Source organism: Crotalus tigris, unplaced genomic scaffold (genome assembly GCF_016545835.1).
Source record: "Crotalus tigris isolate CLP2741 ecotype Arizona unplaced genomic scaffold, ASM1654583v1 scf7180000018371.15429387391:27106975, whole genome shotgun sequence".
In the NCBI taxonomy this organism is placed as follows: domain Eukaryota; kingdom Metazoa; phylum Chordata; class Lepidosauria; order Squamata; family Viperidae; genus Crotalus; species Crotalus tigris.
Genome location: NW_024096970.1, coordinates 20,937,342 through 21,054,776, shown reverse-complemented (window position 1 = coordinate 21,054,776; position 117,435 = coordinate 20,937,342). Strand labels below are relative to the sequence as shown.

Below are 117,435 nucleotides of genomic sequence, written 5' to 3'. Positions count from 1 at the left end.
GTGTTCCAATATCTCAGGGGCTGCCACAAAGAAGAGGGAATGAAGCTATTTTCCAAAGCGCCTGAAGGCAGGACAAGAAGCAACGGATGGAAACTAATCAAGGAGAGAAGCAACCTAGAACTAAGAAGAAACTTCCTGACAATTAGAACAATTAACCAGTGGAACAACCTGCCCCCCCCAAAAGCAGTAAATGCTCCAACACTGGAGGTTTTTAAGAAGAGACTGGACAGCCATTTGTCTGAAATGGTATAGGGTTTCCTGCCTGAGCAGGGGGTTGGACTAGATGACCTCCAAGGTCCCTTCCAACTTATTATTATTATTATTAATGCGATCCCTAACCTGCTCCTCTTATCCAATTTCAACACAGGTACTCATATCCCATTGGGTGTAGGCAGGAAGTGTTTCTTTCTAGGTAAAAAAGATCACTGCATTACCCTGTCATCCCAAAAGGACATAACATTTGACAATTTGATGGGGGCCTGTTCTATAGTTATATTTGACTTAGGGGGGGAAAGAACTCAAAACTAAGAAAACTGTTTAAAAGAAAACTCAAAAAGAAGGTGAAAAGGGCAAAGAAGAAAAGCCTGCAAATAACCACTCTAATTCATCTCTGGGGAAAGAAAGGAGACAAGTGCTCCACACATTGCTCCTCATGAGGAGTGCAGGTGGTCTCAGGGCCGGGCCACCAGTGTTGGATGTCCAGCTGGTTGGTGGGCCTTCCAGCCCCAGCCTCTACGGTGGCCAGCAGGGGGGCGGGGTGTTGGGGCTTGCTTCGGGCAGTCGCCAGCCTTCCGCAGCTCACCTGGCTGGCGAGGTGCCCGGCGCCGGCTTCCAGGGTTTCAACGGTGGCTGGCTGGAAGGTAGGGCATTGGGGCTTGCTTCGGGCGGCCGCCAGCTGATCCCTGCTGCTCAGCTGGCTGGCGGAGCACCCATCGCTGGATGGCAAGCCCGTAGGGCTTGACATGTGGCCCCCTCTACCACGTCTTCACCTGAAAGGTAAAAATGGTACTGTGAGTGCATCTGTCCACACTTCGTACCTCCTGGCCTTTCTGGATACTGCCGATGGAATGCCTGTACGAGCCGAAGAGCATGGACATCTGCCACCCCCACCCAGGAAGCCTCTGAAAGGGGATATCCTTTCCACTGTATGAGGTATTGCAGTCAACCATGTCGTACCCGTGAATCGACCACCCCTTGTACCTCATACTCTGACCCAGTAACTGGCCCTGGGCCCTTACTACCTGCCGTGGTTCCATGCACCAGTTTTAGCAGACTCCGTGGAACACGGGATGTACCTTTCCCAATAATGGAGGCAACCATAACCGTACTGTTACCGGATTGATTACCTGCACTATTGGGAATGGGCCTATATACTTTGGGCCTAAACCGAGATGCCCGGCTTGCTTGGAGTCATGGCACCTCTGGAGGATATTTTGTCGTGGTTCCTCGGGGACATACAGTTTGTCACCTTTCCAAGCCAGCCCATCCCTCTGTGTTAGCAAGCCCGGATGTTCTTGCAACCACTTATCACCTGTTACAGCGTCTCTTAACTCTGGTAGCGTAACGTCAGCCGACCGCTCTGCTGTCATGTGTGCCACCCTATGAGTGCAGGGAGGTATAATTGCCTGTACCACCTCCTCCGTGTCGCTGGGGTATTGAGGTAGGCGAGACAACGCATCCGCAAGGAAATTCTTACCTCCCGGCATGTACTTTAGGGTGAAACGGAAACGAGCAAAATACTGGGCCCAACGAACATGTTTCAGCGACAGACGCCAAGGTCTCTGTAACGCCTCCAGGTTCTGATGGTCAGTCCATACTTCGAATGGGTGTGTAGAGCCCTCCAACAAATGTCGCCTGTACCAGCGCCCATTTCACGGCAAAGGCTTCTTTTTCCCAGATAGCCCACCCTCTTTCTGTCGTGGTGAACTTCCAGGACATTTATGCACAGGGTTGCAATACCCCCTGTTGGTTCTGCTGCAGCAATACAGCTCCCACAGCCACATCACTTGCATCAGCTTGGACTACAAAAGGGGCGTCAGGGTTCGGATGGATCAATACAGGTTCTTTGGCAAAAAGGGCCTTAAGTTCTTCAAAAGCTTTTTGGCAGGCCATGGTCCACCCCACTGGTTGGCCAGGCCGTGGTTTACTTTTGAGATGTTTTGTCCGCAACAATTCTGTTAGAGGGTGGGCCACAGCAGCAAACGAGGGAATGAATTGCCGATAAAAGTTGGCGAACCCGAGAAAGCTTTGTAATTGTCATCAGGTGCTAGGTGCCTGCCAGTCCAGAACTCCCTGTACTTTAAGAGGGTCCATCTCCACCCCTGCTGCTGATATACGATATCCAATGTAATCCAACCGGTCACGGTGGAATTCGCACTTGGACAGCTTTACAAACAGTTTTGCTGCAAGTAGCAAGTACCTGCCGTACCAGGCTAATATGTTCCTCTAAGGTGGTGGTATAAATGAGAATATCATCGAGATACACTAGGACCCCCCGATACAGGTGTTCATGCAGTACCTGGTTGATCAATTGCATGAACACTGCGGGGGCCCCCTTTAACCCGAACGGCATGACTCGGTATTGAAAGCTACCTAATGGGCAGTTGAACACTGTCTTCCACTCATCTCCACGTCGTATGCGTACACGATAATATGCCTCCCGAAGGTCCAGTTTGTGAATATTCGCCCTTTTCCCAATTGGGCTAGTAGGTCCTTCATGAGCGGGAGGGGGTACTGATGTTCAATACACATAGCATTCAGACCCCGGAAGTCGACGCAGAGACGAAGTGACCCGTCCTTCTCCCGGAATAGGATGGGTGCAGCCACTCGGGAACGGGCCGGCTGGATGAATCCTCTCGCCAGGTTTCAGTCAATGAACCGCCGTAACTCTTCCAACTCCCTGGGTGCCATGACGTACATCCAGGGCTTTGGCAGTTTAGCCCCGTGTTCGATTTCGATAGCGCAGTCCATCGCCGATGAGGCGGTAGCTGGTTGCACTCTTCTTCACTGAACACCTCAGCCAAATCCTTGTATTCTGCAGGGAAAGGGTCCTTCCCCCCTCCTACAATCCCACACACTGGGGTTTGATTTGGAGGACCCGGTGCTGGTGTCTGCTCTGTTGGCCGCTGTTCAGGGGGCCGGGGTCCCACACCTAGACGTACCTTGCGGTACCCACCCTCCCACCAAATGGTGGGCTCCCACCTATCCAACCACGCCAGGCTGAGGATCACTGCCTCCGTCATGGCTGGGACCACTATAAAGCGGAGGACTTCCCAATGACTCCCAAGCTCCAGACGGACCGGCTCCATGATATGGGTAGCCGGAGTTCCATCCAACAGGGAAGCATCTACCTGCTCGAACCGCACAGGCTTGGCCAGTTTATGTAACTTGATGCCACTTTCCAAAGCCATCTCCCAACTTATCAAACACCTGGTGCATCCGTGTCTATAAGTGCACGACACTCCCTTCGTGCCCCAGTCCGTGGGCTCGTTAGTATGGGCAAGACAAAGGGTGCTATGGGCTCACTTACCATTGGATCGTCAACTGGGTCGTCATCACTCTCATCGTCAGCAGGGTAGTATTGCGCCACAGCTGTGGCGTCTTGGTCCATTGGCGATACCCATGGAGTTGCTGGGGTTTTCGGTTGCTTTGCTGCCTTTGATGCTTCGGCATCTTTCTTTGGCATTGGAGCAGGTGCTCCCGGTGTCCCAGAACCCCGTGGAGTAGGAGCCGGGCATTCAGCCGCCCGATGCCCTGGTTGATTACACTGGAAACAACGAAAGGAGGAACCACTGGAGGGACCAGTAGCTCTGGGGTAACCAGCTGAACTGACCGGCTGGCCTTATCCACCCTCCCGTGACTTCCCCACAAGTGGTCATGCCCGACCAGCGTCCCGGCTTTTCTGGAACTCTCTAAGGTTAGTATCGAGGTCTGCCGCTACCCGGAACCATTCTCGCAGGCAGTTGGGAACGCCCCTATAGATGCAGGCTTGGCGTAACTCCTGGTCAAGCCCGGCTCAGAAGTAATGAATCAACAGCCGTTCCGGCCATGATGAACTGAGTCAGCCTGCCAACCTGCAGAAGTCGCAGATATAATCTGCTACTGTCCGCCCTTGTTGTTTCAAAGCAAGGAGTTCTGCTTTGGCCCGCTGGAGATGGGAGGCATCCTCAAATCGTCCATGTAGTGCTTCTAGGAACAACCCTACGTTGCCGAGCTCCCTGGCATGGTCGCTATAGAGATCAGCGGCTCATGCTGCCGCCTCCCCCTGCAACGCCGTCATGACTGCCACCACCATAGCCCACTGGGATGGGTACAGGTGGGCATACCGATCGAGGTGGCTGACCACATGGCTCAGGAACATAGCTAACTTGTCAGGATCCCCATTGAAAGAGATGGGAATAGATGGTGGGCCTCACGTGTGCCCCGGGTCCCATTGCGCAGGTGGTACCACACCACCATTCCCAGCAGGCGTGGTTGTGCCAGGCGCTGCAGCCCGGCTTTGTGTCATCCTGCCTGGGGGTTGGGCCCACGCATTGGCCCCTGCACCACTGAGCCACGCTGCCTGGCCCGCTGTCCCTGCAGAACCCTGCCCAGCGGTCAAAGCTCCTGTTGCCGCTGCACCCACCAGCTGGGGAAATCGGAGCCTGGGACTGATCAAGCGAAACTGCGAGGTGTCTGAGCGTCTAGAAGGACTGTCCGTCCGTTGCCTCGTTGAGAAGCCCTGATAGCTGCCTTCGCCAAAGCGCTCATGGAGGACATCCATTGTATACTCCCCCAGAGCAGTGGAGTAACTCCACTCATCCTCTTCATCGCCAATCGCCTTTCCCTCCACCCCAGAAGCAATGACCTGCCTGGGGGGTTGCGAGGCCGACCAGCATCCAGAGATGTCAAGGCTGGACTCTGCCACCATTCCTCCCTTGGCTTGGCAGCCACAGCCTCCTGGGACTCAACCAGGGTCCAAGTGCCTGGGTGGTCTTTGGTCTTACCACTGGCTGCTCCTCCCTTGTTAAGGCAGCCTCGAGGGAGTCCGCAGGCGCAGTCACCATAGAACCAGCCACTGCAAGGTCCTCCACTTGAGGAGCATCTTGCGTACCCTCCGCCATTCCCTACAGTTGGGGTAAAGGCAGAGAACAGCAAATGGAGAGGGAGTGCTGACTTACTGTCAACCTAGGTCCGTTGTCGTCCCGACTGAAGAAACCAGGAATGCAGGAACGTAGTGCAAGTTAGGTTTATTAATGCCTAACAAACAAAGTCAGCACTGGGAGTGGATTGCTCCCAGTGCTTCTTATGATACCACGCCCCAAACCCCACCCTCCACCCAGAAACCACCACCCGCCCAGCTGCTTGTATAAAGTTACATGTTTGACCCAGACCCCTCTTCCAGAAAACTCCGCCCCCTTGTTCCACCGTCTGTCCGGCCAAGGCATGGCTGTTTGCTTCTGCCTTGCGTTTCGGCTCCTCTGGTAAGTACTTTTGTGCCTTGCAGCTCTCTACAGAGAGCAGTCCCTGTTGTGACCCACTCCCTCTGCTGGCCTGTTGGCCTCCGCCATCCAGCTGGCTTTGCTTGAGAGCATCGGGAGGAGTGCAGGTAGTCTCAGCTGGTTGGTGGGCCTTTCAGCCCCAGCCTCTACGGTGGCCGGCAGGGGGGCGGGGCATCAGGGCTTGCTTCAGGCAGCCGTCAGCCTTCCACAGCTCAGCTGGATGGCGAGGCGCCCGACACCGGCTTCCGGGGTTTCAATGGTGGCCAGCTGGAAGGTAGGGTGTTGGGGCTTGCTTCAGGTGGCCGCCAGCTGATCCCTGCTGCTCAGCTGGCTGGCAGAGCGCCCACCGCAGGATGGCAAGTCCCGTAGGGCTTGACACCTAACCTGCTCCTCTTATCCAATTTCAACACAGGTATTCATATCCCATTGGGTGTAGGCAGGAAGTGTTTCTTTCTAGGTAAAAAAAATCACTGCATTACCCAAAAGGACATAACATTTGACAATTTGATGGGGGCCTGTTCTATAGTTATATTTGACTTAGGGGGGGAAAGAACTCAAAACTAAGAAAACTGTTTAAAAGAAAACTCAAAAAGAAGGTGAAAAGGGCAAGAAAGAAAAGCCTGCAAATAACCACTCTTTGTAATTCATCTCTGGGCAAGGAAAGGAGACAAGTGCTCCACACATTGCTCTTCATGAGGAGACTGCAAGACAGCAGCAGTCTCTGGCAGGCTTACAGCTCTAGGGAAATGAGGGAATATCCACCTTTTTGCTCAAGCCATGGTGAGGGCTTTTATTTTTTTAATATGTTTTATTGATTTTTAACATAATCGCCTTAATATTTGGTAAGCAGCGTATTGTCTGGATTAGTATTTTAAAAACAATAACAATTAATTTCTATAATTCTATAGTCCATATAATGACTTTACTTGATTTTCTTTTCTTCTAATAATATTCTCTTTTGCCAAGCTTAAATTAATACAGTTCTTATTGTTTGAATAAATGACAATTAAATATAGACATTTTTCTCATGTTTCTGCAAATAATAACCACATCAATATAAAGCTTCTTTTCTAATTGATCACTTTGATTAGCTTGTCATAGATCCTGTTTACAGAATTCTTATTTAAATTCATTTTCCCCACAATATTCAAAGCATTCTTACTGGTTAACATTTTCTTGAAATTAGTTACACTTAAGTATTTTCTCTCATACAAGCCATCCCAACATTTTTACATTTCTGCTATCTTAAAAAAAAAAGGGGGGGGGGACAGAGAAAACATTTCTTTTATATAAACCATCCCAACATTTTTATATTTCTTATGTCAAAAAACAAAACACAAAGGAAAAAAGAAAGAAAAAATATTATGTTACTTGAGGGGTTCATCCCTCTTAAATTAATCTTCATTTATATCCAAAATCTTTATATTTCTTTAACCATATCCAAGCAGATGTTTAATTTTTAAATATTCCCTCTGGTAAATCCCATCATCTAATTTCTTAATTATCACTTTAGCCTTTTTTTTGCCAAACATCTTTCCTGATCAAAGAATCTTTGCTTCGCTGAATCAAAGAATCTTTCCATAATCTTAAAAATGTTGTTGTAGGTACAAAAGGCAAAACAGGTAAGATGTTTTTATAGGAAGGTTTTGCCCCTCATATTCATTGAGAATCTTTTCCTTTCTTTCTTGATTTTATTTATCATTTTTTGTCTCTCAAGTTCTCATAGTTCTCCTGGCACAATCCATTTTGTCAACTCCTTTTTCTTGTCCTCAAACTTATTTCATAATCTTAGAGTATAGATTACTTTTTCCATGTCCAATATTTTCTGTAAGTTTTTTTTCATCTGGGTTAAATCATACTTTCTTCTATTGTTAAGTTCCATCTTGAAATCTCTCTCCTCTATATTGTATTCAGTTGTCTGTTTTTATTTTCTGAGAATGTTTGTGTTGTAAAGTTAAATTGGAGATGTGTTCATTTATATTTTCAGTTGTCTGTTTTTATTTTCTGAGAATGTTTGTGTTGTAAAGTTAAATTGGAGATGTGTTCATTTATATTTTTAAAGTTATTTTTAATTTCCTCATGGTTTGAGATCATTGTTGTTTGGATTAATTGCAACATAGCATAGATCTCCTTCTGGAAAGTATTTGTTTTTTCTTGGTATATTCTTTCTGTAGATCTCTGGTTTTTCCAAGAGAGCTAAAAATCAGGGTTTTCCTTTCTCTGCAGACAGCTTTAGATCACAGTTAAGTTGGTATTTGTAATCCAGAAAGGTCAATTCTTTTTTTTTTAGAGTTTATAATTCTCACTTTGTAGATAGCCCAAAATATTTTCCTTCTTTTTTGTCACAGCTCTTCTCTGTTATTAAGACATTGAAGATCACCAAAAACAAGTTATCTTTTTCTGGGCTTTGCCAGTCCCTATAATAAAGCATCCACCACTAGATGTCAGCACCAGTCAGTAATAGACAATTGTTTACTTCTATTTTCATGATTTAAAAGATTAACAGATCTTAACAGATTCCACTGATTTCAAATCTATCTAAATTAAGTCTTATATTCACTTTATTTCAGTATATTTCTGTTCCCTCTGAAAAGTTTAACTTGCCACTTCCATCTGTAGGAGAGTGGGGCAAAGTTCCCTCCCTTCTCAGTTTCAAAGGCTTTTTGCTTCTTGGGGTTTTTCTTTTTTCTTCTTCCAGGAAATCAATTTTCAAATAGAAGAGAGAAAATCACTGTTCTTACCCAGTTCCAAACATATTGTTTACAGTCAGCTTAAAATATTGCTTTTGGGTTTCGGCTGCTTGTAGCTTGGGGTAGACTCTGATGTTAAGCTAGCCTTTCTCCTACTGGTTTCTGGGGGGCTTTTCCAAAACCGATCAGATTGATTGCCGTCTCTCCGCAATCAGCAGGACTTTCTTCTTTGTTGCCTCTACAGGGCAACTTTAGGCCTATTTAGAATCCCCTAGCAGGCAGAAATCGGCCATAGGGTGCGGAGCCCCGTGATCCCTCAGCTGCTGTGCTGCTGGGCAAAACCAGAAGCCTCCATGGTGATGGCTTTTAAAAGGACACTGAACTTGCATGCTTTCTTTTCTAATCACTTTTGGAAATTCATGTTGTAGATTTGAAGGGACTAAAGATCAAGATTATTAAAAGTAAAATTATTATAAAAAAAGAAGATCCACAAAAATATAGACCTGTTAGCTTAACATCCATTTAGGTAGTGGAAAATGCTTTAAAGATAAAATTGGCAAATAATTGGAGACACTGGCTTTGCTCAAGAATACTCAATATGACTACATTAAAAGAAGATCTTGTCAAACTAATCTACTAGAGTCTCTTTTTGTTAATAAATGTGGTAAGAGTATGCGATTAAACCTACTTTGTTTAGATTTTTCAACTAATAACCTTAACAGCTATGGAATAAAAAGGCAGATCCTCTTCTGGATGAGCAAGTGGCTAAAGCATGGAAAATTAGGAATAAATGGACAGTTTTCAGAATGGAAGGATATAACTAGCAGGGTCACCCAGAGTTCTGTCCTAGGACTGGTCCTTTTAAATGTATTTGTAAATGAACTGGAATCAGGTATGAGTGGTGCTACAGCCAAGCTGCGGATAACATCAAATTCTTCAGAGGTAAAAGCAATCACAGACAATATTATTAAGCTCCCAAGAAATTGCAATGCATTTAGGGCAATGGACATCAACATGGCAAATGCCATTCAACATGAGCAAGTGTAAAGTGATGCACATTGGAGCCAAAAATCCTAACTACTAATGCAGTCAGAGCTAACAGTGACTGATGAAGAAAGAAACTGTGGAGTGACAGGAAAACAGTTCAATGAAAGTGTCAATATAATGTAAAAAAGACAACAGCACGTTAGGGATATTAAGAAATGGTATTGGAAATAGAGATGCAAGTATTTTTTTCCCCATTCAATCATGTTCAATTCTTGGAGACTGCCTGAAAAACCTGCAATTTTCTTGACAAGATTTTTCAGAAGTGCCTTGCCATTACCTCCTTCCTTCAGCTGAGAGAAAGTGAGTGGGTGGCCCTTACATAAATCAATGGGGTAACCATATAAGGAATATTGTGAGCAACTAAGAACAGCTTCCCTATGAAGAAAGGTTGCAACATTTGCAACTTTTTAGTCTAGAAAGGAGGTGAATGAGCAGAGTCACGGTTGAGGTGTACAAAATTATTCATGACTTGGATAAAGTGGACAAGGAAAAACCCTAATCCTAAACCTTTCCAAAATACTAGAATCTGAGTTCACACCACAAACTGAATCCTGGAAATATCAAAATGTACAAAAGAAAATATTTTTTTACACAAAGTGTAATTTAACTTTGAAATTCGCTACCACCAGATCACATCAACATCAGGTGGTGTTGGCTGCCAGCTCGGCATACATTTGCTTGCTTATTTATTGTTGTATTGTTTTATTTATTTTATATTATTTTTATTTTTTATATTGATTTCTATATAAATGACTCTGGCTGGCTCATAACTCAGAAATACTGTATATATTGCAATAAAATCTTAAAAACATTTTAAAACAATAAAAACAGTAAAAACCATTAAAACACTAAAAAAATATTAAAACATCTAATTCAAGTACATTTGATTAACTGTAGCTGCCCAGCTCCAATTGACTCTTGAAAAATAGAAGTTGACCAATTCATGAAAGCCATGGGGAACAATAGCTAAGTCTTGATGGCAGTGTGAGTGCCTCTGAAGGCCATCTACCTGGAGACTTGTAAGCTTCCTTGTGTATTTGTTGGACCACTGTGAGTTTGCTGGACTAGATGAGTCAAGGATCTGATCCAGCAATGCACTATTTACTTCCTTGTGTTCTTTCCATCCCAGGCACAGAGACCCTGTTCACAGGCAAGATTTTCTTATGATCATTGCTAACCTCCTCTGTACCCCAAGAATGAAAGCTTTGAAAGACTCAGAAGAGCAAATCTTCAAAAGAACAAGTTATCCAACCAGGTTTTGGCAAAACAAACAAGGTTCATTCATTTATCCACTATTAGATCATAGATGAACATGGTTTTAAAAATGGAGTTGGCAGTTACCATTACTAGTTTAAAATCAGAATCTAGTGATCCAGCATTGTGTTTGCTTTCATATTTTGAATTTAATGTTCACCACCAAATCTGTCAGGAGTGGGACAGGATGTAAGAAAACTGAAGTATGAGTTTGAATATTTTGACATAAGACAACGGGAAAAAAACCTATTATTTTAAGTTACTTTACAACTTCCCAATTGAAGAAAAATTTTGCTAGTTGACTACAGATATATGATCTTTTTACTTTTACATGAGCAATTGAAGGTAGGAATTTATCTCACTGTGCCTTGCTTCTTGACACTGCATATAGATCTCCATTGCTAAATGTATCAAATATAAAGATATTTTGCATTATTAGTCCATGCTTATGATGACTCCTGGTAGAAATATAGATGTCAACTAGATCTTTGTTTGTGATACATTCCTTGTTCATTTATAATGAACCTGTGTAATAAGATAAAATTGTTAAATGTACCGTAAATGCCGGCGTACAAGGCGACCCGGCGTATAAAACGACCCCCGTCTTTATAGCCGGGCCGCATTCCTAGAACGTCGTCTTATACGCCGGAAACTACCAGTATTTCCGGCGTATAAGACGACTCGGCGTATAAGACGACCCCCATCTTTGGCGCTGATTTCAGCGCTCGCGGAAGTCGCCTTATACGCCAGCATTTACGGGTACTTAAAAAATTGACTATTATAGAAATGTTTAAATGCAGAGAAATAAAGTGTTATTATTTAGTAGTACACCTCTAAGGCTTTGCAAAGAATCTTAAGATGTATTTCTTCACTTTTCCCTAATGCCTTGGAAAGTTATATCAAAGTGGAGCTGAAATCCTGCATGCGTTTCCTGTTATTCATTCTCTAATGGCAGAGTGTAAAAACACATTCAGCATACTCCTAAGTAGAAATTTATACGTTATTCTTAAATAATGTCTTAGATTCGTAGAGTGCCTCTGTTGACTATTATACATCTTCAAGTAATCTGTAAGACATCTGTGTTCCTTCTCTCCTGCCTTCCAGCCAACAAATGCAAAATATAATCATTTACGGTACTCATATTCTGCATCTTACGATACAACAGCTCTTGAATGAAAAAAATAAACTTTCACTCCATATGGAAGTGGAAAATAATGACTTTCTTCGCATCCATATTTTTAGTATATACTGTATGCATTTGGTAAGTTTACAAAAAAAATGTAATGTTTTGGTATGAGGATTTATACTCACCCTTGAGGGATTAATCTATTAAGTTCATTTTTATATTTGTTTATTATATTTCATAATTTATATTTATATTTTTATATTATTGTCATGCTTATATTTATATTTTTATATTAGTGCCATGCTTATATTTATTAATTTTTATCTGCTTTATTCATTCATTCTAGCTCTGTATGGTTGCATGTGAGAAAGAGAATGAAGTTCTCCAATGAATGTTATTATTTTGTACTGGGAGTAAAACTGAATCAGGTGGATCATCTACTGATTCTCACAAACTTTCTCTCTAGAGAACAATAAATTTTCAAGGATGTTCACAAGACTTTTAATTCCACTGCAGCCATTTAGAAATCCCCTATCACAGTACTGTTCTAAAGGTAAGAAGTATTCTTCTCTCCTAAGATTTGGTCACTCTATTCCATTTTATGCATGTTAATTTTTTTCTATCATGGAACTTGGTTCTACTACAAAAGAACAGACATTTTTAAATTAATGCAAATCTAACAAACCTTTTTTTTTTTGTATTATTGAAATGAAAAATGTTTAAGTGGGCCGTATTAATTTTGCTTTATTTCCTTGAGTTAACCATATCCCAATGTTATTTTTTTTAAAAAAAATAGTTTATAAATTACTAATTTATTGGGCGATGCATTTTTTTTCTTCCTGAAAGCAACTGATTATATTTAGAGTATTTAAAAATTAATATCTGGTTCACTCAACGTCTTTAAAAATAAAAATGAATGTTGCAAAACTTTCATCAAAGGGAAGTTAGGTTTTTTCCTACAATTCCATTTGTTTGTATTACAAATTCAGAAAGCTTTGATTGTTGCATAAAACTTGGCAAAGCAACAGGGAAAAAGGGGAGAACATTATATAGAGAATACTTTGTAACATCTGATATGGGGTAACTGCAAGTGGAATGAGACAACTTGGCACAGCAGTTCACCACCACCAACTCTACCAGCTCACTACCCTGAAGTCAACGCAGGACAACTCCGCATGGCCAACTCACCATAGGGGACTGGAGGGAGAGCAGGTGGGTGAGGAAGCTGGTGAGCAGAGTGCAGAGCAATGGTGGCAGCTGGGGGCTTCCCATTTTCACACACACACATACACACACACACACACACACACACACACATTGCTGCTGCTGAACTCCAGGCTGAAGAGGCCAGGGATGGCAGCAGTGGTGGGTGGAGCAAACAGGCAGTGGCAGCCAGGGGCATCCCATTTTCACAACCTCTGCCACCGCCGCGCCAAGCTCTGGGCCAAAGAGGCTGGGGGATGGCAGCAGCTGTGGCATGTGTGAAAATGGGATGCCCCACCCACTTCTTCCCACCACTTCCTGTTTGGCCCAGAGCTTGGAGGCAGCAGTGATGGGGATTGTGAAAATGAGAAAACCCCAGGCACCCCTCTGCACTCTGCCCATCCACTTGCCCTCCCACCCTCCCAGCTCTCCCTCCTACTGTCCATAGCAAGTTATCCCCATGGCAAGTTGGCAGTGTGGAGTTGTCTTGTGGCAACTTGGAAGCAGTGAGTTGGCGGTGAGCTGCACGTGCGAAGCTGGCATTGGCAAGTTGTCCTAGATCCACCTGCAAGATGGTTGTTAAAATCTGTAGTTCTGCAGTACTTACCTGGAGGAAGGAAACTGATAGTTTTTTTTAATGAAGTAATTTGTGTTACATTTAAAAGCTTCTTACTGAATCGTACATTAACATTGTATTTCTCTGGAACTCAGTGAAGAATTCCTGACTATACCTGCAGTCATCTGTGAACTGGAGATTAGGATCACAAGAATGCAAGTAGACCCCCACTACAATGTTCTTCATGTGCTTTTTTAAACCTAGTAAAATTTTGTAAGAATATATGTTAGGTAAGCATTCATTATATAAAAAGAATAAAAAGATTTGAAATATATTTGTTGTTCTGTATAAACCAGGCAAGGTTAGTGGTTATGGGATTTATTTTCTGAAATTAATGACAATCAACTATTCCGTAACAATGCAGAGTCTTCTAATATTGACAGCATGCAAAGAGAAGACAATTTCCATTTGGTACATATTAAGACAATGTAAATTAAATTTGGTTCAAAAAGTCAGATCTGCTTTTGGGTATCCAGTTTGTCAAATCATACCAGTTTATTCCAATTTCCAAACTGAATCAGAACAAACATGCCCAAAGGGACCCAGCAACATCCTCACTGAGTTGAGATGCTGCTGCTCCTCTTTGAACTAGCAGGAAAACTTGGCTGCTGGCAAGAAATTTGTTGTCTGCATTGCCAATCTCTCTGTTGCCTGTCGCCAGACTAAGCAAGAAGGTGTGACGCAAAGCCTATTTCGCATTCTGTAAAGCTACCTTTGGAATAGCATCAGAATAAACCCTACTAGATAAATAAATAAATATTTTTTTTATTGAAAATTTTTAGATATTTTTACAAAAAGCAAAAAAAACAACAAAAAAACAACCCTAACCCACCCACCCCAACCCTCCCTCTCCATCCCCCCCGACCTTCCCAGAGCTGAATATAGGCTTAATTAAAATTTTTAAGAATCTTAAAAAAATTAAAAAAGTATAAATCATAAATATATCTAAATACCTTACATAAACAATTTATAAAGTAATTAACAATAAAATATATGTAAAAAAAGCATACGTATTAAAAAGAAAAAGTACTTGAAAGAAAAAGAGATAATAAAAAAAGAAAAGAGAAAGAAGAAAAGAGATATAAAAAGTACAATCTATAAAATATTAAAATTTATATACAAGTTATTAGAAAGCTAAATGATATTTTTTTATATCCAATTTATATTGTATAAAATTTATCCATTTTTCCCATACCGCAAAGAATTTCTCTTGCGATTGCTCCTTTAAGAAAGCCGAAATCTTTGCCATTTCCGCCAAATAAGAAACTTTTAAAAACCACTCTTGCAAGGTAGGCAAAGATTCCTTCTTCCAATATTGCCCTACTAACAGCCTAGCGGCCGTAATCAAATTTAACATCAATATAACTTCCTTAGCATCACAATCAGTAACAATACCTAACAAAAACAATTGTGGGGTAAATTTTACCCTCTTTCTAAAAATTCTTTGAATATTCCACCATATCTTAATCCAAAAGACTTTTATATTTTTACACGACCACCAAATATGATAATAAGTAGCATCCAAACAACCACATCTCCAACATTTAGGCTGTAAGTCAGGATACATACGAGACATTTTTTGTGGATCAAGGTGCCATCTGTAAAACATTTTGTAAAAATTCTCCCTTAAGTTCTGGGCTTGTGTAAATTTAACATTCCTCACCCAGATGGTTTCCCAGGTATCTAGTAGAACTGGTTCACCAAAATTTTGTGCCCATTTAATCATACATTCTTTAATTAGTTCTGATTCTGAGTCCAGTTCTACTAGCACCCCATAAATTCTCTTAATGTGAGTTTGCCTTTGATCTTTTACTTGTTTAAAGAGATTTTCATCTTCTCTGAGCAGGCCCACATTACGATCTATCTTCCATCTATCAGCTATTTGTCTATGAAACCATAAATATATAATATTTTCATGTGCTAAATCTTCCAAAGATTTTAACTGCCAATTTTTACCATCCCACCTGAGTAATTGCGCATAAGAAACACTATCCATCTTAACTCCTCTTCTTATCCCCTCTATCGCATGCCAAGGTATAGCCCATAATGGTATTTTAAACTCACTTTTATAATATTTCCTCCAAACCCGAAGTAAAGAAATCCTTATAATATGAGATTTAAAAACCCGATCCACTTTTTTATTAAAAATTAGATAGGCATGCCATCCAAAAAGTAAATCCCAACCCTCCAAATGGAGTATTTCTACATTTGTTAAATCAACCCAATCACTAATTAGTGTTAAAGCCACAGCATCATAATATAATTTCAGATTCGGTACCTTGAGTCCACCTCTCTCACGGAAGTCTTGCATAATTTTAAGCTTTACCCTTGGTTTTTTTCCCTGCCCAAATAAATTCGTTGATACCTTTCTGCCATTCATTTAAATTAACCTCATTCTTTACAATAGGTAACATTTGAAATAAAAAGAGAAATTTTGGCAGGACATTCATTTTAATCACTGCAATTCTTCCCATAAGAGATAACTGTAACTTCTCCCAATTTTTCAAATCTTTTTGTACCCTGACCCACAGCCTTTCATAATTGTTTTTATACAATTTTACATTAGAAACAGATAGGGTACCCCCCAGATATTTTATCTTATCAACAACTTCAAAGTCTGTCAGATTAACCAAAATCTGCTTATCCAAATTAGTCATGTTTTTAGATAATATTTTAGTCTTATTGTTATTAATTTTAAAACCCGAAACCCGTCCATATTGGTAAATCAGTTGTAATAAATTTACTACAGAATAGGTAGGTTGAGACAAAGTAACCACCAAGTCATCTGCAAAAGCTCTTAATTTATATTATTTTTTGTTAACTTCTATTCCTTTTATTTCCTGCGACTCTCGAATTTTGATCAGCAAAATTTCCAGAGTTAAAACAAACAGTAACGGTGACAATGGACATCCCTGTCTTGTACCTTTTTCTATTGTAAAAACTTCTGACAAACCCCCATTAACAATAAGTTGTGCCGTTTGTTTTTGATATATAGCACCAAAAGCTTGTGATATTTTTTCTCCAAAATTCATTTCCTCAATTAATCTTAACATAAACTGCCAATTCAATTGATCAAAAGCTTTTTCAGCATCTAAAAATATCAGCCCTGCGGAGGTTTGGTTATTCTTATCTAAATATTCTAATAAATTAATAATTTGTCTAACATTATTCTTCATATACCTACCAGTTATAAAACCCGATTGGTCCTTATGTATAAGCTGATGCAAAACCCTCATAAGCCTATTAGCTAAAATTTTTGCAAAAATCTTATAATCTACATTTAAAAGAGATATGGGCCTATAATTCTTCGGTAAAGTGAGATCTTGATCCTCTTTTGGAATCAAAGATATAAAAGCTCTATGCCATGACGGAGGAATCTCTGAGCCCTGTAGTATATTATTAAAAAGCTCACATAAAGGTTGAATCATCTCTTCTACCAAGGTTTTATAATAAATGGATGTCAAACCATCCGTACCCGGTGCTTTACCTAATTTTAATTGCTTAATAACTGTCACAATTTCCTCATTGGTGATTAAACCATTAATTTCTTGTTTCTGATCTTCTGTTAATTTAGGGAAGTTGGCCTCACTTAAATAATTATTTATATCTAAAGTTTGTACATTAGTACTCTTATATAATTTTTGATAGTAATCTAAAAAAGATTTCTTGATCAACTCCTTCTGATAGACTAATTTACCATTATAATTTATTTTGTCTATAATTCTCTGTCTCTGTTTCTTTCTTAATTGGTAAGCCAACCATCTCCCTGGTTTATTAGCATTGCAAAATGTATTTTGTTTCATAAACAATAAATTAGTTGCGGTTTGATCCGCCATCAACATATTAAATTGTGTTTTTAACAACTTTATAGATTCTTTAACCTTAATAAATAAAAAAATAAATAATAATAATAATAATAAATAAATAAATATTTTAACACTGATATAATTAAGAGAGATTTAATTCTATCTCATTCGCACCATAGGTTATCACTTATCACTTAGAATCAGGGGTAAGCAACCTTGGCTCTTTTATGACTCGTGGACTTTGAAGATGAACGTCAGCCATTAAAGGATGTAATGAACGTTATATTACGGGGGGAGTGGGGAAAAATACCCCCAACGTGGCAGAAGCTAATATGTTACTTCCGAAGGAGGGTCGGGATGCCACGATGGTGAAGAACTACAGACCAATCTGATTATTAAATAAGGATTATAGACTATTTGCTGCAGTTTTGGCAGACTAAAGAAAGTTTTACAGGTATATATATTCACGATGACCAAGCCGGCTTTCTGCCAAAAAGACAGTTAAGGAATAACGTGTTTTAAATATTATTGAATACTTACAGTACCATAACAAACAACAGGCAGCTTTAATATTCCTAGCTGCTAAGAAGGCCTTTGACATCTTAAATTGGGTCTTTATGTTTAAAGTTCTGCAAGAAATGGACTTTGGGGGAAATTTTATTAAAGGGGTCAAAGCTATTTATACATTACAGCAAGCAAAAAGTGTGATTAATGGTGATCTAACGAACTCATGTGAAATTTGGAAGGGTACAAGACAAGAATGTCCACTGTCTCCATTGTTGTTTATCCCGGTGCTGGACGTCTTGAATAAAGATATCAGACAAGACGAGAAAATAAAAGGTATAAATGTTAAGTTTATAAATTGAGGACCTTTGCTGATGATTTGGTGGTATTTCTGCAAGACCCAAAAAATTATATAGAACACTTGATGAGGAAACTGAGTTTGGGTCCTCGGCCAGTTTTAAAATTAATAAGCAGAAAACATCAGTGTTGATTAAGAATATAACCACAGAGGATGGTGATATATTGACTAAAAAGTTTAGTTTTAGAATTGAGAAAAAAGTGAATTATTAAGATGGGACAAATTGCATTTATCATTACTGTGTAGAATTTCTGTGATTAAGATGAATGTTTTACCAAAGATGCTCTTCCTGTTTCAAACATTACCAATACTTGCAATTGAAACTCCGTTTAAACAAAGGCAGAGGGATATCTCTAAGTTTATATGGTTCTCTAAGTTTATATGGTTTCTAAGGTTCTCTACGAAGGTGCCACTTTGAGTTTCCCCCAAGAGCCCTTTTTTAGAAAAGAGATGGTGATGAGGCCAAATTGGTGGGCCTATGGTAAAATAATATCTTTTAATCTGGGTGAACCTACCCTCAAATCTGAGTATAAAGTGGTACCTGGAAAAATACTGATGGTCTGACATAGGATGTGTATAAAAGGCAGATGGCCCAACAAAAATGTGGGTAAAAGGGAGGTTTGTTTTGCTTACAAGACAACTCTTAAATTTAGGATGGCCAGACATCCTGTTCCCAGCTCTGCACATGATATATTACTAACTGCTTGTCACATGGTGTATCTAAATTGCTTAACACTTGATATATTGCTGATTGCTAAAAACATTCCAATGTAAACGAGGAGCTATCGATTATAGATCTGTCTAGTAGTTTTCCCATGTTAGAATAAGGACCTATAGAATGTAACCATGTGAGGCATGTGACCTGCTCAGGAAATAACTCTGCTTGAAGGGTTATAAAAATGGTCATCAATGTACAATCTGGGTTCAGATTCTTTAGCCATGATGGCTCTCTGAACCTGCGCAATAAACTTCCCTTTCCTGGAAAGAGCTGACTCAAGTTTGTTTTTCAATTCTACAACAAGTAGGAGCTAGAATCAGGTCATGTTTGCCATTGGTTTACATATATGCAATTGAAAGATTTAAGTTAGATAAGAATCATGGGTTTAATTTTGTTAAAAATGTATTGGAAAGCCTCCTGTGCGATAGTGATGAACATAGTATTGCTAAAGTTTATAAAATGTTATTGAATTTAAATCCGGAAAATGAACAAGTAAAACATTGTATGATTCAGTGGGCAAAGAATTTTGGGTATAATATAATGCTTGAACAATGGGAAAATATGTGGAATAAAGGGTTAAAATTTACATTAAATTATAATCTAAAAGAACATTTTTACAAGATGATGTACCATTGGTACTTAACACCAGACAAGTTTTGTGTGCTGTTGCTGATCTTGGAAACAACTCTCTGATCTCTTGTTCGGTGTTGTGATTTCTGCTTGAAAACCCTGAAACTCTGACCATTGGACTGGCTGACAAACTTGATGGTCTCGGAGTTGCGGAAGCAAAGAATTTAGTCCAGTTCAGCAGACGGGTAAGCGCCGAGCTGCAAGCGACCGATAGAGAAGATGCCTTTTCCATTCCCTCAGTGGCTGCATAACGGCGGTTCGGAGAGCCCGTCAGCGGTCTTCCTCCCTCTCCCCCTCCTCCCGCATCCAACTCGCTCTTCAGAAGGACAAGCAGAGCCAATCGCAGAGCTGGAGAAGGCTTCCCGGTACATGCAAATAAGCATTCCCACAGAGCATTGTGGGAACAGCGCAAACGGGAGCTCGCCTCCGCTGACGATACGGCGGAGCCTCCGAGAACCTGATCCGCGCAGGAGTGAATGCTTACAGGCGTGGGGAAAAGAGTCCGGCTGAACAGTGTGGGCCACTGTGATATGAAATGAGTGGAGCAGAGGCGGGCGCGCGTCCCGGCGCCAAGCAAAGCATACTTACCTGGCAGGGGAGACACCTTGATCACGAAGGAGGTTTTCCCAGGGTGAGGCTCATCCATTGCACTCCGGGTGTGCTGACCCCTGCGATTTCCCCAAATGCGGGAAACTCGACTGCATAATTTGTGGTAGTGGGGGACTGCGTTCGCGCTTTCCCCTGGTTTTTCTGTTGAAGAATAGATTTACGGTTTTGTCTGAGTGAGTTATTCATTTGTAAGTTACACTACATATCATAACGATTTCCAAACTTTCATTAAACATTTTAAAATCCGCTGTATCAGTCGAGACGTAACGAAACAAACAGTAGTAAAAAAAGAGTCCAGTTTTTTTGTATATGAAAAAATACAGGTACAAAAATTTCAAACGCTAAAACGCTCCAATTGTTTCCCTGTTTAAATTCCGCAGACGCAATTTTTAGAAGATTTACAAATCTAAAACACCGAAATAACATTCATTTTTCTATCTTTAAACCAATCAATCAGGGGAAAGCGCGAACGCAGTCCCCCACTACCACAAATTATGCAGTCGAGTTTCCCGCATTTGGGGAAATCGCAGGGGTCAGCACACCCGGAGTGCAACGGATGAGCCTCACCCTGGGAAAACCTCCTTCGTGATCAAGGTGTCTCCCCTGCCAGGTAAGTATGCTTTGCTTGGTGCCGGGACGCGCTCCCACGATCGCCTCACTCACTCCAGGTCATAGTAGCCCATAGTACGTCGCCCGTGTCCTCCCGACCACGCTTTTTACACGCGGTAACTTCCTGAGAATACCGCGAGAGGAGGTCGTGGGGGGCACACACAACACTCGCCACCCTCCGTGCGACGCGCTTACCGCTTCCCCATAATGCCCGGCGCCGGCGCCTTATCTGCATACGGCCCGCGGAGCTCCTCCTCTTTCTCGGCCCTTTGCCGCGTGGAGGGTGTGGGCTGGGCGGTGCCTCGCTCGCCCGGCTTTCTGCGGAGGCGTTGCCGGAGATGTTGCTAGTGCGCAACCGCAGCCTCGGAGTCTTGGCTTCCCTTCGGTCGCCTCCTTTGAGTTTTTAACGTCTCGCGGGTTCCTTGCTGATTTTCGCCTAGGCTTCGCTCGTTTTAACGGTGCCGCCCTTCCTGCCTTAGTTAACCGGGTACTGCCCTGTACGGCTGAAGGGTTGCTCAGTTAAGGCGAGGAAAAAAGTTCCTTGGAGCCGGCGTGATGGGTGGAAGTGCCTGGTCTCGGAGGAAAGCAGTTGGAAAAGTTATTCCATCTCTCCCTGGGAAGGGGTGGAATTGAAGGCTACGGAGGACCCTGCTCTAGTCCTGAAATGTCGACTGGGGGTGCAGCTATTTAATATAAAGCATTTTCACTTTTGAACAGATGTACCGTGTTCCAGTGTTCCCCAAAATATGGCTTATGCCTGTGCATTTCGAATTCTGGCCTATGGAATATGCAAGGATGGGTATTAACTCCCTTGTTTTGTGAGATTGCTTTATTACTTAACACCTTGTAGGTTACCTGCAACTCCTCACAGAAGAGTTTGGGGGAGCAGGCCTTGTGCCTTTGAATCCTTGGGGATTTCAACCGCTTTTCTTATGTCAAGCATGGGCAGCAGGAGATGGAGTGAAACTGGCTAGTCACCTCTTTGCTAACCTGGGAGGAATTCCAGTCAGCTGGGGTATTTATTTATTTATGTATTTAGACATCTGCTCCCTAGGCAAAGTCACCCATCAGGGGATGTATTGGCTGCTGTTGAAAGCAGTCAGTAGGAGCTGAAGTGTTCCCAGGCCTTGTACATCGTGTATTGAATTTCTAAGGCTGCCCACGTCAAATATTCTGGGTGACTTTTAAAGGGTTGAACCTATCACCAAACCAACTTTTAAAACAGTAACTCTGCTGGAAAAAATAAATCAGATGTGTTGCACTGTTACTGGTGCTTATCAGGACCACACATAAAAGTAACTAGGAACCTGCTTGAGAAGTAATTCTTCATTTTCTTCTTGAAAGCCAGAAGGGTTGGGCCACATTCTTTGTGATGGTGGATGCATATTCCATCAACATCCAAGATACCAGCAAAGTGTTATAAATCACTCAAGTGCTACAAATGTATTGAGACAAAACATGTTACTTATTTAAGTAACTTATATATGTATCAAGCCAGATTAGGTATATTACGGTAGGTAAATTTATCATGAAGTAGGTGGCCTCAGTTATGGCTCGGTGTGAGACAAAGGAAACATATTAAGAAAATGTTCTTAAACTGTTGATATCTTCAAACAGTGGAAATGCAGGGAAGTGGCTACAAGAAACTAAATAAATTTTATCCTAGGCTAATTTCTTGAATAGTGAAAATATTTTGTTATCTCAATAATGATTATTAGGTATCAATCTGTTGATGAATGAAATTGGAGCTTGAAGTTTGTAGAAAACATTTGAAAGCACAGGGCTGATATTCTATTTCAGGGATCCCCAACCCCCAGCCAGTGTGGAGAGGAAAATGCCCCTCCCTTGGGGATTCTTCCATTTGGGACGCAAGGATCAGTGCTTTGAAGAAATAATTGAATTAAAGACTTCTTTGCTGGAAAGAAGTCTTTAATAGCAAGAAACCAAAATGTTAATGTTTAATGGCAAGAAACCAAGTTTTCTGGCTAGCTAGAAAGAGTGGTCTCCAAATGTGTATGTGTTTTTTATACCTTTCCTTGGTTTTCAAAACTCATTTCTGATTTGTGGAGTTTCTGGGTTTTCAAACGGTCATTTCTGATTCGTGGAGCAGTGTCTATTGATGGGCTTATTTCTTTATCCAATCTTGCTCAGGAGAAGGTTAATCTCTGTCTCAGGAAAGAATCTGATGTGTTTCATTATTATTGTTATGTCTTTTCTGTGTCCCTGTTCTAATCTTGTTAATTTAAATTGCTGATAGCTGGCCTCACATTCCTGCGGTTAAACCTATCTTAAATGTTTGTTTAGGCTGATACTTTGTAGCTGGCACTTTAGGTGTTTGGTCTGCCTATGGCCGTTTTACCTAGATCAGATTGCTTTTCTTTGCATTGGGATTTTTCTGTATTGGCCAATGTATTTCTTGTTTGATTAAATTATATCTTTTATTGGGGTGAAGGGGGTGTCTCTCATCAGCCAGAAACTGATCCACGCAAACAAGCAAAGCCCCATCCGTGGGATGCAGGCAGCACATGAAACCAGCCCCCCTCCAGTCCGCAGAAAAACCTCTCTCCACGGAACCGGTCCCTAGTGCTCAAAAGGTTGGGGACCTCTGTTCTATTTGTCCCAGAAAGGATAATAAATGTAAGGAATGGTGGAAAATTCTTTTTTCTGGCGGCAGAAGAATGGAAATTCCTCTTAATATAGCTAATATATTAGGGAATAGGGCAGTGATAGCAACCTTTTAGAGACCAAGTGCCCAAACCGCAACCGAAAACCCAATTATTTATCGTAAAGTGCCAGGGCTGCATCAGCATTGTGGTGCCCTCGGGGGGCAGGGGGTGTGGCCCACTGGGTGGGAGTGGCTGCGGTGGTGACGGCAGACTGAGTGGCCATGGCAGAGTGGACGTGGCCACCTTGATATTGCTTGTGGGGGGACGCCTGTGAGGGCTTGGCAGGATTGGGGGAGATCCAGAGGGTCTCTGGTGGGTGGGGCAGTGAGCAGGAGGTTCGTCCTGCGGGGTAAGGCAGGGGGTAGGGCAGGGGTGCCATTGCTGCGGGGCAAGGCGAAGCAGGGGCAGTGGCTGCCTGACACCATCAGCCCCTGCACACAGAGGCCAGCGAGCACATGGTGTGCTCTACCACCTCTACTTGAGCTTGCTAGCCAGCTGCTTCGCCTCCTTTGTGCTGGGTGGGGCTGCCGCTCCGGGCACAAGCAGTGGCCTATTGGACCTGCGCGAGCTGGCAGCGGCGCCAAGTGTGCCCACAGAGAGGACTCTGAGTGCTGCCTCTGGCATGCGTGCCATAGGTTCGCCATCACTGGAATAGCGTATAGCACCATATAGTAAAATTTGACAAGTTGTCAAAATTTAATATGATTCAGAGGCAGAAGCATGTCTCCTAGATCAGGGCTTTTCAACCAATGGTACGGGTACCACCTGTGGTACATTGGCACCTGGCAGGTGGTACATGACCATCCTAGAAAAGGTAGTGGTAGTGGGGGAGGGGAATGAGCTGAACCGGTGGCAGTACTGCACAAGCCTGAGCGAGAGATGGCTGGAGCTGCAGGGCTGTCAGGGCTCAGTGGAAGCACCAGGATCAGTGCCAGGCTCCAGCTGGAGCTCGGTGCTGATCCTGGTGCTTCTGCTGAGCCTTGAAGAAGCACCAATCAGCTGGAATGTTGCAGCTTCTCCAGGGTCTTGTGATTTACATTCAGATGCTTGGCAACTGATTCATATTTATGATGGTCACAGTGTCCCAGGGTCACTTGAAGTGACCAAAACCTGCTGCAACCACCCAGCAGATGGGGGGAATAAAAACCAAATACCCCCCACCCCACCCCCGCTGCCAATCCTCAACAGAAATGCTCACAACAATGAAAACCTTGGACAGGAGGAAAAGCGCCACCGGATGGGCAGGCAGGTGTCTTGCTTGGCTGTGGCTTGGGGGGCACTTTTTTCAGTGCCATTGTAACTTGGAACTGTTGTAAGTCGAGGACTACCTGTACTTTATCACTTTTTTCCTTTTTGGGGGGGGGTCATCAAGTTTTTGACACCTTGCTAGGCGACTGGTGGTACTCGGATATTGCCATATCCTAAAAGTGGTACAATGGGTGAAAAGGTTGAAAAGCCCTGTCCTAGATTATTATTTTTTTTGCAATAGTTTAATCCATTGAAGTATGAACAAAGCAAACAGCAGTGTCCGAAACTATTAGGAAAGAATACAAGAATAACAAAATTGAAATACAGTTCTGCACTTTATTCTTAAGCTGTGTAGGCAATGGAGTATCAGGCCCAATTTTTTATACTGGTTTAATGTCCCACGTTCCATGAAATCATAATTTGAAAAGGAACAAATACTGTATTACAACTGGCTTGATTTCTGTGGGTATATTTTCTTTGCTTACTCCTCCATAGGTATGCAGGTCCTTTAGAAGCCAGAGCAATTAACTTTTCATTGTCACATTTTCACAAAGCTCAATTTGATGTTTGTATTGATTTTTCATACATATTTTTAAAAACTTAATGCACATTTGAATATTGTTGCCCACATTGGTGCTTGTTGTAGACAGGAATTCTGTAATTGGACAAGAAGATGTAAAGTGCTTTTTATGTTTTTCTAGGGACAAGCTGAAATGTCATTGGTGAAAAATCTAAAATCCTCCCAGCTGGACATAGGCCAACTTGATTGGTGGCAACCTATATAGATAGTCCCCGACTTACAACAGTTCATTTTAGTGACCATTCAAAATTATAACAGCACTGAAAAAAGTGACTTACGGCTTATGACTGTTTTTCATACAACCGTTGCAGCATCACCATGGTCATGTGACCAAAATTTGAATGCTTGGCAACTGACTCATTTATGACTGCTGCAGTGTCCCAGGGTCATGCAATCAATGGGGAAGCCAGATTCGCTTAACAACCATGTTACTAACTTAATAATCGCAGTGATTCACTTAACCTGTGGCAAGAAAAGTTGAAAAATGGGGCAAAATTCACTTAGCAAATGCTTCACTTAGCAACAAATTTGGGGCTCAGTTGTGGCCGTAAGTCAAGGATACCTGTAATTATGTCTTTTATATTACAGGATCTGTCAGTTATGCCAAAGCATTTAAACAAAGCTGATATCTATTTTATACCCACTATAGGCTGTATAGCGCTGTTTTTGCTGTGTAGTATCAGTTACTCGATTTGCTCTGGCTTATTTATGCACTGGTGCTTGAATAAGATCTAGTGTTCTGCAACTATTGCCTGCCTAAATTAGGATTTCTCCCAATCCTCTCCTGCTTACTCTATTTAAATTATGAATTAATTTGCAGTTTGCTGGGCTACTAGTTTGCTTCAAAATTGTGTTCTCTTTAATGCCTGGACCGTCTTGTCATGAAGCTATCTTACTTTCTATGTGAAAGAATTCAGGTCTTTCCCCATTTGCATCTAACAATGGCACAAATTAGCAGTTCCTGGCAGATGCCTGCTCCATTTATGGGTTTGCTCTGCCATTCTTTATGCAGTCAGGTCTCCAGTAGTTGTCACAAATGTTGGGTAACGAAATGGTTCAGATTTCATAGAGGAGACAGAAATAACAAGACCAGGCTGCTCAAAAATTTGATTCAGAGTTTTGATTAGAAGTTGCTTCTTTCTGAAGCAAAGAATCAGTCTGAATAACATGCCACCAATTAATCTAGGGCAGGGGTAGACAACCTTGGCTCTTTTATGACTCGTGGACTTTGAAGTCCACGAGTCATAAAAAAAAAGTTCCCCAAATGCGGGAAACTCGACTGCATAATTTGTGGTAGTGGGGGACTGCGTTCGCGCTTTCCCCTGGTTTTTCTGTTGAAGAATAGATTTACGGTTTTGTCTGAGTGAGTTATTCATTTGTAAGTTACACTACATATCATAACGATTTCCAAACTTTCATTAAACATTTTAAAATCCGCTGTATCAGTCGAAAAATTGCTAACAACTGTCAAGACGTAACGAAACAAACAGTAGTAAAAAAAGAGTCCAGTTTTTTTGTATATGAAAAAATACAGGTACAAAAATTTCAAACGCTAAAACGCTCCAATTGTTTCCCTGTTTAAATTCCGCAGACGCAATTTTTAGAAGATTTACAAATCTAAAACACCGAAATAACATTCATTTTTCTATCTTTAAACCAATCAATCAGGGGAAAGCGCGAACGCAGTCCCCCACTACCACAAATTATGCAGTCGAGTTTCCCGCATTTGGGGAAATCGCAGGGGTCAGCACACCCGGAGTGCAATGGATGAGCCTCACCCTGGGAAAACCTCCTTCGTGATCAAGGTGTCTCCCCTGCCAGGTAAGTATGCTTTGCTTGGTGCCGGGACGCGCTCCCACGATCGCCTCACTCACTCCAGGTCATAGTAGCCCATAGTACGTCGCCCGTGTCCTCCCGACCACGCTTTTTACACGCGGTAACTTCCTGAGAATACCGCGAGAGGAGGTCGTGGGGGGCACACACAACACTCGCCACCCTCCGTGCGACGCGCTTACCGCTTCCCCATAATGCCCGGCGCCGGCGCCTTATCTGCATACGGCCCGCGGAGCTCCTCCTCTTTCTCGGCCCTTTGCCGCGTGGATGGTGTGGGCTGGGCGGTGCCTCGCTCGCCCGGCTTTCTGCGGAGGCGTTGCCGGAGATGTTGCTAGTGCGCAACCGCAGCCTCGGAGTCTTGGCTTCCCTTCGGTCGCCTCCTTTGAGTTTTTAACGTCTCGCGGGTTCCTTGCTGATTTTCGCCTAGGCTTCGCTCGTTTTAACGGTGCCGCCCTTCCTGCCTTAGTTAACCGGGTACTGCCCTGTACGGCTGAAGGGTTGCTCAGTTAAGGCGAGGAAAAAAGTTCCTTGGAGCCGGCGTGATGGGTGGAAGTGCCTGGTCTCGGAGGAAAGCAGTTGGAAAAGTTATTCCATCTCTCCCTGGGAAGGGGTGGAATTGAAGGCTACGGAGGACCCTGCTCTAGTCCTGAAATGTCGACTGGGGGTGCAGCTATTTAATATAAAGCATTTTCACTTTTGAACAGATGTACCGTGTTCCAGTGTTCCCCAAAATATGGCTTATGCCTGTGCATTTCGAATTCTGGCCTATGGAATATGCAAGGATGGGTATTAACTCCCTTGTTTTGTGAGATTGCTTTATTACTTAAAAACCCAGAAGGAAATATTAAAAAGGGCAGAAAAATATATTTTTCCTCAAAAGGACTTTTTAAAACCAAACTTGGCCCCAAATCTATCTCTCTGCCCCAAGCAAGACTTTAGCCCTATACAAATGCAAATGTAAAACCATCAGAAAGTTGGAGCTAGAGCAATCAAGAAGACAAAAGAGAAGATCTGCATACCCCACCCAAACTCTAGGAGTCAGCCCCATCACCTGGGAAGCAGGATATGATAACAGAATTAAACCACAGATATCAAGGCCTAGACAAACACTCAGAAACAGCCTCAAAGTTCATGCCACAGGAACAGGAAACTATTCCAAACAAGGCTAGAGGGGGTATAAAAGCCTACTGCCCCATGTGCTCACCCCTTTTCGCTCTCTGTGCTCTCTGTTCTTCTCTCTCCTCTGCACTTTCCTGAAGAACCATCTTTCTGCAATAAACTGTAACCTTCTTCCCAAAGCAGTCACCATGTTTGCTTATTTATTCCCGGCTTGGATGAACCAGGATGAAGACTTTACTTCTAACAATTTGGCACCCCGAGATGGGACTCCAAGCTAACCTCTCCAATGGACTGAGACTGGTAAGCCCCATCTTGCCAGCAGCAGACCCCCTTGTATCTGTGGATGGGTTTCCCAGGCCTTGCCCATGTGGAGCTAGGGTAGTAAAGGGAGTTTTGAGAGTTTGAGCTCAAGGGCTGCTTTGGAAAGAAGGTGAAGGTGAGTACCTCTAAATTTTAAGTTTAAAGCCCAGGGGAACAAAGAAAATGTGTGTATTTCTGTTTGGGTGAGTGAGAAGACTTTTTTTTTCCCAATCACAGTTGGATTTTGCTGCTTCTGGTCTTTCCTAGCCGCAGAAAGGATCTGTTTAATTGGCAGAACCTGGAAAGCATGGGGGTTGGCCAGAGCACAGAACCTTTTGTTAGGGAAAAGGGAGAGACTGTGTGAAAATGAAATGGAATGAGTGAATGAAAGAATTGGATTTGGGCAACTAGCTGGTAAGGCCCTGTAAGCAAAGCAAAGTTTGGAAAGAAGTCTCATAAGAAGACTTCGACTGTTAGGAAAGAAGTCTCATAAGAAGACTTCAACTGTATTAGGAAAGAAGTCTCACAAGGAGACTTTGACTGTATTAGGAAAGAGGTCTCACAAGGAAACTTCGACTGTGTTAGGAAAGAAGTCTCACAAGGAGACTTCGACTGTGTTTGGAAAGAAGTCTCACAAGGAGACTTCGACTGTGTTAGGAAAGAAGTCTCACAAGGAGACTTCGACTGTGTTAGGAAAGAAGTCTCACAAGGAGACTTTGACTGTGTAGTGTATAGAAAAAATAGACTTTGCTTAGGGCCTTGCTGGGAAACCAATTTGGCTAAATAAAGGTACTTAAAAGGGAAAATAAGAAATAGTGATCTCTCTCTCTCTCTCTCTCTATGCAACCACGTGGTATGTTTAAAATATGTGCCTTCCCTAACTTGAGTTATCTGAAATTTATGGTGGGAATGACTAGGATGTGTAAAACTAAGACTTCTGTTCTCTTGTCTTTGTGTATATATGTTTGTCAAAGTCTGTGTGAGAGGTAAATGTGACTATTAACTGTTTCAAATCCAAAGGAAAAAGAATTTTAAATTCTGCTAGAAATTATGCTTAAAAATAAGCCACAAAAAGGAAATACCTCACTCTGTTTGTCTGGCCAACAAACAGAGTGAAGAAAAAAAAATGTGTTTGTTTGTTTTTGTTTGTTTGTTTGTTTTTCTCTGTCTCTGTGTACGCTCAAGAACAGCCTTAAGTTACTTGGAGGGATTGTTTTAAGTTTATCTGTTGGAAAAGTTTCACTTGCATTTACTGTATGTGTTTTATCTATCCTTTTCCTGAAAAATGTGTGTCTATCTACAAGAGCCTTTTGAAGCTCAAGTCTGCTTGTGTGGGGAAATAATTTTCTTAAGTTACTTTTCTTATCCTATCACTTACTGGTGAAACTACTATGAAGCTTTCTGAAACATAAGCATTTCTCAATCTCTAAAATGATGTGGTCTATTTTAGAATAAATGTTCTCCTACCTCTGGAAAGTTGCACACCTTAAAATATTAGGCTTTTAAAATTATTTGGAGTTTTCAGCATTCTCAAGCTGCCTAGCATTTTTTTTCTCCTCTTCCTTTCAAGTTGCAAGTTCTTGTCCATAATATGTTGCAAATGGTCAAGTTCAAAGGTGAAACATTTCATTTTGTTGTTCCCCATTTGTCTATGTTTAATAACTGCAGTATTAATGCCCTTTTCAAACTGCCTGCAAGCTACCCCCCTTCCAATTCTTTTCCTGTCCTTTGTTCTCCATACCTTTTGTCTGCCTCTCCTGGTAGAGTCCACCCAGAAAGCGGGGGGAGACCTTGTTCTTGTATCTTTCAGCCCTGAAACCCTCTCCCAAGCCTTTGGAAGCAGAACACACAGACCCAGATGCTGCCTCCATCCATTTGAGCCATGGAATTGAGTTTTGAATCCAGCCATCCACTAAAAAGCCACCATGCAATCTGAGTGGGGAACATCTTCCCAAGTCCTACGATTTACCCAGATGCCTGTGAGAGCTGCAGAAGGAAGGTGGTGCCATGTGAAGCCTCAGAAGAGAAAATTAAGACTGTGGGGGGAGGGTGGAAACTCATTGTAAACTTTTCTTTCTTGCCCCATTTGTATTGTAACAAGCCAGTTGAATGTATTAATGGAGAGATGGCATTTAGAATAAGTCATAGAACAAGTACTGAACACCTTGGACTTCTATCTGGTGGGAGGGAAAACTTTTCCAGAATGTTTGTATTGCCTGTTTTGTAGAAATAGCTGCATATGCACACATACACCATTCACACCATTCAGAGTCTATCCCCTCCACCTACCTTTAGTAAAGTTCCTCAGGCTGATTTTTGCTCTATTGCACCAAAGCTTTGTGGGACCAACTTCCAACAGATTCCAGGGGGGAGGGAACTAGGCCCCCTCAGGTGATTTGCAATTCATATGCCCTGACTAAGGAAGCAATAGGAAAAATCCCAAACTTCAGCCCTGAATATCTTGCACTGGTGAGCCCAGATTGGGATTCCTAGAGCTCAGTATGTGCAATTTAAAGAAAAATTTAATAGCCTGGCATATTGGACATTACAAACCTGGATGCACTGAATTAAGAGCTAAGGCAGGAAACAACCCTTGAAACTGGGCAGCCAGTGGTCATGTACTAAGGAGAACCATGGCTGTGAAGAATTTTGGGGGGTATGCAAACCTGACTGGAAGCTAAAGGTGACATCCAACATTTAAGAGAACTAGCACAAAACATTGGGCACAACCAGTCATCCTGGAACCTTTCCTGGCTCTTTTCATGGTTACCAGACTCCCATTGGTTGAAAATTCTCATTGTTAGTATAATCACAGTCGCAATAGGTGGAACCCTCCTTTGTTGCCTATGCCAATTAGCACCTTTAGGGTTAAAATGCCTAAAGGTCTGCACAACTCCCATCAGAAGCAAGGGACAGAGCAAGAAAACATCTCTCATGATGTGCCAAATTGATCACCACTACCGTATATATGAACCAGTTGGGCTAATCACTGATACATCAGTAATAGCCCAAAATGGGGGAATTGATGAGAGTTGGACACCCCCTCCCCAGCCCAACTAAGAAATAATCTAGGAACACCCCAACTAAACTGGGTCAACAGCAGCCTGAGGCTAAAACAGCAAACACTTGACACACACAATGAGGAACCAGCTAGCAGCAATCAGGACACAACAATAAAAGTAATTAACACCTTTTAGGCAAGAAAAAGGAACTAACAATAGTCACAAACCAGCAAATCAAGAAAGACAAATTTTAACTCACCAATTAGAAATGGTAAGTTTGTTACCAATCAGAAATGACAAGTTTGGAAACCACAAAAGGGTATAAAAACCCCTGTTTAAAGATCACTCTGTCTAGCTAGCCGGGGACTCGAGCTGAATTGTCACTCAACGCTGATCCTCGAAATAAAACCTCTTTCTGGTAGCTGGCTTCACGATCTATTTCTTCTGCACTGTGCCGTCAAGGAGAATCCCGGCTGGAAGAACCGAACGGGGGAGTTCCTCCCAACACCTGCAACTCCTCACAGAAGAGTTTGGGGGAGCAGGCCTTGTGCCTTTGAATCCTTGGGGATTTCAACCGCAGCCTCGGGAGTCTTGGTGTCCTTTGAGTTTTCAATGCCTCACGGGCTCCCTGTTAAATTATGATTTTTACTCATTATGCTACGAAGTAAAACAATATAGTTGGTTGCTGATTTCCAATGGCAGCCCGTGAGATTTACCGTATTAACTCTTTCTAATCTTGCTTCTTATCCAATCCTCAGTTTGGATTGACTGAGGTGACTTGATCTGTTGACCAAATTGCAGTCTACTCTACATAAATCTTATGCCCAGTTATTTACAGTTAGAAATAACTGTAAATCCAGTATTTCTAGGGCCGTTATAATCTTTCCTTGTTTCACAATGGAACCCATGTTAAATTTACAATATAGAAATGCTGGTCTGTTAATTTTTTTTTGATTCGGCTAACTCATAAGAAAATGCAACTAGGCAAAGGTCCAGCAAGATTATTGATTTATTACATTTTAATTCATTTTCCCAAGGAACTCAAAATATAGTTCTTTATTCTTATAACAACCCTATGAAGTAAGTTAATTAAGAAAACATGAGTGACATTACCGTCAGCCAGTTGTTTCTGTCAGGATGAGAATTTGAGAAGCAAAATGCACAAACTTCAAATGCACAGTTTAAATGAAATACTATGTGATAGTTTTAATGTAGGGAACAACTGACGCTGCAGAAAACTGTTGTTCAATTAAATAATACAGCACCGGATAGGCAGATAGTGTGACCTGATACAAAACAGCTTCCTATGTTCTTATCCTTTTGGGAAATGGGCAATTGCCATAGGGCCTGGTTATTTGAGGGAACACCTGTCCGTCTGCTATATCTGCCTGGCGGATGTGATCCTTGATATCTTTGGGTCCGTTCAATTAAATAATGTCATTTTTCAGGATCCTGGAAGTATGCCTCCTCTGAAGTAGCACCTGCCTTATGGAACAAGGTTCTCCCCAAGATCCAGGTGCTCCCTCCTCCTGTTCTTTAGAAAAGCCATGAAGACCTGACTTTTCACCCTTTCATCCTGACTTTTCTTTTGGCAAGGGAAGGTGGAACCCTTCAATTCATCATGCTTGTCTTTTTTCTTTTTGTTTTTTATTGTAATTTGTAACAATTTTTGTCCGATTGTTACGAGCTACCAGGGTTATTGAGAGATGGGCAGTATATAAGTTTAAAAAACTATTCATTATATGATTAAATTAAATCATATGCATCAAGTCTTAAGTTCTTTTGTTTTTTCTCAAAAAAACAAAACAAAAAACAACCCAGATATAATTTCCAACCTTATCTATGCTTGCTCACACAAATCTAGCAAAAGGGAACCTTTCAGCATCACACCTGCACTGTGACTCACCTTCAGCAAGATCATATTTAGCAATACTGTAGCTTGATGAGACTTATGAAAAGCCTAATCTGTCTCCATTCTGATTCTTTTCACTGCTCAGTTTCCAGTGCGGAGAAAAGGGAGGGGGGAGGTTTAGAAAGGCCTTCTCCTGTATCATCAGCTCAGTTTAGATTGCTGTCCTGCTTTCACGCTCCTAAAAATACATTGGAAATACATTGATACTAATACTGCATTAACTCTATACTATAGATCGCTTTAATTTATACAAACTTAAGGATGCTACTGTCCATGGAGTTTTCTTGGCAAGGGCACTGGAGTGGGTTGCCATTTCCTTCTTCAGATTCCTAAAGAAAATCAACCCTGACTGTTCTTTGGAAGGACAGATACTGAAGCTAAAGCTCAAATACTTTGGCCACCTAATAAGAGGAGAGGACTCATAGGAAAACACCCTGGTGTTGGAAAAATTGAGGGCAAAAAGAGAGAGGGATGGCAGAGGATGAGATGCTTGGATAGTGTCATCAACGCAATAACATGAATTTGAGCAAATTCCGGGAGGCAGTAGAGGACAGAGGGGGCTGACATGCTATGCCGTGGAATCGCAAAGAATCAGACACAGCAACTGAACAACAAGGATGAAGATTCATTTGTTGCTTTAAGACAAAGCTGATGAAACAGGAAACATTTGTGCAGATGTGAGAGTTGTTTATAATATTGTAATGGCTGATCATTCCTCGATATGTTTCCCTCTTGTTATGAAAACTGTTTGCTTATTTTGATATTCTTTCTCAGTGGAGAACTTAAGTACATATTGTCTTCACTTAACAGCCATTCGTTTAGTGACTGAAGTTAAGACACTGCTGAAAAAGGTAACTCAGTCCTCGCACTTACAACTGTCACAGTGTCCTATGACTGCCACTTGCACCTTCCCAGTTGCTTTCCCACAAGTCAATGGGGACGCAAGTAGAAAGTCTGAAATCACGGTCATGATGTCTTACTTAATGACTGCAGATGATTAATTTAATGACCACAACTAGGACTACCAGAACTGCCATCACTCAGCAGGATGATCACGTGATCCCAATTAAAGTAATTAGGCAAGGACTACTAATCTCTAGGAGATGACATACTCTTACCAGCTCTTCCAGTTAAGAAGACATGAGCCAGAAATGAGATGCAGACAAAGGAAACTGTAAAAGCAAAAGGTATTTTTCCACAGTTGAGGTAAAGTTCTAGTCACCCATTTTGAGTCAGTAAGTATTTTTTTTATATCAGCATGAAATCCGCTGTCCCCATTACATATCCATTTCATGCCTCTAGTGTTGCCTTTTCCAATCCTGCCGGTCATCTGATTTCCCTCCTTAGGGAAATAGATGTTACATAACTTCAGGCTTGAGCTTTGCCAGAATTAGGAGGGAAATAGTATTTTAACCCTGGTACAATCAAGGAGGACTTAAGGTTGTCTCACTCATGGCCTGAGAATGAAATGAAGACACGAATATGACAGACATCAACATAATAAGAATACATTTTTTCTTGAAAGAGTGCCAGAAGGTATTAATGTAGATGCTATTTAATAATACATATCATGACCCTCTTTTTAAAACATTAGTTTTCTAAAGGTAGCTAATTCGTTGTGCCAAGGGTTCTGTAAATTCCGTTAGGACCAGGGCTTTTTTTTCTCATAGAACACCCAGAACAGAGTTCCGGCACCTTTTTTGGATGGAACCTTGTAAGGTAAGCAAGGCAGGTTGTATGACGTGTGTGAGTTCTGGCACCTTTTTTTTTCTATATATATATATAGAAAAAATGCACTGGTTAGGACCATCAAAGAAAATTAGAGCATGCCTAAATTCCAATCAGATTGAGACAACAGAGTATTTTATGGGTATATATTCTGAGAAAAAAAAATAAAACTTATATGGATGTATTAGATAACTGTACAGAAGTATTACCTTGTAAATATTTAATTCAATAGATTTCAAGAAAATGCATCGCATTTATCATTTATTGGCCCATACTATTGACTGATCATGCTATAGCTTGGCTCAGCATTCTCTTTCAAAGGAGATTTAGTAGGATTGTAGAAAATAATCCTTGATGAAACAATATTGCCTACTAGGGCTTCAGTGCAGCTTGCCTTCTCTGCATGGCACCTGACTTACGAAACAGCCTCTACCCAGAGATACCAATGGCCCCAGCCCAATTGGCCTTCAGAAAAATAATGAAGACTTGGATTTTCTCCAAGGCACTGGATCTAGGATGGCTCCAATGGTGGAGTAAATGGAGATGGTTAAATGATTGCAAGTTTTATTGGGGCCCCATGATCTTTTTTTAGTGTACAGTACTATATTCTGTTGCTGCACAGTGTTCCTTTTTGGTAGATGGGCAGCTATATCAGTTTGCTTAATAAATATGTTTGTTTAATAAATAAGTAATAAAACACAAAACTGAGGGATACAGCAGAAAAGGTTTCTGCAGTCAATCACATGATGTCCCTTTCATATATTTATAAAATATTACTGATCGTGCCTTCTCTGTTGATTCAGATTTCAACTGCTGTGTTAGTATGCAGTCAAAACTTACACAGCAGTGAATGTAGAATCAGCCACATGCCATGCCCACTGTACATTAATCTTGGGTGAATTCCTTAGGGCAGTTAGAGGATTTAAATACATCTGGAATCTCACTATCAAGCTTGGAAATTATTTTGTAAATTGGTTTTTTCCAGGAAGGATCCAAATCCCGCCCTGCTCTGACAGCAGTAAAGAATTCCTGAAGGGTCAGATTGGCAACATCCAAGAAACCATCAGGAACCTGTAAAGATAGAATGAAAAGTTTAGGAAAAGTTTATTAATTTGACACCTGTATGGTCAATGATCAGCCTCATTTTAGCAAAGCTATTGCACTGCAGTGTTTGACAGAAACTGCCTATGTTCCCCAAGATATCATTAATTTTATACCATAACTGATAGGTTGTCAATTCTTGGTCCTAATTCCTTCTACCCCTAACCATTTATGGTTTGATATCAGAACAGGATCATGCCAAGCAGGGACTCATCCATGCAGACATTCTTATTTAATTATTCCATTATGTACTGTTCTGTACCTCTTCTCTAAATAACTTGGTATGGTTCACAATCTAAAAACATAATATAAAAATCCATCCTCAGAATAACAAAAATACACTTAGTCTTAAGCTCCTCCTTAACAAAATATGACAAAGAATCCAGTATGAATTTGGGGCTGTGCATTCGACAGTAGCAGAACAATCACAGAGAAGACTGTAAAGCGTGAACAACTGCTCTAGTACTTACACACCACATGATGTGGCTATAATTTAAGTAGCTACTGCTACATCATTAAATCTATTTGGAATAAGAAACATCTGTTACTCTTATTAGATAATTCAGTTAGTATTTCAACCCTTTAAGTCTCTATATAGTAGGATCAGAATGTAATCAGTATCAGTTTTTCAAGATGCAGGGCTGTGATACAACTTCCTCAATTACAGATGCTCAATGAATAATAATTGTAAGCTACAGTGATCTCTGTGGTATTCTGATTTGAAGAGATTGTGGATGGTGCTTTTTTCTATACTGTTCAAATATAGTCTCACCTTAAAATCATTCCCTTTGTTGTAATGGACATTAAGGATCCGGAAGAGCTCAGAGTCCCTGGTAACAATAAGATCACTGAGTTCTGTAATACCTTCCAAGAGAGCTTGCCTTGCAAATTTTTCCATCTGGATATAATAAAATTCACGGAAATTGCTGAACCACTTGATGAGCTGGGAGGTGATACAGCGAGTAAACTGTTAAAAAGAGCAGTTAACATGGCATTATATGCTAACTTCTGTTTTCTCTGGACACTATGTTGTATTATATCTATGTATGTGCTTCCTCTGAAAACATTCCCTCTAGGTCAGGGGTTCTCAATCTTGGCAACTTTAAGACTTGCGGACTTCAACTCCCAGAATGCTCTAGGTAGTCCTTGCATAATGAAGTAATTGGGCCTGGAATCTCCATCACTAAGAAACACAGTAGAAAAGGATAATGTCACGTGATCATGTATTTAGTGACAGAAATTCCAGCACTTCAACTTGCCGTTATTAAGCAAATCACTCTGGATTGTTAAGTAAGGGCATCACGGGCCACCACTTGAAATTTTCTGCTGGCTTCCCCATTGACTTTGCTTGTAGAAAGCTGAGAGAGATGGATGCAGAGGGTGATCACATGACCACAGACTGCTGCAATGTCATAATCATGAGCCAATTGCAATCACATGAGCTCAGGGATACTGCAACAGCCAGAACTTCAAGGAGGTCATTAGTACCACTTGTTCAGTGCGGATATAGGTTCAAATAGTTTCTGAACAAGTGGTCATTAAGCAAAGGCCACATATACAGTGTAAATCTGCAATTATTTTGTACACACTTGGACATAATATGATTGGTACTTAAGTTTTGCATCATCTTTGCTTACCTTTCCACTTTTCACAAGCATCCGTGCTAAGCTGAGAGGGATGTTGGAGAATCTGTTATATGTTAGCAATAAAGTTAAGCTTACCTGTATATCTAGAAAATAAGACTTCAGCAGGGAAGATGTGGGATAGCGTGAGAAGAAGAACATCAGTTTAGCCTTTTTCAGATGGCCTGGGGTCAAAGCTTCCTGGATTTAAACTGGAGTCAAGGAAAACATTATTTGCCCAACGTGGGGCTGTACAGCTATCTGGATTCATAGAAGAGGATATGTAGCACCTATTGGGGATGCCTTATATTAAAAACAACTTTTTCTGCCATTACAAATCTGCTGCAGATGGCTCCCAGGCAAGCCCAACAAAACATTTTTTTGCTTTAAAGTGTTTTCAGGAGCAGATGCTGTTTGGAAGCACAGGTGTGCTCCAGATTCTACTGTGCTCCTCAAATCAGATACTCTGCACAGTCCCATTAATGCTACATGCTGTCCTCATGAGATTCCTTTCTATTGGTGTATTCTATATCAATACAATAGCAATGTTATCAGGCGGGACTTTGAAGGAAAAAATCTAGGATCTGTCTTGGAGGACATGTGGAGAAATACAGACTAGCATCTAAAGGGTGGTATCTCTGCCAGAATATAAAGATGCCCAATAGTGCCACTATAATGGAAATATTGTGTCTTAATCCCATGCAATGGAGACTAGCAAGAGACCTATTTTTGATTTTATGCTTCATCCGATTGATGAAAGTAGAAGTCAGTTAACTCATTGCCATAAAAGTAGCCTTGAGTATAATCCAGTATCGTATAACATTTCTATCTGCAGTGGCAGCTTTCGTTTTAAGTAGGCATTTAAATTCATTTTACAGAGTAAATGGAAATAGCACAGTGCAGGCTTTACATCAACGTAATAGCATTCAAACATCTTTCTTATAAGTAATGCACTATTAATTTGTTTGGCAAATGGCAACTAAAGGCATGTGGCTACAGGCAGAAATAAACTTTTCAAAATGTTTTTGGAGGTTCCAAAGGGAACAATGTCTTAAGTATTGCCTTTAGTCCCTTACCCCTTGGCAAAAATAGGCCCAATCTTTTATATGCAGTGTCACTTTTTTAAGGAGGATAAAATGCAACAAATAAAGCCCTCATTTCATTTGAAGTGTCAGGAAAGATGGACTCTGACCACTTCAGAAATGTTTGGAGAATATTACATAGGTGTTAATGAGCTGCATACAAGTTGTATCCCATATCCTAAATGGTGATAGTGCTTTACCCCACCCTATGTAAAGAGGTTTTAAAGACCCCTAAAGGATATATTTCTTGCTGAGAAATACACTCCATCCACCATGGCATGCATTTCAGCAAACATTGAGTTTGTAGAAGGAAGAGAAGCCAAATTTCCCAGGGAAGGTGGATATTGTTGTTTCATGCCTGATGACTTCAGTTTGATTGGTTGCCATGGCACTTCTAAAGACTCAGGAGATACCATTCTTGGAGGAGGACTGTCCCAATGGCTTTTTTGACCACAGAATAGCATTTGACTAAGAATGCCATTTTTTTGAACTTCAGAGGTCAAGATCAAGGGGTAATTCTCTGGTGCCTGGCAAGGTTTTCTCTCCATTTTTGTTTGGGTGGAATGAATAGGAAAGCCTGGAGACTTTTCTGTGATTAATGATATAGGACCTTTAGGAGAAGAAATCTTAGGAAGCCATTTACTGGGTATATTTCTTCCAACAGCTGTCCCTATGGAATTATTGGGCAACTGAGATTGAAGGCTCGATGATTTAGGCAAGATCTTTTTCAAAACTGAATCTACAGCATGTGTCATTACCTGTGTTAATTCTTGTCTTAATATTTCTGAAAGCGTTTTCTCCTCCAAATTTTGAATGCCTATATCTTCTTTCTCTGACAGCACAAGCTCTCTTATTCTGGGTGTGCTGTTCCATAAATAATCTTTATGTTGATCACAACAGAACACTTGACTGTTGGTGTCTATCTTTCCACCATACATCTTCAACAAGCCCATAGTTCTCTCTATACTTTCTTGGATTAGATTAGAATCATTTTCCACATCATGTTGAAGAAGCCTCTCTCCAAGTTGCTTCAACTGATGTTGCAAAGCATGGAGCTGTTTTTTCAGCTGAAGGAATTCTTCTGCTGAGATGCTGCTTCTAGGAGGTCGTGTTAGGGAAATTCCTGGCAAACTTTGCTGTTGAGGAAGTTTCTGTTTTCTCTTGTTTTGCCTATAGCTTTCCTTTCCTTTCTCAAAATTTTGGTGATGCTGTTCTTCCAGCGTACCAGACACTATTGGGTTTGACATGATATTCATTCCCTGGATAATATTTTCCACTCTAGCCTTCTTAGCTTGTAGTTGTTCATTATGGGACTGATTTGTGTTACCAAAGCCATAGGCAGGCAATGGACTCATGGCATTAGCTTTCCTAGAAGATGGGTGTTCAGTTTTCTGTGAGGAGGGGAGAAGAAAGCTTATATCTAGCTCACTATTTACTTCTGGCCGATTAAGAAGATGTGATATTATGGATCCATAATGAGGGCGAAAAGAATAATTTCCTTCAATGCAAAACTCTCCTTTTTGTTCATCTACACATACAGAACTAGGAATATAATTATATTGATTAGCAATACTATTCACATTCATCTCCCTTTCTTCTTTCAGGACAAAGAATTGATAGCCGGCAAAATAGTGACAATTAGAGCGGAAAATACAACTTTTGATTTTGAGAGCACAGGTGCCTTGTGAATAAAAAACTTTGTTTTTATACTTTAATTAGCCAAGAATCTGAAGCAGAAAGAAAGATTAAAATATATTATCTAGTATGTAAACACACATATGAAATTAACTGTCAGTGTACAAACTATCAGGTCTGAGGATTCTACAGTTAAAATACTGCAAGAAAAACAGAGCAGGCTAATCTACGTGTTTGTAGATTAAATGTTACACCTTGCCCAAGTTAGTATGTTTAAAGCATTCCTAAAGAGAGGCTTGCAGATGAATATGAAGAAAACAATCTTTGCTAACAGGTTCACAGTGTAATGGGATTAATTGAATTATCACTATATCAATTTATTTTCTTGGATATATCCCTAGTATTTTGAATTTATCAAGATTTCTGGACATCTTGGACATGGGATCTGGTAAAAAAGTATAATTCAGGTAGTCCTCAACTTAATAGCCACAACACAGCCTAAATTTTCTCTTGTTAAGCCAGGCAGTTGTCAAGTGAGTTTTGCCCCATTTTACAATCTTTTTTGCCACAGTTGTTAAGTGAATCACCATAGTTATTACATTAGTAACGTGCTTGTTCAGTGAATCTGGCTTCCCCATTGACTTTGCTTGTCAGAAGCCAGCTGAGAAGGTTGCAGACTGTGATTACATGAGTCCATCTGTCACAAATACATGCCAGTTGCCAAGTGCCTAAATTTTGATCACGTGACAGGGGGATGCTGCAACAATCATAAGTTGAAAAACAGCCAGAAGTTACTTTTTTTTAATGAAGTTTGTAACTTCTTTGAGGACTACCTGTACAACATTGGAAACAGATATACAAAAATGGATTGTTGATATTTACTATTTGCATTAGTTTTTATTATTATTTCTCTGTGTGTTTTGATTAGTTTTCGACAAATAGGACAGGAAGAAAACATGATCATTTGGGGGGGAAACTGTTAGTAATTTTGCAAGTTTTTCCCTCCTTTTTGTGGGGTAAAGTTGATATTATCTTGCATTATTCACATGTATATTTCTTTTCTGTTAATGAATTTGAAACACTAATAAAGTAAACATAAACTATTCATGAATTTGCTTAGAATAGATTACTGGTGTGGTCAGTACTCAGATGGAAGATTACTAGAGAATACCAAGAGTGTAAGCTAGATTGAGAACTGAAAAACATCCAGAAGAAAGCATAGCTATTCATGGCTATATTGATATTACCAGAAATCAAGCTTGACTACCTTTATCTCTCCCTGCCCAATATGCTGAAGCTGAATTAATACCATACTGATCACTCATGTAGATTATTAGCACAAATGCAATATGTGCACAGTAAGGAATGTCAGCCAGTAATTCAGTAATGTTTTCTTTGCACTAAGCGAAAGTCTCCATAGCAGCAACAAATACTATAATAAAGGCATCCCTCTTGAGAGTATAACATAGGAATTACTGTAGCCCAGTGCCATGTCTAGAAATGGGCAGATCTTGTATACCAACATAGATTAACAATAGATGGTCATAAATACTGGGGTCAGCAAGGTATCCAGCTAACAACGATAGTTTGGGAGCACCCCCAACCTGCAGGGGATCCATATCAAATAATTTCTCTAATTTCAAGTCCAAGGAATATTAGATCCAAATGCATCTATTTTATCAGGTTTAAAAGTTCATTTTATTGGACCTTATCTACATCTAGGTTGTATATTGATTTTTCTGTTCCAAAAGTCACAAAAAAAGTATTACTGGCTCCCATCAGTATTATGATGACATTTTGTGACACTAAAATGAAAAAGTACTTTTTTTCGGTAATCTGTATGTATCTGCTACTCCCTTTAAGTACTTTTTCTGTAAAACACTATAGTCTCGTTGCTGAATTGGATTCCAAGAATGTGATTACTTTGGAATATGACATACATTAATTCAGTCTCTTAATTTGTGCTCATTGGCTATATTAATTTTATGAATTATTACTTGCACTTTCATACCTTGCTTTACTCCTCTGAATGAAGACAAATATGTAGGTACCTAACAGTGAACCCTTTTCCAGTTTAATATTCTCTCCAAATATCTGGTGATAAGGGTTTGAGTCACATCGAATAAGATGCGACCAATGATCAAAGGTAACTTTGATCAAAGCTAACCTCAGAACTATAGTTATAAAAATAATACAAAGAAAATAAATTTACAAGAAAAAAACTGTAAAAAGGCACATTTGCAAATATATAAAGTCAAACTTTTAAGAAGGGGAAAAAAAATACAGCACCCCTCCACCAATAGACTACCTGACATTGATGCCTTTTCTTCCGTTCCCAGACATAAAACACTCACCTTGGCTGCCTTGTCCTTTCAAAGCATCTGAAGCCTGCTGTTAAATGAGAAAGGGGCAGAGCTGTCAATATTACTGTATCAGAGTCATAGATAGGGAATGAGGGAAATCAAGAACAGCCAACCAGTTTGATGAGCCTATGAATATGCAAAAGGAACCAAAATCCATGTCTTCTATTGCATTTTCCCAGTACACAGGAAGGCTTGAGATGCTATACTTCTGAAGAGAGTGCTGGAAGCAATAATGATAGCATAGCATAGCATAGCATAGCATAGCATAGCATAGCATAGCATAGCATAGCATAGCATAGCATAGCATAGCATAGCATAGCATAGCATAGCATTAGTGTTGGGCCACTGGATAAATAATATTATGGGTTAAGAATCATTGTTCCTAGGATGCTTGTGGATATTTTGTGACAAACAGATGCATAGAAAAATGAAGGTTTCTGTGGGAAAGTGTTATTATTTCCCATGCCCTAATAATAAACTATACTTTGAATGACAGTACTGTTACTGATAATAAACAATTGCACTGACTTTGGCTGCTATTCCACACAACTACTTCTCTGTTGCTGATTATGTCAACAATGAATCCATTGCAGATTTTCACCTGCTTCTTCGTAGCTCTGTTTACATGACTTTGGTGTGGTGGGATGTCATTTTGGCTATTTCCAATACTAGCTATAGTCACTTGCTACCAGCACCATCAGAGGCCTCCGTGGGGGGAGGGGGTTGAAAAGTCAAAATGTCAGCCACAACCATGCAGTCAATGCTCTAATCCATTTTGGTGGAACACATGCTAAAAAGAAGTGGGTTTACAACTGCATGGATGTCCTTTAACTGTCTTGTATGCATTTTCCTCTGCAGGTGTCAGCCAGGCTATTTCTGGACACACTATAGTGCTCTTTCAGAATTCAGGCGAAACAAGCGATAACACCGCCTATTCGGAGAGCCACCTAAGCACACCGATCCTCCTCCCATCCCACTTTAAGAAGAGTCAGCTCTTTTTCCTCTGTTGGCGGGTGATGCTCGGTGGGAAAGGAAATGATAATCAAAATGCTAATGACCGCCCGTCTCAGCCTCATGCCTAGGGCACAACAGTGATCGGTACCGAGAGCAGCGCATTGTATGCTATCCGCTCTGCTGCTGGCTCGTGGGCTGGAGGTTTCGGTCCTATTTCCTCCCCATAGACGCCTATGTAGACCCACACGCCATAAGATCTGAGGTTTGGCTTAAATGTGTTGCTCCTTTTCCGTTATGGTCCGTATAAGAAGCGGCTTGTTTCACGATGTCATCTGGTTTAAAACAGAGGCTTCTTTCGTTGTTTCTCGCAGGTGACTTTCCCTCCGCTTTCAGAGAAAAATGACTTTCCATATAGATTAGTTACACACCGCTTAAGGACCAACTCTACACTTCAGGCGCCTATCTCCAAAGCCACTCCTCTATCTCTCAGCTAGTTCTAGGACGATCCAGCCTATCCACGCTCCCTCTCTGGTTCGGTTTGCCTCAATTGGTACGTCCCGCTTAATTCGCCCTCTACCGTTGGCCACTGTTGGTCGGTCCCAACTCGCATCCGGCCTCCGCCGGGCCTGGTTCCGGCGTGCGCCCTGGAATTCATCCTTTTGCCGTTGTTGCCGCCGCGATGTTGTTAGTTTCTCTAGTCCGGGCTCGTTGCTTCACCCGGGTGTTCGGCCGTTCGCTCTGTGCCGTTCAGCAGGTAGCTCGCGAGCAAGAATGGCAGGCTGGCAGAGGGGTCGGTGCTTGGGAGCCAAGGGGCTGAGATGGGGGAGCGGCCCCAAGGGCACTGGGGAGGGGCGGGGGGCAGCAGAGAGGGAGAGGTCTTTATTGCTCCCTTATTAGCCGGTGCTTGGTTATAAGTGCGAGGAATAGCGGCTTATTTTCTAAGGAGCCTCCCAGAAGATCCACGCCCAGCTGGGGCAAGGACACGGCGTCTTGCCAGTTCGAGGCAAATCACTTTGAACGGGCGAAGTCCTGTTCGAAAGGGGCGAACTGGGGTTGGAAATCTTGGGACTTCGCAAGGCCGAGACTTGCAAGGAAACTTGCCGGGCACGAAGGTGGCTCTGAAGGTTGAAATACGGCGAGATTCCTCTTGGCCCAGAATGTGCGAGAGAAACGGGGTTTTAATAAAGAATTCTAGTCATTTGACCCCCAGTTGCCCTTATAGCACGGATCTCTGCAGCTTTAGTTGGCGAACATATCCATATCCAAAACGCCCTTCCTTCCCCTATGTTCCTCCACAGCAACCCTGTGAGGTGGGTTGAGCTGAGAGAGTGGGTGTGACTGGCCTAAGGTCACCCAGCTGTCTTTCATCTTTATTTTAATTTAATCTCCCTGTATAAAGCAAATTTAAATATTTTCAAATATGCATAATGAGGTTCTCTTTAGTGATGGTTATCAATATTTCACTCCTCCAGATTCTGTCACACCAAGACTGTACTGTGTACACACTCTGTACTCTTTGAAGGAGGTTTAGAAATACAAAATATAAATAACAATGCCTTTCAGATATATTTCCAAATGGATTCACAAAGCTCTTTAAGGCTAGCATGCTGCTCATTAGCAGCCACCCCATAAAGTACAATTGTTGTCTAGTCTCTAGTATATTTTCTTCATTATTCTACAATACAACAGTGTATTTTGAGAAGTGATAAGAAATATATTTATTGGGATGTAGCCCGTTTCTTCACTAGAAGAAACTTAGTATATTTTCATACAGCCCATATTGAGGTAATATAAAGCCTTTTCTCGATATCATTACAGTATGTAAGAACAATGATGATTAAATTATAACAGACCCTCTAAGTCACTACTGTACATGAAGAATGATTTGTGTGTCTAGAAAGAACTAAAAAGTTGTTTTAAATAGTAAATGGGAGTACTTGTGAGGATTGGTCAGAACTGGTCAGATTCTCCTAGGGCTTTGTGACAGAATGAAAGGGAGCCTATTGGATAAACTTTTTAATTATATGTTGTAAGTTTCCCAGGGACATTGGCAGTTGAGCAGCCTAGATCAGGGCTTTTCAACCTGGGCCGTGGCTATTTGTAATTGGACTGTGTGAGTGAGCTGGCTGTATGAACCGTTTATGAACTGAGTTACTAGAATGCCATTTTCCCAACTTGTTGGTTGGAGCAGGGCAGATGGACACATTTCCAAACAAAGTACATTTTTATTTTCAGAGAAAGCTAGTGATTCCCATATGGAGTCCTGAACCATTTTTTAGAGAGAACGATATTGTTGGTAGGTGAGACTTTTCACTTTAGCATACAAACTTCTTATACTTCTTTTTTAAAACTTAAATATCCAAATAAAGAAGATTATATTTGAGGGCACACTGGAGCCTGGAGCAGTATCCTGGCTGTGTATCTGGCAATTCAGATTTAACATATGGGAACGCAGATGGTTGAAGTCTGTTCAGTAACCTATGGCCGAGTAAAACATGGTATAACAAGTAATGTGAACATAATCAAAGAATCATAATCTTACATCTTAAAATAATTGGTGTCAATGATTGTTTAAATCCAAGAATTTCATTTCTGCCATATAGAGTAGCCTTATATAAAAGCTTAAAAGTCATGTCATATGACAGTGTAGTACAGACATGTCAAACTCACGACGTCACATGACGTCGCACAATGTATCAGAGCTTTTTCGCCATTGCCGGCAATGGATGGGTGCGGCTCCGGAATGATGAAACCGGCCCGTGAGCCGGCATTTGACACCCCTGGTATAGTATCTTATTTCCCATTCTAAACCATAAAATGTTTTGACCATGGTTTGTTGACTAACAACAGGAGTGACACAGCACTAAGTCATAAACTGTAGTTTGCAAAATACAATTTCTGTTAAATTATAGATAAAAAGATACGTTTCTTTTGCATGTTGTGTGAACTAGGTCAATATTGCAGTTATTCATTCTATGTTGCATGGAATAAATCTTACTGAATTCTGTGAGATTTTAGGCATGTCAAATTATTCCTAACTTCTCTTTGCATTGGTGATTTCTATTATTTTTTTTCTTTGGCAGGGAAACTGTCCACAGGCAAAGCGTTGGCTCTCTGGTGAGTTTTATGTAGGATTGGGCATATCATAATGCTGTAACAAGAAAAATCTAATCAAAACTTTGCTATAGACTACAATAAGAAATAAAATATGTTTTAATAAGATGGCTATTAAAATAATATGAAAAAAACCTCTCCATGTGTTGATAGAGCAGCCAGAGAATAGTTATGTAGAATAAATAGCTAGTTCAATCAATGAGCAAATCCTTGTACAGAATTAGAGTAATATAAACAAAGAATAACATAAAAGTAGCTGGGTTTTTTTGTTTTTTTTTGCAAGTCCTGATAAGTTCAGTATGAAATAAAGGATCTGCTTAAGATCTATGAATTGACAGGTGGCAAATATTAATTCTGTTCATCGTAAATTTATATATATATATATATATATATATATATATATATATATATATATATATATATATATATAGGAAAACAGCTGTCACGTATTTCTGACTCATTTGGTTGAGATTGTGTTCAAGATGCTTCATCTAAAAAGCACCTTTTCCAATCATGTATTAATCATTTTTACTATATTTAATTTTTAACTAGGTCAAATCAAATTTAGTGTTTATCCTTGTTCTATTCACATTTTTTTGGAAAGCATTGCTAAATCCTGCAAAAGCACATGTGGGCTAATAAATTTTGGCATAACTTGCTGAGTGTAAATATTCATAGGTTCACTACTACTTGAGCAACAAATTAGTTTGAATCAGTGCTTGGTTTGTAGGTATTTGGAGCCTCCTTTTATTTTTTGGGGTAATTTAATAAATTAATCATAACCAATACCTTCCAATAAAAAAATTTCTGGACCATTTTATTGTAAACCTGATTAATATTGAAAACTCATATGATAGTCTGTTTAAGCAATAGCAAAGTCTTGTGGGCACTTAAGAATTTAGTGAATTTATTTTGATAAAAACTACTAAGGACAAGAGTCCATTTTATCAGAGACATGAGATGATATCCTGGGATGGATGGATGGAGGATGGAGTCATTGTTTGGTAGAGAGATTATATACAGTAGGTTAGTAGGGAAGTACAAACACTGATGATACTAACAGTGATCATTTACAAGCCAGTTGTTGAATAGCAAATTATTGCATTAATGAGCTGATTTGTGCAGTGTGATTGTTAAAAATAGAAACCTAGAAACATCATTGTGCCTTTAAAGCTACCTGTATACCAGATAGTCAAGGCTATTAATTGAATAGAGTGATTCTGTAGCATTTTATTATTTTCATTACATAGTCTGGATAGCATCAGCATATTCTTTATTTCTTAAACATTAACTTTATCTCTTTGGTCAACTTTTAATATCGGACTGGCTTTACAGAAATACATTAATTGAGTATGAACAACTATAGTGTTTTTCTAGAGACAATCAACTGTTGTCCTTTCTGATTTCTATGTCATTTAAATCTCCTTGTCTTTGCTATACAGGACTGTACTAAGTGACTTGGTAACCTGATACTTAGTTAAAGTGCTTTCTGCTTTACAGGGATTTCTCGATGCCAGGCTCTGGTGTATGCTAACAGCAGGAAGCATTTGTAAGTATCTAACTTATGAAGTCAGCAAATGAATTGGCACAACCTAATTGCTACTGAACTAATTGTTAATTAGATTATACTTGCAGAGAGGTTTTGGTATACCTTGGTTGAAAATACCTTATGCCAGAGCAAATCAGACGTTGAGCCAAGAATAGCAGAATTTTTAAGCTATTTGGATATTTGAATCAGGTTATTATCTTTGTATACAATTTATTTGAGTAGTTCACATAGCATAACATGATAGCTAGACTATTGAACCCTATCTACCCTCCTGTTTCCAAAACTTTAAAAAAAAAATACTTTTGAAATTTCTGATTGTGGAATTCTACACTTGGTCTGCAGTGTAAATACAGAATCTCTAAATGCTTTTATTTATGGTCTAATGTGCAGTCTGTTAAATCATAGCTGCATTTCGTCTGCCCCTGTGGGAAAAGGCTGGATCTCTGGAGTTGCAGTGAGCAGCTCCATCTTGCCAGGATTCGATTTAATACTATTTTTCCTCATCCAGCCAATTATCAAATGTGAGCTGATATTCAAGGGAGCCACATCTTTATTGGAAGATGTTGTAGAGAAAAAGATTTGGATGTCAACAATATGTTGATAGTACCCAATTTCAGCTATAGGGATTAAGGCTTTCTATGATCCTATGCTAAATAATTTGTGTGTGTGTGTGTGTGTGTGTGTGTGTGTGTGTGTGTACACGTGCACGCATGTATACATAGACACAGAGGTGAATTTTAGTCACAGGCCATCCCTTCCTGAAATGCTTCAGGATCTATGCTTGCAGGTACATGAATCAGTGAGCAAGTTAAAAATAGTGGTGGGGCTACTGATGGACAGTCAAGCCAATCAAGACAGCAGATACAAATATGTACTATTTGTACACTGATATTGCTTTTCTTGCTCTGCAGGCTAAATGGTTCTCGTGTCTTCACTATCCGTTATTTCAGAACTTCAAAAGTATGCAGTAAGTAAGCCAGAGGCCTGCAGGCAGCGGAACATTTGATCTACATGCCAATTTTCTTCCTGCTAAAATCATGTAACCTTGTTCCCTAATTTAGTTTACATCTTTCGTACATTTAAGTAAGGCTTAATGTATGTTTTATGCCATGGATCATTGGACTTTGGCATAATGGAACATTTCTGCATTTTTCTTGTTCAAGCAGTATTTTTAATAAAATCATCAATGCGTGACTGTTATCCAGAACAATATAAACTAAGTAGTAAAATACTAAATAGTAAAATACTAAATAGTAAAATACTAAAAGGACAAACCATACATTTCCTGATTTGAGAAATGTATGGTTTGTCCTTTTAGTATTTTATTTTGATCAGTCTGAATAAATGCTGACTAATTTTATTGGATGGCCAACCAATTACAGTTTTATGGGTGAGAAAAAATAATTATCCAAAAACAAATGGGTGGAACTGATATTCAAGAGAGAAGTGGCCTCAATAGAAGTTATATGATAGCCTTCCCCAACCTAGACCCCCTCTATATATGAAAAACTTATTTCCCAGAATTATTAATAGCCATGCTGATTGTGGAATGCTAGAAGGTGGTCTACACATCTGATGAGAACTGATAATATGGAATTATTTAAATTATGGCACTTTTTCTTTATGATTAGCATTTTCTCTAAATTGTATTTATCCATCGCTCCCGAGGAATGAAATGCCAAAATGTGAAGCATTTTACTACATGCATCTTTCACAGGGGAGGAAGTTGTCACAGTGAACACACCAGCATTTGCAGAATCTGTCACAGAGGGAGATGTCAGGTGGGAAAAAGGTAAGAGGATTTTTTTTTCTTTCATTGCTCTAATCTTCTCCCCATCCCATCATACGTTTTTCATAGCCTGTTAGGAAAATATGTTAAATATTCATGTAATTAAAAATGTTCTGAATACTTTTATTATGTAGGTGAAGATTGATCAGACCTGTTATTGGTTACTAGTTCAGTTGCTTACAAAATGAAGTATGCCTTTTTAACCTGTGTTGATGTTTTAAGTCTACCTTAAGGAGATGTGTATAAAAATTAGGGAAGGAAATGCCACAACACAACTCCTTGTTTATGTCCTGTTCTTTTCATTTTTTAGCTGTTGGGGATACTGTAGTAGAAGATGAAGTGGTATGTGAGATTGAAACCGACAAGGTAATTTTTTAATTTTAGTAATCAAATTTATATAGCCACCATCTCACTAAAAGCAACTCTAAATGTTTTGTCATCTTATTCATGATAATGATTATCACCAGAGGCAAAGTGAACATTTGAGCCCAGGGAAGAAATGTTTTGAATTTATGAAATCTATTGGCCTTATCAAGGTCGTAAGAACCCCTAACTGCAAATCTGTACTATTTACTCAGATTGATTAAATTTTGATGCCAGATGGCTCCAGCTGATTCTAGACAGCTCACAACAATGAGAATAACATAAAAATAACAGAATGCAAAAAATTAACAGAAATAAGTACAAATATAGCTACAAAATAATTACAAGATGGCAAACCAGTTAATAAAGCAAAACAAAGAATATTATGTACAGACGAATCTCATCCACCCTACCCCAAGGCTTGAGTAAATAGCCAATTTTTCAAGTCTTCCAGAACATTATCAAGATGGGAGCCATATGGATGTCAAGGGAGGAAGCTCATTCCAGATAGCAGGCATTGCTACAGAGAAATCATGTTTTCTGAATCCCAAAGTATGACATTGTTTAATTCAGGAACCCTAGGGTATGCCCACTCTGTCAGACATACCAGACAAGCAGAAACCACAGGTGCTTCATCAGTTAACAGGCTTTGTGCATAGAAAACAGCATCAATTGCATCATGCTTCTTGTGTTAATCACATTTAATACTCTCCTTCCCATCAAAGATTAAAAACAGTTCTTCCCCCATTTTTAAAAGTTAGAGTTGAATCAAGATTTGTTTAATAGCCTCTGCTGTTCTAGTTTGGTGCTTTATCCATTGGAGCGTTCCAATCTTGCAAAATATTCCTTCCTCACAATTTTATTTTTCAAGCTTTCTTTATTTCAACAATTAACCTTTTTTAGTATCTGGAAGCTATATTGGTGCTGCTATTTCTAAACCAGAGGCCCCCAACTTATGGGCCGCAGCCCATTACCGGCCCCGGCCTCTTGGCCACTGGGCTGCGTAGGGCTGACCAGTCCACGCACGCATCTGCACATGCCGCCCCTTGCAACCATGCTAGCCGAGCTGCAAGTCTCTCACCAGCACTAACTGAGCCATGAGCTTCGAGCCTCTTGCCGGGATAGCCAAGCCGCGAGCTTCTCATTGCCGCTAGCCGAGCCCTGAGCCTCTTGCCACAGGGCCGAGACATGCACCGACACTAGCAGCCTCATTTGCAGAGCACACATGCTCTGGCGCACACTCACATAGTCACATTTGCTGTGTGAATATGCATGCATAAAGGTGCCTGCCCCTCCCTTTCCCACCGGGCTGCCCACCCAGAAAAGGTTCGGGACCCCTGTTCTAAACAACTAGAATTCAAACCTTTTTCCTGATAAATTGCAAAGTTTTATCAGTACATCATGAACTGCTTTCTGCAAACCCCTATATTATACTATTCCGAGTAGAAGGCAGTAAACTAAATTTAATAATGTAACTTTTGAATATAAAGAGCATTCTTAGCTTTCAGTTAGGAATGTTATGGCCTTTACTTTTCTTGGATTTTCTGCACCACAATGAAAGTTGATTCTTAAACATTAAATTACTGATTTCTTTCAGGAATTTAATGAATATGCAAAGAAATATTTTAAATGACAGTAAAACTCGGCAAGTTGATTTCTAGAATGTTGATCAGGTTGTGATATTTGCGTGGAACTGAGTTTGTTTTCATTATTTTTGTTGAGGTATTCTATGAATGTAGCATTCAGCTCTCTTCAAGACCAGACTTTTGTTTGTTTATCTCCCTCTTACATTCAGCAGCTATTTATTTTTTCTACGTAGACATCTGTGCAGGTTCCTGCTCCAGCCGCTGGTGTAATTGAAGTTCTACTTGTCCCTGATGGAGGGAAAGTAGAAGGAGGAACACCTTTATTTAAACTCAGGAAAACTGGAGGTAAATGTGGATTGTATGATTGAAAGTTGTTTACATGGGTGACTTAAATTAGTTACTATTCATTTTACATCATTATATAATTGCAATATAAATTAAAAGATATATATATGTGAAGGATCTACCTAGAGAGAAGCTTCCTGAGGATGGGGGCTCCGGCATGAGTCCGAAAGCTTGGAAGACAGAAACTCTGGTCTCAGTGACTGACTCAGATTGGATCCTGGAACATTATCCTGGGACACGTATATTCGCCTTCATTCATATGTACATGAAGTTCAAATTGGATTAAATCACATAAATTAGGTTGTTTTTCATCCTTATGGCATCGGTTTTTCATATTAATGCATTGTAAACCTTTATGGCATGTATAGGGAATTGATTGTAAAATTTGTTCAAAGGACAAAAAAATATGCACTTTTTTTATTGGGTAAAATGTGGAATGCTCAACTCACCAGCAAGGAAAGGGCAGCTTTTTTCCCCCTAATAAAAACTGCCATAGACGAGAAGTCTGAATTTCAGGTGAAGGACTGATCATAACTACTTTCTGAAATGACCGAAAATGAAGGTTGCATGTTCTCTGCCATAAATTGAAACATGGAAATAAAGCAAAGAAAATAGACGTGAAATTATTACTATCTTCTTGCATTGATGAACAATTTGGAATATGGTTTATAGTAGGGTTCCCCTACCTTTCTGGGTTGGTGGCCCGGTGGGAAAGGAAGGGGCAGGTATCTTTATGTGCGCATGCGCACACACACAAATGTGGCTGCAGGCACATGCACGCGAACGGGCAAGTGCAGGCACACTCTGCAAATGGGGCTGCTAATGCTGGCAATAGGCTTGTTGTGGCTCAACGAGTGCCGGCACAAGGGGGTAAGTGCGCACACATGTACGTGCGCATTGTCTGGCCACTCACATGGCCCAGTGGCCAAGAGGCCATGGCCTGGTAGTGGGCCACGGCGGATTCTCGCGGAATCAAGAAAGAGATCCTATTTTGAATAGCTATTTTATTACGTTGCTTACTCTATTAAGTATATAAGCTAGATATAACAAAGCCTATAATTAGATCTGATCCTGTATAGACCATAGGTTGGGCTTTGTTATATCTAGCTTATATACTCAATAGAGTAAGCAATGTAATAAAATAGCTATTCAAAATAGGATCTCTTTCTTGATTCCGCCAGATAGCTAATGCTAGGGACATGACTTCAGATGTTAATTTCATGGATCAAGATTTGCATCATTAGGAATAGATGATTTTAGGGCTTTAGAGTCCTGAAAACTATTTAATAGAAATGCTGTAGTTCTCTCACAGATTTTTGTTGCTTAAGCATATACCTTCCACACCGCCGTGCCATGTCAATAGTTTATGAGTGCCATAGAGAACCTTCAGAGTGTATTTATGTAAAAACATTTTTTGCTGGAACTGTTTGCTTGGAAAAAATATGCTTTTTTGTTGCACTTGCATTTTGGTCTGTGACTGCAAAATAAATTATATATATATGCTTCTATTATCCATATATGTAATACTTTTTCTTTTACTAAGCTGCACCTGCCAAAGCCAAGCCAGCAACAGCCCCTGCAGCAGAGCCCGTGGCTCCTGCAGCACCACCATCTCCAGCTCCTGTAGCACCTCCCTCTGAAGCACCAATTCCCACTACAATGCCTCCAGTGCCCCCAGTGTCAGCACTCCCTGTTGATGCTAAACCAGGTGAGATTACAACATTCTTGTTCTTGCTTTCCCATCTATGTAATAGAGGGACCTCAGAACTTAAGATTGTGAAATGATACATAGTTAGAGGCTTTATCTCCAAACTGAGGCTTTCGTTTACATTCAGAGCATTGGTGTCAACTCATTTTATTCAAGGAAATGATCCCTGCTTGCTTAATCCCCTGACATTCTACTTTTCCATTGACTTTCAGTGTCTGCAATAAAGCCAACTGCAGTGCCAACAGCTTCTCCTGCTGTGGAACCTGGGACTGGCAAAGGTGCCAGATTGGAACAAAGGGTACTTGGAGGTTTCTCAGTCTGGTGGGATATGATGTGAATACTCATTTCTGTAAGGAATTGTAGTATGATAGCATTGAGGCAGAACAAAAAATATTTTCAAAAGAGCCTCATAAAAGGCTGTAACAAAGTAACACTAAAGAGTTAAGGGCAATGGCTGAACCCAAGAAAGTTCTTCATTCATGAATGTTCTTACTCAGATGGTTAATACAGGTAGTTGTCGATTTACCACAGGCCACTTACGACTGAACTCCCCAAAACTACTCATGATCCAGATTCGAATGTTATGTCTGGGAGGGCAGCTGTGTGACCACATTTTGGGTGGTTGGCAACCAACCCACATGTACAGTTATTTGCAGCTCCTCCTCCCTCCCCATCATGTGAATGCAATTTATTAAGTTTTTTTTCTGGAAATTGGTGTTTACTTCCAGTTAGAAGCAATGGGTTTGCTTAATGATCTTGGCACATGCTTCACAACCATGTTCACCTAATGACTACCTCAGAAAAGGACATGTGATGACCTGCTTCATCATGACTTACGACCGTAACTGCCAGGCTCAATTACGGTCATAAGCCGCAATTATCTGTAGTGGAAATTGCAAACCGCTTTAGCAAGTGTGAATGTTTGAAATTTACCTTCTTAAAATCTATCCTGCTAGCTTTCTTGAGATTCCAGAGATAAACTCCTATGTCGTACAACTTCTTTTCATAGCAGTTTGACTTCTGATGCCTTGTGATATCATTTGTTTTTATTGTGTCTCACCTGGGCAATTATTTCAGGCTAAAAATGACTTTTGATTACGTTTTGGATTCACTGCTGAAGATAACCCATTATGTGTAGATAAATTATTCTGAGGTGTTCATCAGGAAGAGAGAGAGAGAAAGGGTATGCTTTTAATTTGTTCAGGCTCTTTACTATTTTTCTATGATTTATTTCTGTCTTCAGGTAAAGATGAACAGAATGCGTCAACGCATTGCTCAGCGGCTGAAAGAGGCTCAGAATACATGTGCCATGCTGACCACTTTCAATGAAATTGACATGAGGTAGGGCTTTGCTCTCATTCAGCATAAGAATGACTTCCGTGTTTGAGAGTCTTCAATCTGATTCTCCCTGTATTTGGGTGCTTCGTTTTTAAAGCTGTATTAATGTTAAAGCCGATTATTTTGGTTAGCGTTTGGGAAAAAGTGATACCACATGATATTGATAGAAACTACACAGAACATGTTGTTAAATATGCATCTCTTGCTGACAAAAATATCTGATCTTGTTATTGTCCTCTATTAAAAATTCAGAAATCCCGCATTGATAATAACATTATACCAGATTTTTGGTAGCTGTCTGATTTGAGAATGTTTCTCTTCCAAGCAGGAATCCCAAGCAAAACAAAATTCTTTTTTTTTTTTTTTGCAGGCTTTATTAAGATGGAATAATACAAGAATTCCAGTAAAAGAATTATTTTCTATTTAGAACCAGAATATGTATTTGTACATTAGGATGGAGATTTTCTGAGTTTTTCACTGACCACCTTGTGGTAGAGCAGGAGAGGAGAGAAATTTCTTCTCTTGGTATGGGTCTGCGGCTGTGAATAATTTACATAATCTTTGCTTGAGTTCTCACCATTTTTATATATTGTCTGTTTATCTCTAGTTAGTTAACTGTTGTTGAGTTGAGATGCTTACAGGAAGAATTCAATTAGTTTAGCAGTTGGGGAGCGCTCGTTGAAGTTTAATGTTGGTATTTGAGGTGGGGGAGCCAACAGTGTTCAAGCCAAGTGCTTGGGTGGCCCAAGCTCTAATGGATTTGAGGAGGGGGAAGCTTATGTTTCAGTGCATTAGGGAAATGATGCCCAAATCAAATTGCCCCATGAAATCTTATCCTCCTTTTTAAAGCAAAACATGTAAATATTTTGTGCTTAGAATATTAAGGTTGGCAAAATAGTCCTGATTGGAAAGGAAGTGATGCAGCTTATCTCCTATTAGAGACTAATGGAAGTGTCACTTTACTCTGGCCTTGTGCTCTTGTTGCAATCAGTAATATGTTTTGCATTGATTGCCGACTGGCGGTATGCCACAGAGCTGGCTTGCAAGGGTTGAGACTGAGGCCTTTTGCTTCCCTGCTCGAGGTCAGTGTCGGCCGTGAAACCTGCTCTAGATGGCTTCCTCTTTTCAGCCACCACTTCATACCTGCAGATCTTGTATCTTGGGAGGCAGTAATGTCTTTGGACAGTAACCTTAGCTCTAAATGAGATTTGGCAAAGAAAAAATAAACAGACAAAACCCAGAGGGACATTTCTGTTGGCTAAAAACTGCCTCTCTAAAGCCGTATTGTCTAGGAGATTGATGATGAAGATTGAAACTTCAATATCTATCTAGAATTATATGACACAATTATTCAGTTTAATTTGTGTGGCTGGCTTCTCTTCCAGTAAGTGAACAAGGGAAATTACGGTTTTCTGTTCTGATTAAAGATGCTTTCAAAGTGCCATTATATTGGAGACTTTGAAAGGTCCTACTCCCATACTCGAGCAGTTTGCTTTAAGTCTGGCCAAAGAAATGTGAATATGCTATTTCTTTTTTTAGATCCTCTTTTTTAAAAATAAAAATATGAGTTTGTCTATGGTAGATAGACCAAGTCTACATAAAAATACAAAATTCTTTATCTTATTCTAATATATCTTATACTGAAGTTTCTTTGTACACAGCTGGAATCAATCTTTCCAGGAGAGTGCTTGACTTGGTATTGTATCTTCAGTCTTGGACATTCTCTTATCTTCTTTGCTATCAAAGAAACTTTGCTGAAAGCTTCAGGGATTGAACATAGGATTACCTTCATGCTGTACTTCATGATAAACATACTGTACCAATAAGCTGTTGCTTCCTCATTTTTGTTCCACAATTGATTCAGATGTTTATTCATAGCATGCATACATTTGTGCCTGTCATGCTATTCTTTTCTGTGGAAAGCAACATTAGGCAAGATGCATAAAGGGAGTAAGAAAGAGCAAGCCAAAAAAATTAAAGGCACAAAGGAAAAAAGATAGTCAAATCTTGTTTATATGAACATAATTCACTTTATCTCATCATCCCCTTTATATCCTTGCAAACTCGCCTTTTTACCACCATGACCCAAAAGCATTTCCTGTGCTACCTTTTGTTTTTAAAACTTCTCTCTTTTTGAGGATCTCATCAGTCACAACTTTTTCAATCTTCCCTTTCCTCTAGACCTATTCACTTTTTTGTATATTTATTTTGTGATTTATGATCCTAAATTGAATAACCATGAGAAATTAGAGTGCACTTTCCTTGTGTGGGAGCAGATTCTGACTGAAGTTTATGTATGGATTGTAGTAAGTTATTATGGTTGAAAGACTCAGTGGGAAACAGGATGAAGTGTAAACATTACTGAATGTATTATATTAAGGAATAGAAAAAAAATATTAAACTGTAAATATTTAACATTAATACTTTTCAATCTTTTCTAAGTAACTGATTAGCTGCATCCTTATTTTGGTAACCAACATTAGATATTTGGCTATTGCAAGACATCAAAAGCTTAGCATGATTGGTATTGTTTTTTAATAAAGGCATTAGGAGTTCTTGTGAAGCCATCATATTAAATTTAAAAACCAGGAGAATATGTTTCAATGAAGTTTACATCATTACATCCCAGAGTTCTGAAAGAACTGGCAGATATTATCTCAGAACCATTGTATCATATCTTTAAAAAATCTTGGAGCACTGGGGAACTACCTGAGGATTGGAAAAGAGCTGATGTGGTTCCTATCTTCAAAAAAGGAAGAATTAAAAAGAGACCCAGGAAACTACAGACCAATCAGCCTGACATCAATACCTGGGAAGATATTGGAAAAAATAATCAAAAAACAGATCTGTGAACATCTAGAAACAAATAAAGTTATAACTAGTAGCCACCACGGGTTTGTTAATAACCAATCTTATTTCATTCTTTGACAAAGTGACTAAATTAGTAGACCAGCCAAATGCTGTGGATATAATATATTTAGACTTCAGCAAGGCATTTGACAAAAGTAGTCCACAATCTACTTCTTGTTAAGCTAGAAAAATGTGGGATTGACAGCATTGCCACCAAATGGATGTGTAACTGGCTGACAAACCATATTCAATGAATAGTCCTTAATGGTACTACATCTACATGGAGGGAAGTAATTAGTGGGGTACCACAAGGTTCTGTCTTAGGCCCAGTACTCTTCAATATCTTCATAAATGACTTAGATGAAGGAATAGAAGATCTCATCAAATTTGCAGATGACATCAAGCTGGCAGGAATAGCCAACTCCCCAGAAGGCAAGCTCAGAATCCAAAAAGATCTTGACAGACTTGAACAATGGGACCTATCTAACAAAGTGATATTTAATGTTGAGAAAAGCAGGGTTTTACACCTGGGCAGGAAAAACTAAAGGTACAAGTACAGATTAGGCAAAACCTGGCTCAAAAACAGTAACTATGAGAGAGCCCTGGGAGTCCTAGTGGTCAATCACTTAAACATGAGTCAGCAATGTGCGGCAGAAGCTAAAAAAGTTAATATAATCCTTGGTTGTATAAACAGAGGCATAGAATCAAAATCACATGAAGTATTAGTACCACTTTATAAAGCAGGCCACATCTGGAATACTGCATCCAGTTTTGATCACCACATTACAAAAAAGATGTTGAGACTTTGGAAAAAGTGCAAAGAAGAGCAATTAAGATGATTAAAGGCCTGGAGACTAAAACATGAAGAATGGTTGCACGATTTGGGAATGGCCAGTCTAGAGAAAAAAAGGACTAGGGGGGACATGATAGCAGTATTCCAGTATTTGAGGGGCTGTCACAAGGAGGAGGGGGTCAATTTATTTTCCAAAGCTCCAGAAGGCAAGACAAGAAACAACTGATGGAAACTAATGAAGGAGAGAAGCAACCTGGAATTAAGGAGAAACTTCCTAACAATGAAGACAATTATCCAGTGGAACAGCTTGCCTTCAGATGTTGTGGGTGCTTCATCACTCGAGATTTTTAAGAGAGACTGGACAACTATTTGTCTGAAATGATATAGGGACTCCTGCTTGAGCAGGAGGCTGGACTAGAAGATCTCCAAGATCCCTTCCAGTTTTATTCTGATTGATTGGATCTACTACATTATTGCAAGAATTAAGTCTTTATACCATAGGTGGCGAATCTTTTAGAGACCGAGTACCCCATCCCTGCTCTGCCCACTGCTCTGCCCCCCACTCCACCCGCCCGCAGGGCCACTCATCACAGATCGCCCAGGCAGCCTTGCAGCGCCATGGTGGCCATGCCCTCAGCCCGCACCCTGCAGCATCATCTGCATGTGATGGGGCGCAGGGGCAGAGTCTTGCCCCTGCTGCTCGGCTGCCATGTGCTTGGCTGCACTGCTCTGTGTGGGCCGTGCCTGGGGGAGCCTCTCCTCCAGGCAGGCTGCTGGTGAGGAGGGGGTTGCGGGGGAAGGTGGGGCTGGGGCAATGGCACGCATGCCCACAGAGAGAGCTCCGAGTGCCACCTCTGGCATGCATGCTATAGGTTCGCCACCACTGCTTTATACAGTATGACTACCTCAGGGGTGTCAAACTGCCGGTCTGCAGGCTGCTTGTGTCATGCGGAGGCCGCACCCACTCCAGTTCCGGCAATGCAAAAAAAGTTGCGATACGTCACAACACATCACATGACGCAGTGAATTTGACACCCATGATTCCAAGACATTCAATCAAGCCTTAGTAAAACAATCCCGTACTTACTGTGGTTAAGGTTATTAAATAAAAACCCATTTGGAAGGCACAGTTATTACTGATGCCGAAGTTTTGTAACAAAATTTTACCTATTACTTTCTGAACAGTGATTTATTTATCAAAGCAGATTACATTGATTTGTTGTTTATTATATTTAAAAAGTTCATTAATTATAATAGTTCATTCTTGAAAAAAAGCTGAATTATTGTGTCCTTGAACATTAACATTAGCCTTAATATATTAGTAGTAGTTTTAAGAATCCAGAAGCTATTGAAAATCTTGATATCCATTAAAACATTTTTTTTTAATTTGGAAAATACACCATTCAGTCTGAGCTTTGGATAAGCATTGTTGATAATAGTGTCACTTCTTGTGTGAGGCTTTTGTATTTGCATTAAAAAAAAACCATACATGGCATGTTTGAGATGCAATTCAGTAAATAACTAGGCATCAGGTGAAATGTACTGCAGGTTTGAAAATCTTTTGTAAAATTTGTGGTAAATATTCTTATGGTATTTGCAGTAACATCCAGGAAATGAGAGCCCGGCACAGGGACAGCTTCCTGAAGAAGCACAATATGAAATTAGGTTTTATGTCTGCCTTTGTGAAAGCTGCAGCCTTTGCTTTGCAAGAGCAGCCTGTTGTGAATGCAGGTAAGAAGCCAGCGCTTATATTTCTGAGTAGATGACAGACCAAGTATATATGGAGCTGGGATTAGCCCACTTCATAATTAAATATTTTGCTACTAAGAAAGTCTACTGTGTTACTGATTGTGTCACCTGGACTTGTTAGGTCAAAATCCCTGTGCTGAAACAAACCCTTTCTCAGCAAAAGAATAATCAAAGTGGGGGTGAAAAAGACCTTCTGATTTGCATGTGGGGACTTTCATCAGTAATAATGATGGTGGTTTTATTAGGAAATGATCCTCTGAGAGGATACTCTGAGAAAATCCTAACTTACTTTTCCACTATGATTTGCAGAAGCATATTTTTTTCACCATGATTTGCAGATGTGGTTTCCTACCTTGCCTCTACTTGTCTTTTCTGAAAGGCTTGGCTTCTAGGTTGACAGTCAACTTTGGAAAAGAGACAGGAATTTCTCTCACTTGTACTATAGTAATAATATAGTCAACAAGACTTTTTTTTGCAGCCCCTTTTCAATAACTGGAATGGGAGACTACTGAGGGCCCCAACAAAAGGGCAAGATGTATGATAATAAGCATGTATTTTTAAAATTTCTTTTGCTCTTTCTTCCAATCTCCAAACTGCTGCACAGTTGTCTTCTTAGCTCTCTAGCCAAGTACCAAAGGCTTAGAAGAGGGACAGAGGTTTCTCTCATATGGCTGATGATTTGAATAAGGTAAGAAATAATGGATGCCAACAGGCTCCGCCCTGCTATTCCTTACTTTATTCAAACATTGTTTAAATAAGACAAAAATGTATGCTCTATCTTATCAAAGGGCTTGGAAAAAATTGTGAAGCAGTTTGAAAGAAGGCAGCAGGATAAATTTCAGCTACAATTTATTTTCCAAACTGGAATAAAATTATTTTATGTGTTGCCTCAAGTTCTGTGTTTTGAGACTTGGGATAGTGTGAAAGATGGAAGAAAATTTGTTTAAATCATAAAACTTTTTCAGATTTTATAAGACTTTTTTAAAAATTAACTGCGAGAAGCTCAACACATTGTGTGACTTCGTGGGCTCACCCTTATAGATGTTTTTGGTAACAACACAGAATGGTTTAACCTGCCTTTTTCCAGGATGTATTTTCAACTTCCCAGTCCAGTTTCAATTTATCTACACTCCTAGGATTAGAGTTTTATTCTGATCTTTGCTATTTTATGAATTTCATAATGCAAATTAGAAATCTGCATTAAAAATAGGATATATTTGTAATACACACACACACACATACAGAGAGAGAGAGAGAGAGAGAGAGAGAGAGAGGATCTGCAACAGTAGGGATACTATTGGTAGTATGTCCATACTATATCCCTTGCTATCTATCTGGCTGCTTGTTTTTTTAAAGATATTTTGAAAACAACACAGAAAGATGGTATGTAGCAAAAGTAACTATATTTTAAAAAGCACTATAACATACTGTCAAAATTTAAATTATATTCATTGGCCCCAAAACATTATCTGGCGTACACAGACAAGTTTGCATTAGGGAATACTGCAAAAATATGTTACAGAAAATATGTACAGTGTGCTAAGAAAAATATACGCAAGAATATATATATATATATATATATATATATACACACACACACACACACACACACACACACACACACACATATATAAGTATATGTATATGTGTGTGTGTGTATATATATATATATATATACACACACACACACACATTTTTCCAAGTCTTTGATAAGCAATGCAGAAATGGGATGAACTAAAATTCAACTGAAAAAAATTAGAATGAGTAAAATTAAAATTCACAGATATGTCTTTCAAGTATTTCAAGTAAAATGAGGCAACTAATTTGCAGCAAATAAGAAGGTACTAGGTAGGCCTTGATACTCACTAATGTGTAGTTCTTCTAAGTCATGTCTTGATTGTTGGTGTTGCTCTGTGTAACACCTAATTTCCTTTTTCAACTTAGTGATTGATGATACAACCAAAGAAATGGTATACAGAGAATATGTGGATATCAGTGTTGCAGTGGCAACTCCTAGGGTAGGTATTATGGAGACAATTTCACCTGGCCAGTTGATTATTCAAATTTATGAAAAGGGGTACTGGGGTTAGAAATAAGCCAAGACTGGTTTTATGAAATGGAAGCTGAGCCTATTGATGTTGTCTTACTCTGCAGTGATAGATGAAGGAGGGTTACTTCTGTCCAAAACCTGCATAGTAGTTTTTGGACAAAACTCCATGGTAGTAGAAATTATTTCTACTTAATCTTAAATTTAATCCTAGGTAGAATAACAGTCCTTGTCTCCTGCATTTGTTTCCTTTTTTTTCTTTCAGAGACAAGTAAGTTGAGTTCACTTTCATTTTTCTGCTTCTAAAGATGAACTAGAGTTCTGAAGACTTGTGGGGTGTTTTTTTGAAGTCCCACAGTCCTAGTGCTACTAGATCACTGGGCACCTAAATACCTGTTTCATACAATATGTATGTATATGCAACAGTTAGCCAGAATTCTAATTCGTTATAGTTTGGCACTCTGATTGATTACTCTCCACTTAGCTCCTTCTCTCTGGGTTAACATGTCCGAATATCCAGTGTGCATTTCATAGTAAATCCAATCCACGGGACAATTGTTCAAGTCCATGACTCAATTGTTGTTCGGAGCAGTCTGGTAGTATGTGCCAGCATGTTGCTCATTCATGGTACAGTGAGGGGGAAAATTATTTGATCTCCTGCTGATTTTGTACATTTGCCCACTGACAAAGAAATTATTAGTCTATAATTTTAATGGTAGGTTTATTTTAACAGTGAGAAACAGAATAACAACAAAAAATCCAGAAAAATGCATTTCAAAAAAGTTATAAATTGATTTGCATTTGAATGTGTGAAATAAGTATTTGATCCTCTATCAATCAGCAAGATTTCTGGCTCCCAGGTGTCTTTTATACAGATAACCATTAGAGATTAAGAGCACTTTCTTAAAGGGAGTGCTCCTAATCTCAGCTTGTTACCAGTATAAAAGACATCTGTCCATAGAAGCAATCAATCAGATTCCAAATTCTCCACCATGGCCAAGACCAAAGAGCTGTCCAAGGATGTCGGGGACAAGATTGTAGACCTACACAAGGTTGGAATGGGTTGCAAGGTAACAACAGTGTGATTATTCATAAATGGAAGAAACACAAAATAACTGTCAATCTTCCTTGGTCTGGGGCTCCATGCAAGATCTCACCCCGTGGAGTTTCAGTGATCATGAGAATGGTGAGGAATCAGCCTAGAACTACATGGGAGGATCTTGTCAATGATCTCAAGGCAGCTGGGACCATAGTCACCAAGCAAACAATTGGTAACACATGCCGTGAAGGACTGAAATCCTCCAGTGCCGGCAAGGTCCCCCTGCTCAAAAAAGCACATGTACAGACCCATGTGAAGTTTGCCAATGAACATCTGAATGATTCAGAGGGCAACTGGGTGAAAGTGTTGTGGTCAGATGAGACCAAAATGAGAGCTCTTTGGCATCAACTCAACTCACCGTGTTTGGAGGAGGAGGAATGCTGCCTATGACCCCAAGAACACCATCCCCACCGTCAAACATGGAGGTGGAAACATTATGCTTTGGGGGTATTTTTCTGCTAAGGGGACAACTTCACCGCATCAAAGGGACGATGGGTGGGGCCATGTACCATCAAATCATGGGCGAGAACCTCCTTCCCTCAGCCAGGGCATTGAAAATGGGTCATGGATGGGTACTCCAGCATCATAATGACCCAAAACACACAGCCAAGGCAACAAAGGAGTGGCTCAAGAAGAAGCACATTAAGTTCCTGGAGTGGCCTAGCCAGTCTCCAGACCTTAATTCCATAGAAAATCTGTAGAGGGAGCTGAAGGTTTGAGCTGCCAATATCAGCTTTGAAACCTTAATGACTTGGAGAGGATCTGCAAAGAGGAGTGGGACAAAATCCGTCCTGAGATGTGTGCAAACCTAGTGGCCAACTACAAGAAACGTCTGACCTCTGTGATTGCCAACAAGGGTTTTGCCACCAAGTACTAAGTCATGTTATTTCACTTATTAAAATGCAAATCAATTTATAACTTTTTTGAAATGCACTTTTCTGGATTTTTTTGTTGTTATTCTGTCTCTCACTGTTACAATAAACCTACCATTAAAATTATAGACTGATCAGTGGGCAAATGTACAAAATCAGCAGGGGATCAAATAATTTTTTCCCTCACTGGATAAGCTCCAGTTCTGCCTTCCTTTTACACATAAATGTAGCCATGGTCTAACACAATGATGGTGAACCTTTTAGAGACCGAGTGCCCAAAAACTGGCCACGCCCTTACTCCACCCCATGCCCCACCCCTACCCTGCCTGCCCGCAGGGCCACTTACCACCTCCAGGGCCCACTGCAGATCACCCAGGCAGCCCAGCAGCGCCATGTTGGCCAGCCCTCTGCCCAGGCCCCACAGTATCAACTGTGCGCGATGGGGCATGAGGGCAGAGTCTTGTCTACACTTCCTGGTTGCCATGTCCTTGGGTACGCTGCTCCGTGTGGGCCACGCTCGGGGGTGACTCTTCTCCAGGGGGCTGCTGGTGAAGAGGGGGTCGCAGGGGGAGGCAAGGCTGGGGCAACGGCACCTGTGCCAACAGAGAGGGCTCCAAGTGCCACCTCTGGCACCCGTGCCATAGGTTCGCCACCACTGGTCTAACATGACAAATATTCAATGTTAAATTCAAAATATTAAACATATCCTACTAGCAAAATGAATGAATTGTTATAGTTGAGATCATTTTAGAAAAGATATTTGACTCAATGAATCAAAAAGGTCCTTAATTAGTTTTTTCTATATATTTTTTGAAACGTTGTTAATATTGGTTATTCAGTGTTTTTTATTTCCTATAGGGTCTAGTGGTCCCAGTCATCAGAAATGTAGAAACGATGAATTTTGCTGACATTGAACGTGCAATAAATGAGCTGGGAGAGAAGGTAATTACTCTGAAAAGATCTTCAAAAGATACAGTATAATCCACATGTTGTTTTAGAAATAAAAAATAGAATATAGCTTGCAGAAATTAAAAGTAACAATCAAAATTCACATTCAGCAAGTTGAAGACAAGGCAAACGGTATCTGAATATTCTCCACTTTCATACTTTTAACAGTTTAATATAAGACATTCCTCCAGTGTTAATTGATCCAATAAACATCTGGGTAGTTCAGCATTTTGTTTTAAAGATTAGTCAGAAATATGCCTCCAGAAAGTCTACCAGTGTGGAGAACATTTTTTTCTTCCTACCTAGTATAAAACTGATTTGTTTGTTAGTTTATTTATTTCTCACCTTCATTAATTCTTTTATAAACAATTCAAGGTGATTAACTCCTTCCTCTCATTTTCACCATAACAACCACCCTGGGTTTCATAGTTAAAGCCGGAGTAGAACTCCTGGTCTGGTTTCTAGCCTGGTGCCAAACAGATCCTGCCAGACCATTTTAAAACTATACCCAGGAACAGATAAATAATTTTCTTCCAGATAGTAGAACCACGTGTTCCTATTTTTTTTTTTTTTACATATCCAGAAAGGTTTTATCAGCGTTGTCGCAGAACAGGTTAATCCTTATCATTCTTAATATTATGTGTATATGCTGTGTACTAGGAAAAATCATGTCCTGCAAATCAGCCCTCTGCTCAGTGCAAGATCCACCCATAGCATCTCTCATAGATGATCATCAAGTATTGATAACTTGGGGAAAGAAAGCTCACTACTTCATATGGCACCCCATTTCATTGGCTGACAGTTTATGTAGTTAAGAAGTTCTTCTCGAGATCTAGTTCTAACCCACTGGATCTGGTCATGAAACTAAAGATTGCTAAATTTCCTCTCAATCTTCTGATCAATATGCTGAATGTGCCCTGACCCTTTTAACTATTCCTCATTCAGCTTAACTTGCAGAATCTTAGTAGGGGTCTTCCAAACTTACCCTAATTTGGTACTATCCTTTTTTGAACTAAACACTGTATTTCAACTGCGCTTTGACCAGGGCAGAAGAGAATGGAGCATTTGTTTCCGGTGATCTGGGCTATATGCTTTTGCTAATGCATCCCAAGATATCATTTGACCTTTTAGATTATACAACACCCTGCTGGCTCATTTTTAACTTACATACTACAAGAACACCATTTTTTTTTCACATTGTACTTCTGCTGAGCCTGGTCTCCCTTCCTATAGTTGTGGTTTCCTTTTTCATACATTTGCAGAACTTTCTATTCCTTTGTTAAATTGTATTAATTTTGGTGCCTTGCTTAAGCCCATCTAGAGCTTTTGAATTGTCTCACTCCACTAAACTGTTTCTGCCAGTTTTGTGTCATCCGTTAACTTGATAAGTATCCCCATGAGTCTTACTAATCTCTAGATAAAAAAGTTGATCTATACAAGGCCCAGGACTCAGCCCTACTGAAATCTTCTCAAGACTTCCCCAGGCTTTCAATTGTTATTTATTTTATTTATTTATAAAATTTATTGGCCACCCATCTTACCACAGGATTGCTCTGGGTGTCTTATAATCATAAAGTTTAGTTTTTAACATTTGTTCCATTGACAAATGTTTCAGTTTTTTGTTATAAAGCTACCTATAAGTGTTAAATGAAAAAAATAAGCAATTTTCAAATCAGATTATGGGGTCTTGAGTTACATTGTTTAAAATCAAATAGCCAGCCCCACATAGTCTCTAAAAAACTGACATAAATTAAACAAAACAAATTTAGTTTGGATAAAATATTGGAGAATTAGTTCCATCTTTGCCAATTTGTTTAATTTATTGCACATACTGACAAGCACTAATTTTCAGTACAACATGGACATTCTCTATGCAACAACTTCCTCACGGAAGATACATTCCAACTATATAGAAACACACACCATTCTTTACAAATTAAAGAACTGTTTTTTTGCTTTTAATCATCCTCCACAGTATGCTTGATTGTCAGTCTTCTAATCTGTCCCCATCCAATTAAATGTCAACTCTTCGACTAAGGGCAATTTTTTTCTCTTACTTCAGTGCATACAGGATTAGTTAGTATTATTTTCTCCAGATCAGCTTTCACTGCACTGACCCATCTTCCGGTTGAAATACTTCCTAGGTTTACCATTAGAACTTCCATTTTTGGATATTTTTTGTACCTTGGCAGCTATTTTATTACCTTCATTAAGGACACTCAATAGTTGCTTCAACAAGAAATAGGAAATTTCAAGTTCTGTGAATATTTCAGGTGGTACTTCAACTTCACCTAGAGCTTGCCCTACCTACCATTTGATCAGCTCGGCACAAAGTTGGATTAATCTTGGTACCTACACCAATAAGGTCTCTTGGTACAGCGCATTGCAAATATGTTCTGTAAACAGAGATACAGTTTTGGAAAAGATAGACTTGCACATAAGTTTTCCATCATTCTCTTTTGAGACAATGCCAGGTCTCACCTCAGATTCCTGGCCAGCCTTTAATACATCTTTTAGAATGCTATCACCAGCTACACCTCCCTTAAATTCCCTTAAAGATTATGGTGATAAGAGTCCCCAATGAATTGTGTATGGGGGTGTTTGCTGGATCTGTGACCAGTTTTTGTTAACCTATTATCCTATTATAATTATTGTATGGTATTTTTATGTTCTTGGTTTTATTGTATATTGCCTGAAGTTAGATGGAATCGGGCAGTGTTAGATGAAACAGATCAGATTTGAATTCATATAAATTAGCAGTTTTCTCCTTGTCTTATCTGTCCTTTGCTGCAGTTCCTCTTCCTGTAATAATTCCCTTCAAACTAGAGTCATTAAATGAGCTCTTTTTGGATACCGTCATTCAGTCAAGAATGAGCCCATCCATCAAACTTATCATCTAGTCCAGTGGTTCTCAACCTTTTTAATGCCACGACCCCCAACCGGTCATAAATCGAGGACTACTCAACCGGTCGTAAGTCGAGGACTACTCAACTGGTGCAGCACCATTTGCAGAATGGGACTTTTGGCGGGCTCAGCAGGGCAGAGACAGCCTGGATAATTCCTATTGGCTTTTGAAAGCCAATAGAATTAGACTCTATTCAAGAGAGTCTATTCTATTGGCTTTCAAAAGCCAATAGAATAAAAGGGAGTAGCACAGCTAAGGAAAAGGGGAAAAAAATGGCGGACTGCGTTGTTTGGCGATCCCCGTGAAATGGTCGTTTGACCCCAAATGGGGTCCCGACCCACAGGTTGAGAACCACTGATCTAGTCAATGCTTTACCATTTTATTAAGAGGTGTATATCAGTGATTTCATTGAAGGTTTTTCTGAGATCAAGATAAACTGTCAGCAGCATTCATTTGAACTATGAGCTAATAACTCTGAGAAGATAGCGTGTCTGACTCCTATTAATTGTGACATGCCTGTCCCAAGTGTTCACAAATGCAATATTGATTAGTCTATTGTAAGACCTTGTCCTGTATAAATGTAAAGCTAGGGGCAACATTCATTCTTTACTCTTACAGAAGTCCTTGCCCGTTTTCTGGGGCTCCTAAATTTATTAAAAGTCATTCTGCAGTTGCCTCCATTCATTCTTTTGGTACCCAAGATGTAATTCATCCAGCCCTGGAGATTTTAATTCAATTAAATTAGGATTTTTTTCTTAGCTTATTCGTTTTGGTGCAGTTCCTCATTCCTCATAATAGCATAATGATGGCCAGCTAGCTCTCCATTTCTATTCTGAGGCAAGATAGAGGTGAATAAGAGTTAAAAGTTCGGCCCTCTCTTCAGCACCTTTTACTAATTCACTCACTATGTTCTTCCTACCTTAGACCTTGGCTTTTTCTCTGTCTCTAACATACACAAAGAATCTCTCTTTTTTTGTTTCTGAATACATCGTTTTCACAATTCTCTGCCAATTTGTTGAATTCTGACTGTTCTGTCACAGTCTCTTCAGCGTTGAAGAAAATTTTTAAAAAATAGTCTGAAATTGTGAACTTTCAAAGGACTGCTGTATTTTACTAGAGATTGAAGTGGGACAGTAATGCCTTGTCTTTGCTCTGAGAAGTACTCGTATTTGTAATATCCGTGTTTGTTCTGTTGAGAGTTGAGACCCAGATACTTTTTTTTTCTGATTTTCTTTTTAACATTCCAGCATAAGTCATTTGTGGTCATTGTTTTATCTCATTTCAGGCTCGCAAGAATGAGCTGGCCATTGAGGATATGGATGGTGGTACATTCACCATCAGCAACGGTGGAGTATTTGGATCTCTTTTTGGAACACCCATCATCAACCCTCCTCAGTCTGCCATCTTGGGCATGCATGGCATCTTTGACAGGCCTGTTGCTATCGGAGGCAAGGTATGCTCTGTGGAGATGACACTCAGAATTTAAGGGTTCTTTTAACATTATCTTAGTCACTGAAAACCACGTTTCCATAATTAGCTCTTATGTAGTTTTAAATGCTCATCAAAATGAATATCAAGCTCCTCGGTGCTGCTCATGGAAAAGTATATCCTACTTGGTTATATTAATGTTGATGAGATTCTTTAGTTTAAAGCAGTGTTTCCCAAACTTGATAATTTTAAGGCATGTGGACTTCAACTCCCAGAATTCCACAGCCAGCATTGCTGGCTGTGGAATTCTGGGAGTTGAAGTCCTCATGCCTTAAAATTGTCAGTTTGGGAAACACTGGTTTAAAGGAAGGGAAAATTGGTTAGTTTTAATCAAACAGAATATAAAGACATCATAACTGGAAACCTTGACTTTTGTGAATTATTTCAGAAAACAAAATCACATCCAGATAATTCTTTTGAGCTATAAGTTAAAAGGATTTGGGTCTACCAAAACTTCAAATTCTTTGCCAAGAGGTCCAAGGTATTTGTTTATTCAGTTTATATAGTTATCTACTTACCAGGCAATTCTGGTAAAGATTAAAACCAAGGATTATTTACTTACTAAGCTTTAAAAACAAAAAAAAAGCAAAAGAAAATGATAAAACAATGCCATGGGAACAGGACACGAAACTCATTGAATTACAAAGAATTAAGAATCAGGTCGTTGAGACTTTCTTAAAGGGCTAACCAAACTTTTGGGAAGGGGGCTGATTCATAGGGCACTTGAGGTTCTTAGAATAGAGAAAAAGTACAAGAAGTGAAACAAGTTGAAGGAGAGAGTAGCTACCTAAGATGATGTTCAGTTTAACAATGAGACTTCTCTTAATTTAGGTTGAGGTGCGACCAATGATGTTTGTGGCACTGACGTATGATCATCGGTTGATTGATGGAAGGGAGGCAGTGACTTTCCTGCGCAAGATCAAGGCTGTGGTAGAAGATCCTCGAGTTCTGCTGCTTGACCTATAAAGGGTCACAGCACATCCTGTCTCACCCCATCCAGTAGAGCAAGGATACAGCACCAGCAGATAAAACAGAGGACATTGGGGAATCAGCAGGGCTTCATTCCAGTCTTTTCTTCCCTAGTTGCAAGAGGTGTTTTAAAAGGAAATTTGAGAGATACGCTGTCTTCAGAAGAATTCATTTTATTCCCAGAATAAATCAAAGGCTGTCTTGGTCTATTCACATATAACCTATCCTTCCTGCCTTCCCTCATCCAATCCAATTAGGTCTCACCTTGTCTCTTTCCTGAGGTTATTGCAGGAGGAGAAACTACTTGCTTCTTAGCTAGAGTTTCCCTCCCAACCTGGTTTTGCACAAAATTTCAGGTTTAATTCATTCTCTGGGGCAAGATGCCAGGAAAGAGATAAATTGCTGCTGGGTCTCTGTTTAACATAATGACTTACATTTTGCAAAGTTAACAGGGGAAGAGGAATTATTGTCTACCATGATCCTTTACACTGTGCCTGGTCTTACCACCTCCATAATAAAAAGCAGATATTTACTGTACCTCGTCCCACCCAATTTTTATGTTTTTTTTTGTTTTTGTTTTTTTGCTTTTACTGGCACTTATGATAGTAAGACCCTAACCCAACAAACTTTTTTATAGCCTGTATTAGCATCAGGCAATTTAAGAATGACTTTCAATAATTTTTCTCTGCCATAGTTCTTTAAGATCAGGAAGAGCATATAACTCAGATTGGAAAAAGATAAAAGAGTTACTTTTAAAACTTGAATAAGGCAGAATTGGTGTTCCTTCTTGCTGTTGGGACCAGTTCAAGCTATGTAATCTCCACAACTATCCTAAATTCCACCCAATTCTCCTTGATTGACTTCTTCAGCTACTTGTCTATAGTGGTTTGGCCTGATTGTATGGTATTGTGAGTTGGGACTCGAGTGTCTCTGGCATATATCCTGACATAAGACTGCTGGTTCGTGGGGACATATCCTTAGTACAATAGTGTGCACATGTATTGTTGAGTAAGAGGGTTGCTAGTGCCTGCAGGGTTTATTACTCTTGCCCACTGCACAGAACTTGTAATTAAAATATTTAACAACAGATTTTAAAACAAAATAAAACAAAGAAATTATGCACAAGTGTTGTTTCTTTCACTTTGATGATTAGAAAAACTTTTCCAGCCTTTCAGAGAAGGAAAATGAAATGTTCCATAGGCAGCTCTTAAGAATTGTTGCTGCGCTTGCTCTAAAATCTAACCAGATGAACTAATTAAATAAGAAATCTTCAGCTGTCGAAATCTCACAAAAGTAAAATAACAGTATAGTTGTGTTGACTTATTGGGCTTGAGCCCAGACTTGGCTTTTCTCCAAGGGATTTAAATGTGGCCTAATCAGTGTTGTCATCAGCTGCCACCAGAGCTAGCAGCAGAATCAGACAAGGATGGGGAAGGTCAACTTTGGAGCCTTTGGAAGGCTCTGATGAGGAGGCAGATGCAGAGCCGGGGCTGTCTGTCCGCATCCAGGTGGAGAGGCAGCTGTCTTTGGGGCCTGAGATGAGTGAGGGGGACGAACAGATGGGACCTGTCTCAGATGCACATATGCAAGGAGAGGAGAGCAACGGAAGGCAACAAGCCAGCTCTCAGGAAAAAGAAGAAGTAGATGCCAGCCAGCCCCACCCTGGCTGGGAAATAAATAGGGGCTTGGGAGTGGCCTGTTGTCACAGACAACCATTCATTTACCAGGGCACATCAATCAAGTCAGATTCCTTTACCAGAATCAGGTTTGTCGGGACTACTTCTGTGAGGTGCCAACTGAGTCTCCCTGATAGGAACTAATAGGTTGTGAATTTGTCTCAGCTGGTGTGAAGAGACTGTTTCTCCTTGGCTTAATCCTTGAAAGATTTTCTATCTGGAGGTCTCAAGTGAGCAGAGACTGTTCTTGCCCTGTGTCAGAAGTGGGAAAAGACTTTCCTTTGTGACTACTACTTTTTGATTTTGTCTACCCAATGAGAACAAAGATTGTTCCTGCCCTGTTTTAATAAAAGGTTTGTTTTACTCGCAAGTAAGTAGTTTCTCATTACATGCAAATGCTGGCTCAGAACATTTAACCTGAACAAATAAACTGAAATGTGTTTCACATACGTGAGCTAACCCTCAGCTACTGATCCAACAAATCTGTTAGTGTTACTTACAGATTCATATTAAAGAACTATGTGTGTGAAGAAAATGTCATTAGAAAAATAATGTGCTACACTTTAGGCACCATTTAGCGTGTACTATAGTCTAAATTCACTTAATATTAAGTGAATCATATTACAAAAATATTTTCCAAGATTAACCAGAACTTTTTTCCATTTTCTGTTTGAAGGAGAAGTTTTTTTTCCTTTGCTTCAAACGAAGTACAACTTGTCCATTCAGCATTTGTGTATGCTATGCAACTGGGGCCCAGACAGCATGACCACCTTCCTATATGTGCCAAAGCTAGCCATTCCTTGGATAAAAAGCACTAACAGACCTGTAGTATCAGTGTGGCTTTTCTGGTACAGCCCAACCTAAGCCTTCGCTTGAAAACCTTATTTGTGGCAGATGGCAACATTTCTAAAGATTCACACAAGTCTTTGTGCTCCGGTTGTTTTATTGATGTTACAATAGTTAAAGACAAGACAACGGATAATCCACAGAAATCCAAAGAGTGGTCTTTTGCTCACTTTCTTGTTAGGTAAAAGGTTGTGTTAGACCTACAAAGAAGTCATTTTTTTTTTGAAAGGAAAATACAAGCTGTGGCACCTAAAAGTTACTGAAAATGTCCATCTAGTGGTACATTCACAAAAATGCACCACTAACCTGCAAAAGTTGTAACATGCTTCAAATAAAAAAATGGGGTGAAAAATATGAAAATTTTATAGGGCAAATATATGCAAGAAAAAGTTAGAAAACCATCTGAAAATTGAATTAAACATGAGAAATGAAAACAAGAAAATACAATATAAAGTTATCTCCTACTCATATTTGATTTGGGGGAAAAAATCTGTCAGATAGGATGAAACAATAAGACCCTACTTATTACTCTTGTGGAGGCCCATCAGAGTTGGTCTTTGAAGTGCCAGAACTTGTTGCACGGGCAGGATGCTTGACTTCAATTTCCATTTGGGTTACGTTAGACATCTTTAGGGCTCCAAATTGGTTATTGATGCCTTATAGGAAACTTGAGGTGCCTAGAATTTTTACGAAGCTGCTGCTAGCATGCAATTAGGAAGAAGATAAGGAGCAGAAGTTTGAGCACGCAGATCCCAGCCCAATTCTGTGGATTCTTCCCTAAATGGTAGCAGTGCTGATGTCTCAGATTCATATAGCTTATACAAGTGCTTTTCAGTGGATGTGGATTATCTGGAGCACAATTCAACAGGTAAACTTCTCAATTTGGTGTTCTATCAAGCATGCTTCTTTTACCATCCCTTGCATTTAGAACTTAGTTTGCAACCATCTTATTCCACTGAATCAAATTGAAAAAAATGTGTGACTTAATCTTGCTTGCACCTTTTTCACCAGAGCCCAAACGTTGTTTAGGATCATACTGCAGCAACTAAAAAAAAAAAATTGTAATTCAGATTTGCACTGCATGCAAAACTTTTATTTTTTGCTAATCATGCACTTCCTGTGCTTAAATAGCAACCTCACCTCTGAGAGAAGTGACGAAGCAGATTGGCTGAGCTTTTCTGGAAGATAGATCTGGGTGTATGGATGAATCCCTGAGGGATGATTCTGTGATAAAGACTGGGAAAAAGAAGTGAGGCTATTTAGGAATTATATCATTAGCTGCCTTTGCTTATAAGACAATATCTTTATTGTAGCACTCACTAAAAGTAACAATATATTAAAATTAACTACCAATAAGTAGGTCTCAAGTGCAGACACTTGGGACGCTTATATTATTATACTCGTACACAGCTAGATCAGGATTAACGTGAATTTGATAATGCAACATTCAGTTTATGCAAGGCTGATGCCTGCACCATCCAGTATCACCTTACAGATGAGATAGGCAGCATAAACATTTACTAAATAAATAAAAAATAAATAAAATGTGCAGTTGTAGATGTAGTGAGTTGCTCTGAAGGGGATTTGTTCATTGTTGGATGATGTCACTGTAGATATATTTATGATAGTTTGGTGAAGGTCAAGATCATGGACCATCTTCACCATGAACTCCTGAGCCACTTATGACCCATCTTCCAGGGAAGGCAAGTTGAAATCCTCCAGAACAGCCAGCTTCAGGAACTCCACCACCAATCCAGCAATGAGGTCCAGCATCTCAGGGAGGGAGGGAGAACAGTAGAAAAAGAGCTCCCCACCTTGTCCTAGAACTGAGCTCCTATTGATGTTACATTTCTAGCTAGTGCTATTGGCAGCCATTTTTCTGGGATCTTAATACTGAATTACACATCCAGATTCAATGTCTTCAGGATACTTACCACTCCATTCAATAATTCATAAAGCAGTGCTCCAAAACTCCACCAATCACACGCTTCTGTCAATTCAGAAATTCCACCCACTTCTGCAAAAAATTTAAATTAAAACCTTGAAACATAAAAAAACTGATATTGGCAAAACATCTAAATATTCTTGGAGTAGTCCTATATAGTGGAGCAATCTCAAAGAGCAACAAAGATGATTAGGGGACTCAAAGAGCAACAAAGATGATTAGGCTAAAACATACAAGGAACAGTTGCTGGAATTGGGTATGTCTAGTTTAATGAAGAGAAGGACAAGGGGGACATGATAGCAGTGTTCCAATATCTCAGGGACTGCCACAAAGAAGTGGGAGTCAAGCTATTCTCCAAAGCACCTGAAGGCAGGACAAGAAGCAATGGATGGAAACTAATCAAGGAGAGAAGCAACCTATAACTAAGGAGAAACTTCCTGACAGTTAGAACAATTAACCAATGGAACAACCTGCCTCCAGAAGCGGTGAATGCTCCAACACTGGAAGTTTTTAAGAAGACTGGACAGCCATTTGTCCGAAATGGTGTAGGGTTTCCTGCCTGAGCAGGGGGTTGGACTCGATGACCTCCAAGGTCTCTTCCAACTATTATTATTATTATTACATTACAACTTTGTATATTAACCTTTCCCAGACATAAAAGGCAGGATTACAACAGTCCTTAGGCATACCTGGAGCACAATACAAATCATCTACTGCTTGGCTGCTGTACTGTGGCTCAACCTCACACCACTGGCCAAAGAATGTGAGACGGAGGTGACCTATGAAGAATGTCAACAACAACAGTTACCACTGCAAAGCCAAACACTTTCCTTTTCTAAATTGAATGATTCAATTTATCCCACCTGTACATCTGAAGTCCCCGTTTTAATATATAATGATACATGCAGTCTATCATTGTTTCCCTTTACATCAAAGGAAAAAAGGAATGATCTAGACAAAGATGAGCCAAATGACTCTCAAGAGCATTATCCCCCAATACTTTGACCATATTATATAATAATGAAAGAATCTTCCATCATCCTATGAAGCTCAAGGACAAGTGAAAAGTAACTTTTTAATAAAATCACCTATCACTGCCCTCCACGATGGACTAAAGTTTTCCTTCAGTTCTACCTTAAGAAAAACCTACCAGTATCGTCTAAAAGCAGATTTCGTGGGTTGAGATCCTGGCACAAGATTCCCTGTTGGTGGAGACCCTCCAGAGCCAAAATCAATTCAGCTGCCCAAACTTGGATCTGCTCCTCATTTATGTCCCAATTGAGAGGAGTATGGCTTTGGGCAACTGGTTCCACTAAAGATCCATGCCATCCTATTGTTAGTTGGGTTTTGAAATGTTTATGATCAAGAACTGGTGCCCTCTGCATAAAAGTGTCATCTTCTCCTCTTGTTTCTATCTTCTCTCCATAGTCCTCTTCAAGAGTTCCAGGATACAACTGATTTTGCCATGGAGTTTCTCTCTTTGAATTGTTGTATCCTCTTGTTACTTCTATGGCAGAGTGGTTAGATCTTTTACCTGTTTGTGGCTTTGGTTCTGGCTGAGGAGTCTCTTTCCCAGATGTAGTTCCAATGCCATCAACTGTCATAAATGAATCACAGGACCTGAAAGTCAGTCTCTGGCTGACTGAGTGATTCTGTTCTTGAGGTATGGTTTTGCTTGTAGATTCTGTAGCACCAGGAAAGGGGTGGGTTGTGCTTAGATTCTTCTTCCATGGTCCACCTGCCTTTTCAGTATGCCACCTGTGCTCACTTGAGGTTCTAAAAGAAAGATGGCTGGATGAATGTTTCATAGACATCAAACAGTCCATTTTTTTCAACAGGGGATGATTTACAGATACAGGCATTGGGCCATTATTGTTTTCAGGATAGATGTTGCAGCTCTGTTGAGAGTCAGAACCAGTTTCATGAAAGCTTTCTATGTGCTCTTCTTCCCGGATATACCCAAAATCCGAAGTGAGCTTTGAACTCAGTAAGGGAGAACGGACAGAGGCAGAACCATGATGGGAGCGAAGATATGACCAGAGGTTTCCTCCTGTGAAAAGGGAGAAAAGTAACAGCTAGAAATAGTTGGAAACACTGCAACCCCAGATCTCTGTTTAGTTTCACCTACTTTTCCCACCAATACTAACCACTACTATTAATCAGAATTCAGATGGCTCATTAGAATTCTTTCTTACTGAATCACAAACAAGTGGTTATCTTCCTAGACATGGGCTGTGACCTTGCTTTCTACTATTGGCAAAGCTGTCAACATTTTTACAGAAATCTGGTCTGGAAGATGAAATCAGGAATGCCATCCATCTACCAACAAATTCTCACCTTTCACGTGTTCCAAGTGGAGGAAGATGGAATCCTTACTTACAGAATAGCGCAATAATTCTGTCATAAAGGGGATTCCATGTGGGATGATGGTCTGCCTTTGCCGGGTCTCCACATGGGATTTGGGGATGCTCTGATGAAAAGGACATAGTATCAGAAAAAAATAAGTTAAGAATCTTCTTGAACCAAAAGAGCCCAGTAGCTTACCAGTGGGGCTAAAAGTTTGTCCTTGTTCTTACTATTCCTTCTTCTACAAGCATAGCTGAAAGTTGACCTTCGAAGCCACCATTCCACATAGACCACAGAATTCCTTCATAATTTTTCTAATATATTATCTCTTTTTAAAAAATAATTTTCATTAAAAGATTTTATATTTTAAAAACTTCAAAAACATAAAAGAAATAAAAAAGAAATCATAAAGGATAAAAGAGAAAGTGAAAGATAATATAGATAACCTTTATTGTCATTTTTTTCTGTCAACTCACTGGCACACATAATTATGTGTACACACACATATACATAACACACATGTACACATGCTATATACGTGTGTGTGTATACACACATATTAATCACTGTCAATTTTGAATACATAGCAGAAAGAGGAAACTTGAGAGTTCACAAGGTTGATACTATATAAAACAAAACTGTGATGTTCTGCTTTGGATACCATGGACCCTCCTTCCAAAAGGTAACAAAGAAAACTGGTCATAGAGAGGATGTGTAGAGTCCCTGACAACACTGCTCAAGCAGTGCTTATATGCCATGTCCTAGATAGAAGGAAGTAAACGTCCAATAATCTTTTCTGCCATCCGCAACACTCTCCGCATGACCTTCCTGTCCGAAGCAGTAATGCAATATGACAGGTTACTCTTGATCGTCCCTCTATAGAAAATGATAAGGACAGGTGAAGGAAGATGTACTTTTCTCATGCGATGCAGAAAATGCAGGCGCTGCTGTGCCAGCTTCACCACTCTCACTGTTGAGCAACCAAGCTAACCTATTCATTAGCTACACACCCAGAAACCTGATGCTGCTGACCACCTCCAAAGTTGAATCATTAATACACAGAGGTGTGTAGCTGTATGAAAGAGGTGTATGAATGATAAAAGAAAAAAAAAGAAGATACAGATAGTTAAACATAATTATATGTTTAACTACCGGTCAAAGTTACAAGGGCACTGAAAAAAGTGACTTATGACCAGGGCTTTTTTTCCATAGAACGCCCAGAACGGAGTTCCAGCACCTTTATTGGATGGAACCTTGTAGGGTAGGCAAGGCAGGTTGTATAATGTGTGTGAGTTCCGGCACCTTTTTTTTTTTTTAAAAGAAAAAAAGCACTGCTTATGACCATCGCAGTATCCCCACAGTCAAAATTTAGGCATTTGGCAATTGCTATGTATAAACAATGGCTGCATATCCCAGAGTCACGTGATCATCGCATGCAAGTTTTCCAGCCCACTTTCAACAAAATTAAGGGGAAAAACTGGATTTGCTTAACAATCACGTGTTTTACTTAACAACTACATGATTTGCTTAAGAACCATATTAAAAAATATTGTAAAATCAGGTGCAATCTACTTAACAATCGCTTTGCTTAGCAACAGAAACTCTGGTCCCAATTATGGTTGTAAGTAGAGGACTACCTATATCTAAAAAAGTGACTTCCAATCTTCTTTGCAGCAATTACAAACAATTACCACCTTCACTTGCCCATATTACAAATCATGGTCCTTTCTTCTCATAAACAAATCTTTTTATCTAGTCTATACTATCTCAATCCAGGGAGGTATGTTGTCTCCCTGGAGCAAAAATCAAGATCATGCAAAGTATTAGTACCGCGTTATAAAACCCTAGTAAGACCACATCTGAAATACTGCAGCCAATTTTGTTCACCATATCACAAAAAATATGTTGAGAGTTTGGAAAAAAATCAGAGAAGAGCAATTAAGATGATCAAAGGCCTGGAGACTAAAACATATGAAGAACGGCTGTGGGACTTGGGTTTGGCTAGTAGTCAAAAGAAAACAAGAAATAGACATGATAGTAGTATTCCAGTATTTGAGGGGCTGCCACAAAGAAGAGGGGTCATGTTATTCTCCAAAGCACCAGAGGGCAGGCTGAGAAACAATGGTTGGAAACTGATCAAAGAGAGAAGCAACCTGGAATTAAGGAGAAACTTCCTGACAGTGAGGACAATTAATCACTGGAACAGCTTACCTCCAGAAATCATGGGTGCTCCATCACTGGAGATTTTTAAGAAGAACTAGACAATCACTTATCTGAGATGGTATAGATTCTCCTGCTTGAGCAAGGGGCTGCACTAGAAGACCTCCAATGTCCCTTCCAGCTCTACTCTATTCTATTCAATCAGCATGTAAATAAGACATAAGTACATACTTACATACATACACACCCTCTTCTATATTCTCTCTGGGATGAATCTAGCACTTAGAGGAAGTGTTCTTCACAGTTCCTGTTTCTCTCTTCAAAGCTGCTCTAGAGGGCTAAGGGAACTCTCAAGACAGTATCAGAAGAACAGAAGGTTGTAAAAGGGGGAAGAAAAACAGGAAATGTCCCTTCCTGCCCCTTTCCTCCAATTAAGCAATCCCTGATAGAGGTGCCATATATGAAATCAGCACCAATGAGTTTTAATGAACAATATTAAAGGTGGAAGATTTTACATATTAAGCTAACATCATTAATACTATTACTAAGGTTGAATATATCTGTTGGCGTGACAAAAAGCCAATCTACTGTATTTATAACTTCCTTCAGGACAAGAGACGTCACCAACTTTTTTTGCATTATGCAAAATGGCTATGGGCCAATAAAAGAGGGCCACATTAGATAAAACAGGTCCAAATCCTCACCCCTTCCTCAACTAGTTCCTGCTACCATACTGACAAGGCTGGATTAAAAACAAAACCAAAAAAACCCTTCCAAATCCAAACAGAAAAGAAAAGGTTCCGTCACGGTCACATTTAAAAAGGTTTTGTATGCTCCTCTTCTGCAATGGCCCCAACACAGATTCAGGGGAAAATAACTCAGCGTTACTTACACAGTGGTGCCATATCTAGAACTATAAAAGAGAACAGAAAAAGGGAAAGCCACATACCTTCAATATAAAGGTGTCCCCAGTAGCTGGATCCTGCACTATTTGCACCTATAAGCAACACAACATATATCAGCAGCATCTCAAGGTGGTCCTGCTCTTATATTAATCTGTTGGTACAGCTGGTCCTCAACTTATTACCATTCTTTTAATGGCCAAAGTTACAATGGCACTGAAAAAGATGACTTATGACCAATTCTCACACTTATAACCATCGCATTTCCCCCCCCCCAGTCACATGATCAAACTTTGAGTGTTTGGCAAACAGCATATACTCAAGTGGTTGCAGCATCCTGGGATTATCATGAAGGGATTTAATTGTGCTTATGATTTTAGTATGTTTAAGTTTGACATTAGCATTTATTTTATATATAGTAACCATTTTATATTGATGCTTATAGTATTATCATGTAATCATTGTCTTGTTATTTTGTAATCATTATTTTGTAGTTAATTGCTTGATCAGATGATATATATATATATATATATATATATATATATATATATATATATATATATATATATATATATATATTTTCTGAGGTTTTCGCGGGTATTTGTATGTAGGTCTTTGGTTGTTCGGGTTTTTTCCCACGTAAAATTGGAAGTGTCTTGGCGACGTTTCGACGAAGTCCCATTCGTCATCTTCAGGCTGGTGCTTTCAGCTTCGTGCCTCGAGCAGCAATGTGTGGTCTATCATCTATCTCGATGGCTTCTCTGATTATTCTGCCAAAAGTGAACATTTTAATAACAGAATAATCAGAGAAGCCATCGAGATAGAAAAACGCCCACACAGCATGAACAAGCGAGATGATACCTCCCGCCTACCAGCCATTTGGAAACCCGCCCTCATTGACAAACGACTCCCTAACCCAAAAAATGATACCAGACCCACACTCACAAAAACCACACAGGATGTCACCACCAAACATCCACGCAAAAAACAAACCCAAAGCCACACTGACTATGAGGCACGACCACAAACCAGAAGCCAGAGCATAGCTGCATCATTAGCCACTTTAAACCCCCCCAATCCATACATGAAGCAAACTGACACCCTCCATGAAGAGGAAGCACGACCACGAACGCGAAGCCAAGGAATGGCAGGGCAGCCCAAAATCTTGAATCCCTCTGCAACTCAGACTAACCTGAGCACAACCAAACAGAACACTCCCCCAGCCAATCAGAGCACAGCCAACCCCCCAGCCAATCAGAGCACAGCCAACCCCCCAGCCAATCAGAGCACAGCCAAGCCCCTAACCAATCAGAACACACCTCCACCCAATCAGAACACAGCCAAGCTCCCACCCAATCAGTTCATACCTCCACTGGCAGTTAAAAGGAAGAAACAGCCAAGACCACACACTGCTGCTCGAGGCACGAAGCTGAAAGCACCAGCCTGAAGATGACGAATGGGACTTCGTCGAAACGTCGCCAAGACACTTCCAATTTTACGTGGGAGAAAACCCGAACAACCAAAGACCTACATATAGGTGATTGCTTATATGAAAAGAGCACAGTAAGGGGAGGGGGAAAAGGAGTTACGGATGGAGCCTGGGTTGCTGTGTATGAGTCATCATCTAGGAATTATTTTTTTGTGCCATCTTATGCCTGGTACTGAGACCTGATCTTTTTGTTCTGGAAAGGTATTAAAGGTGGAAGACATCTTTTCTGCTTGCTTGCCTTCATTCCTCTACCAGCCACGAAGAGGAATCAGGCAGTCCCTCTCTGTTTTGATCAAAATAAAGTTGTAATCTTTATTGAAACCTCGGCTCAGGACTTTCTTTGGCTCTTTTAAATTCCTGAGTAACACTGGGGCAATTGTGAGGCTAAGTGGAAAAACCTTACAATCATTTGCAATCTTCCTAGGAGCTTCTGACAAGCAAACGCAATGGGGGTAAAGGCTACGTTCACTTAACAACTGTATGATTCACAACTGTAGGGATTTTGCTTATTCAGGGCAAAAAAAGGTTGTAAAATGGGGCGTAACACACTTAACAACCATCTTGCTTAGCAATAGAAATTTTGAAGTCAATTGGGGTTATAAGTTGAGGACTGCCTAAAATCAACTGGAGATTCTGTTCTAGAGCTAGAAACATCTGCCTTTAGACCCAAGAGCACCACTAACCACTCTTTAGATCTCATCCTCCTCTTAATTCTTTGATTCTTCAATCCAATTTCAGAATGCTCAGTCTTACTGAGCTTTTTATGTTGGACATACAGATAATATCTAAGGAAAATTCCTTCACTTTCCAGATGTCGAGTTTGCCATCTGTGATCAGTTGCTGATAATTTCTTAGGCTGGAACTATCTTCATCAAAGTGAAATGCTTGCTTTAATGAGGCTCCAGTGTGAAAACCCATTTGCTACAATAGGAAGATTAGTTTTTATAATTCTCTGGGACCAGTCATGTCAACTTCTATCACAACCATGTTACAGCTGCTCTTTTGGAACATTTGTGTTGCCTGAAGCTAGGTATCTCCATCATAAACAGTGAGTTACCTTATCAATTATTCCCACTACTTTACAGCGCTTGAGATTCTCCACTGGTGTGCTGAGTGTCCTTATCGGACGAAAGCGAAGACTGCTGTAACCCTACAACCAACAAGGAAACACATCTTCAAAATGGAGTCAGACAATTAATAGCAATTAAACTTTATTGACCTTTCCAAGCCCAAATGTGCTTCAAATATTTTTGAATGTTCAGCCTTTCTTGAAAACTGCAACATTTACAATCCACTTCATATTACAGATCAATCATAGTGTTAAAAGCATTCTAGGACTCACATGGAAAAGCTCTGGCCATGTGGTCAGGTTCCATAACATCAGGATAAATTTTCCATCATCTCCTCTACCTCTGTAGTATTCCATTCCTCCACAATTTAACTGTTTATAAAGCATATAATGAAACTATATGCTATGAGTAAGGATGATACCATATTCCAAAACAATATATTTAAAAGTGGCCCAAGAGAATGGCTTAGAAAAGGATCTACAAAAGAAATTGACTCAGGTTTTAAAATTTAAAGGGAAACTTACAAACAAAGAGACCTAGATAATTATTTCCTATTGAATTTGCAAAAGAAGCTTGTTAAAGCTTTGAAAAACTCTGTGAGATGGGGCAAAGAAGAAATGAAATCAATAATATTTGAATGAATTAAAATTTAAAAATTTTAAAGTAAAAAGAAGGAACTATAAATTTGCCTTAAGGTTAAAACAAGGTATGTAGTTACTTCTGGAAATCCTTTATGGACTTTCTGCTGACATGAGAATTGAAAAGATGATATTTTATGTATTTGTTGATAGGTAAGAGATGGGATGAAGAAATAAATGTTTGTAACCTTAGCGTGGGTGAAGTCACTAAATTTGTTTATATTTATTGTGATGAAATTTGGAAGTCACTTCTTTATATATTTTTCTCTTTTTTATTATATTCTTACTTTTCTTTTTCCTCTTTTTTCTTGTATTTTTTACTCCTTTCTATTCATTTTTTCTTTAAATTTAGTTAGTACTAGATTTTACTATTATAATCAAAATTCTTAATAATTATATATATATATATATATATTTAAAAATTATAGTGGTGCTTAAAAGTGTGGGAAACATATTTTTAAATATTTCTGCATAAATATGACCTAAAATGTGATCTGTTCTTCACGCAAGTCCTAGAACTAGATAAAGAGAACCCAGTTAAACAACTGAGTCAAAAACATTATACTAGTTTAATCCCAGAAATTTTGACCATTAGGAGTCTGAAAAGGCATGTCATAAGATGGCAGTGGCAAGCCACTTATATTATTGCCAAGGGAACTGCATGGATGAGATGAACCAGAGTCAACCTCAAATCAAGGACTTTATAATAGCTACAATGTGAATCACACACAAATTCAATATAGGCTGAGGACACCTATGCAGGTTTTCCACTTGCTATCATGGATTGAAAATAGAACAAGTAACTGAATATAAAAATTTCAGCCCCAATATTAACGCTTTTGTTTAAGGGGAAGAGTCGTATTCATGACTTCAAGTAAGAAGTTCCTGTACATTTGAGAATTCTGATAAAACAGAAATGAATTTAGGAATCCAGAATGATTTAGGGGAAATATTGTGTTGTGTTGTGATGACAAGGATACTCCCAATTACATTAAATGTTGATTGTAATTGGGAGTATCTGTAAAGAAAAGATTGGAGATATACAAGCAAAAAAAAAAGACAGTGACATTAATTATTATGGCGAGCCAGTTTGGTATAGTAATTAAGGCACCGGGCTAGAAAACAAGAGCTCATCAGTTTTCAAGGGCCACCTTAGCCATGAAAGCCAGCTGGGTGACACTGGGTCAGTCACTCTCTCTCAGCCCAACCCACCTCACAGGTTGTTGCTGTGGGGAAAATAGGAGGAGGAAAGTGTGATGGATATATTCGCACCTTGAATTATTTATAAAAATAATTAAGGCGCAATATAAATAAGTAAATAAAATTAAAATTAACCTCAAACAGCATATCATCCATTAAGCATGGAATTTCTGTCTGGCAACTTCCTTAGTTATGAGTTTTTTTCCTAGAAATTTAAAATTTACTGAAATAATTCTGCAGTCTGTATAGAAAGAAACTTCTCTACACAACTTCAAAACTTGCACAGGTTGAGATGTCCATCAATTCTGCCTAAACCTCATTTCTCCCAGTCCTTCATGCAACCTCCTGGTTTAGAATAGAATAGAATAACAGAGTTGAAAGGGACCCTTGGAGGTCTTCTAGTCCAACCCCCTGCTCAGGCAGGAAACCCTATACTATTTCAGACAAATGGTTGTCCAATCTCTTCTTCAAAATGTTGGAGCATTCACAACTTCTGGAGGCAAGTTGTTCCACTGGTCAATTGTTCTATCAGGAAATTTCTTCTTAGTTCTAGGTTGCTTCTCTCTTTGATTAGTTTCCATCCGTTGTTTCTTGTCCTGCCTTCAGGTGCTTTGGAGAATAGCTTGACTCCCTCTTCTTTGTGACAACCCCTGAGATATTGGAACACTGCTAACATGTCACCTCTAGTCCTTCTTTTCATTAAACTAGATATACCCAATCCCAGCAACCATTCTTTATATGTTTTAGCCTCCAGTCCCCTAATCATCTAGTGGTGATGCTGTTTAACCCACATTTTTCTATTTTATCAAGTAGTAGGTTGTGGTCTACTTTATCAAATGCCTTACTGAAATCCAAATAAATTATATCCACAGCATTCGTCTGGTCCACTAATTTTGTCATCTTGTCAAAGAATGCAGTAAGATTTGCCTGGCATTTTTTGACAAACTCATGTTGGCTTTTGGTTATCACTTTGTTTGCCTCTAGGTGTTCACTGATTCATTGCTTATCTTTTCCAGAATCTTCCCAGGTATTGAGGTCAAGCTGATAGGTCTATAGTTTCCTGGATCTATTCTTTTTTCTTTTTTGAAGATGGGAATTACATCAGCTCTTTTCCAGTCCTCTGGTAGTTCCCCAGTGTTCCAGGATCTTTGAAAGATATAGTTGAGTGGTTCTGAGATCACATCTGCCAGTTCCTTCAGAACCTTGAGGTGTATTCCCTCTGGTCCTAGTGATTTGAAATCTAGGGTGGACAAGTGCTTACTTACTATTTCCTTGCCTATTTTAACTTATGCTTCTGTTTTTTATGATACAGTTTTTGATAGGTTGGACTGTTTTTTTTCCTTTGTGTAAAGATGGATGCAAAAAATGACTTTAGTTCTGTTTTCTTCCTGTTGCTTGTACCTTCTTGCCATTTTCTCCCAATAATGGACCAATCATTTCCTTGAATTTTTTCTTATTTTTCTACGTTGAAAGCAGTTTTTTTTTTATTTTGTTAAAATACAGTATCTGCCTAAACAATCATTTTCTTTGTAAAAATTTAAAGCTATTGCTTTCTGGCACTTCTGAGTGTACCCAAAATATAGCAGAAAAGTTTTTAAGCAAAAATGAGATAACCATTTGTCCGGGAGACTATGCAAATTCTGCTTTGGGCAGGAAGTTGGAATAGAAGATCTGCAATCTAACCAGATTATTCTGTGAGGCACTGAACTGGCAAGTAATTTAAGCTAGATCCCTTCAGTTTTCAAATCATGCTAAAAGCCTTCATTCTGAAGGCATGCCTGTTCTTTTCCACAACTGCTCTGCTTTAATCCTCTCTGCCTCCAGAAATGTTTCAAAACACTGGACTCACTAAAGCTAGAGTCCCCAATCCCAGGGCCGCGGCATGAGCAGTTTGGAACGGGGCCATGGAAATGGATGAGCAGTGGGCGAGTGTATGCATGTACACTCCATTTGCCCACCGCTCATGCAAATGGAGCTGCAGACACGCATACACACTTGCAGACTGCTTCTACAGAACCACTGGTCCACAAAGCCAGAAAGGTTGGGGAACTCTGCACTAAAAGATCTACCTAGAGTCCTGCTAACATGCCACAACTCCAGTTTCTCACCGTTTCAGTAGAATTGCCATTCCCCAAATTACATTGTAGGTGGCAGTTGAAGATCTCCTCTGCCCGTTTTAGGTATTGGGTGATCTTCCTCTTCACGGCTTCACGGCGCTCTTTGTTAGGATCCACTGTCAAGAGTTATGTGCATTAATTCATGTTGAGGCCTTGTTTATTTGTTTTACTTATTTGGCTTTTGTGCCATGTTGAATTCTGTGCCCCTTATATATCCTATTCCAGTGATGGCAAACCTTTTAGAGACCGAGTGCCCAAAAACTGGCCCTGCCCCCACTCCACCCCCCCGCCCCCACTCTGCCCCTCATCCCCCACCCTGCCTGCCCACAGGACCACTCATCGCCTCCAGGGCCTGCCGCAGATCGCCCAGGCAGCCCATCAACACTATGGCGGTCACGCCCTCTGCCTGCGCCCTGCAGCATCAACTGCATGATGGGTTGTGAGGGCAGAGCCTTGTCTACACTGCCTGGCTGCCATGTCCTTGGCTGCGCTGCTCTGTGTGGGCCATGCTCGTGGGTGACTCTCCTTCAGGGGGGCTGCTGGAAAGGAGGGGGTCGCGGGGGGGGAGGCAAGGCTGGGGCAACGGCACATGTGCCCACAGAGAGGGCTCTGAGTGCCGCCTCTGGCACCCGTGCCATAGGTTCACCACCACTGTCCTATTCCATAACCCTTGGTTGAATTGGTGGATATTGAAATTGAATAAAATAAAGTATAAAAAAACAGCAACAAATTACACTTCCCCACTGAGAAGCAATCAAATCTTTAAATGGTGTAGTGGTTAAGGTGTTGGCCTAGAAATTAGGAGATTGTGAGTTCTAGGCCTCCTTTAAGCAGCAAAGTGTGGAAAAAAGGAGAGAGCATCGTATACGCCCCCTTGAATTTACAAAATAAAGGTGGATATAAATCTAATAAATAGGAAAAATAAACATAAGCTTGTTTCTTATTGTACTGCTTTTCCTCATATCTACTATTTTACCAACTAGCATTCCCCAAACTGCCATCCAGAACAATCTAGACCACTTCATGCTTTAAAGTAGCATAATATTAATCCACATCTGAGTCATGTGGAACCTATCCTATAAAAGTAGATTTATCAACAGAGGAAAATTACCCTTGATAATCATATAAGTCACCAAGTACAACCCACCAAACAATCTGCTTGCTTCCAAGCTTCATCTTCTCAAGATACTTCACAATCCCATCTTACCTTGCACCCCACTGAGAAGCACATCCACACCATTCTTGTAGTGGTTGAATGCTTCTTCATAGTCTTCACTTACATCCCGTTCCAGAGCCAGACGGATCTGCTTAGCTGCATCCACCAGGTAGTCGCGCTTCCCAGGACCATGTATGTCAATACTCCCTGGTGCAACCCGGCTTCGAATTTGTTCAAGATATACACGGGCCTGGGAGAAAGCTCGGTTACAGGACTCTGAATCCATTTCCCAAAAAATATCCTACAGATACTCTCCTTAAGAAGTAGCCATTCTCAAGAGATTGTTATCATCCACATCCTGCAATGCATGAGACAAAGGCAGAATTACCCTGACCATCAGCCATACAGAATATAACGAGAAAAGATGTACCTCAATTATATCTGAAAGGCCTCAATTACATCTGAAAGATATATCTTTGACTGTTAACATAGGTGTTTTGCATGTTGCAAGAAGTGTCACTTCAGAAGAAAGATTCCCTTTTTGCAGATTAAAAAAATGGAGGTCTTTTCTTCTATAAACCCAGTGGCGTTATCAGAGCAAAATGAACAAGTTCTCCAAAGGTCTAGGGAAAAAAAGGGAAGAGTAATTAAATCCAGATCTAAAAGCTATTCCAACTGTTATTCTATCAAACTGACCTGGCAACTAAAATCTGCAGCATTTGCAAATATTACAAAGAATTATTGTTAACCAACTTTTCAATCAATGATACTAATTTAAAAGCTACAGCTCTCCTTTAGAGAAACAAGCAGCAAGTGGCTAAGATCCAATATCTGGGATGCAACAGTAGGACCACTGGATGGGGTTGATTAAGAATCACACTACTTAAATTTGCTTGATTGAATGGACCAAGGTAGCAATAAAATTAAAATAAACAGGCAACCACTTATTATGGGCTATAAGATTGGAAAAGGAAAAACCCAAACAACCATTATGTGGCCAAAAGAAATTAAGAGAATGTTTAATTCCTTGCTGCCAGCCAGGAGTTGTTTGATGTGGTAACCCTAACTGTGGAAGCAAATCCAGCGGTTACTTTGGATTCCTGTACCTGAGTCAGGTCGACGTAGCTGCTAACGGTTTGAGACACGTCTATATGGAAAGGCTGATTGCTTTTCACGCTGGACGCCCCAGACAAGATGGAGGTATATAAGACCTCGGTTCCCGCAGTGCAGGCATGTATGCTTTTCATGGAGAAGCTCCTCCTGGCTTGACCTATTGCAAGCATCCCAGGAGGAGGCTTAAATAAGACGCTGCTAGGAAGAAGCATCCAGTGCTAGCATTGCAGGAAGCCCCCTAAGAATCACGGGCATAACCTTAGCAATCACGCGGTCTTGTAGGAGTTTCGCCATCGGGGGGGGGGGTACGAGGAACTGACCTCGCCTAGCCCTGCCTACTCCACCCAGAGACCGAATTGCCAATGAAACTGCGCTGCAGTTACTGGAATCATCCCGGAGATGATGTAAATCCGTGACGGAGACTGGACCAGCAGGGGACAGGTGGCCACAGAAGGCGCGGGGAGGGCAGTGGGCCTCACAGATACACGAGACTCGGCAATACCTTGAAAAGCTGATGGCCCGAGAGGCTAGTAAGAGCGGAGATAAGGCAGACGGGACCTCCCACGCCTATATCCATCTCCGCCCGGGGCAAAAGCTACAACGACCGAGGAATCCGGTGCAGGCTGCAACTTGTACGGCTGTGGCTGTCCGCGGTGGTCTCCCATTGGTTGAGGATGAGCTCATCATCTCGCCTTTTAGAATAGAGCTCCAATCGGCGGGTTTCTCCGGCGTTTGGAGAGCCGGCCTGCGGGGTCCAACGAGATACCGGTAGTATAGGGTCGTGGACGGACGGGAGGGGCTGGCGGGGAAGGGGTTCAGGGTTTCCCGCTTTAGCGAAGTAAAGATGTTGGGCTTGGAGAGGAATGAACTGCAGGAGATAGTAAAGGCAGAACAAGAGGAGGAGGGATTGGAAATTGGTGTGTCTTCTCAGAAAAGTGGTTTCGTTTCTTACTAATTATCCCCACCACGCACGCACACATCTTTTCCGTGCCATCATTACTATTCTAAGTCTGCGGGAAACCAGAGCGCAAGCATTTCTTTGCAAGGCAAGTTCTGGTTCTCTAAACGGTCACGTGGGATTCTGTGAAAGGAAAAAACAACTATATTCTGATAACCTACGCTTAACCTCTGCCATGTAAGCATCACGATTTGAAAAAAAAAGTATGTTTGCCCAATTAACCATCTTGGAATTATCATCTCTAATTTTGCAACACTTCCTTCTCATTTCATGCCAAGAGTGCGGCTGCTCAAATAACATTGTTTACAGAACTAAAAGTTGGAGTGAGACCAGAAGCAGCTATCTTTGATCTCGTTATTCTGATTTGATTGGGGTGCCTGTTTTAGGCAAAATCTGAATCTACCTTTTTGTGTTCCACCTCGAAAAGCATCCTTGCAAACATTAGAAAGTGCACTCTCTGGGTCTCTTTTTTAAAAATAATAAATTTTGTTAAAAATTACAGTTGCTAAGATACAAACTAATGCAAAGTAAAAAAAATAATAAAAAGTAGAAGTTACAGAATAAAAAAGAAAAATAGAAAAGAAAAAATAAAATAAAATATAGAAAAAAAATACATTACCTTACTTCCTCCTTCATCACAAGAAGTGTAAACAATTTTAGTTACTTATCACTTTCTCTTAAAATATATGAGCTCTTCTTTTCATATCCAGCTATTATCCATATAAACAAATGCTTAAAGCCTCATTGCTTCAGTCCTGATCAGCAAAAGCCCATTAAGGGTTACCAGAGATAACAATGTATCTAGTTAACATTGATCAAATAAACCAACTTTATATTCTTTGTTTTTACTCTTAACAATTTTGATTTTTAATTCCTTCAAATAATATCTTGATTTCTTTTCATTTTTTCTTTGTAGCTTCTCACAACTTTCTTTTTGAACACGTCTCTTTTGTAAATCCAATGTAAGAAAATTATTCAGGTCAATCTCTTAGCTTGTTTTTTGTATATTTCTTTTATTTATTAAGACATCACCCGTTTTCTTTTATATGTCCAATGTAGCATCTTTTTATATCATTCTTTATCCTATAATTTTAAAATCCACTTTCAGATCAGTCTGATTTATTGCCAGTTTAAACTTATTCCTCTTCCATAACATTTTAAACAGTCTATCAATAGAGACAACACTCTTGAAATTAACTTCTGAGTCTATTGTTCAAAAATATCCTTTAATATGTCCATAGTTAAACAATTTTCTTTCATTCTGTATTACTAGTCAAATTTAGCTGCACTTCTCCTTTAATTGTAATCTCCAGCTCCTTGCAGTTCCTTCTAGTGACCAACTTTCAAAGTTTCATCTTATCATTTTTTTAAAAGAATTCAAAACAAAACATTTTCCCATTAATTTAAACTTAATTCCAAAATCTTATTTCAAATTTATCTGGATCTTAGTCCATTTGTAATTTTCCAAAATCAAAGTTTTAATCACTTTTTGCTGTTTGCTAAAAAAAAAAAAATTAAGTCTTTAAATTGTTTAAAACTTGTTTTGCTAAGGATTGAAGGAAACTCACCCAGTGCTGTAAAACCTGTTAATCAAAAGTTTCTAATAACTGAAAAGAGTTAACAAACAGTGAACCCAGTGCTCTTAAAGATGTCAACCATGAATTCAGCAAGATAGATACTCCACCCTCATCTTCCAGAGATTGCTGGATGGATATTCCACCCATTGGAGACTGCTGTTTTGTGGTCTTCTTGCAAGGAGCAATGGTCTGGAGCACTTTTGGGTGATCTTCAGTCCTCTTCTTACCCGGAGAGGAAATATGAAAAGCCAGTCTGCCTGCTGTTTATTCTGCTGCAGTTCTGCTGCTAAAAGCAGAGCCATTTTCAGTTCACCATTTCTTTCTTGGAAGTCAGAAAGAAAATTTCTTTAGAAGGATCTCATGGCTTAGCAGGAACTATTTCTATTTGAAATTGTAGTACTTCAACTGTAATTAATAATAATACACATAAAATGTTATGTTCTAAGGATCTTCAAACGTTTTGTGCCAGAGAATACAGATTTTAAGAATATATTTACCATCTGTTTTTCACAAGAGGAACAGATGAAGATGATATCCTTCTTACCATTTAGTCTCTGAATCACTTCAGCTTTTTCTTAGAAAGTGAGCTGTTTCCAGCCAAACACTAGCCTCAGCCATCGACTCTTACTTTCTACAAATGCCTTTAGTAGTTCTATGGAGCCTCCAGCATTCTTGGAAAAAAAGATTCATTAGCTTTATGATATTGTAGTTTCCCATTTGTTTACTTATAGTTAAAATAATATAAAGTAAAATAAGTCATGGAACTAATCAGGTACTAAATGAAGTACTATTATTAAAGGAAAATATTAGTAGCTCAGAGTGGAAATGAAGGGTCTTTGGTGCTCTCTGAGCTTGGTTGTTTTCTTGCAGACGTTTCATTACCCAAGGTGATGGGAAAATGCTACTTAACATCATCCATGCTAGTGATCAGTGCTAGTCACTGATGATGTTACCTAGTTTGTGTAATGAAATGTCTGCAAGAAAACAACCAAGCTCAGAAAGCATCAAAGACACCTCACCCCCCTTTATTGGTAATATTGGCACTCATAAGCATTTCTTCATATTCTCTGTGTCTTTCTCAGCCATGTGTGGGAGAAAGTGCAGTTGGCTGAAGGAAAATTTGATCCTAATTATGTCTTCATATATGGCAAACAAAAACATTTTTCCATCACTTCCTTGTCCTTGCCAGAGTGAAAGTTGCATTCTGAACTATAGATGTCTCATATCGGGAATTTCCTGTGCCGCATTTCAAAGGTCAGCTAGACAGTATCACCTATTTATAATATAACTAGGCATGAGAATTTTAAAACCAAGGTAAAGATTCCTGCCCAATGTGTGAATAACAAGGATTAGTATGGAAATCACTGGAAAGAGGGCAAAATCTGGAGGTACATGGGAGAATGAAAAATTAATAAAACATTTCCAAATGCTGATATAGAACCATACAATTTAGAGTAGTTCAAGGTAAAAAGGAAACTTATATTGTGGATTATTTTGGGTGGCCATGGCTACAATTTTAAACCTTTAAAAAATCTAGTAAATACTGTTAGATTCAGGTAGAAAATTTCAAAAAATATCATAGGGGAAATTTCCTACCCAGAAGGAAAAAGGATGCCAACCACAGAAAGTAACAAAAAAAACAAGTCTTATAGTTCCTATACTAACAACAATATCCTGTATGAAATTTCTGCATTCTTATGCAGATGGTAAAGAAGTTTCCTTTAGGTCTGACGTTCTCTATCAAGCACAAAACTCCATTCCAGTTCAAGAATCCAGACATGTCATAGCCAATCTAAACAACTGTTGGCATCTCTAAGACTCTCTAGTCAGTGAAATTACAAGACAGAAAATAATTGCCTAAAAAGAAAAATTTGGCAACCTCTGACAAGATATATATTTGGTTATCATTACTACAATAAAAAAGCATTCCAAGAGTCATAGTGCCTTTATTATTACAAGTTTCTTTGTCTATCACACTCACATTGCAAAGGAACAGCTTTGAATCATTTGCCCCAAGTCACATAGGAAGCATGCAGACCAACATATTGGATTGTGTCTTTATTTCTGGTAAATCATTCAGCAATTCAGAAGGATCACAACTGGAATTTATCTCTCATACATCCGGAGAAGACAAGTTCTTGGAGTGCTTTTTCAGACAAGGGACTAGGGTGGTCCCTAATTCTATTTTATTTAGAATAATTTATTTGGAAAGTTGTTGCACTGCATTGACTGAAAAAGCAGGAACTCATGCACTACTTTACTACATAAAAGAAGAGCTTTCAATCCAGGGGGCCAAGAATATATTGCCATTAAGTTACTATAGGAAGCAATATACTTCATTGGGTTAAACTGATGGTCTATTTAGTTCTGTGTCCTTTCATGGATGTTGTCAGATATAACAGTTCAAAAATGCAGAGACTTAGGAAAATTCTACCTTGTTTTCATATGAATCAGTAACAGCTGTAGATACAGGAATAATCAAGACATAATGATGCTTGCTTGACCAACAGTTACTATGTCCCATTCACCTATTTCAGCCTGAGTTCACTCACACTGCAAACAGACACACAAACCAACACACACACACACACACCCAACATCTCATAGCAAATTACTGTAAGAGTTGCATGCAAAAGGTATGCCATTACACTTTTTATAAACTTCTTATATTTCAATTTCCCATTATTTTAGTTCTTAACTTACATGTCACAATTCTCTTTCAGGTTTATTCAAACCTCAGGAAATTTATATACTGTAAGATGGGCATAATACCTGTCTTTATGGTTATCTGTTCTTTTCGTTATCTGTGCTTTTTGGATAGCCACAGTCTCTAAAAATAAGTTTTCCATAAATTGATCACAGAAGCTAATTTAAAATCTAGAGTGATCTTTCACACTTTCTTGCAGTTATTAAGGCTAGTATTTTTATTAGATATGCACTTATATCTCAGGATCAAACAAGACCTAATTCTGTGTTCAGTTCCACTATCATTTTAAAGCTCACCTGAACTTACTTTCTTTTATAACTGATTGTGAACCTGCACTATTGTACAATGAGATGGACAGGCAGAAATACCTGCTTAAATCAGCTATGGGGTTGTCTAGAATGTGGCTGACCAGAGAATTTACCTACTTTGAGAACTTTTTTTTTTAACAACTGTCCTCCCCTCCCCAAACCAGCTATACAAGTAGACCTTGACTTAAACCTTTTCGCTCAAACTTTTCTTCCCTTTCCTTTCTCAATTCCCAACAGAGAGATAATATCCAGATATTTCAGGAGGAAGTATTCACATTTGTCTTAATAGTTTAAGTTCCCCAAACTCCAAATATTTAAAACATAAAACAGCTGCTGCTTTCTTGTATTTCTGTTTACTCTCAATTCTGCAGAAATCAGAGTGAAATATTAGCTCTATGTAGGCAGGGAATGGACTGAAATAAACAGGGTCTTCACTTGGTCCTGGGGCAGTCCTCTGATGCAATTATTTAAAAAAAACGTCTCCTTCAGAATGTCCTGACCTATTCTCACTGGGATGTTGTCTTTACTCCTCCCTTTTTGCTCTGGCACTTCAAGTGAGCAAGCTGCTATCAGCCCCCTGAATTCATCAGTCAAGATTGTAATTGCAGAAGAATGTTGAAGAGGACTTAGCAATGAAATAGAGGCATTGCGGCACTGCCCTTGGCTGAGAAAGCAACAACTGTCATCAAACGGCACATCTAGAGAGAAAGTACAGAAGAGACTCAGCACCAAATGAACAGCCAAAGATGTTAACATGGAAAATGGACAGCTAAAATTACATTTCCTACTCTACGTGCAAACTCTGGTTTCTGCTCTGCTGTAATAAATGCATTAGAAGATCAGGTAGATTTATGCTACTGATTACATTAAAAATCTAAAATGAATACCCAGATACAGAAAGTAAAATTACATTCCACTGTGTGTGTAAAACCTCCATGAATTTCTCCTATTGGCTGAATTCTTCTTTAAGCTGCAAACATTAGTTTATTACTAATAAACTAATAAGTAAACTTGTAAGGGATACATTTAGGCTCAATCTTAAAATATTGTAATCCAATGCTATTATGTTAACAATCTCAAAACAGCCTTACTTTTCCCCTTCAAAAGAACAAGACAAAGCTACTAGCCATAGAATATGGCAATTACAGGTAGTCCTTGACTTACGACCACAGTTGATACCAGAAACTTGGCCATTGAACAAAGTGGTTGTTAAGTAAATAGCCCACATGACTGCTTCAGTCAATGACCACAATCCTGGCTCTTCCAGTTATGATTATTAACAATCATTTGAATTGTTACACAGATGGAGTGAAAGAACTGCCTGCTGAAGGAAGGGAACTCCTGGGATGTAGTCCAGATCTTTGGATCCAAGCTTTGTTTCTCCAGCCCAGTGTAGGATTTCCCCTCCCATCTGTGCATGGAAAGGAACTCCTGCACTGGGCTGGAGAAGCAAAGCTCAGATTCTAAAGATTCAAGGTTCATTTCTGCAGCCCTCCACATGAGTTCTCCTTTCTATGCTGGGCTGGAGAAACAAAGTTTGGATCTTTGGAATCTGAGCTTTGTTGCTCCAGCCAAGCACAACTCTGAGCTCTGTTCCTGCCTTTTGCTACAGGCAGAACCTGAAGATCCAAGTTTCAGTTCTCCAGCCTAGCATTGGAATTCCCCCTCCCCTCTGTGTAGGGACATTCATTGGTTCTGCACCTTCCTTAAAAGTAATTGTCTTTAAATCAGACTATTCTTTTTTTATTTGGTTGCAGGTGTTATTATACAACATTTGTTTAGTGCCACTTTTATGCTCACACATTCATTGGCTGCTATGGATTTAAAGTAAACAGGCACTCATTCAGAAGTATTATCTATGTGGCATTAAAAAAAGAGCACAGAGCACAGAGAAGAGCAAAGAAAAGCTATGGCTGTCTAGTCAGACTGTACCATCAGAGAACAGAGAAATGGGTGCAGATGAATCCACACTGATCAATGCTTATTTACAAAGTAAGATGAGATTTCCAGACTCCCCCCACTGGCTTTGCGTGGTCCAGAAGCTAAATCAGGTACTGATGGAAGGAAAGATAGACTCCACTTATGACTCACACACCATAGTATTCTTTTCCCTTTCCCTGCTGTTGATACTCACACAGAGATCAATTTTTGGGTCTCTGCTTTGCCCGCTTCTTCTTGCTGCGTCCCTTGAGTCTCCTCCTCCTTTTGGAGGAAAGGTGGGGAAAAGAGTGGGTGGGAGATAAGACATTGCAGAGAGTCCCAGCCTCCAGAATCTTTAGTAATGCCACTTACCTCCCTGACTTCAGACCATCTTGTCGGGGCCTGGGGGGAACAGAATTAGTTACTTTTAGCATATGGTGGTATCTGCCATATACATATAGAACACTTAGAAGATGTGGAGCTACAAACCCAGTCAAAAGAAAGGGCAGATTCCCTAAAAGAGTGTCCCACAGCCTGTGCTCCTTAAATATAACTCATGCTACACTGCCTTTACCATCATGCTGGCTGTGTGCCAGATGATTTAGAAATTTCCAGCGACTTTGATGAGGGCAACAGTGGGCAGAAAGGCTGAAATCTAGAGCAGAAATGGGAAAGCTTTTGACATTTTCTAAGAAGACCAGAACTATAATAGGACCACATCACTCAAGAAGGCAAGGTCTGGATTTTCTGATTTTTACTGGGATTCTGCTTTACCAACTTCTGTTCAACCTCCTTAGGACTTCTCTTGCAATGAAAAAAAGCGAAAACCCTGTTTATTTTCAATAAGAGTAATTAGAGAAGGCTCTGAGGGACGACCCCATCCAAAAGCCTCAAGTATAATAAGGCTTTGTTTGTTCAGCCCGGCTTTAGAGTAATAAATGAAGTGTGAGATGATATGTCTGGAACTGGATATGTTAGTTTTACAATGGGTCTTCCAGGAATCCCAACAAATGCCTAATAACGCCACTCTGCAAAGAATTGGCTTACATAGGGAGATTATATCTTCATAAGAAATTGGGAGCTGGGGGGACGGGGAGGATTTTAGGGAAAAAACCTGAACATTTCAAAAAGAAACATTTTGTTAAAAAGGCAAAGAAGGCATATAGCATGACCATCAGTAGCTAAGAAAAATTAATAGTGCACATCAGTACCCAAATTTTGCCGGGAGCTCTTCCATTCTGGGTACTTCTAGAGCAGTGTTTCTCAACTTTGATAATTTTAAGATGTGTGAACTTCAACTCCCAATAGCTGGCTGAGGAATTCTGGGAGCTGAAATCCACACATCTTAAATTTGCAAGTTGAGAAACACTGTTCTAGAGGTTTGATCAACTTGATGCATAATTATCTTTGAATGCCAGAACACAAGAGGGACACAGGCTGTTCCTTCCTTCTTTTAGTGAAGATGAGGTATCTATAAATGTCCCAAATGTCATGGAAAACAGCTGAATTAGAACAGCTGCTACCTCTGCCATATTTCATCACATGGTGTCCAGCTTATTAAGTAACAAGCATGCATGATAATTGCAGGACTGTCCACATGCTAATCTTCTACTGGAACACAGAAAATATACAGAATGTAGCACTTGGTAATGAATTCAGCTTCCTAATAATTTTGCCTTAATTCTTTTTTAGTTTGTTTTTTAAAAAAACACATTCCTAAACTCTTTAGCAGAATTATGAAAACTTTTTATCCAATTCAGATTAATTCTGTTTGCATGCTAAATTCTAATGACTTTAAGAAATGGCAAAGTAAGAGATTTAATGATTCTGCCAGGCTCAATTCCAATGAAATCAACAAAATGTTCTTTCTGAAAAATCATATAAAGGGCAACTGAAACTTGCATATTTGGGCTCATTAAGCAAAGATAGAAATATCTATAAGTGAAAACTTTGATCTCTCAGAAACCCTAATTTAATCTTACAACTGCTGATTTGGATGTGGGAAAAACAAAATTAGGTTTTGAAGAACCCAATGAAAATATATTCCTTTTAATCAGAGAATAAAATATGGTGGGGATTGGTAAATATTATTATCATGATGTCAGTCAAAAACATACCCCAGTTAGAGTAACTGTGAGCCGAATTTATTTCAGAACACTGATATGTATCTGGGTGATCTGTTACAAACCTGAAGTCAGGTTTTGTGACTTAAAATTAATTAACATTAACAATGCAAAAGTTTCTTTTTCTCTCTCTCTTACACCATGATTATGGGAAAAGCACTCCAATGGAAAACCTGGTATTTGTATGAATGGGTAGATAAGCTTGATACTGGTGCTAATCACAAAATCATATATATATATTTAAATTTATAACACAGTTGCTGGAACTGTGTTCGAATAAAAACTTGAACCTGTGAAATAAAGTCTGCCATTCCCTAATGCATTTCATGTGCATTCATGTGCATAATTTCATGTGACATTAACAGAAAGTCTGAAGTATCAGTTTCTGAAATATAATAGCAAAGACCTATGGAGCAGATTCTCAAGGAGATGGGTTGGTGGCGTTTATTAAAAGCCTGTTTTCCCTTGTTCCCTAATTTGGACACTGTGAAGCACTGGGTGCACTTATCAAATGCCACAGCAAAGTTGCTCACCTGCATTCACATTTCCTGTGTTCAGTAAATGACAACTCCACGAAGGGTAACTGATTCTCTGGGTTGATCTTCTTGAGCTGAAAAGGTAAAATCTAAGTAATTTGTTGAGCATCTTTATCTCTTTTCACTTCTCCTATTTGGCCAAAGAGCAGTTTTTAAGTATGACTCTATTCCTCAGAGCCATAGATTAACAAAGAACAATGGGTTTTTCTTTCACATTAAAGGGAAGGTTTCTTGGCAAACTGTATCTATGGGCCAGACAAGACAACATATTAAAACAATGTATGCATGTAAACACTGATCTGCTGAGAAATATTTAATAATTGGCTTCATTGGCACCACTGCTACCATTCCACCACAGAACAGCTGATTGGTGCACAAGGCATCAAGGCTCAGCTCTGCTCTCATCTCATAAAATTCCAGAAAATTTAACAATCAGCTCTCACAAGCCAGTGAGAGCTGTCTCCAACACACCACTGCATATACTCCGTTACATATGGAGCCACATAATGTATCTTGAGTTTTATTTTTAAAAATAACCCAGGGGGAACAACAATAAGAATATGGGCAATGTTGGGAGAGTTGTTTTTAATTTTTTGTCACTGCATCAGACTTCCAGAGAAAATGACCTCTCTGAAGTTGCTGTTTCCCAATGGGGCAAATAATTATTTAGCTAAACAGCTGATATCGCCTTCTAGGCAAGTAGCAAATTCGGGGAAAGCAATTCTTACCATGAGGCAGATAGAACTCACCACATCTCCACACCTTCTACTGGCAGTCTTTGCTCACCGACTGCCTTGTTAAGTAACTATTCAAAGTTACAACGATTGGGAAAAAATCATTACCAATCCTTGCATTTATGTCTGTTGCAGTGTCTTGCGGTCATGTGATTGCTTTGTGCTTTGTGACTTGGGTGCATTTATGACTGTCGCAGCACCCCATGATCACATGATCCTCATTTGCCAGCTTCATAACTGGCTTTCAACAAACAAAATTAATGCAGAACACAGATGTCAAATGATCTCTTACTTAAGGATTGTTGCTCTTAATGAGAGAGTTGCTGGTCCCATTTGTAGTTGGTAAGTAAATATTATCTACATTGTCCCAATTTTATATAAACAGATACTGGCTTAAAGTCATCCTTAAAGTAAAAAAATACTATACAAATTCATACATAAATGTGTCATCCAGTCTGATTCTAAGGCAATTCCTTCATCTGACTCCATGGCAGAACTGCTTTTGTTTCTCTTAAGACAACATTTCTTAATGTCAGCAATCTTAAGATGTGTGGACTTCATCTCCCAGAATTCCTGGGAATTGAAGTGTACCATCATACTGTCCTACACAATGGAGTTGTAGGGTTTTGAAAAGATGGGAAAATAGTATACGTTTTTAACAGCTCCAGATGTTCATTCAAAAGCTATGGGAACCTCCCCACAGATCATTAGCTTCTTAGCAGCAAACTCTGAATTGCATTTACATGAAACAAACAAGCATTGGCAGCTAACTGCAGAGAAGATGAGGAAGTGACCCTGTGCTCCAGGATAAGTGGAACTATAGTGTTCTCACCTACCTCCATGGTGATATTGGCCATTTCCACTGGAACACATTGCAGTGCCTCATCTCTACAACATCCACAGCAGCGACGCAGGGAAACACAGGAAGGTTTGAACACATGCTCCACTTCATGTGGGTATTCTGATACAACACTGACCAGTTTTTCCAAGGGCTGGCAGGAGCTGCGATTCCAAACATCAAAAAAGGATACCACTACAAAAGAAACGAAGTATAAAAGTAAAGTATTTAGTTGCCAATTCTTTCATATATCCAATGCAGGAAGTACAAGTACATTGTGTCTCTCACTTGTATATTTGTCAGACTGCACTAGAATATTGTGTCCAGTTCTGGGCACATTTTAGGAAAGATTTTGACAAGCTGGAATGTCTCCAGAGGACAGCAACCAAAAAGACAGAGGATCTGGAAGGAAAAATCTTTGAAGAACATTTGGAGGTGGTGTGTAGGTGTAGGCTGGAGAAAAGACTGCAGGGAGACTTGATAGCTGCTTCAAATATGTAAAGGACTATTATGTAGAAGATGGGACAGAATTTTTCAGAATTGTTCCAAAGAAGAGGACAAAAATAATGGGCTTAAATTACATGGGTGTGAGTTTTAGTCCAACATCTGGAAAAACATTTAGTTGGCAAGAGCTGTACAAGACTTTGGAGATGGTAGAGTCTCAGTTGCTGAAAAGCTTTAAACAGAGGCTGGGAATACTATAGCAATAGATTCCTGCACTATGCAGGGAATTAAACAAGATATTCTCCAACATCCCTTACATCTTATGACTCATGACATTGCCTTGCCTCTATTTCAGTACCATTTCCCTCAAGGTTAGCAACACATCATTCATGAGTATTAGAGATCTACTGGCCCTTAAAAAAGATGCCTATAACCTCACAGGTTAAATTGCAATCATTTTAAGAGTCCAATCAAAATTCCTCCAAACGAGGAAATATTGAAAAAGTTCCAAGTTTTTATGAGATCTCATTCCCTGACCTCACCCAACACACTTTTTTTTGAAGGGCAAGAATTATTACTCATTGCACAATGATGTCTGTCTTGCATCTATTGAATAGCCATGGTTCTTTAAAATGTTGAACAAAGGTATTTTCCATTAATCCTTTGAATCTTAATCATTTAACTGTAAATTGTGGATAAAAACAAGATCAGTTATATTAAAAGTAACAGTAAACTAATTCTTTGCAGTTAGCAAGACTAAAAAATATACAAGCAGTATTTGCTGGGAATGTGAAAATTATTGGAACTGTGGAAAATGGAGGAAAATCTTGCATTTGTTCCTATTGCTTTTCCCCAAAGAAAATACTAGTTGAACCATAGCATTTTTCATTCTTTATTAAATCAATTTCTACAGATTACAACTATTTCAGACCTTATGATCTAAGTAAACAAAGTAGTAATTGAAAAAGGAAAAGGAAAAACTTGGAGGTGAAGTTGTAGACTGGGTCAAGGGATTCTCAAAAAAAGGTGAGGGTTTTAAAAAGAAATCCAAAGGGTAGCATCAGAACACATAAGCAGCCTCCAAGACTCTTCCCATTACTGTATAGATTACACAGACAAACATAGATAGTCCAAATTCACACTATAAGAGAAGGTCATGGTTCACATGTTTCATACTCACCTACTCTATCAGTAGTGCTGTTCTGAAGAACCACGTCTTTCTTCTGGGAATAGAGGGGAAAAGGAGGGAAAGATAATTTTTCCAATACATTCCAGACACAGAAAGGTAGAAAGGTTGACATAACATGCCCCATAACCCTTCTCCAAGATATTTGGGAACTGTAACAACCAGACTTTTTCAGTACAAATGATTTACAGCTGAGAATCCTGGGAGTAGCAAACTTAATTCATCTCAGTGTCTACAAAACTGAATTCAGAGATATATGACAGTCTTCTTATTTCATTAAATAAATTATAACACAAGGGAAGTGTCCATTAATTTCATCTCAGGGTTTGCTAAAGTTCAAACATTCGTTCATCCATTAACAACAGGAGAAGTCTACCTATGGTCTGGTAAAAAATCTAAAAATAAAGACAATGCCTTTCCAAGTTCTGCCAAGCTTATTCCAGCAGAAAATAAGGATAGGAAAAATGATCCTTGTCATACTCTTTTCACTTACTTTTATGTTTTCCCTCTTGGGAAGGAATTCATCATAGCGGCAAATGTTTTTCTGAATACTGGGGATGGGTCAAGAAAACAGGATTCAATCATCCCACAGTTGGAGTCCCAACATACCCATGGAAAATTGCTTTTTAACATTATCACAATCTGAGAAAAAGGATCCTAGACATTTGTCTGCAAGAAGGTTTCTGACTGTATATCCCACTCTCAAATCAGCTCTTTCCACCTTCAGAATGGAAGATTTAAAATAATCTATGGATTTATTGGATGTCTTTTCAGGTTTAGTTAAAATATGTGTAGCGCTACCCCCGAAAGGGCTGCTGGAGTCCGGATTCTCCTGGCCCTCTTGGTATGACTGCCGGTCCACAGTGGTCCCTCAGTGAGGCATCTCTGATTGTCTGGGTCATGTGGTGAAGTGGTGATCAGTCCCTTCCAGCAGGTGGGTCATGTGATGGGGTGGTGCCAGCCTCTCTCAGGCTGCCCCACAGAAACCTGTCCTATCCTTATCCCTCTCCCCCAGGCTTGCCCCACAGAAGCCTCTCCTCTTCTATCTCTTTCTCTCCCTCAGGCTTGCCCCATAGAAGCCTCGCCTATCCCATCCCCTTTCTTCTCTCAGGCTACCCCACAGAAATCTGTCCTATCCTATCCCCTTCTCTCCCTCAGGCTTGCCCCATAAAAGCCTCTCCCCTTCTATCCCTCAGGCTTACCCCACAGAAGCTTCTCCCATTCTATCCCTTCTCTCCCTCAGGCTGGGGCAAACCTGAGGGAGAGAAGGGGAAAGAAGGGGAAAGGCTTCTGTGGAATAAGCCTGAGGGAGAGAAAGGGATAGAAGGGAAGAGGCTTTTATGGGGCAAGCCTATCCCTTTCTCTGTCTCAGGCTTACCCCACGGAAGCTTCTCCCATTCCTCTCTATCGCCTTCCCCCTCGCTGGCCTTGTTTTTTGTTTTGTTTTGTTTTGTTTTTGCTCTGCCCTCAGCTGGTGCTCATGCCCCCCCCCCCAAGCTAGGCCTCCGCAGAGCCTCAACTCCTCTCTGCCCTCTCACTGAGTCCTCCTCCCAGGCATCTCCTGGAGCTGCCTCTTCAGCTCACTCCCCCCGCTACATATGGATGGGGAGATGGTAGCAAAAGTCGCCAGGCCAGATGACCCTGAATTATTTATTTATTTTTATTTATTTTGGAAAAATTATATAGCCATCTACTCATTCACGCCAACTCTAAATGTCTTACAGAAAATAAAACACAATATAGAAACAAATAAAAATAATAATAAAAATAAAATAATAACTGCCCCCTTCCCTCTTGGCAACAACACACACTCATATCAGCCATTTAATGGGCTCCATCCCACTCAGGGTTCCCCAGGCCCTCTGGCAAAACCACATCTTCAAGACCTTCTGAAAGAGTGTCAGAGTGGGGGCCAATCTAATTTCTGGAGGGATAATGTTCCAGAGGAAGGGAGCCACCATGGAGAAGGCCCTTTTTCTGGGCCCTGCCAGATGTATCTCCTTAGGGGATGGGACCACAACATTCCTTGCCTCCCCACTCTAGTGAGTTGGGTAGATGTGACCAGCAAGAGACAGTCCCTCAGATAACCTGGTCCCAAGCCATGAAGAGCTTTAAAGGTGACAACCAGCACCTTGAATTGCATGTGGAAGCAAATCGGCAACCAATGCAGCTCCCATAGGAGAGGTGACACATATGCACACTGAGGTATGCACAAAACCAGGTGGTCACTGCATTCTGAACCAAATGGAGCTTCCAGATGCTTTTTAAGGATAGCCCCATGTAGAGCGTGTTGCAATAGTCAAGATGTAGGGCAGAACTCTACTTGTGTTTCTAATCTGATGGAATATTCTAACACTATTTACTGTCTCAAATGTGATGAAGGATGTTGTTCGCTTGCCAGCATAGAAATAACTTTTAACTACTAGTCAAATTAGTTTCTGTGTATGCAGTTGTCCTTCATGAGAAACAGCAAAATGTCTTGAGTTAGCTCTGGCATAAACATACACAGAATAAGAGAAAATCACCACTCAATCAGATATATAGAAGAAAACTTTTAGATTCAGCATATGTCATTTTTAATAGTTATCTTGCTATGAATCATTTGATGATGTTATCTTGTCTCCTTGCAGTTCCCAACTTTGTGCTAGAAACACTAGGTGTCAGTCTAACACACAGTTTCCCATATCTGGCCATTATAACATTTATATAAGAGTGGAGGAAGATTTGAAGAGTCCTTAATAATCAAATGGAATAGAAGAAAGGAAGACAAAGGGACAAAATAGAATTAAATCCTAGAGATGCAGCTTGGTAGTCCTAAGATTAAGCATGAAAATAGCAATATGAAAAGAGTATGGTAAAAGAAAAACATACTTTGGATTAGTCTCTACATACAGAAAGATTACTTTTTTCCCAAATTTTGTTCAGTCAGCTGATTAATTTGATTGTTATAATTTTGAACTCATACTAATTCATAACAATGGTCAATAAGAAATGCTTACATAAGCACAAATACAGCTGTATATAGTTGAAATTTAATAATTTGATTCACTGCCCTGCATAAAAATGAAAAATGATCCATCATTTACACCAAATAACAAAGGTTGACAACAATAATCCATTATCTGTTTTATATATACATTCTATTGTTTTAGTCAGAGAATAATCTGTAGATTGTTTGTATATGTTAAGGAGCACTCTGGATGGGCTGGCCATCCAATATTACTGCATTTAAAAGTTTTTTCAGTCAACTGAAGTTTGACCCAATGAATGATTGTAATGAGCTACTAAAATCTAAGGCACTCCTACTGACTAATACCAGATACTACTTTTAGAACATGGGCTGAATTTAATTCAGACCTGCCTCAGAAACTAATGGATTTTTTTCGCAATCTGATGCTGTCCAAATGCATTAGATTACAATCTCCATGTTCTCAGTCTCTGTGACCAGACCAGCTGGAATGTTGGAAGCCATAGTCTAACACCACAGAGGGTGTTGAGCTGAAGAAAGCCAATCAGGTGTCAAGGAGCAGACTGAGGCTAGAAGGCACTCAGCAACAGTCATTTCTTTTAAGGAGGGCCAGCAGTTCCAACAGAGCCATTCCAACAGTTCTGCAGAAAAATCAGTCACCTCTTCTTTCTCAACTGCAGGGCTTTTTTTGTCACAGAACGCCCAGAACGGAGTTCCGGCACCTTTTTTGGATGGAACCTTGTAGGTTAGGCAAGGCGGGTTGTATGATGTGTATGAGTTCCGGCAACTTTTTTTTTCCTCAAAAAAAGCAGTGCTCAACTGTATACAGCCGATCATTAAGCAAACCAACTTTCTTAAGTTGCTTTTTTCCTTCCTTCTTTCCTTCCCTTTTCTTGTTGTACTATGCCTGATGTAGGATCTAACCAGGTTACTATCTGGTAAGAGATCAGTTAGAAATGTCAGGGATGTAAACTATCCTGTGTAACAATAAAATAAAGGCAGCAATGACAAATCACTTGTTTAATTTCCATGAAAACAACACAAATGTGTCCATGTAGGTATCAGGAATCTAGTTCAACTTGAAAAAAAATTCAAGTTGTAGATAGTAAAGCTATGAATAACCCCCTGCCACCCTCCACTGCATGTAACCCTCTTATTTTTTAGAGCATTTCTTCCAAATCATTTGTGAAACATACACCACTCTATTCCAGAAACCTCTTTACCCTGTGGTGCTTTTAGCCAGGCTGTTCTTGACCTCAGGGACTTTATTGCACAGGACTCCCCTGGCTCCATTAACTAATGTCTGTGTGTGGACATAACAACTTTACAGATGAGTTAAAAAGAAATACTTGGGGGGATAGCAAAACATCAACTGCAAAATGAGCCGGGGTGGCACAGTGGTTAGAATGCAGTACTGCAGGCTACTTCTGTTGGTTCCCAGCTACCTGCAGTTCAGCAGTTGACTCTCATCGGCTCAAGGTTGACTCAGCCTTCCATCTTTCTGATGTCAGTAAATTGAGAAGCCAGATTGTTGGGGCCAATATGCTGGCTCTGTGAACCACTTAAAGAGGGCTGTAAAGCACTGTGAAGCAGTATATAAGTCTATTGCTATTGCTATAAAAATAGAGATAATTGAATTTCTCTTTTGTAAAAGCTTGAAAAATCTACATAAAAAGAGGATCCCATGTTCTGGTTATGGTATGGGTCTGGAATCTGCATTTCATTCATAAGAAACTGTAGAGAAGGTTGGAAAAGATATATCCATATGATATTGACGTATCATACTGTACGTCAGTATGATACCAGGGCAGTTAAAGAATGTTAACAAAACATTCCTGAATTTAAACTTGAAATTTGGTTCTCTATCACGTTGTGCCCATATCTATATCAAAATTACTGTATCAATATTTTCTAAATTGAAGATTGTGTTGGAATTGCCTCCACCCCTTTCTCCAAGCCTGGTAGATTCTATGTCCTGCTCTACCACATCAAAAGTTTTATCCAAGTCCCCATTTCTGCTCTTTAGTGCTGAAGTTCTACCTTGCAACTTTTGAGCAGATCTTACTCTTTTACCCAGTAATTCTAACCACCTCCTACACAACTAGGCTTTCAGGTCAGATGACTTAAAGTTACGCATATGACGATGGGGAGTTTAATTGGGGGCCTTGATGTTCCGCTCTTCATCTGCGAAACACTTGACAGTGTAGCTTCTACAAATCTGAGCCCTGAGCAAAACGCCTCCGAACTCCGTTCCCGTTCCAGGTTGGTTCTTCTCGTTTTAGTAAAGAAAGACAGCGCCGACCGCCAGGGATTTTTCGCTCCATCCTCTCTGAGAAAAGCAGGGAATACAATCGCGAGCCCCACCACCACACCAAGGCGTGCGGCATGGGAAAGTAGCGGATTCGGGCATCGCATGCCCAGCAGGAACACTGGGACGCGAAATAGCAGGCTACGCACCTACCCACCCCCCAAATCCGGACAGATCTATCCCGCTAGAGATCGGGAACGATTAATTGTCAGTTCCGACGTGCATCTTACCTGCGCGCCCACCATATGCAGAGCAAGAGTTACCAGAAAACCTCGGAGAAGTTGCATCGCGGCCGCCAGCTCCTTCCACGCCTGACCTCCAGGATCAATCAGTATAGACTATATTACTGCCGGCTTTCGGAAGCCTCTGGGGCGAAGCCAAGGCGTCGCGCTTCCCGGATGCTCCGGGCGGTTTTCGCGAAGAGCCTCTTGTGTCTCGGAATCAGGTACGAATCCCGCGCGCCGAGCGAGCAGCCGCTTCCAGCACGCCGCTCGTTTCGCTCAGCCCGAGGCTGCAGCGACTGGGAGCGAGAGCGTGGGTCGCTCCTGTGTTGCCCCTGGGCCATGTGAAGGCTGCCCGCCTTCCTGCTCCTCCCACGGCCCCTGGCACTCCGCCCTCGCTCTCTGCCGCTGCAGCCCCGGGGATCTCTGGAGAGCGTTTCCGGTGGCCGGCCGGGATCGTTTGGCTGAGTTAGCGGACGCGTTGCGAGAGGAGTCTGTTGCGGAAAGCCTGACTGACTCCGCCGGGAAGGTCCGGCCTGTTAAGTCTCTAGGGTTATTAAATAACGCCTGCCTGCTCCGAGCGAGACACGCTCCGCCACAGGCGCCGGCCTCAGACAGCGCCAATAAATGTTTTTCTTCTGAGCGTGAAGAGTTACCAAGGAACTCGTGCTTGCCGTTTATAGATGTTCATCTTCCCAGCCTTCCTTCAACATGAGAGGTTTTTAAATAATGCCTGAAGTGGAGCAATAGTAGCGTCTGCTCACACGCAGACACCCCCCCCCCCAGTGGAAGTGCAAGTTATCTCATTAATCAAAGCCCTTTTTCAGAATAAAATAAAAATAATTTCACCCATCTCTCTTTGTCCCTGCTAGAAGAAAATTAAAAGATAAATAATTATCATTTCCTGATATTTCAAGATAGCTAAGATCTAATGCCAAGTAGCTATTTTTATTCTATCCTATGTTGTGGCTGTCTCTGCTAAGCAAATGATGGTGATGATGGCGAAGCAGCAAGGGGTTAGAACAATACTGTAGAGTAGAAAGTATCATTCTTCAATTAATACTGAGACATAACAGGACAATGAAAGCATCAAGCAGAAAAGAAAGATTGAAATTTATTTAAATAAATGTGTGAATTAAAATGGACTCAAAACAACAAGAACATCAATATCAGCACTAGTGGACAGTCCGTCTAAGAAAGTTCAAACATTCTTCACTTACAACACAGAAGTGACATAACATGTGTTACTGTATAAATATTGCGTGATTGTCCACATTTTAAATAAATGTAGTTGTTGTATTCCATATTTTGTATTTTATTTTGTATAGTTCTATATTTAGTTGTATTTTTAAAAAACTTTTTTAATTTTGATGAAATTTACCCTGGATGTTTGAATTGGTTGTATGGTTTTTCTCAATTGCTATAAACCAGAGGAGGTATGTTGCTTACAGCCTTACACAGTGTCTTAGTAGTAGTTGACAGACAGATATAAATATGAATTCATATGTATACTATCAGAATATCTGTACTCATGGTTGAACTGTGCAGTTCTATGATCTCTGAGCTTGTTTGCTTGCAGAGATTTCATTACCCAGCTAGGTAACATCATTAGAACAAGTGAGTGAGGGTTTGTTGCCTGTTTATAAGTATAATTTCTCCTGAATGGGGCAAAATCTTGACTGGCCCAAGAATCACATTCATTGCATTCTTATATTTGCCAAACCTAGTGGGGACTATAAGCATAGGCATCCATGAGAAGTTTTTTTTTAAAAAAAAATCAAGATAACAGGCACGACTACAATCAAATTTCTGTCCCTTTCAACAAGCATCACCCTGGCACACATATTGATGCAGCGTTCAATAGAGTATCCACACCTCCACTTGATTTTGTTTTACCCAAATGTCGCCGATTGTAAGCATCAAACTTTTCCTCATTTTGCATTCTACAATATAATAACTGAGCGACTGTTTTGTCAGATTTTTGGCTTGAAACAATTTATGTTTCTTTGGCATGTCATTGTTTTTTGCACTATTGCTTCTTAAGCCTTGTAAGTGTTTATTGTGACTTGACTTAAGATATATTATCATTTGGATTTTATTTCTTTGAAAGTTGTAAGATATATTATCATTTGGATTTTATTTCTTTGAAAGTTGTGTTTGAGGCCTTTGCTGTAAAAATAATATTTAAATATAGTAAAAAAAAAAGAAATTGTAGTTTCCACTTAGAGGAAGTAGCGTTATAGTGTTCAGAGAATTCTTATTTTATCAGAACATTTTGAAACTTAGGTAGAAAGTGCTGAATAATGGGCCAGTGATCTGAGTCAAAATAAGCCAATTCTTATTTCTAATTAAATGTAAGATTTGGATTTAATGTTTGCCAGCTGTCTTGAGAACTTGCCAGAGTAGAAAGGCAGGCTGTAAATCAAATAACTAAATAAAATAAACAAAGAACGTTCTACTGCCCACCATTGTTTTGAATTTTAACAGCTCCATAAAGCTGAAAGTTTGGTTTCCCCTGTACTAGTAGAAGCTAGACAATTATTATTAGGAATGCTTTAGTCCTAAATTTTCCTGCCTTGGTCAGGAATGTAAAGGACCTATATTCCTCTCTCTTCCCTGGGACTATTTCTGCTCTGGCATCTTTTTACCCATGTCTTTATTTCATTTTATTTTAACTTGAGAGGCACCCGGCTGGGATACTGAAGGAGAAGGTGGAGAAACTCACTGTCAGCTTTTTGAGGTAATTCAGACCAGAAGCACCAACACAAGAGCTTTATTGTTGAAGAACCTTGCAAGCCTAAAAGTATCTCTCCCCTCCCTTACTTTTACTCTTCTCAAAACTAGGGAGGGTTTCTTCTAAGAGCTTTTCCCACCCCAGCCCTCCTTTAGTCTCACATTTCATTTATTATAACTATTGCCTGAGTTTTGACTCTTCTTCCAAGGCCATACACACATACAATTACACCCATCTAGAGAACTTAGGCAGAGTCCTGAAATAAGACCTGCCCCAATCCTGCTGCAATTCATGAAAGTTTCCCCCCCTTCCCCGCACACACACACAAGCTGATAACATGCTGAAAGAAGATAGCAACAAAACCAGGAAAAAAAAACTCTCCAATCATCTTACCCATAGTGAGGGGCACACTCACAAATCAGTTTATTTATTAATTAGACTTATATCCCCATTTTATTTTTAATAACTCACAACAATGTACATAATGTTCTCTCTTTCTATTTTTCACACAACAGCAACCCTGTGAGTTGAATTGGGTCAAGAGAGTGTCTGAAGCAAAGTCACCACCCAACTTCAGCACGAAAAGGATGGACTAGAGCTCACGGTCTCCTGATTCTAGTCCAGCACTTAAACCACTACACAAGAATGGCATCTCCATGTTAATGCCATGCAGAAGCAGAACAGGAAAAGCACTAATAGCAACAATTTTTTTTCCGGTAGCAGTCTGCCTGTCCCTTCTATGCCTAACTTTCTACATTCTCTTTTCCTCAAAGTTCAGATCCTTTTCATTCAGTGTATGTTCTTCATATGTACCAAACTAAAACTCCCGTAATTCTCAGCTATATTAGCTATACTGGGTCAGTTTTATGGTAACCTGTCCATCCCTTCCAGAGAGCATTTGTTTGGGGAGGGCTGGTTTAAGTGTACTCATAAAGTAGAAAATAACTAATTTGTTTATCAGAAACTGGAGACTCCAATAAAAAGCATAAGTCACATATTAAAATGCAAATGATAAATTTGGAAAAGTTTTTTGTTAATAGAAGATGAAGAGAAAGAGTTGAACTCCTCCTGCCCATCCATTTGGTCTGCAGTCTGACTGATGTTTGTCTAATGAGCAAGATGCCAATTAGAATAGAATATCTGTAACTGAGGGTTGAATTGTGGAATCTTTGGTGCTTTTAGAGTTTAGTTGTTTGCTTGCAGACATTTCACTACCGAAGTAGGTAATATCAGTATGAGTGAGTATGGGATTTACTTCTTGTTTATATACTGAAGCTTGCCCTTCCAGTATTGGCGGGGATGTGACTTTCTTATTGGTTGATGCATATTGCAACACAATGCATATTGTATTTTACTTACTTATTTATTTATTAAATTTAGATACTGCCTATCTCACTGTTACATCAATCCTGGTCAGCTGTATTGATATTGCAGATTTCACAAGTAACATCATTTCTAGTTTGGATGCAGGAGTGCTAATGAAGAATTCAGTATGAATGATCAAGGATCACAAGTTATCCATAGTGATTTTATTGACTTAGAATTCTAGGAACTGTTGGCCAGGCACTAGGATGAGGAAAGCTAAGCACACAGTTCACTACACCAACCTGAGTATTCTCTCAATATGTGACTTCAACTCACATCCGTTACTGAGAATTCTGAATTTTAGTTGAAATCTACACACTGAGAAGTGCCCAGGTTTGGAAAACCTGCTTTATCACATGTGGTGGAATCACAATTAGTCCCAAAGTTTAAGATAGTACCTTGAAACCAAATTGTACTGAAGAACCTGGCATATTATCTGGGGATTGACTGAATAGAACCATAAAAGGACTTTCGTTTTTTAAACAACTTTCCATTTAATCTCTGTTTCTGTTTTTTCCATTCTTTGGCATTTTTCTTTCTTTGTTTAAGCACCATTAAGAATAAGAGGTCAATTCCCCAGGAACCAACAGAAACATTAACTTTGCTGATCTTGGATAAATGCCATAAAATAGATTTTTTTTGTACATTTTTATTGTTAGTGATCCACAAACCAGATCAGGATTAGGATTTTATTATGCCCTGGCCTATATAAATACAGAGGTGAGAATCATCTAGCCTCAAGGGGAAAAGATTAATTAGGAAGTCATTGGTGCTCTCTAAGCTTAGTTGTTTGCTTGCAGATGTTTCATTACCCAACTAGTTAGCATTACCAGTGTAATATTTTAATTATCTTTGGCATATAGCTCAGCTGTGGTTTGTATTTTACAAATGTATAGTTCTAACATGGAATGTCACAGTGTTCATGTACATGTGAGTTTGTGTGTGGTCTTCTCCTTTTATTGCTTTCCTCATTCTTTCCAAAACATTTGTATAACCATTCTGAAATGGTACAAGCTATATTTTGAACTCTCCTGTATGTTTACTTTATACATCAGTTCTTAAAGGGGAAAATTTTTCACCAAGTTACCGGTTGTTCTGGAGATGAAAGGCACTGATTCTGCAATTTATTTGTCCCAACCCTTTGTCTGTGTCCAGGCAATTGTCAGAAGTCAACACTGACTTGAAGGTCCCCCCCACCCAAAAAAAATCAGGATTTGTGTGCATCCATGTGTGTCTGTGCACATGCTTACAACAATAGCAGCTGGTAGTGCCTCATAAACCTTGGCTCATTATCAAAAAAATGAGGATATTGGATCTGATTGGTATTTGGATGGAAAACCATCAGGAAATTCCATGGCTGTAGTCTAGACTGGGAAATAAAGAGAAAAAAAAAGTCAAATTGCTTATTGCTACTAAAAAGCAATGTGGATGTAGCCAGCAGGAGGACAAGCTCAATGAGATATAATGCCTTTGGTACTGGAAAGCATAGAAAAAGACAAAGGAACAGCAACCATGAGAGAAATATAAAAGATGGATGAAATTGAAGTAAAAGAGTATTGCAGGCTGGTGAGGACAACTATGTCCCAATAAGATTAGCAAAATTTTAAAGAAGGGTCCCAATACTGGCTGGAACATCATATGAAAAAGTCATCACAAAACGAGTAGCTGAAGGGATTGCTTGTTTCACATAAAAAAGAGCTCAATAGCCTCACGTTTACATCTCATAGTTAGGTAGAGCCCACTAAAGAAAAATGTTCTAATAGCACTTAGTGACTTTGCCTCCTTATCATCAGTCATCTTCTGTGAAAATACCTGAAAGCAGACTTAGTAATAGAAGTTACTAAGACCTGAAAACTTAGTTGTGATTTACATAATGGTACTTCCAAAAACAAAACTGGCATACAGAGACTCTACGGTGACCCTTGGGATCCCAGCCCACATTTTCATAGCAAACACACCTAATTTTACAAGGCAGAAAGTCAGCTCTGAATGCCTATGCTGGATTAATTTTAGGCTGGGTCACTCTGTTTTCAGGTTGTGTGGAAGAACTACAAGCATGGGGAAGAGAGAGGAAGCAAAGACTGCTATCTTCTTTCAGAGTAAGAAACACATTTCTCTTCTTCAACAAGAAGTGTGTTGTGGTTGTGCTATTAAAGAGAGGTAGCCACAGCAATAGTACCCCTGAATACTTTGTCTCTGTTCTTTTGATCCACCCCAGTACAGAAGCTATTATTCACAGACATTTTAGACATCTTGTTAAACATTCAGCTAATTTTAATTTTGCTTTTTACAATTTTGTATTGCCATGTTTTAGTTACTAGGCTAGGCTTAGTTTTGTGGATTTGTATTTTTTTTTCATTTTAATGGAATCTACTTTCTTTTTATGACTAACCTGCTGGATTTTGTTTTTATTAAGGTAGAATAAAACATTTAAGGACAGTATTCTAATTTCTGGACCTGCAGTGACCAAGAGAGGGTTAAGACTCATATGCTAGCAAAGGTAATACTCTGCCAGCAGAAAAGATTACATGATACCAAGATAATGGTCTGTGTCTGAAACTATTAGTTAACAGAAAGAGAAAAACTAAGGAGGTTGCAGAGAGCTAGAAAGATTATTGTACAAGGAAAGACACAATATTTTCACTAACATCATAGCCTCCTCAGGAATCCTCCATACCACTCTTGAAATTTTCACCACAGTTTTGTCCTCTTCTGAAAAAAAGAAAGACTTTGAATGAGAAAACTTTACAAAATGAAGTGGAATGACTGGAAGGATTAATCAGAGCCAGTGTTTAAGTTAGCAAAACTTTAATAAATGTGCAACAACTTGTATTTCACTGAATGAATGAATGAATGAATGAATGAATGAATGAATGAATGAATGAATATGTTCATTGTCCAAAATTCCTAAAATAATTATTGTCACATATAAGCCAAAGACCAGTTTGGATAGAAACAAGAATCATGTTTAAAAACCTAAAAAGCAAACAATAGGAGTTGTTTCTTTCATCCATGATATAGGAAACTTACTAATCCATGGAATGTCTTCTGCAACCAATGATTTTTTTAGGGATAGAAAGATGGTCCTTTTTGCTTTGCATCTGGCTGATCTTTGGTGGTGAGAACAGTTGACTGATCTTATCTACCTAACTTCCATTTCATTAACACCTTCCAGAAATATGAGAAAACCTGGACAAAGGAAAAAATCCTCAAAATAAGTGCTGAGTGTGTTGAAGTCAAAGGAGAGAACAATACCACTTTCAGGAGACAGGAAAACTGATGTTTGTCCTGAGAGGAGAATTTTGCTTTAGGTCATTTTGTTTTCTGCCAGCAGGTGCACAAGTTTCCCTGCTCTCCTCCAGATGCTATCCCAGTGCTTGCTAAAAGCAGATTAAAATTCTTAATTGTGCAGACAAATGATACATGCTCAGACAACAAGGCTTCTTGTCACTGGATAAAGGGGTTATTATTATAAAGATTTGGGGGGAGTGCCCAAGTCATTTTTTTATTCCTGGCAACTCCCTGGACAAGTCTCTGTGGTTTTCTGGGTCAATTTCTTAGGAAGATTAGGAAAGGCTGAAGATTGTGAGCGTAAAGATTGTTTTGCAAGATTTTGAGAGTAAACTCTCTGAAATTACAACCAGTAATCTTTAAAAAAGTAGGTAGGCTATTTATGAATGATTCAAATCTTCTGATTGGAATTTCCCTAGAATAGTATTAGTGTTCAATAAGAATATATTTATTGGTTCATATAAAGGACTTTTATGGTTGTCTATCATATATGTAATAATTCTGAGTGTTCACAAAAGCAATCTCTGTAGTCAAGAGGTTGCCAATAAAAAGAACAGAATATCTCATTTGGGGGCATAAAATATAAGCATCACATGATAATGCTCTGATTTTGAGTTGACTGGGCAATTGCTTTTGGCTTATCATCTATATTTACTGTATGTGTGTGTATGTGTATGTATATATATAAGTCAATAAATATCAATCACCAAGAGGGAAAGTAGTAAAAATTTTAATGAACCAAGCTTTCGTTGGGAACACCCAACATCGTCAGGGTTTAAAAGTAGTCACTGGGAAGAAGCCTTTATACAATATTAGCAGCCTGCATCCGGCTTCAGGAACGTGTCATCGGACCCAGCTGATCGTGCCGTATCTCAGACATACCACCGGCGTCAATGCGTGGTGCTTTCCCCTGCCTCCTCCGTACTCTGCTGTAAGTATTCTCCCCGTTGATTCTGGGGCTAGAGGGAGTTCTTTTCTCTTTACTTGCTGATGGTGGTTGTCTCCCTCCCCCCTCATCCTCCTGTGTATGATGCCATTCTTTGGGGGGGTGTAGTTCTCCCTTAAACCCACCACACGCCTTAAACCTACCATAGTCGAGTTTATTCATCCTTTGTAATCGTGACCGGGGTGTGCCGCCTTCCTTTTTATAATGCGTTCCCCTATCCACGGACGCCGCCCCCATCTGATCAACATCCAACCCCACGGCCCCCTCACCATATCCATCTGAATGTTTCTTTATTACACAGGTGGC

General features: G+C 39.8%; 4 protein-coding genes, 1 long non-coding RNA gene, 3 other non-coding genes and 1 pseudogene across 17 annotated transcripts; 4 read left to right on the top strand and 5 right to left on the bottom strand.

Moving 5' to 3' along the window:
- Nucleotides 1-11,126: 11,126 nt before the first annotated feature.
- Nucleotides 11,127-13,871, top strand: LOC120311778. Its single transcript, XR_005557730.1, has 2 exons — nt 11,127-12,150; nt 13,512-13,871. It is a non-coding gene; the product is annotated as an uncharacterized LOC120311778 (long non-coding RNA).
- Nucleotides 13,872-20,012: 6,141 nt separating this feature from the next.
- Nucleotides 20,013-20,176, top strand: LOC120311893. The gene has a single exon (XR_005557760.1). It is a non-coding gene; the product is annotated as a U1 spliceosomal RNA (small nuclear RNA).
- Nucleotides 20,177-20,495: 319 nt separating this feature from the next.
- LOC120311896 lies at nt 20,496-20,659 on the bottom strand. Its single transcript, XR_005557763.1, has one exon. It is a non-coding gene; the product is annotated as a U1 spliceosomal RNA (small nuclear RNA).
- A 5,659-nt stretch (nt 20,660-26,318) lies between these two features.
- On the top strand, nt 26,319-26,469 carry LOC120311882 (annotated as a pseudogene).
- Nucleotides 26,470-26,809: 340 nt separating this feature from the next.
- Nucleotides 26,810-26,973, bottom strand: LOC120311881. Its single transcript, XR_005557752.1, has one exon. It is a non-coding gene; the product is annotated as a U1 spliceosomal RNA (small nuclear RNA).
- Nucleotides 26,974-32,535: 5,562 nt separating this feature from the next.
- On the bottom strand, nt 32,536-44,304 carry PROX2 (prospero homeobox 2). Of its 4 annotated transcripts, none has more exons than XM_039351725.1 (5): nt 42,833-44,304; nt 39,086-40,570; nt 37,861-37,968; nt 36,912-37,106; nt 32,536-36,109 (listed from the first exon to the last, which is right to left on the bottom strand). In XM_039351725.1, the coding sequence occupies exons 2-5, from the start codon at nt 40,427-40,429 to the stop codon at nt 35,924-35,926; spliced, it is 1,833 nt and encodes a 610-aa protein (XP_039207659.1). In that variant the 5' UTR covers nt 40,430-40,570; nt 42,833-44,304; the 3' UTR covers nt 32,536-35,923. The 4 variants fall into 4 exon arrangements, with proteins under 4 accessions (XP_039207659.1, XP_039207661.1, XP_039207660.1 ...); XM_039351727.1 differs by having other exon boundaries at nt 39,086-40,234; XM_039351726.1 differs by having other exon boundaries at nt 39,086-44,304.
- An 89-nt stretch (nt 44,305-44,393) lies between these two features.
- DLST (dihydrolipoamide S-succinyltransferase) lies at nt 44,394-72,429 on the top strand. The gene is made up of 15 exons (XM_039351724.1): nt 44,394-44,549; nt 46,879-46,912; nt 48,410-48,458; nt 49,370-49,425; nt 50,176-50,250; nt 50,558-50,613; nt 52,430-52,541; nt 54,085-54,249; nt 54,462-54,547; nt 55,493-55,590; nt 60,831-60,961; nt 62,924-62,997; nt 65,856-65,939; nt 70,136-70,303; nt 71,170-72,429. Exons 1-15 carry the CDS (start codon nt 44,475-44,477, stop codon nt 71,302-71,304), a joined length of 1,398 nt encoding a protein of 465 aa, XP_039207658.1. The 5' UTR covers nt 44,394-44,474; the 3' UTR covers nt 71,305-72,429.
- A 1,479-nt stretch (nt 72,430-73,908) lies between these two features.
- On the bottom strand, nt 73,909-91,699 carry RPS6KL1 (ribosomal protein S6 kinase like 1). 4 transcript variants are annotated; one of them, XM_039351715.1, is made up of 12 exons: nt 90,468-91,699; nt 89,312-89,475; nt 88,904-89,210; nt 87,688-87,812; nt 83,729-83,821; nt 81,230-81,277; nt 78,112-78,244; nt 76,925-77,824; nt 76,464-76,553; nt 75,764-75,846; nt 74,970-75,065; nt 73,909-74,874 (listed from the first exon to the last, which is right to left on the bottom strand). In XM_039351715.1, exons 3-12 carry the CDS (start codon nt 89,136-89,138, stop codon nt 74,761-74,763), a joined length of 1,917 nt encoding a protein of 638 aa, XP_039207649.1. In that variant the 5' UTR covers nt 89,139-89,210; nt 89,312-89,475; nt 90,468-91,699; the 3' UTR covers nt 73,909-74,760. The 4 variants fall into 4 exon arrangements, with proteins under 4 accessions (XP_039207649.1, XP_039207652.1, XP_039207648.1 ...); XM_039351718.1 differs by lacking the exon at nt 89,312-89,475; XM_039351714.1 differs by lacking the exon at nt 90,468-91,699 and adding an exon at nt 89,959-90,431 and having other exon boundaries at nt 88,904-89,475.
- Nucleotides 91,700-94,430: 2,731 nt separating this feature from the next.
- Nucleotides 94,431-109,337, bottom strand: PGF (placental growth factor). 4 transcript variants are annotated; one of them, XM_039351719.1, is made up of 7 exons: nt 108,803-109,337; nt 103,291-103,333; nt 101,665-101,861; nt 100,092-100,183; nt 97,808-97,837; nt 97,650-97,717; nt 94,431-96,213 (listed from the first exon to the last, which is right to left on the bottom strand). In XM_039351719.1, exons 1-6 carry the CDS (start codon nt 108,857-108,859, stop codon nt 97,657-97,659), a joined length of 480 nt encoding a protein of 159 aa, XP_039207653.1. In that variant the 5' UTR covers nt 108,860-109,337; the 3' UTR covers nt 94,431-96,213; nt 97,650-97,656. The 4 variants fall into 4 exon arrangements, with proteins under 4 accessions (XP_039207653.1, XP_039207654.1, XP_039207656.1 ...); XM_039351720.1 differs by having other exon boundaries at nt 100,092-100,168; nt 108,803-109,332; XM_039351722.1 differs by lacking the exon at nt 97,650-97,717.
- Between the last annotated feature and the right edge of the window lie 8,098 nt (nt 109,338-117,435).

Coding starts and splice junctions, on each gene's coding strand:
- PROX2 (XM_039351726.1), bottom strand. CDS start 40,429: ATGAATGTGAATAGTATTGCTAATCAATATAATTATATTCCTAGTTCT. Junction 37,969..39,085: donor TGTATTTCTCAGCAAGAAAT/ATATCCTTTAGG, acceptor ACTCCAGTTTAA/ATCCAGGAAGCTTTGACCCC. Junction 36,110..36,911: donor ACAAAGGGAATGATTTTAAG/GTGAGACTATAT, acceptor CTATCTTTACAG/GTTCCTGATGGTTTCTTGGA.
- DLST (XM_039351724.1), top strand. CDS start 44,475: ATGTTGTTAGTTTCTCTAGTCCGGGCTCGTTGCTTCACCCGGGTGTTC. Junction 54,250..54,461: donor CCCTGTTGATGCTAAACCAG/GTGAGATTACAA, acceptor ATTGACTTTCAG/TGTCTGCAATAAAGCCAACT. Junction 65,940..70,135: donor TAAATGAGCTGGGAGAGAAG/GTAATTACTCTG, acceptor ATCTCATTTCAG/GCTCGCAAGAATGAGCTGGC.
- RPS6KL1 (XM_039351715.1), bottom strand. CDS start 89,138: ATGGATTCAGAGTCCTGTAACCGAGCTTTCTCCCAGGCCCGTGTATAT. Junction 81,278..83,728: donor TAGTGGGAATAATTGATAAG/GTAACTCACTGT, acceptor TGTTGCTTATAG/GTGCAAATAGTGCAGGATCC. Junction 74,875..74,969: donor CTTCGTCACTTCTCTCAGAG/GTGAGGTTGCTA, acceptor TTTTTTTTTTAG/TTGCTGCAGTATGATCCTAA.
- PGF (XM_039351719.1), bottom strand. CDS start 108,859: ATGCAACTTCTCCGAGGTTTTCTGGTAACTCTTGCTCTGCATATGGTG. Junction 101,862..103,290: donor CAGCACTACTGATAGAGTAG/GTGAGTATGAAA, acceptor TTTCTTTTGTAG/TGGTATCCTTTTTTGATGTT. Junction 100,184..101,664: donor TGGCCAATATCACCATGGAG/GTAGGTGAGAAC, acceptor CAAATTACTTAG/ATTTTACCTTTTCAGCTCAA.